This window comes from Melospiza melodia, chromosome 25 (assembly GCF_035770615.1).
Source record: "Melospiza melodia melodia isolate bMelMel2 chromosome 25, bMelMel2.pri, whole genome shotgun sequence".
NCBI lineage: Eukaryota > Metazoa > Chordata > Aves > Passeriformes > Passerellidae > Melospiza > Melospiza melodia.
The window spans coordinates 7,310,624-7,452,931 of record NC_086218.1 but is presented as its reverse complement, the minus strand read 5'-3'; the positions used below and the strand labels follow the sequence as shown (position 1 = coordinate 7,452,931).

Here is a 142,308-nt window from a genome sequence, read left to right as displayed (position 1 = left end):
AATGAAGGAATATCCAGGACAATCAGAAATGAGCTGCCTTGAGAAAGCAGTGAAGCAGGGAAGAATGGATGCGGACAGGGAAGAAGGAACCACCGGGAGGAAAAGGCGAGTGGGGGTAGTATCGGTGATATTTTCCCAACATCTGGGAGGAATGATGCATCTGACTGCATCTTATCAGAAGGCTAATTAAATACATTATTATACTGTATTATTCTATATTATATTACATTACATCTAAACTGAATCTGCCAAGCACTCAACTGCATCCACTGCGCACAGTCTCATGACTGTCAGCCCACAGTCCCCACACACACACACACCTGGATTCAATTGGTCAGTGAATCAAAACTGTCAAACCAGAATCCAATCACAAATTCCCTTCAGGTAAACAATCTTCCACAATGCATTCCACGTGTGAACAACACAGGAGCAGAAAATGAGATGAGAATTGTTTAGATCATTCTTTGCTTCTCTCACTGCTTCTCTCAGGTTCAGAGAATGTGAATCCCACAGGGGAGGAGGGCCAAACTGACCCTCTGTGCAAGCCCCTGATCCCTGCAAGAAACCCAAAGCAAAACACTCCTCTTGTGTCACAGTTACCTGCTTTTATTTGCAAAGGCTCCTCCCACAGCCTGATTTCCTGGGCATTTTTTCATAGATATTTTTCCTCGAGCATCTGTCCCACCAGCCAGTGGGGGTCACTCATAGCCTGATCACTGAAGCTTTCTCTCCCCTGATTCTCTGTTGTGTGAAGCCTTGCCAGGGACACGGTTCCCAGTACGTGTACAACCACAGAGTCATTTTTCACCTCATGTGTAGCATATGTTGAGACATAAATCAAAATCAGATTTGATCCTCTTAAACCCAGCGTGCTTAGTGGCTCTGCAGTCCCCATCCCAGTGCTCCCAATGAGGTGGCTTACTGGTGCCCATCCCAGTTCCAAGGGGGCACAGGACCTGGTTCCCTGCTCCTGGGACAAAAATGCAGCTCTTTGGTTAAACTGGCAGAATTGATGTTTCTTTGATCAGCTCTGACAAGGAAGCTGAACAAGGGGGGAACCTCTCTAGGAATGGAAAATACCACCCCCTTCTCTCTGAACTATTATAATTTTGAAATTACAGGGCTTTTAGTTAAAGATGTGGGAACAGGAATAACAGTTCTTTACTGGTATGTATTGTGAGAAACAAGTTAATGGAAGTTGACTTTTACTGGATATTATATGAATTGATATTACATTATTGATTATACTGTTGAATAAATATTGTGATGTTGTTCAGATAGTGAAAAGTATTGTGGAGTGGCTGATGTTGTTGTGGCCATCCAAGGGTGGGGCCCAGCCATGGCCCAGCCCCACTGCACAGGGATGGCCATTGCCCAGCCCTGCTCTGGCCAGGCCCAGGTGGCCAGCCAGGACCTGAGGGTCCCTCCTTGCCTTCTTGGCTTTGATTCTGGCAGCTTAATATCTGCTGCGAAGGTGAGGATACTGTGGGTGGAAAAAGGCCTGCCTGTGGTTTGCCCAGCCCTGCAAGAAGCACAAAACCCTAAGAGAGCCCAAGCCGTGGCTCTGTGAGGGCCTCAAATGGTTTTCAGAGCAGGGCTGGCTGGAAATCCTCCCCTGCAGGAGCAGCTGTGCAAGAAACCAGTCCACAAATGCAGCAATTGATCATTTTGTCCCTTGCAGCCAGTGTCTGAGATAGCCCCAAAAGTCTTGCATATCCCACAACAAACTGCTCAACAACCTGACCGGGTCCCTGCTCCTTCCTGTCTCAAACCTGCAGCCCTTTAGAATGGCCGGGGAAGAATGTTTGGATTCTGGGGGTGGCTGCCCGACAAGAGGTAAAAGTGTGGAAATATGTAGCTGTGGCTCTGGCTGCAGCTGTGGTGGGGCTGTGGGGAGGGATGCTGTGTGGATTCCAGGTTTCCCCAAAGCTGCTCCATCCCTGCTCTCCTCACCTGAGCGAGAGGCTGAGTGTGTTCAGGAATTGTGGTGTAAAGCCACCAGAGGTGCTGCTGTGGACCCAAGATGAGCCTGAGATCAGGCGCTGCCTTCCTTCCATTCAGGATCATGGAGAGCGGTCGCGGGTGTTGTGCAGGGCACGTGCCTGGCCCCGGGACACTGCTACGCTGCCAGTGGGTACTGGGATCCAACCTGCTGCCTTGGCGGCTTCTGCCCGCTGCCCGTGGTGGTGCCGGGAGCGATTGGTGCCCGTGAGTTTGCAAAAGGAGCGATTTCCCCTCCTGCCTCCCGTCCGAGGCTGCCATGGCCCCTGAGGGGATGGAGCTGGACCGGGGTGCCCCCTGCCGGCCGGGAGTGCTCCCTGCAGCGCCCCCTGCTGGCCGGGAGTGCTCCCTGCAGCGCCCCCTGCTGGCCGCGGTTATAACTGCCACAAAAACCAACAGCGCTGAGCGGGAGGGAAAGTTCTGGGTTTTTGTTGTTTGTTCTGTTCTGGTTTATCAATTTGCCAGGAAAGAGCTGGTATTCCTTTTCCTTCACTTTGGCCGGGAATCTAGAACATATTTGAAATAAAAAAAAGTTTCTGAGATGGGTTTCTTTCCATTCCAGGAATTTTTCCCAGTTTCCTTGGTCGATATTTCTCATTTAAATGAGTTGCCAACTACTGGGTTCCAGCGTGGAGGTGACAGTTACCCCATGAGCAGATAGGGTCAGGGACTTGGCTACCTCATGCTCTGCCTTTTAAGCCAGTTGTGTCACCAAGGGTCCTCTCCCCAGCTGGCACTTCTGGTCACCTGGTTACTCAGGAGCTTGCTTTTTCAAAGTGTCACACTTTCCCCAGTGTGCCATGGCTGACAGATGATGGACAGATGGGGCCCTGTCTCATCGAAAGCAAGGTCTGACCCACCCCTGCCACACACAGCTGTTCCAAAATGTCTCCAGACTTCAAATTTTTCCTGTCTTTGACACCTCACCCTGTGCCATGGCCTGATCCCAAATGCCCTGGGCAAATTGGAGGCTCAGGAACATCCTCAGGGCCTTTGTGAGATCCTGGTGTGGGGAACATGGCAGAGGAGGGGTTTGGGACAGGGGACAAGAGAATCCAGAGCCTCCTGAAGGCCACTTTGGCCATCAGAGCAAGGAAGGTCCAGGGCTCTGCCAGATTCCTCTGGTGGAGGAAACGTGATGCAGGGGAAGTGTTCGGGGTTTGTTCTTTGTTGGTGGCTTTCCCTGGAAATCGTTCCTTTTGTGACAATTTGGACTCTGAACCTTGTTGCTGTTGCTGTTGGTTTTGTTCTTTCCTTACTGATTCAGGAATTGTCAGACTTTAGGGATCTTTGTGCCTCCAGGGAGCGGTAGCGAAAGAGGCAGCAGCCCGTGGTTTTTAGTGGCAGCGCAGAACTGGAGAATCCCATTCCTAAAGCCCCACAAAGCTGAACAAACACCATCTCTGCCAGTTTAACCACACAGCTGCATTTCGGACTAAATAAGAAGGAAATGGATCCTGTGTCCCCTGGTACTGGGAGGAGCCTGGGGAGCCATGGGTGTACTGGGAGCACTGGGACGGGGAAAGGGGAGCACTGGTTGCCCTGTGCAGCCCCCCTGACTTGTGGTCATCACCCCAGGCAGGATGGGCCACCACGGGAGCCATGGGATGGGGACTCCCAGTGTCCCCCAGAGTCACAGCAGGTTCCCATGGATGTCAGTGGTGTCCTGCAGTCACCCATGTGGTCCTGGCAGCTCTGTGTGGGTCACCTGGGGGTCCTTGGGGGGGACAGTAAGAGACACCTGGCTTGGTGTGACAGCCATGGGTGACATGTTCGTGTCCCCACCCATCCCCCATACTCACCCCCTGCCCCCTCATGTCCAGCCCCTCTCCCACCTCCAGGGGATAAGGGGGTTCTATGGGGCCCTGTGGGGATAAGGGGGGGTCTGAGGGGTGTCTGGGCAGGAGGTCAGGCAGAGTCATGGCTGGAACTCCCCACTCACCTGTCCTGGGATTTCCTGAGAGCTGCAAGAAAAAGAGGATGGGGTGATCATGGGGTCCCCTGGGCCCCAACCCCACCTGGGACCTTTAAATGCCCACTGGATCCCTGAGCCCCCACCAGACACTGATTTCTACTGGACTCCCAGGCCCCTGCACCCCAAAGCACCCCTGAGGAGCCCCAGGACACCTGAGGCACCCAGGTACTCCAACCCCCTCCCCAGGAACCCTGAACCCCTGAGCACCCCTCAAGCCTCAAGGAACCCCAAGAATGGAATGCAGAGAAGCCTCCAAACTGCTTCAGAATCCCTGAGGAGCTCTTAACATCCCTGCACAACTCTGCAACACCTGCCTAAAAGCCCCCAGGAGATCCCAGTGTCACCCCAATATTCCTCAAGGCCCTTCCTGGGACAGCCCAGGACCCTCCAAAAGACCCCCAAGCAAAGGTCACTGGGGGCTCAGTTTCCTCCAGCTCAGGGGCTCTGGGTGATGCTCCAACTGCCGCCCCCAGTGTGTGGGGCTTCCCCCCAGTTCCTGTAGGACCTCGTCCCCCACCCATTGTCACTTACCCCGGTGGTGCCAGCAGTGACAGCCCCCGATGACAGCCAGGAGCAGGAGCAGGAACAGGAGGGTCCTGCCGACATTCACAGCCACTGCTGGGGACAGAGGGGACACATTGGGGTCACCCTGAACTGCAGGGGCCCTGAACATCCCAGCAAACCTGTGTGATCCCACCTGTGACCCAGGGTGAGCCAGGTGTCACCTCCAGGGCCAGCTCAGGGCTGAGTGCCCGGAACACGCGGTGCCCGTCCTATCCCAGCTGGTTGGTGGCCACGCACTGGTAGGTGCCCGAATGTCCCACATCGACGGCTCCAAGCTCCAGGAGGGGACCCCGGGCCACCTCCTGCCCGTTGTGCAGCCAGGTGAAGGTGACAGGGGCTGAGTCCACCTGCACTGAGCAGCACAGGGTCACGTTGTCACCTGCACGCACCTGGTGTGCCAGGGGACCGGGGGTGATGGTGGCATTGGCCACGGGCACTGTGGGGACACAGACAGGGCTGGCATCTCGCTAGGTGAGAAGGGGGTGCCGTGGGTGTGGTCACCCCCAACCCGAGGGTCCTGCTCACCCAGAACGGTGACATTCAGGGGGTCACTCTCGGCCACGCTGTCCCCGTCACTGACCCGGCACCGGTACTGGCCGCTGTCATTGTCCCCAACGTCGCACAGCTCCAGGTGGCGGCTGGTGCCCAGCAGTGCCCCCAAGCCCTCCCGGTACCAGGAGAAGTACAGGGGACCTGTCCTCACGGCCACCTCACAGCTCAGCACCAGGCTGTCCACGAGTGCCACCTGTCCCCCGGGTGGCTGCACTGACAGGGACACCCCCGAGAGTGGGACCCCTGTGGATGGACACAGAAGGGATTGGGGACTCAGGAAGGGTGGGAGACACAGGAGGGGAAAGAGGGGATTAGAAGGGCACAGAAAGGATCCCAGTGAGCAGAAGGGGACCCTGGGAGGCAGGTTGGGACCTAGGGACAATGGTGAGACCCCATGGAAAGGTGCAGAAACCCAGGCAGGGATGGGGAACCACAAGAGAGACTGAGGAGCCTCAGGGAATGATTTGGGGTTTATAGATAGGCCGGAGGACCCATGGAAGGAAGGGACAGCGACGGTGGAGCAGAGACCTTGGAAAGTGTGGGGAATCAAGGGAGGGATGGGAAGGACAAAGAGAGGGATGAGGGATCAGGAGGGGGAACCGGGCAGTCATGGGGGAAACCAAGAGGGACTTGGGAAATTTTGGGTGACTCAGGGAGGAGAAAAGGGAGGGATGAAGGATTCAGGCAGTGACAGGAAATCCTTGAAGGATGTCGGGCTTCCCTGTCCCCATCGTTGCACTCACTGTGTACTGTCACTGTAACCCTCTTTGACACACTCCACTTTGACACCCCTTTGCTCACCCGGCCCTCACAGTGGTAGTTGCTGCTGTGGTGCAGCTGCAGAGGGGACAGGGACAGCTCAGTGCCATCACGGAGCCCCTCCAGTTTCTTCCCCTCAGGGTAAAATGACACCGAGGTGACCGTGTTGTTCCGCCAGCCCTGTCAGCGCAGTGTCACCGTGTCCCCCTCCAGCAGTGTCCCTGCTGGCACCTGCAGCACCAGCCCGTCTAGGGGACAGCGGGGTCCTGTCATACCTGATGGCACTGGGTTGCCCCCATAGGGTGCACCAGGAGTCCCCAATTCCAACAAAGTGTTCCCCCACAGTGGGATGTTCTGGGATGTCCCCAGAGCAGAGGACAGGCTCTGGCCACACAGGAGGAGACCCATGAAGCGGAGACCACCCAGAGCCCTCGGGGTCCCTGCAGGTGCCAGCTAGGGACACCTGAAGCCCCCTCACCATCTAAGACTCTCAGAGCAGGGCTACGCCCGGTGCTGGGTCTGTCACAGGTGTAGGTGCCACTCTCGGTGACAGTGAGGCGGTCAGGTCCCTGCTGCCTCAGCGCCATCCATCCTTATACCAGGTGGTGGCACTGGCGGTCTCTGAGCCCTGGCAGGTCAGTGTCACCCGGTCCCACCACAGAGCCGGCCTCCAGGGGGACTCCACCAGGAGCTGGGTGGTCTGGGCACCTGCGCGTGACAAGGGACAACAGGATGCCAGGGCCAGTGTGGGGCTGGGGACAGCAGGGTGGGGCCATGGCATCCCCCGAGGACTCACCAGTGAAGTCGAGGGTCTGGGCTGGAAGAGAGAAGGGACAGGGCTCAGTGGGAGTGGAACTGCAGGGAAAAGAGCAGAGGGGCAAGGGGTGTGAGGGCTCTCCTCAAACTGTCCCTCTGGGGACAGCATTTCTAGTGGGAAACTGTGTCTGGGTGGTCCCCAAAAGATTTGGAGAGGCAGGGGGACATGTCTGTGTCGCAGCCACCCGTGCAACACATCCATGTGGCACAGATGCCTTGGGAACAGGGACACCAAGGCCACCCTGGGCTGAGGCAGAACATGGGGACACTATGGACACCCTGGGCATGAGGACACCATGGACACAGCCCATGCTGGCCCAGGTCACCCCCACCAGCTCATGATCCTATCCCGATGATCCCATTCCCATGGCCACATCCTCACTGTTCTTGTCCCCTTCTGTCCGTGAATCCCAGTTCCGTTGTCCCTATGCCCAGAGCTGCCTGAGCCCAAAGGTGCCAGTCCCTACATTCCTGTCCCCACATCCCCATCCCCAAATTCCTGCCCCCTCTTCCTGTCCCCAAAGCCACCCTACATACCCAGTCACACCAAGGTCCACTGTGGGTAACATGGACTGGCACTGCTGGCATTGGGGACCTCAGGGGACCCTACAGGCCCCCTGTGCCCCCTCCCCTCCCCATCCCTGGGGTGTCAGGCCCCTGCCTGGGGCACTCACCCCACAGGAGCAGCGCCACCTTCCCAGCCATCCCGGTGTCCCCAGCCATGTGCACTGGCTGTCGCTCGCTGCTGTGGCCACCGCTCCCCTGGCTGGCGGCTCTTTGGATGAAGGGGAAGGAAGCGAGGTCACGTCTGTCCCCATGCGTTGGTAGCCCTTGGTGGGAGCAGGGTGGCCACAATCTGGGGACAGGCTGGGGACAAGGCTGCATAATATGGGGACATGGTGGGGATGATGTTGCCAGGAGTAAGGGGCTCAGGGGATGTGGGGAACCAAGGATGGGTGTCCAGGAGAATGGGGGTCCAGAGGAATTGGGGTCTCCATGCCTGGGGGGATTCAGGGATGGGGGTGCTGTGGGAACATTGTCCCCCTGAGGGATTTGGGGTCATGGAATGTGGGTCCAGGGGTGGGGGGTGCAGGGGGAATAAAGGGGACCTTGGGAATAGGGGTTCTGGGGGAAGAAGCAGCCCATGGGATGGGATCAAGGCAATGGTGGTGCTGGGCAATGGCAGTCCTGGGATGGGGGTCCCCAAAGAGGGGAGACCAAGGCAGTGGGGGTCCCATGTTTGGGTTCCCATGGGAATGGGTGTGCCAGGGATGGGCAGTGGCTTCGTGGGCATGGGGGTCACAGCTCCTTCCCAGGGTGCCTCAGATTTTGGGGTGACTCAGAGCCCAGCAAAGCCCTATCCCTGAAGCACCCCAGGGCTGTCCTGGGAGTCTCTGTGTCCCTGCCACACACCCCTGGGTCAGGTCCCCCCATTTCCTGGCTCAGCAATCCCAGGCAATACTTGAAGACCAGTTGGTTCAGACCAAAGCCATAGAATAAAACCAAAAATCTTTCCCACACCATTATTTTCCCAATATGTAAAAACTCAGAGAAAATACAACTGGCAAGGTATAAATGCTCTGCTTTATAGAATCCATTGCTTTCCCAATAAGTCACTCACAAAAAAAACGCAAACAAATGATAATGACATGAGAGTTTTCAGTTCTCTTTAGGAGCCATTGGTACATACCACAGCAGCGTTTGCTTGTGGATAACACAGAGTGGGGAATCTCCCTGAGTGTCCAACAGCTCCATGGGATTGTTCCCTGCCTGCTGGGTAGCAACCCAGCCCTGAAGGAAGCCTTTTCTTGGGCCATCTTCAGGAACTCTCCCCATTTTGCTCATTCCCACCCTGAAACTTGATTGACTTTCCTTGTAGGAAGGGGGAAAGCTCTGTCCATCCCTGGGACAGTGCACAGGAATCTGTGGAAATGCCCCTGTGTGCCTCAGGGTCCAAATGATCAATTGCTGCATTTCTGGACTGGTTCCCTTGCAGGTGCCCCTGCAAGGGTTTTTCCAGCCAGCCCTGCTCTGAAAACCATCAAAGGCCCTCACAGAGCCACTGCTTAGGCACTCTTTGGGGTTTTGTGCTTCTTGCAGGGCTGAGCAAACCACAGCTCAGCTCATCCTGTGGGGGGGCCTTTTTCCACCCACAGAATTCTCACCTCTGCAGCAGCTCTAGAGCTGCCAGAATCAAAGCCAAGGGGGCAGGGGGGACCCGCAGGTTCTGGCTGCCACCTGGGCCTGGCCAGAGCAGGGCTGGGCAATGGCCATCCCTGTGCAGTGGGGCTGGGCCATGGCTGGGCCCCACCCTTGCATTGATAGGGGTCCCCAGGGTGTGCCACCCCTGGGACAGGCACATGGCCAGGAATGTGCAGGGGCATTCCTGAAACTGCCACCCCCCCGGAACAGGACCCCCCATGCTAGGATGTGTCACCCCTGGGATGGGATCCCCCAGCTGAACTCCAGAGGAGAGACCTTTGAGGACAGATGCCCCCTGTATGTGCCACCCTAGAAACAGAGAATGCCCCTTTTTCCCATCTGACTCTCAGCACAAACAGCCTCTTCCCTCTCCTCCAGGACAAAGAAAGTGAAAGTGTTGAGCATGCACAGCCCAGCAACTCCATCCCCCAAAGCCTCCTCACCCTTCCCTGCATCCCCTGCTCCCCATTTCCCCCCTCTCCTGGGTCCCCCAACCCATTCCCTGCTCAGGTGCACCCCAGGATTTCTGAGCCAGGAACCGGGCGTGAGGGGATATGGCAAAAAGAAAGAAACATAAGGAAGGAAGAGAAAGAGAGGAAAAGGTCAGGGGCAGGGGAGGACACAGAGGCCGAACTACCCAGGACCCCCATGCAATGCCTGGCCAGGAAACGAACACCCCAGGGGTGATTATGTGGGGCCTAGCCTCACCCCAAAATCTGAGGCACCCAGGGAAGGAGCTGTGACCCCCATGTTCCCCCCCACACTGCCCAACCCTGGCACACCCATTCCTCTGGCACCCCAACCTTGGAACCCAATTTCCTTCTGCCACCCCTTCCCAGAGATCCCCATTCATGGACTGCAATTCCCCAGGATCTCCAACCCCAAGAAACACCATCCCAGTAATTCCAGACCATGGGACACCACTGCCCTTGGGGACCTTGATTCTCCCAGGACCACCATTCTCACAGGGTCCCCCTTTTCCCTGGCACCCCCATTTCATGATCACAATTCCCAGGAGGCCACATTGTTCTGGGACCCTCATCCCCAAGTCTGAGTCTAGCCAAACCTTGGGACACCCATTTACCTGGGACCGCATCCCTGGGTACCCCATTCTACTAGAAACAGCCCAGGCTCCCTACACAGCCTTAGACTCCAAATTCTGACAATACAATGTTCCCACCATGTCCCACCATCCTCCACCATGTCCCCAGACTATGCAGCCTTGTCTCCAGCCTGTCCCCAGCTTGTAGCCACCCTGCCCCCACCAAGGGCCACCTACACGTGGGGACAGACGTGACCTCGCTTCCTTCCCCTTCATCCGAAGAGCCGCCAGCCAGGGGAGCGTTGGCCACAGCAGCGAGTGACAGCCAGTGCACATGGCTGGGGACACTGGGATGGCTGGGAAGGTGGCGCTGCTCCTGTGGGTTGAGTTCCCAGGGCACGGACCTGACACCCTGGGGATGGGCTGTGGTGAGGCAGAGAGCGGTGGGGAGGGGGCACAGGGGGGTTGTGCGGTCCCCTGAGGTCCCCAATGGCAGCAGAGGCAGAGCAGGGCATGGAGCTCAGTGTGAGCAGAGATTTAGGTTGGCTTTAGGGACAGAAATAGGGGAACTGGGATGTGGAGACAGGAAGAGGGGGATAGAGATGTGGGGACAAATATGTGGCAGAAGAAGCCTTGGGGCTTGGGGACTGTGGGGATAGGGACAGGGGAACAGGGATACTGGGACATGGAATGGGGCCATATAACAATGCAGATGTCACCTGGCCATGGGGAAAGGTGCCATTGGAATGGGATCATGGGCACAGGACCATAGGACTTGGCCGTGGGGACAGGTGCTGTAGGGCTGGTGGAGGTGGGCAGTGCAAACATAGGGTGTCCACAATGTCCCCATGACCCTCACCAGCCCTGTCCCTTCTCCCTTCCAGCCCAGATCCTCAGCCTCGCTGGTGAGTCCTCAGGGGATGCCAGGTCCCCACCCTGCTGTCCCGAACCCTGCAACAGCCCTGGCAGGCTGAGGTCCCCTGTCACTCACAGGTGCCCAGACCACCCAGCTGCTGGTGGATCCCCCCTGGAGGCCGGCGGTGCTGTGGGACCAGGTGACACTGACCTGCCAGGGCTCGGGGACAGCTGGTGACACCACCTGGTACAAGGATGGGTAGCGCTGGGGGCAGGAGGGAGGCAACAACTTCACTGTCACTGAGAATGGCACCTACACATGTGAGAGACCTGGAAGTGGGTGCAGCCCACCCGTGATTGTCTCAGACGGTGAGAGTTGTTTGTGTCCTCAGCTTGGCACCCACGGGAACCCCGGGGATGCTGGATGAGCTCTATTCCATGGGTCACCCTCGGGTGTGACCAGAGCCTGTCCCCTATACAGGGGGACATCCCAGAGCATCCCACTATGGGGGGACACTCGTGTTGAAATTGGGGATACCTGGTGTGCTGGCTTTGATCCAATATGGGGGTCCTGATGATATCAGGACCCTCTAGACCCCTGTGATGTGACGGCACCCTCTGCCACCCAGACCAGGTGGTGCTGCAGGTGCCAGCGCGGACACTGCTGGAGGGAGAAACGTTGACACTGCGCTGCCGGTACAGGCAGGAGAAGTCGGCCACTCCGGTGTTCTACCGCGAGGAGACGGAACTGAGATGGCTCCACAATGGGACCGAGCTGTCCCTGTCCCCTCTGCAGCGGAACCACAGTGGCCGCTACCACTGCAAGGCCTGAGTGAACAATGGGTTATCACAGGGATGGCAGGAGTCAGTGCCTGTGACAGTGACAGTGCATGGTGAGGACCTCACAGCCGCCACCCCGACAGCCCCATAGCGCCTCGCCAGGGACTCGGGGTCACCGTTCCCAAAGCCCCCCATTTCCTGCTCTGAGCTTGTCCGGGGACCAGTGCTGGAGGGTCCCCCCGAGCCCACCCAGGGGTCCCCCCTCACTCTCAACTGCCTCAGCACCCCCAGCCCCCTGCGGCCCCGAGCCCCCCTCCTGCACGTGTTCTACTGGGATGGGCAGGTCGTGGGGGGCCTGCAGGGGTCCCCGCAGCTGCTGGTGCCCGTTGTGGGGGTCTCCCTCTCAGGGAATTACAGCTGCCAGGTGCGCTCCCGGGGGGAACCGTGCGGAAAAGCCACACCCAGCTCCGCATCACGGTGTGCAGTGAGTGCGGGGATGGGCACGGGGAGCCCTCACAGTCTCCTCCAGTCTCCTTTCCTGGGCATCTCCATGTCCCTCAGACACCATGCTTGTGTCCTCCGCCTCTGCTCTGTGTCCCCTCACCCCTCTGTGGTGTGACCCCGTCCCCAACATCCCCCATCACACCCACCCCCCTTGTCCCTACCCACCCACATCAGCTGCCAGCCCCTCCCTGTGCTCTCAGCCCAGTCTCTGTCCCCACAGTGCCCGTGGCCAATGCCACCATCACCCTTGGCAGCCTATCACACCAGGTGTGTGCAGGTGACCCCGTGGCCCTGCGCTGCTTGGTGCAGGTGGGCTCAGCCCCTGTTGCCTTCACCTGGCTGCACAATGGGCAGCAGGTGGCCCGGGGTCCCCTCCTGGAGCTCAGGGCAGTCGATGTGGGACATTCGGGCACCTACCAGTGCATAGCCACCAACGAGCTGGGACAGGACGGACACCGTGTGTTCCGGCCACTCAGCCCAGAGTTGGCCCTGTTGGTGACACCGTGGGGACATAGGGACAAAGGTAAGGTCACACAGGGTCATTCGGGGTCGAAGGATCCTTGAGGTTCTGGGTGACCCTGATGTGTCCCCCTCTGTTTCTTGCAGTGGCCGCAGGGGTCAGTTGGGCCCTTTTCTTCCTGCTGCTGCTCGTGGGTGTCATTTTGGCCTGGCACCGGTGGCACCATGTGGGTGGGTGACAATGGGGGGACAGGGGGTGCTAGGGAGCTGTAGAGGGCACCAGAGTGTGGGCATGATAGGGCAGCACCCACAGCCCCAGAACTCACCTTGCCTGGGGGTCCTGTAGGGTTTGGGGAGGTGCTGGAGGGTCCTGCAAGGATGTTGGGGGTTCTTTCAGGGGCCCTGGCAGTGTTTGGAGCATGTCTGTCCCTGCTGGGCTTTGAATTCTTTAGGCTGAGTTGGCCCAGGGCACTGGGGAGGCTCATAAACTGGGGGGCTTTAGAAATGCTTGGGGGTCGTGAGAGGAATTGCGGGTCCTGTGGGGGTTCAGGAATCCTGAGAGGGGGCAGGGCCCTGGGACCCCACAGTCACCATTACCGTCTTTCCTTTGCAGCTGCCAGGAAGCAGCAGAAATGGTGAGTGGGGTCTTCAACCATGAGTCCCCTTTTTCCCACATGTCCCAAGTCTCCATCACCTCCCACACATTGTCTTTTTCCTCACAGCACCCCCCCTGATCCCCTGGCCCTCCCAGAGGAGGGAGAGGTTGTGTACACCCACGTTGTGAGCACCAAACATGTGCAGCGTGAGTACTGTGGACTGGGGGGACAGTGACAGTGGTGACACCCTTTCCCCTTTGGTCCCCCCAACCGTTCTGTCCTGCAGGGCCCTCAAGCATCACCGACCACCAGTAACACTGAGTGGCCTATGTGGAGCTGCGGGGATCACAAGGGCGACCAAGAAATCCCAGTGACATCATTGAGGTTGTGCTGTGACACTGGGGGCAACTGGGGGGCACTGGGTGTCCCCACCCATGGGCACCCACTCGTGTGTGTGCTGCCACTAAAAACTGCCCCTCCCTGTGGAGGCACAAAGATCCCAAAGGGCTGAGAGAAGAACAATTTCCTGAAACAGCAAAGAGAGAGAATAAAACCAAAAGCTACAGCACCAATGTTAAGATTCCAAATTTTCACAAAAAGATCAATTTCCTTGGGAAGTCCCCAAAAGGAACAAACTGTGAAAACTCTCCCCTTCACAATTCCTCCACCAGAGGGTCCTGCAACTTGCAACTTCCTTGCTCTGATGGCCAAAGTGGCCTTCAGGAGGCTCTGGATTCTCTTGTGCCCTGTCCCAAACTCCTCCTCTGCCTTGTTGCACCCACGAGGATGTCACAAAGCCCTGTGGGGGTTCCAGAGCCTCCCCCTTCTTCAGAGCAGGTCAGGATCCAGCCATGGCACAGGGTGGGATGTCAGAGACAAGAAAAGTTTGATGTCTGGAGACATTGTGGAACAGCTGTGTGTGGCAGGGATGGGTCAGACTTTGCTTTTAGTGAGATAGGGCCCCGTCTGTCCATCAGTCTGTCAGCCGTGGCACACTGGGGACAGTGTGAGGCTCTGCCAAAGCCAGCTCCTGAGTGGCTGGGTGACCAGAAGTGCCACCTGGAGAGAGGGCCCTTGGTAGCTAAACTGGCTTACAACGCAGAGCATGAGGTTGCCAAATCCCAGACCCTGTCTTTCTTGGAATGTCTGTCTCATCCCCGGAGTTGACAACTCATTTAAATGAGAAATGTCTGCCAAAGAAAGTGGGAACTGTCCTGGAATAAAAAGAAGACCCATGTTAAAACTTTTATTGATTACAAAAATGATTGGGCTTCCAGGCCAAATTGTAGAAAAAGGAATAGCAGCTCTTTACTGGGAAATTTATAAACCAGAACAGAACAAAAACCACAAACCCAGAAATTTCCCTCCCGCTCAGCGCTGTTGCATTTTGTGGCAGTTATAACCGCGGCCAGCAGGGGGCGCTGGAGGGAGCACTTCCGGCCAGCAGGGGGCGCTGCAGGGAGCACTTCCGGCCAGCAGGGGGCGCCCCGGTCCAGCTCCATCCCCTCAGGGGCCATGGTGGCCTCGGACGGGAGGGAGGAGGGGAAATCGCTCCTTTTGCAAACTCGCGGCCACCAATCGGTCCCGGCACCACCACCGGCAGCAGGCAGAAACCGCCAAGGCAACAGGTTGGATCCCAGTGCCCACGGGTAGTGTAACAGTGTCCTGGGGCAGGCACACACCCTGCACAACACCCACAACCACTCTCTATGATCCTGAATGGAAGGAAGGCAGCACCTGACCCCAGGCAGGTCTCAGGTCCACAGCAGAACCTCGGGTGGCTTTACACCACAATTCCTGCAAACCCTCAGCCTTTCACTCAGGTGAGGAGGGCATGGATGGGGCAGCTTTGGGACCACCTGGAATCCAGACAGGGTCACTCCCCACAGCCCCACCATTGCTGTGGGTGAGCCCCTGTTCGATATTTCCACACTGTTCCCTCATGTCTAGCAGCCATGGTCAGAACCCAAAAATTCTTCTCAGGCTGTTACAAAGGGCTGCAGGTTTGAGACAGGAAGGATAATAGACCTGATCAGGTTTTTGAACAGATTGTTGTTGCCTTTGAAGGGTATTTGGCGCTCTCTCAGAACCTTGGGCAAAGGGAGAAAATTATCAATTGCTGCATTTCTGGACTGGTTCTCCTGCAGGTGCCCCTGCAGGGGCGGTTTCCAGCCAGCCCTGCTCTGAAAACCATCAGAGGCCCTTGCAGAACTGCTGCTTGGGCTCCCTTTGGGTTTTGTGTTTCTTGCAGGGTTGAGCAAACCACAGACAGGCCTTTTTCCCCCACAGAATTCTCACCTCTGCAGCAGCTCCACAGATTCAGAGCCCCTTGGAATCTGTCTGTGGTGACGCCCTGACTGCCGGCACCTTGTGGAGGCTATGCTGGGCCACGAGTCTCCCAAAAATCTGAGGCACCCAGGGAAGGACCCTGAGACCCATGGGTCCACCCAGCCACTGCCCATTCCTGGGACTTCCATTCCCTTGGAAATCAAATCATGGGTGTCCCATTCCTATATGTTCTGCGTTGCATGGGACCTCTACCCCATTCCCCAGGATCTCTATGGCCCAGTATCCCATTCCAAAAGAACCCTCTCCTATTCATTTCATCCCCTGAAATCCTCCTTTCCCCAGGACCTTGATTCTCCAAGGACCCCAGTTCCTACGGGACCCCACATTCCCCCACCATCCCAATTGCATGAACCCCAAATCCCTGGAGCCCACATTGCCCTGGGACTCCCATCTCTGAGTCCTCCCAGCCCTGGGTATCCCCATTCCCATGGCACCCCCTGTCCCTGGTGATTCCCCCTCTTCAGGATCCCCATTCCCAGGGCCCCCATCCCTGGGACCCCCCATTCCCCTGGACACCCAGCCCTGGCTCCCAAAACTCTCTGAGCCCCCCACTCCTGAGAACCCCATGTCCCACTGTGTCACATCCAAACTTGTCTCCATCCTGTTCCCGCCCTGCCCACAGACTGTGCCCAGCTTGTGGCCACCCTGCCCCCAACACGGGCCACCTACACATGAGGATGAGACCTGACCTTGCTTCCTTCCCCTTTGGCCAAAGAGCCACCACCCAGGGGACAGCCAACCCCAACAGCAAGTCACAGCCAGTGCACATGGCTGGGGACACAGGGATGGCCGGGAAGGTGGCACTGCTCCTCTGGGGTGAGTGCCCCAGGGTCTGACAGCCCAAGGATGGGGAGGAGAGGGGGCACAGGGAGGCTGTGGGGTCCCCTGAGGTCCCCAATACCAGCAGAGCAAGTCCATGGTACCCACAGTGGACCTGGGTGGGGCTGGGGACATAGGGTGGCTTTGGGGACCGGAAGAAGGGGCAGGAATTTGGGGATGGGGATGTGGGGACAGGAATTTGGGGACTAGCACTTTTGGGCTTAGGGAGCTGTGGGCATAGGGACAAGGGAATTGGGATGCAGGGACAGAACAGGACAAGAACAGTGAAGATGTGGCCATAGAGATGGGATCATGAGCTGGTGGGGGTGACCTGGGTCAGCATGGGCTGTGTCCGTGGTGTCCTCGTGCCCGGGGTATCCACACACAGGGTTCCCAAGGTGTCTGTGGCACAGGGATGTGGTGCACGGGTGGCTGTGACACAAACATGTCCCCCTGCCTCTCAAAATGTTTTGGGGTCCACTCACACACATTTTCCCATAAGAACTGCTGTCCCCACGGGGACAGTTTGGGGACAGCCCCCACCCCCTGTGCCCCATGTGTCTCTATCCCCACGGAGGTACCCCCACTGATCACTGTCCCTTCTCCCTTCCAGCCTAGATCATCGGCCTCGCTGGTGAGTCCTCAGGGGATGCCATGTCCCCACCTCGCTGTCCCCAGCCCCACTCTGGTCCTGGTAGTCCCCAGGGTGGGGCTGGGGACAGCAAGGTGGGACATGGCAGTTTTCCTCTGTCACCAACAGGTTCCCAGATCACCCAGCTCCTGGTGGAGCCCCCCTGGAGGCCGGCGGTTCTGTGGGACCGGGTGACACTGACCTGCCAGTGCTCGGGGCCACCAGTGCCACCACCTGGTACAAGGACGGGCAGCACTGGGGGCAGGGACATGACAACGTCACTGTCACCGAGAGTGGCACGTACAAGTATGACAGACCTGGCACAGGGCACAGCTTCCCCGTGAGCATTTTATATGTTGAGAGGATGTTTGGGTGTCTCCAACCTGGAAACTGTGGGGACCCCGAGGGTTCTAGGTGGGCTCCTCTGCATGGGTCACCTCCTGTGTGACCAGAGCCCATCCACTGCTCTGGGGACAGCCCAGAGCATCCCAGTGGGGGGGGATCCCCTTGTTGGATTTGGGGATCCCTGGTGCTCTGGGTGTGACCCAATGGGGAGTCCTGGTGCCATCAGGTGTGTCATCCCTCTGTCCCCCAGACTCGCTGGTACTGCAGGTGCTGTTGGAGGCGCTGCTGGAGGGGGACATGGTGACACTGCACTGCCGGTGTTGGCAGAACTGCACGGTCAAATTGATGTCTTCTACCACGAGGGGAAGAAACTGGAAGGGGCTCAGCGATGGGACCAAGCTGTCTCTGTCACGTTTGCAGCTGAACCACAATGGCCACTATCGCTGCAGGGGCTGGGTGAGGTCCTGGTTCTGGGAGGTTCAGTGCCGGTGACAGTGACAATGCAGGGTGAGCATCCCAGAGCATCTCAGTGTGGAGGACTCGTGTTGGAATTGGGGATCTCTGGTGTGCTGCATGTGACCCAATGCGGGGATCCCCATGAAAATGGGATCCCCAGTGTGACAGGACACCCATGTCCCACAGTCTGGTTGGTGCTGCAGGTGTTGTCGTGGGAGCTGCTGGAGGGGGACACGGTGACACTGCGCTGCCAGCGCTGGCAGGATATGTTTGTCACTGGAATGCGATTCTACAGTGGGAACAAGGAGGTGGGGAGGTCCCTCAATGGGAATGAGCTGTCACTATCCCACCTGCAGCTGCACCACAGCGGTGCTACAGCTTCAGGGGGCTTGGTGGACTCTGAAATGTCACCATGGGCACAGTCGGCACCAGTGAAAGTGACAGTGCATGGTGAGCACCCCCACGGCTGGAACTCCAATCTCCTGACAACCCCAAAAGCCACTTCCCAGCAGATTCAAAGTCAGAGTCCTCACCTCCCCTCTCCTTCCCAGAGCTCTTCTCAGTGCCGGTGCTGGAGGGTCCCTCTGAGCCCACCAATGGGTCCCCCCTGACTCTCAGCTGCCTCAGCACCCCCAGCCAACTGTGGCCCCGAGCCCCCCTCCTGCACGTGTTCCACCAGGACGGGCAGGTGGTGGGGGTACCGCAGGGGTCCCCGCATCTGCTGGTGCCCGCCGTGGGGTCTCCCACTCAGGGAATTACAGCTGCCAGGTGTGCTCCGAGGGGGGGGCCACGTGGAAGAGCAGCGCCCGGCTCCGGGTCACGGTGTGCAGTGAGTGCAGGGATGGGCACGGGGAGCTCCGACAAGCACGCTGGATCCCCTGCTTGGGCACCTCCATGTCCCCCTGACACTTTTTGGGGTCCCTCCACCTCTGCCCTGTGTCCCCTCACCCCATCCCCAACATCCCCCATCACACCCATCCCCCCCACCCCTATCCCCCCACACCGGCTGCCAGCCCCTTCCTGTGACATCAGCCCTGTCTCTGTCCCCACAGTGCCCGTGGCCAATACCATCATCGCACCCATACCCCTGGCACACCAGGTGCATGCAGGTGACAACGTGACCCTGCACTGCTCAGTGCAGGTGGACTCAGCCCGTGTCACCTTCACCTGGCTGCACAACGGGCAGGAGGTGGCCCAGGGTCCCCTCCTGGAGCTCAGGGACATCAATGTGGGACATTTGGGCACTTACCAGTGCATGGCCACCAACCAGCTGGGACAGGATGGGCACCACGTGTTCCGGGCACTCAGCCCTGAGCTGGCCCTAGAGGTGACACGTGGGTCACCCTGGGTCACAGGTGGGGTCACACAAGGTTGCTAGGGTGTTCAGGGCCCCTGTAGTTCAGGGTGACCACAGTGTGTCCCCCTCTGTCCCCAGCAGTGGCTGTGAATGTCAGCAGGACCCTCCTGTTCCTGCTCCTGCTCCTGGCTGTCATCGGGGGCTGTCACTGGTGGCACGGCCGGGGTGGGTGATAATGGGGGTGATGGGAGCCCTGGAGTGATGGGGAGCTCCAAGAGTGGGGGCAGAAATCAGCAGCACCCAGAGCCCCTGAGCTGGGGGACACTGAGCCTGCAGTGACCTTGGCTGGGGGTCCTGGGGAATTTGGGGCATATTTGGAGAGTCTTGGTTGGGCTCCAGGGCCATCCCTGGCTGGGCTTTGAGGAAATTGTGGTGCACTGGGAGCTCCTGGAGGGTTTGAGAAGCTCCTGTAGGGCTGTGCAGGAAAGTTGGAGGATCTTTTGGGATCCTGGGGGAATTTGGGGATGCCCCTCCCTGCCAGGCTTGGGGTTCTGGGGACAAAGAGGGTTGGGTGCACCAGGGGGTTGGGGCCCTGCGGTGGTGCAGAAGTTCCGGGGGCTTCAGGACCGTGCTGTGACACTGGGGGCACTGGGGGGAACTGGAGGGTACTGGGGGTCATTGGGGGCATCGTTTCCCCTCAGGGGTCTCTTCTTCCTTTTCACTGCACCCCATGGAGCTCCTCATTCCCCCTCCCAGTTTTGAACGAGCACACAACATTTTTCCGTCTTATTGTACTCAAAAATTTTGGTCAAACTGTGTGAGAAACAAGGCTCACTCTGTAAATTTCTTAAATGTTTAATAAGGGATAAAAGGGTCAGTAAACAGCATGCTGGGTGCTTGGCAGCTGCCAGAGGCACAGGGATAACTACAGCAATTCTTCTTACATACCTTTTCATTGTATTGGTGAAATACATACTCAGGAGTGTTATACATATTCAAACATACTTTCCAGTTCACATGTTCTGGGAATTCTTATGCTTGGTTTGATCTTTGATTCATTTTCATGAAGTACATGCCTAAGTGCAGATTAAATTTATATATTTCATGTCCTCACAAGGCTCCCCTGTTCTGTGGTTTGACAGTTCTTGATAGCCCAAGAGTCAGTGGTAAGTTCCTCTTTGCATTCTCTTTTTGGATGTTTATTTATTTGCTACTTTTCAATGTGTTCTTCTCATACAGATGAGATACTCCACCAGTACCTTAAATGAACAATGTCTATTTCAAAAATTATCTGAGTTATTCTCACCGTTGTCACTTAGTTACACAAAAAAAGGCATTAAATACTTATGCAACAGTTAATGTTGCAATGCGCATTGTCTCTATCTTGATATTTTGGGAGAGCCTAAACTATAATGTATTTATCACACTAAAATATATGTTCTACACAGGGATTAGGGTAAACAGACTGACAAATTGTCAAATCAAAAGCAGTGAAAAACTGATTACAATCTGTATTATATCAAAATAATTTGGAAAAACCAATAGAATAGGGAAAGCCAATGACTACATTGTTATTCACAACAGGCAGAAGGTGTATTGAAGGGTTTATCTGACTTCTCCTTATCCTGCTCTGATTTTGTCAGCAATAAATTCAATTCATATCTCTAATTCCGCGCAGTTTTACCCGTGACAGGATTTGATGAGTGATCTCTCCTGGTCCTTGTGTCAACCCAGGACGCCTTTGCTCAATTTTCTCCCCCCATCCAGGTGTGGAGGGCAGTGAGAGAGCGGCTGTGGGGGGTGCAGGGCATGCGGCCACTGTCCATCGACAGCAAGGCAGGGAGGAGGAGGAGGGTCCAGGTCAGGATGTTGAGCAGATTGCTGTGGGATTTGCAGTTGTTTTGTGGTTCTCTTAGTCCCTTTTCAAGAGGAGCAAATGATCAATTGCTGCATTTCCAGACTGGTTCCCTCACAGCTGCACCTGCAGGGGGGCGTTTTCAGCCAGCCTTGCTCTGAAAACCATCAAAGGCCCTCACAGAGCCACTGCTTGGGCTCCCTTTGGGTTTTGTGCTTCTTGCAGGGCTGAGGAAACCAGAGCCAGGCCTTTTTGCCCCACAGAATTCTCACCTCTGCAGCAGCTCCACACACCCAGACCCCCTAGGTATCTGTCTGGGGTGACCCCCAGGCCACCAGCACCTTGTGTGGGCTGTGCTGGGCCCTGGGTCACCCCAAAATCTAAGGCAGTCTGGGATGAAGCTCGGACCTATGGGCCCATCCAACCACTGCTCATCCCTGGCACCACCATTCTCCTTGAAATCAAATCATGAGTACTCCATTTCTTATGTCCCCACCCTCTCTTAAACCCATATCCCAGTAAAGATATTCCCCAGGAACTCCATGGCCCAGGAGCCCTCATTCCCAAGGAACCCTCTCCTACTCATTCCATCCCCTGAAATCCTCCTTTCCCCAGGACCTTGATTCTCTCCGGAACCTCCCATTCCCACGGGAACTCCCATTCCCCCAGCATCCCCATCCCATGACCCCAAATCCCTGGAGCCCACGTTCCCCTGGGACTCCCATCCCTGAGTCCCCTAAGCCATGGCAACCCCATCCCCAGTGACTCCTCCTCCTCAGCTCCCCCATTTCCAAGGACCACAATTCCTTAGGGACCCTCCATTCCCCTGGACACCCATTTCTGGGACCCCTAACCCCCTGAGCCCCACTCTCCTGGGAGCCCCATGTCCCACTGTGTCACCTCCAGGTTTGTCCCCATCCTCTCGCCTCCCTGCCCACAGCCTGTTCCCAGCTTGTGGCCACCCTGCCCCCACCAAGGGCCACCTATGCATGATGTGACCTCGCTTCCTTCCCCTTTGGCCAAAGAGCCACCACCCAGGGGACAGCCACCCCCAGCAGTGTGTGACAGCCAGTCCACATGGCTGGGGACACCCCGATGGCTGGGAAGGTGGCACTACTCCTGTGAGGTGAGTGCCCCGGGCACAGACATGACACCCCAGGGATGGGGAGGAGAGGGGGCACAGCGTGGCTTAGCGGTCCCCTGAGGTCCCCAATGCCAGCAGTGCCAGTCCATGTTACCCACAGTGGACCTGAGTGGGAACAGGGATGGAGGGTGGCTTTGGAGACAGGAACAGGGAGGCAGGAATTTGGGGATGGGGATGTGGGGACAAGAATGTGGGGACTGGCACCTTTGGGCTCAGGTAGCTCGGCGGATAGGGAGAAGTGAATGGGAATGCAGGGACTTGAGGGGACAAAAACAGTGAGGATGTGGCCATGGGGATGGGATCATGGGGATGGGATCATGAGCTGGTGGGGGTGACCTGGGCCAGCATGGGCTGTGTCCGTGGTGTCCTCATGCCCAGGGTGTCCACAGTGTCCCCATGTTCTGCCTCAGCCCAGAGTGGCCTCAGTGTCCCTGCTCCCAAGGTGCCTGTGCCACATGGACATGCACGGGTGGCTGTGAAGCAGACATGTCCCCTTGCCTCACTAACTCTTTAGGAGAGCACCACCATGCACTTTCCAACAAGAACCTCTTTCTTCACGGGGACAGTTTGGGGACTGTCCTCACACCCTGTACCCCTGTGCTGCTGTCTCCCTGGTTCCACCCTCACCAGCCCTGTCCCTTCTCCCTTCAAGCCCAGACCCTCAGCCTCACTGGTGAGTTTTCGGGGAATGCCTGGCCCACCCCGCTGTCCCCAGCCCCACACTGGCCCTGGCAGACTGGTGTCCCCTGTAGCCCACAGGCACCCAGACCACCCAGCTCCTGGTGGAGCCCCCCTGGATGCCAGCAGTGCTGTGGGACTGGGTGACACTGACCTGCCAGGGCTTGGGGAGCGCCGGTGCCACCACCTGGTACAAGGTACAGGCAGCATTTATGGCAGGGACACAACACTGTCCGTGTCACCTAGAGTGTCAACTACAAGTTTGACAGACCCGGCAGTGGGCTCAGCCTCCCCGTGAGAGTCTCAAACAATGAGGGGATGTTTGGGTGTCCCCAGGCTGGCACACGCAAGGACCCCGAGGGCTCTGAGTGGGCTTCGCTCCATGGGTCACCTCATGCGTCACCAGATCCTGTCCCCTGGTCTGGGGACATCCCAGAGCATCCAAGTGTGGGTGGAACTCATTTTGGGATCGGGGAGCCTGGTTCACGGCGTGTGACCCAATGGGGGTGTTGTGGTGCTCTCCCCCAGACTGGCTGGTGCTGCAGGTGGCCAGCACAGGCACTACTGGAAGGGGACACGGTGACAGTGTGCTGCCGGGGCTGGTGGGACAGCACATTTTCCTCGACGTCCTTCCACCGAGAGGAGATGGAACTGGGGGGGTCCTCTGCGGTGGGACCAAGCTGTCCCTGTTCCCTTTGCAGCTGCACCACAGTGGCCACTAAAGGTGCAGGGGCTGAGTGGGATCCTGGGGGTGGCAGGAGTCAGCACCAGTGACAGTGACAGTGCACGGAGAGCACCCTACAGCCCCCAACCCAACACCCCCACAGCCCCTCCTCAGACACTCGGGTTCTCAAATTCCCCTCTCCTCTCCTTCCCAGAGCTCTTCTCGGTGCCGGTGCTGGAGGGTCTCCCTGATCCCACCGTCGGGTCCCCCCTGACTCTCAGCTGCCTCAGCACCCCTAGCCCCCTGCGGCCCCGAGCACCCCTCCTGCACGTGTTCTACTAGGACAGGCAGGTGGTGGGGGGCCATCAGGGTTCCCCGCAGCTGCTGGTGCCTGGTATGGGCGGCTTCTCCTCGAAGAATTCCATCTCCGAGGGCGGGGCCATGCGGAACAGCACCGCTCGGCTCTGCATTACGGGGCCCAGTGAGTGTGGGGATGGGCACGGGGAGCACCCAGAGACCCCCCATTTTCCCTGGTTGGGCACCTGCATGGCCTCCAGAAATATTTATTTTGTCTCCCCACATCTGCCCTGGGTGCCTTCACCCCTCTGTGGTGTAACCCCATCTACAACATCCACCACGACACCGATCCTCCCGTCCCTATCCCCTCACACTTGCTGCCCTCCCTGTGGCCTCAGCCCTGTCTCTGTCCCCGCAGTGCCCGTGAACAATGCCACCATCATCCCCAGTGTCCTGGGGGTGACACTGCCAGAGACAGGGACACACAGGGACACAGGTGGGGTCACTCAGGGTCACCAGGGAGTGCAGGACCCCTGGGGTGATGGGTGACCCTGATGTGTCCCCCTCTGTTTCTTGCAGTGGCCGCAGGGGTCGGTGGGACCCTTTTGTTCCTGCTCCTGCTCGTGGGTGTCATTGTGGCCTGGTACCAGTGGCACCATGTGGGTGGGTGACAATGGGGGGATGATGGTCGAGGAGAGAGGTGGGAAGGCCCTCAGAAAAGGGGGGCCAGAGGGCGGCACCCATGGACCCTGACTTGGGAGGAGCTGAGCCCCCAGTGACCATGGCTCAGAGCCCTGGGAGCTGTTGGAGGTTCCTGCAGGGGTGTTGGGGGTTCTGTCAGCGTCCCTCCATGATAGGGTCGGGGTTCTGGGGGCTCAGGGTGTTGGTGCAAGTGGGGTGGGTCAGGGATAGTGGGAGGGCATCAGGGATACTCGGGGGGCCTGGGGAGAATTGTGTGTCTGGTGGTGGTTCTGCATTCCCAAGGGTGGATGGGGGCCCCTGGGTCTCCAAAGTCACCCCTCCAGTTTTCCTTTGCAGATGCCAGGAAGCACCAGGAAAGGTGAGTGCAGCCTCCAGCCATGATACACCTTTTACCCAAACCCCCAGCACCTCCCATCCCCTTCCATGCACCCCCTTATTCCCACAGGGCCCACCCAGACCCCCTGGCACCCTCGGTGGAGGATCCTCAGGCGACGTACATGGAGCTGCAAAGGCAACCGTGGGAACCCAGTCACATCTATGACAATCTACACAAAATGTTGTGATGCTCTGGGAAATGGGAGGCACTGGGTGACACTGGGGGTGGTCCCTCCATGGCTCCTGTGGTTGCCCATCCTTCCAAGGGAGTTGGTCATGGCTCAGGGGGAGGCTACACAGGGCACCCTGTGCTCCCCATTTCCTCTCCCAGTACCACCAAGGGCTCCCGCATTCCTTTCCTTGTACCTGCAGGGGCTCCCCAGCCCCATCCAAGTGCCCAAGTACTCTCAGGGACTGCCCCATTCTCTCCCCACTACTGTGCTTGCAGTACATCCAGGGCTTCCTCATTCCCCCTCCTACTACCCCTGTCCCATCCCACTGTAAATGGGGGAGTCGGGGAGGATTCTGGCTGAAAGGTTTCTCGGGTGAAAATGAAGCACAAAAGTGGCAATATTATATCTGAGAACTGTTTATTGATAAAGGAGGGTAAGTGTTCATACCAAAGGGGGATAGAAGGGAGCAGAAAGGGATAAGGATAGAGACAGAAACAGAAGACAGGGACAGCATTACCACAAGGAGCCCAGGCGCTCTGTGGGCATCAGCTGGGCGGATGGAGTGTGTGTGCTGCAAGCCAGGGCGAGCCCACATGGCTTTTGTGAGTGGCTGGGCGTGATTTCCAAGGACGCACCTGCGTGTCTCTGGCATGGGCGAGCGATGGCTGCAGGCTGGCTGCTGTGGGCTGGCTGCGGGCAGGTGCTGCGGCACTGGTGGCTCTGGGCTGGCTGCCGCGGGCTGGGGCTGCGGTGGGCAGGTGCAGCAGGCTCGGTGCTGTGGGCAGCACGGGAAACACAGCAGAGGCGGTGGGTGGGTGCAGGCAGCATCTGCTCCATTGGAGAGCAATGAAGGAATGTCCAGGACAAGCAGGAATGAGCTGCCTCGGGGAAGCAGCACTACAGGAAAGAATGGATAGAGGCAGGGGAGAAGGACCACTGAAAGAAAAGGCAAGGGAGGGGATTGTCGATGGTATTTTTACCGGATGTCCAGGAGGAATGATGCATCCGACGCCATCTTATCAGAAGGCTTATTAAGTACTTTTTAATACTATATTATTCTATATTATATAACATTACATCTAAACTGAATCTGCCAAGCACTCAGCTGCACTCCACTGCACACAATCTCATGACTGTCAGCCCACAGTCCCAACACACACACACCTGGATTCAAATGGTCAGTGAATCAAAACTCTCACATCAGAATCCAATCACCGATTCCCTTCAGGTAAACAATCTTCCACAATGCATTCCGCATGTGATCAACACAGGAGCAGAAAATGAGATAAGAATTGTTTAGATCATTCTTTGCCTCTCCCACTGTTTCTCCCAGGTTCAGAGAATGTGAATCCCACAGTGGAGGAGGGCCAAACTGACCCTCTGAGTGAGCCCCTGATCCCTGCAAGAAACCTAAAGCAAAACACTCGTGTTTTGTCACAGTTATCTGCTTTTATTTGCAGAGTCTCCTCCCACAGCCCGATTTCCCGGGTGTTTTTTCACAGATATTTTTCCTAGGGCATCTGTCCCACCAGCCAGTGGGGGTCACTCACAGCCCGATCACTGAAGCTTTCTCTCCCCTGATTCTCTGTTGTGTGAAACCTCGCCAGGGACAGGGTTCCCAGCACATGTACAACCCACTCAGTAATTTTTCACCTCATGTGTAGCATATGTTGAGACATAAATCAAAATCAGATTTGATTCTCTTAACCCCAGTGTGCTTAGTGGCTCTGCAGTCCCCATCCCAGTGCTCCCACTAAGGTGGCTTACTGGTGACCATCCCAGTTCCAAGGGGACACAGGACCTGGTTCCCAGCTCCTGGGACAAAAATGCAGCTCTTTGGTTAAACTGGCAGAAATGGTGTTTCTTTGTTCATCTCTGTGAATGAAGCTGAACAAGGGGGGAACCTCCCTTGGAGTGGAATATACGACCCCCTTCTCTCTGAACTATTATAACTTTGAAATTACAGGGCTTTTAGGTGGGAATACGAGTAACAGTTCTTTACTGGTATATATTGACAGAAACAAGTTGATGGAAGTTGACTTTCACTGGATATTATATGAATTGATATTACATTATTGATTATACTGTTGATTAAATATTGCCATGTTGTTCAGATAGTGAAAAGTATTGTGGAGTGGCTGATGTTGTTATGGTGGCCGGGAGTGCTCCCTGCAGCGCCCCCTGCTGGCCACGGTTATAACTGCCACAAAAACCAACAGCGCTGAGCGGGAGGGAAAGTTCTGGGTTTGTGTTGTTTGTTCTGTTCTGGTTTATCATATTCCCAGCAAAGAGGTGTTATTCCTTTTCCTACACTTTAGCCTGGAAGCCAGATCATCTTTGAAATTAAAAAACTTTTCTGAGATGGTTTTCTTTCCATTCCAGGAATTTTCTCCAGTTTCCTTGGCTGATATTTCTCATTTATATGAGTTGCCGACTTCTGGGTTCCAGTGTGAAGGGGACAGACACCCCATGAGCGGATAGGGTCAGGGACTTGCCCACCTCATGCTCTGCCTTTAAGCCAGTTGTGTCACCAAGGGTCCTCTCCCCAGCTGGAACTTCTGGTCACCTGGTTACTCAGGACCTGACTTTGGCAAAGCGTCACACTGTCCCCAGTGTGCCATGGCTGACAGATGATGGACAGACGGGGCCCTGTCTCAGCAAAAGCCAGGTCTGGCCCACCCCTGCCACACACATCTGTTCCAAAATGTCTCCAGGCTTCAAATTTTTCCTGTCTTTGACACCCCACCCTGTGCCATGGCCTGATTCTGACTGCCCGGGAAAGGGGGAGGCTCAGGAACCTCCTCAGTGCCTTTGTGACATCCTGGTGTGAGGAACATGGCAGAGGAGGGGTTTGGGACAGGGGACAAGAGAATCCAGAGCCTCCTGAAGGCCACTTTGGCCATCAGAGCAAGGAAGGTCCAGGACCCTGCCAGATTCCTCTGATGGAGGAAACGTGATGGGGGAGGAAATGTTCGGGGATTGTTCTTTGTTGGTGGCTTCCCCTGGGAACCGTTTCTTGTGTGACAATTTGGACTCTGAACCCTGTTGCTGTTTCTGTTGGTTTTGTTCTTTCATTGCTGATTCAGGAAATTTTTCTTCTCTCAGACTTTTGGGATCTTTGTGCCTCCATGGGGAGCGGAAGGGAAAGGGGCAGCAGCCCTTGGTTTTAGTGGCAACACAGAACTGGAGAAACCCATTCCTAAAGCCCCACAAAGCTGAACAAACACCATCTCTGCCAATTTAACCAAAAAGCTGCATTTTGGACAAAATAAGAAGGAAATGGGTCCAGTGTCCCCTGGCACTGGGAGGAGCCTGGGGAGCCATGGGTGTACTGCGAGCACTGGGACGGGGAAAGGGGAGCACTGCGGGCCCTGTGCAGCCCCCCCCAACTCGTGGCCATCACCCCAGGCAGGATGGGCCAGCATGGGAGCCATGGGACGGGGACTCCCAGTGTCCCATGTTGTCACAGCATGTTCCATGGATGTCACTGGTGTCCGGCAGTCACCAATGTGGTCCTGGCAGCTCTGCGTGGGTCACCTGGGGGTCCTTGGCGGGGACAGTAAGAGACACCTGGCTTGGGGTGACACCCATAGGTGACATGTCCATGTCCCCACCCATCCCCCATACTCACCCCCTGCCCCCTCATGTCCAGCCCCTCCCCCACCTCCAGGGGATAAGGGTGTTCTAGGGGCTCCTGTGGGGATAGGGGGGTCTGAGGGGTGTCTGGGGAGGAAGTCAGGGAGAGTCATGGCTGGAACTCCCCACTCTCCTGTCCTGGGATTTCCTGAGAGATGCAAGAAAAAGAAGATTGGGTGATCGTGGTGTCCCCTGGGCCCCAACCCCACCTGGGACCTTTAAATGCCCACTGGAGCCCTGAGCCCCCACCAGACACTTGATTTCTATTGGACTCCCAGGCCCCTGCACCCCAAAGCACCCCTGTGGAGCCCCAGAACACCTGAGGCACCCAGGTTACTCAAACCCCCTCCCAGGAACCCTGAACCCCTGAGCACCCCTCAAGCCTCCAGGAACCCCAAGAATGGAATGCAGGGAAGCCTCCAAACTGCTTCAGAATCCCTGAGGAGCTCTTAACATCCCTGCACAACTCTGCAATACCTGCCTAAAAGCCCCCAGGAGATCCCAGTGTCACCCCAATATTCCTCAAGGCCCTTCCTGGGACAGCCCAGGACCCTCCAAAAGACCCCCAAGCAAAGGTCACTGGGGGCTCAGCTTCCTCCAGCTCAGGGGCTTTGGGTGATGCCCCAATGGACCCCCAGTGTGTGGGGCTTCCCCCCAGTTCCTGTAGGACCTTGTCCCCCCCCATTGTCACCCACCCCGGCGGTGCCACCAGTGACAGCCCCCGATGACAGCCAGGAGCAGGAGCAGGAACAGGAGGGTCCTGCCGACATTCACAGCCACTGCTGGGGACAGAGGGGACACATTGGGGTCACCCTGAACTGCAGGAGTCCTGAACACCCTGCTGACCCCTGTGATCCCACCTGTGACCCAGAGTGAGCCAGGTGTCACCTCCAGGGCCAGCTCAGGGCTGAGTGCCCGGAACACGCGGTGCCCGTCCTGTCCCAGCTGGTTGGTGGCCACGCACTGGTAAGTGCCCGAATGTCCCACATCGATGTCCCTGAGCTCCAGGAGGGGACCCTGTGCCACCTCCTGCCCATTGTGCAGCCAGGTGAAGGTGACAGGGGCTGAGCCCACCTGCACTGAGCAGCGCAGGGTCACGTTGTCACCTGCATGCACCTGGTGTGCCAGGGGGTCGGGGGTGATGGTGGCATTGGCCACGGGCACTGTGGGGACAGAGACGGCGCTGGCACCGGGCCAGGTGGGATGGGGGTGCTGTGAGTGGGGTCACCCCCAGCCTGAGGGTCCCACTTTCCCAGGATGGTGACATTCAGGGGGTCACTCTCGGCCCCTGTTACTGTTTACTGACTGTTAACACTGTCCCCATTACTGATCCGGCACCGGTACTGGCCGCTGTCATTGTCCCCAATGTGGCGCACCTCCAGGTGGGGGCCCGTTCCTGGCAGTGCCCCTGAGCCCTCCCGGTGCCAGGAGAAGGACAGAGGACCTGTTCTCGTGGCCACCGTGCAGCTCACCACCAGGCCGTCCCCGAGTGCCACCTGTCCTCCGGGGGGCTGCACTGACAGGGATACCCCCGAGGGCGGGACACCTGCAGGAGCGGGGGGACAGCTGTGGACAGTGAGGGACCTGGGTGGTCAGGGAGGGGCAGGAGGATACCAGTTAGGGAGAGGGGGGACAGAGATGGGGGGAGATTTGAAAAAGGGGGATGGGGGGTTCTGGGAAGGGAATCCTGAAGAGCGATGGGGGTGACACCAGGGAGGGTTTGGGGACACGGGGAGACCATGGTCGGACCTGGGGAATGTGTGGGGACCTCAGAGGGGGGTGGAGGGATGCAGGGAGGGGTCAGGGGATCCAGTGAGGGATGAGAGGACACAAGCCAAGAATGGAGGGACCTGAGGAGGGACCCAGGTCAGCAATGGCAGGACATGGAAAAGGTGCCAGGAAAGGATGGGGGTACCCATGTGGGGTCCGGGGAGGGACCAGAGAAAGGAACAGGGAAGCCAGGGAGGGATACGGGAAACTTAGGTGCCACAGGTCATGTGTCAGGAAGGACTGGGAGTCCCCAGGCAGGGTTGGGGGAGCCGTGGAGGCTGTGGGGGGCCCCCGTGCCCATCCCCGCACTCACTGCGCACGGTGATATAGAGCCGGGCGCTGCTCCTCCGCACGGCCCCACCATTGGAGCGCACCTCACAGCTGTAATTGCCCGAGTGGGAGACCCCCACGGCGGGCACCAGCAGCTGCGGGGACCCCTGTGGGTCCCCACCACCTGCTCATTCTGGTAGAGCACATGCAGGAGGGGGGCTCGGGGCCGCAGGGGGCTGGGGGTGCTGAGGCAGCTGAGGGTCAGGGGGGACCCCTCGGTGAGCTTGGGGGGACCCTCCAGCACTGGGACCGAGAAGAGCTCTGGGAAGGAGAGGGGAGGGGGATTTGTGAGCCTGAATCCCTGGGGAGGGGCTGTGGGGGTGTCAGGGTGGGGGCTGTGGAGTGCTCACCATGCACTGTCACTGTCACCGGCACTGACTGCCATGACTTCTCTGATGTCCCGAATTTCACCCGGCCCTTGCAGCTGTTGCTGCCACTGTGGTTCAGGTGCAGAGGGGGCAGGGACAGCTTGGTGCCATCAAGGAGCCTCCCCAGTTCCTTTCCCTCTTGGTAGAAGGACGCTGTGGTGACCGTTCTGTTCCACGAGATCCGGCAGCGCAGTGTCACCGTGTCCCCCTCCAGCAGCGCCTGCCCCGCACCTGCAGCACCAGCCAGGCTGGGGGACAGAGGGGACCTGTCACACCTGATGGCACCAGGACCCCCGCATTGTGTCACACTCACCAGGGGTCTGCAGTTACCACACGGTTTCCCCCACTCTGGGATTCTCTGGGATGTCCCCAGAGCAGGGACAGGCTCTGGTCACACAGGAGGTGCTCCATGGAGCGGAGCCCACCCAGAGCCATTGGAGTCCCCGTGGGTGCCAGGCTGGGGACACCCAAACCCCCTTACGTTGTAAGACTATCACGAGGGGGCTGTGCCTGGTGCCGGGTCTGTCACACCAGTAGGTGCCACTCTCGGTGACAGTGAAGCGTTCCTGTCTCTCCTGCCACAAGCTCTGCCTGTCCTTATACCTGGCGGCAGCACTGGCGGTCCCCGTGCCCTGGCAGGTCAGTGTCACCCGGTCCCACAGCACCGGTGGTATCCAGGGGGGCTCCACCAGGATCTGGGTGGTCTGGGCACCTGTGGGTGACAGGGGACACCAGCCTGCCTGGGCCACCAGGTAGCTGGGGACAGAGGGGTGGGGCCATGGCATCCCCTGAGGACTCACCAGCGAGGCCGAGGGTGTGGGCTGGAAGGGAGAAGGGACAGAGCTGGGTGAGGGTGACACTCCAGGGACAGCAGCACGGGGGCATGGAGTGTGGGGCTGTTCCCAAAAGGTCTCACTGGGGGCAATGGTGTGGCACAGATGTCTTGAAGACAGGGACACAGCAGCCAACCCTTGCTCAGGCATGGAGACCTGTGCTGGGACAGGTCACCCCTGCCAGCCCCACAGCCACATCCCCATGGCCCTGTGCCCATGGTCCATTTCTGAGGGCACCTGTCCCCATGGCCCATCAACATGGTGTTTGTCCCCTTGTCCCTGTCCCTGCATTCCTGTGTTCCTGTCCTGGTCCCCACAGCTGCCCCAGCCCCAAGGTTCCTTCTGCCACATCCTTGTCCCCACATCTTCATCTCCCTGTCCCCACATTCCTGTCTCCTGTTTCTGTCCCCAAAGCTACCCCACAACTCTGGTCACACTGGGCTCCATGCCCGGCCGGCATTGGGGACTTCAGGGGACCCCACAGCCCCCTCTGCCCCCTCCCCTCCCCATCCCCGGGGTGTCAGGCCCTTGCCCGGGGCACTCACCCCACAGGAGTAGCACCACATTTCCGGCCATCCCGGTGTCCCCAGCCATGTGCACTGGCTGTCACTCACTGCCGGGGTGGCTGTCCCCTGGGTGGTGGCTCTATGGCCAAAGGGGAAGGAAGCGAGGTCAGGTCTCACCCTCATGCGTAGGTGGCACCTGGTGGGATTAGGGTTGCCACAAGCTGGGCACAGGCTGTGGGCAGGGTGGGGACAGGATGGGGACAAGGCTGGGTGGGACACAGTGGGACATGGGGTCTCCAGGAGTGGGGTCTCAGGGGGTTTGTGGATGTGGGGATGGGTGTCCAGGGGAATGGGGGGTCCCTGGGAATGGGGGTGCTGAGGAGGTGGAGTCACTGGGAATGGGGGTCCCCACACCTGAGGGGTCACAGGGATGGGAGTGCCAGAGGAACATGAGTTCCGGGGATTTGGGGTGATGGGATGGGGATGCTGGGGGAATGGGGGATGCTGTGGGAATGGGGGTCCTGTGAAAATCAAGGTCCTGTGGGAAGGGAATTTTAGGGATGGGATGAACAGCAGAGGGTTTCTTGGGAATGAGGTGTCCTGGGCCATGAAGATCCTGGGGAATGTGAGTACTGGGATATGGGTTCCAGAGAGGGGGAGACATAAGAAATGGGGTACTCATGATTTGATTTTCAGGGGAATGGAGGTGCCAGGGACGGGCAGTGGCTGGGTGGGCCTATGGGTCTCAGCTCTTTCCCTGGGAGCCTCAGATTTTGGGTGATTCAGAGCCCAGCACAGCCCCCACAAGGCGTCGGCAGCCTGCGGGTCACCCAAAACAGATTCTGAGGGGTTCTGGGTCTGTGAAGCTCCTGGAGCAGAGGTGAGAATTGTGTGTGGGGACAAAGGCCTGCCAGTGGTTTGCCCAGCCCTGCAAGAAGCACAAACTCCAAAGGCAGCCCAAGCAGCGGCTCTGGGAGGGCCTTTGATGATTTTTAGAGCAGGGCTGGCTGGAAACCACCCCCTGGGAGGGGCAGCTGTGAGGGAACCAGCCTGGAAATGTGGCAATTGATAATTTGTTCCTCTTTGTAAGGGACAGAGAGAACCACAAAACTACTGCACAATCCACAACGTTCTGCTCATCATCCTGACCTGGACCCTCCTTCTTGAACAAAACCTGCAGCCTTCTGGAACCTCATGGAAAGAATGTTTGGGTTTGGGATGTGTCTGCCAGATAAGAGGATGAAGTGTGGAAACACCAAGCAGGGGCCATGCCAACAGCTGTATTGGACCTCTGTGGAGTGACCCTGTGTGGATTCAAGGTTTCCCCAAAGCTGCTCCATCCCTGGCCTCCTCACCTGAGTGAAAGGCTGAGGGTTGGCAGGAATTGTGGTGTCAAGCCACCAGAGGTGCTGCTGTGGACCTGAGACCTGCCTGGGGTCAGGTGCTGCCTTCCTTCCATTCGGGATCATGGAGAGCGGTCGCTGGTGTTGCACAGGGCGTGTGCCTGACCCTGGGACACTGCTACGCTGCCCGTGGGCACTGGGATCCAACCTGCTGCCTTGGCGGCTTCTGCCCGCTGCCGGTGGTGGTGCCGGGACCAATTGGTGGCCATGAGTTTGCAAAAGGAGCGATTTCCCCTCCTCCCTCCCGTCCAAGGCCGCCATGGCCCCTGAGGGGATTGAGCTGGACTGGGGCGCCCCCTGCTGGGCGGGAGTGCTCCCTGCAGCGCCCCCTGCTGGCCGCGGTTATAACTGCCACAGAAACCAACAGCGCTGAGCGGGAGGGAAAGTTCTGGGTTTGTGTTGTTTGTTCTGTTGTGGTTTATCAATTTCCCAGTAAAGAGCTGTTATTCATTCTCCAACACTTTGGTATCCCCATAATCTTGGAAATTAAAAGAAATTTAGATATGGGTCTTCTTTCCATTCCAGGTACATTCTCACTTTCCTTGGCAGATATTTCTCATTTAAATGAGTTGCCAACTCCTGGGTTCCAGCTTGGATGTGACAGACACCCCAAGAAGGGACAGGATCAGGGACTTGGCTACCTCACGCTCTGCCTTTTAAGCCAGTTGGGCCACCAAGGGCCCTCTCCTCAGATGGCACTTTTGGTCACCTGGTCACTCCGGAGCTGGCTTTTGTAGAGCATCACACTGTCCCCAGAGTGCCACAGCTGAGACTGTTGGAAAGATGTAGCCCTGTCTCACCAAATGCAAGGCCTGACCCACCCCTGCAACACATAGGTGTTCGAAAATGTCTTCAGACATGAAACTTTTCCTGTCTCTGACCCCCCACCATGTACCATGGCCTGAACCCGACTGCCCTGGCAAAAGGGGAGGCTCCAGAACCCCCACAGGGCCTTTGTGACATCCTCGTGTGGGGAACATGGCAGAGGAGGGGTTTGGGACAAGGGAAAAGAGAATCCAGAGCCTCCTGAAGGCTGCTGTGGCCATCAGAGCAAGGAAGGTCCAGAGCCCTGCCAGGTTCCTCTGGTGGAGGAAACGTGCTTGGGGGAGTGTTTGGGGCTTGTCCCTTTTTGGGTGCTTTCCCTGGAAATCTTTCCTTGTGTGACCATTTGGAGTCTGAATCTTGTTGCTGTTGCTGTTGGTTTTATTCTCTATCGTTGCTATTTCAGGAAATTAATCTTTCAGCCCTTTGGGATCCTTGTGCCCCCACAGGGAGGCAGAGGGGCAGTTTTTAGTGGCAGCACACACACGAGTGGGTGCCCATGGATGGGGATCCCCAGTGTCCCCCAGTTCCCCCCAGTGTCACAGCACATTCCCGTAGATGTCACCGGGTTCCCGCGGTCGCCCCTGGTGTCCCCGCAGCTCTGCGTAGGTCACCTGGGGATCCTGGAGGGTGGTGGCATGGGGGGACACTGCGAGAGACACGGGCTGTGGGATCTGGGTGGGGTGACACTCGTGGGTGACGTGTCCCTCTGCGTGTGTCCCCCCTGTACTCACCCCCTGCCCTCTTGGTGACCACGACGTGGGTGTAGAGCACCTCCCCCTCCTCTGGGGGGGTCAGGGGATCCGGAGTGGCCCTGAAGGAATAAAGGGGATATGGGGGAGGGGATGGGAGGTCTTGGGGGTTGGGGTAAAAGGGGAGAGTGTGGTTTGAGCCCCCCACTCACCTTTCCTGGTTCTTCCTGGTGGCTGCAATGGAAGCAGGGGAGGAGTGACTATGGGGTCCCAGGACCCTGACCCCTCTCAGGATTCCTAGACCCTTTCAAGACCTCCCAGTATCCCTGAAGCCCCCCAGAATCCATGAGCCTCCCCAGTGTCCCCAAACAACTCACACTCAAGAACCCAAATCCCAGGAGGGACAGAGACTTCCCCAAAAACTCCCAGGGCCTTAGAAAGAATCCCCAACATCCCTGCAGGACCATTCAGCATCTCCCCAAACCCTGCAAGACCTCTAGCCAAAGTCACAATTGTGGTGCTGTGGGTATTTCCCTATGGTTTCTCCAATTCTGTGGGCCTCTACAGCTCCCTGGAACCCCCATGCCCCCATTGTCACCCACCCACACAGTGCCACCGGTGCCAGGTCACAATGACACCCACGAGCAGGAGCAGGAAGAAAAGGGCCCCACCGACCCCTGTGGCCACTGCAAGAAACAGAGGGGGACACATCAGGGTCAGCCATCACCCCATTGGTCCTGCACTACCTGGTGACCTCACTTGTGTCACCCCACCTGTGACCCAGGATGAGCCAGGTGTCACCTCCAGGGCCAGCTCTGGGCTGTGTGCCCGGAACACGCGGTGCCCGTCCTGTCCCATCTGGTTGGTGGCCACGCACTGGTAGGTGCCCGAATGTCCCACATTGATGTCCCTGAGCTCCAGGAGGGGACCCTGGGCCACCTCCTGCCCGTTGTGCAGATAGGTGAAGGTGACAGGGGCTGAGCCCACCTGCACTGAGCAGCGCAGGGTCACGTTGTCACCTGAACACACCTGGTGTGCCAGGGGACCGGGGGTGATGGTGGCATTGGCCACGGGCACTGCGGGGATAGAGACAGGGCTGGCACCTGGCGAGGTGGGATGGGGGTGCTGTGGGTGGGGTCATCCCCAGCCCGAGGGTCCCGCTCACCCAGGATGGTGACATTCAGGGGGTCACTCTCAGCCACGCTGTTCCCGTCACTGAACCGGCACCGGTACTGGCCGCTGTCATTGTCCCCAACGTGGCGCAGCTCCAGGCGGGGGCCGGTGCCCACCAGTGTTCCCGAGCCCTCCCGGTGCCAGTAGAAGGACAGGGGACCTGTCCCTATGGCCACCTCACAGCTCAGCACCAGGCTGTCCCCGAGTGCCACCTGTCCCCCAGGGGGCTGCGCTGACAGGGACACCCCCGAGGGCGGGACCCCTGCTGGAGAGTGGGACACCAGGGGACAGTGAGGGACCCGGGGGGGTGTCAAGGAGGGGCAGGGGAATTCCAGTGAGGGAGAGGGGGTGCAGAGATTGGGGGAGGGGGACCTAGAAATGAACCCCGAGGGATGATAAGGGGGTCAGGGATGGAACACCTGGAGAAGGAGGTGGGCAACACCAGGAATGGTACGGGGACCATGGGAGGGCATGGTGAGACTTGAGCAATGTGCAGAGACCTCAGAGAGGGGTGGAGGGACCCAGGGATGGGGGAGGGGACTCAACGAAGGATGGAGGGAAACACAAGCCAGGAATGGGGGGAGCTTAGGAGAGGCCCGGGGCAGCGATGGCAGGACACAGAAAATGCACCAGGGAAGGATGGGGGTACCCGTGTACGGACTGGGGGTCCCGAGGAGAGACCCGAGAAAGGACGGGGGGGGGCAGGGAGGGATCTGGAAAAGGTTGGGTGCCCCAGAGCAGGCGTGAGGGAGGGCTGGGAGATGCCAGGCAGTGTGGGGGACCCGAGGCATCTGTGGGGGCTCCCCGTGCCCATCCCTGCACTCACTGCACACCGTGACAAGGAGCCGGTTGCTGCTCTTCTGCACTGACCCCTCCTGGGAGTGCACCTCACAGCCATAATTCCCCGAGTGGGAGACCCTCACAGCGGGCAGCAGCAGCTGCGGGGACTCCTGTGGGCCCCCCACCACCTGCCCATCCCGGTAGAACACGTGCAGGAGGGGGGCTCGGGGCCGCAGGGGGCTGGGGGTGCTGAGGCAGCTGAGATTCAGGGGGGACCACTCAGTGAGCTCGCGGGGACCCTTCAGCACTGGGACCGAGAAGAGCTCTGGGAAGGAGAGGAGAGGTGAGGACTGTGAGTCTGAGTGCACTGGGAAGTGGCTTTGGGGGTGTCAAGATATTGGAGTTCCCGCCGTGTGGGTGCTCACCTTGCACTCTCACTGTCACTGCTGCTGACCATGACTGCCAGAACCCCACCACGCTCTCACATCTGTAGCGGCCGCTGTGGTGCAGCTGCAGAGGTGAAAGGGACAGCTTGGTCCCCTTGAGGGACCCCCTGATTTCCTTCTCCTCCCGGTAAAATCGCACCCTGGAGAGATGGTTGTCCTGCCGGCACCGGCAGCGCAGTGTCAAGGTGTCCCCCTCCAGCAGTGCCTGCGCTGGCACCTGCAGCACCAGCGGGTCTGTGGGACAGGGAGGTCACATCTCACTATGAGACAGTTCTGAGGTGGGTGCCCATAGCACTGGGGACATGTGGGTGCCCTGGGGTGCTCGGGGATGCACTAGGATGTCCCTGTGTGCAGGGGACTGGCTCTTGTCACACGAGGGGTGTGAGGCCACCTAGGGAAGGGAGCCCACCCTTAACGCTCTGAGGCCCCCATGATCATTCAAGGTCTCCCCTCACCATCTAAGACTGTCAAGGGGGGGCTGCGCCCAGTGCCGGGTCTGTCACATGTGTAGGTGCCACTTTCGGTGACACTGAGGCGGTCCTGTCCCTCCTGCCACCAACGCTGACTGTCCTTGTACCAGGTGGTGGCACCGGCAGTCCCCAAGCCCTGGCAGGTCAGTGTCACCCGGTTCCACAGCACTGCTGGCCTCCAGGGAGGCTCCACCAGGATCTGGGTGGTCTGGGCACCTGTGGGTGACAGGGGACACCAGCCTGCCAGGGCCAGTGTGGGCTGGGGACAGCGAGGTGGGGACATGGCATCCCCTGAGGACTCACCAGCAAGGCCGAGGGTCTGGGCTGGAAGGGAGAAGGGACAGGGCTCAGTGGGGGTGTCACCATGGGGACAGAGGCACATGGGGTACAGGGTGTGGTGGCTGTCCCCAAAGTGTCCCCGTGGGGACAGATGCTCTTGTGGGAAAATGTGTGGGTGGTCCCCAAAAGTCTGGACAGGCAGGGGGACACGTCTGTGTCACAGCCACCCGTGCACCACATCCATGTGGCACAGACACTTTGGGAACAGGGACGCCGAGGCCACCCAGGGCTGAGGCAGAACATGGGGACACTGAGAACACCCCGGGCACGAGGACACCATGGACACAGCCCATGCTGGCCCAGGTCACCCCCACCCTGCTCATGATCCCATCCCAGTGATCCCATCCCCATGGCCACATCCTCACCGTTCTTGTCCCGGCATCCCAGTTCCCTTCCGTCCCTATCCCCGGAGCTGCCTGAGCCCAAAGGTGCCAGTCCCCACATTCCTGTCCCCACATCCCCATCCCCAAATTCCTGCCCTGTCTTCCTGTCCCCAAAGCCACCCTACATCCCCAGTCACACCCAGGTCCACTGTGGGTAAAATGGACTGGCTCTTCTGGCATTGGGGACCTCAGGGGACCCCACAGCCCCCCTGTGCCCCCTCCCCTCCCCATCCCCAGGGTGTCAGGCCTGTGCCCGGGGCACTCACCCCAAAGGAGCAGCGCCACCTTCTCCGGCCATCCCGGTGTCCCCAGCCATGTGCACTGGCTGTCACTCGCTGCTGTGGCCCCCGCTCCCCTGGGTGGCGGCTCTTCGGATGAAGGGGAAGGAAGCGAGGTCAGGTCTCGACCTCGTGCGTAGGTGGCCCTTGGTGGGGGCAGGGTGGGGACAGGCTGGGGACAGGCGGGGGACACGGGTGGGTGGGACAAAATGGGTCATGGGGTTCCCAGGAGTTGGGAATTTGGTGGTTTTGGGGAGGCAGGAATGGGGTCACTGGTAAATGGGGTCCTGAGGAGGGGGGATATCCAGCAATGGGGGTGCCATTGGAATGAGCGTCTCCGTACCTGGGGGGACTCAGGGATGGGAGTCCCGGGGGAATTTGGGCTTCAAGGATTTGAGTTCATGGGATGGGAGAATGGTGGGTCCTAGGAAGATTTCAGGGGATGGAATGAACGGGAAGGGGTTCCTTGGGAATGTGGTGCTGGGCCATGGCGATCCCAGGGAATGTCAGTGTTGGGATGGGGGCTGCAAAGAGAGTGGGACATAAGGAATGGAGGTCCCATGTTTCCATTCCCGGGGGAATGGGGGTGCCAGGGATGGGCAGTGGCTGGGTGAGCCCATGGGTTGCAGCTCCTTCCCTGGGTGCTTCATATTTTGGGGTGACCCAGAGCCAGCACCACCCCCACATGGTGCCGGTGTCCAGGGTGTCACCCCAGACAGATTCTGAGCTGCTCTGGGCCTGTGTCCCCCATCCTCCAGTGATTTTTCCCTCTCTTTATTCCATTTCCACCATTTTGCCCCTCAATTTCACAACCCCCCAGTTTGTGCCTTGATGGTCCTTGGGGGCACCTGGAGCAGGGAACAGGCTGGGGGAAGCCCAGGGTTGGGGAAGCCCAGGGTGGGGGAAGCAGGGGTGAGGGGTCTTCAGGGAGGGCTGGGGAGGCTGTGGGGGATGGGGGAGTGCAGCTTTTACCCCCCAACACTTTCACTTTCTGTCTCCTGCAGAAGAAGGAAAAGGCCACTTGGCACCTTTCTCACATGGTGGGGAGGGTTCTGTCCTTAGGGGGCACATCCAGGGGGCTCCTGTCTCGGGGGGATCCTGTCCCAGGGGGGACACATGCTGGGGAAGAGGGTCCTGTCCTGGAGCTTGGCAGCTTCAGAGGGGTCCAGACTTCTCCATTCTTGCTTATCCCCTGCTGGATCTGAGCCAGCAAGAGCAGCTGGGGAATGGAACCCTGAGACGGAAGGAGGTCCCAAACTCCTGCTCCTTGAAGCCAGTGGCCATCCAAGGGTGGGGCCCAGCCATGGCCCAGCCCCACTGCACAGGGATGGCCATTGCCCAGCCCTGCTCTGGCCAGCCCCAGGTGGCAGCCAGCACCTGAGGGTCCCCATTGTCCCTTTTGTTTTGATTCTGGCAGCTTTAGAGCTGCTGCAGAGGTGAGAATTCTGTGGGGGGAAAGGCCTGTCTGTGGTTTGCTCAACCCTGCAAGAAGCACAAACCCCAAAGGGAGCTCAAGCAGTGTCTCTGTGAGGGCCTTTGATGGTTTTCAGAGCAGGGCTGGCTGGAAACTGCCCCTGCAGGGGCAGCTGTGGGGGAACCAGTCTTGAAATGCAGCAATTGATCATTTTGTGCCTTTGCCCAAGGGACTGAGAGAGTCCCATAACTACTGCAAAGGCAACAACAATTGGGCTCCTTTTGTGTTATTCTGCTGCTTTAAGGGGTGAGGAAACCACAGGCAGGGCCTTTTCCACCCACAGAATTCTCACCTCTGCAGCAGCTCTAAAGCTGCCAGAATCAAAGCCAAGGGGGCAATGGGGACCCTCAGGTGCTGGCTGCCACCTGGGTCTGGCCAGAGCAGGGCTGGGCAATGGCCATCCCTGTGCAGTGGGGCTGGGCCATGGCTGGGCCCGACCCTTGCATTGACCGGGGTCCCCAGGATGTGCCACCCCTGGGACAGGCACTCGGCCAGGAATGTGCAGGGACATTTTTGGAACAGCCACCCCTTGGGACACGACCCTCCCATGCCAGGATGTGTCACACCCTGGGACAGGATCCCCTCAGGACAGGACACTCCTGGATGTGCCCCCCAGGACAGAAACTCCCCCTTTTCCCATCTGACTTTTCGCAAAAATGGCCTCTTCCTTCTTGTCCAGGAAAAAGAAAGTGTTGAGAGGGCACAGCCCAATGCCTCCATCCCCAAAATCTCCCCCTCCCTCCCTGAAGCCACTGCTCCGCATTTTCCCTCTCCCCTGGGTGCCCCCAACCCCTTCGTTACTCAGGTGCTCCCCTGGATTGATGAGCCAGGAACCAGGGGTGAGGGGACATGGCACAAACGTGAAGAAAAAAAGGAAAAAAGAGAAATAAAGAGAGGAAAATTCAAAGGCAGGGGAGGGCGCAGAAGCAGAGGTACCCAAGACCCCCATGTGATGCCTGCTCACAAAAGGAGTACCCCAGGAGGGGCAGTGCTGGGCCCTCGGTCACCCCAAAATCTGAGGGATTCAGGGAAGGAGCTGAGACCCCTGTGCCCATCCAGAAACTGCTCATCCCTGGCAGCCCCCATTGCCCTGGATACCAACCATGGGCGCCCCATTCCTTAAGTCCCACCGTGCCGGGGACCCCCATCCCAGTACTGACATTCACCAGGATCTCCATAGCCCAGCACCCCATTTCCAAGGAACCATCTCCACTTCTTTCCATTCCCCGAAATCCTCTTTCCTCCAGGACCTTGATTCTCCCAGGATCCCCATTCCCACGGGACTCCCATTCCCCCAGCGTCCCCGTCCCATGGCCCCAAACCCCTGGAGCCCCCGTTCCCCCGGGACTCCCATCCCTGAGTCCCCCCAGCCCTGGGCACCCCCATTCCATTGGCCCCCCCATCCCCAGTAATTCCCCCTCCTCAGGACCTCCATTTCCCAGGACACCCATCCCCACGTCCTCAAACCCACCAAGCCCCCCACTCCTGGGAACCCATATCGCACCTTGCCCCACCCAGCCTTGTCCCCATCCTGTCCCCAGCTTGTGGCCACCCTGCCCCCACCAAGGGCCACCTACACGTGGGGACAGACGTGACCTCGCTTCCTTCCCCTTCATCCGAAGAGCCGCCAGCCAGGGGAGCGGTGGCCACAGCAGCGAGTGACAGCCAGTGCACATGGCTGGGGACACCGGGATGGCCGGGAAGGTGGCGCTGCTCCTGTGGGGTGAGTGCCCCGGGGCACGGGCCTGACACCCCTGGGATGGGGAGGGGAGGGGGCACAGGGGAGCTGTGGGGTCCCCTGAGGTCCCCAATGCCAGCAGAGCACAGAGCCCAGTGTGACCAGAGTTGTGGGTTGGCTTTGGGGACAGGAACACAGAACAGGAACAAAGAACTCAGATGTGGGAACAGTGGGATGGAATGTGGGGACGAGGATGTGGCAGAAGGAACCTTGGGGCTTGAGCAGCTGTGGGGACAGGGACACAAAGATGTAGGGACAGGGACAACAGGACCAGTACCATGTGCTTGGGCCATGAGTCCAGGTGCCATTGGAACGCAACGATGGGCACAGGGCCATGGGGATGTGGGGATGGGGCTGGCAGGGGTAACCTGTGCCAGCGTGGGGCCCCATGCATGAGCATGGCTTGACTGCTGTGTCCCTGTCCTTGAGATATCTGTGCCACACCAGTGCCCCCACAGAGACTGTTTGGAAACAGCCCCTAAACCCCAGGCTCCTGTGCCTCTGTCCCTGCAGTGCCACCCCCACCCAGCCCTGTCCCTTCTCCCTTCCAGCCCAGACCCTCGGCGTCACTGGTGAGTCCTCGGGGGATGCCATGTCCCCACCCCGCTGTCCCCAGCCCTGCAACGGCCCTGGCAGGCTGGTGTCCCCTGTCACCCACAGGTGCCCAGACCACCCAGCTTGTCGTCGAGCCCCCCTGGAGGCCGGCGGTGCTGTGGGACCAGGTGACACTGACCTGCCAGGGCTCGGGAACTGCCGGTGCCACCATCTCGTACAAGGATGGGCAGCGGTGGGGGCAGGAAAGGCGCGATCACTTCACTGTCACTGAGATTGGCACCTACGCGTGTGACAGACCTGGCACCGGGCTCAGTTCTCCCGTGAGAGTCTCAGACGGTGAGAGGGATTTGGGTGTCCCAAGCCTGGCTCCCACGGGGTGTCTGAGGGCTCTGGGTGGTCTCTGCTCCATGGGTCACCTGCTGTGTGACCAGAGCCCATCCCCTGCTCTTGGGAAATCCCAGAGCATCCCAGATTAGAGGGACCCCCATGTTGGAACTGGGCATGCCTGGTGCTCTGGGTGTGACATAATGGGGGGGGTCCTGGTGCCATTGGGTGTGACAGGACCCCTCTGTCCTCCAGACCTGCTGGTGCTGCAGGTGCCGGCGTGGGTGCTGCTGGAGGGGGACACACTGGCACTGCACTGCCGTGGCTGGTGGAACAACATGGTCACCTTGGTGTCCTTCTACCACGAAGGGAAGAAACTGAGGGGACTCCGTGATAGTATAAAGCTGTCCCTGTCCCCCCTGCAGCTGAGCCAAAGCGGCAAGTACAGCTGCAGGGCCTGGGTGGGATTCTGGGGGCAGCAGGATTCACCGCAGGTGACAGTGACAGTGCAAGGTGAGCATCCCAGAGCATCCCAGTGTGGGGGAACCCGTGTTGGAATTGGGGACCCCTTGTACACTGGGTGTGACCCAATGGGGGGATCCCCATGCAAACGGGACCCTGTTGTGACAGGACCCCCCTGTCCCGCAGCCCGGTTAGAGTTGCAGGTGTCAGCACGGGAGCTGCTGGAGGGGGACACGGTGACACTGCGCTGCCAGCGCTGGCGGGACTATCCTGTCACCAAGGTGCGATTCTTCCATGGAGACAAGGAGGTGGAGGGGTCCCGTAGTGGGTCCGAGCTGTTGTTGTCCCTTCTGCAGCTGCACCACAGTGGAAACTACAGCTGCAGGGGTTTGGTGGATTCCGAAATGTCATCGTGGGCACAGTCGGCACCAGTGACAGTGACAGTGCATGGTGAGAACCCCCATGGCTGGAACTCCAATATCCTGACACCCAAAAAGCCGCTTCCCAGCACACTCAGAGTCACAGTCCTCGCCTTCCCTCTCCTTCCCAGAGCTCTTCTCAGTGCCTGTGCTGGAGGGTCCCCTCGAGCCCATCGCGGGGTCCCCCCTGACTCTCAGCTGCCTCAGCACCCCCAGCCCCCTGCGGCCCCAAGCCCCCCTCCTGCACGTGTTCTACCAAGATGGGCAGGTGGTGGGGGGCCCTCAGGGGTCCCCGCAGCTGCTGGTGCCCACCGTGGGGGTCTCCAACTCGGGGAATTACAGCTGCCATGTGCACTCTGAGGGGGGGTCCGTGCGAAAGAGCAGCACCTGGATCCACATCACGGTGCGCAGTGAGTGTTGGGATGGGCACAGGAAGCCCACAGAGACGCCTCGAGTGCCCTGGCTGGGGACCTACAGGTCTCCCTGACACCTTTCTTGGGTCCCCCCACCTCTCTCCTGTGTCCTTCACCCCTCCTTGATGTGACCTCATCCCCAACATCCCCCATAGCCTTGTCCCTATTCCCCCATACCAGGTGCCAGCCCCTCCCTGTGGCCTCAGCCCTGTCTTTGTCCCTGCAGTGCCTGTGGCCAATGCCACCATCACTCCCGGTCACCTGTCACACCAGGTGCATGCCGGTGACAATGTGACCCTGCGCTGCTCAGTGCAGGTGGGCTCAGCCCCTGTCACCTTCACCTGGCTGCACAACGGGCAGGATGTGGCCTGGGGTCCCCTCCTGGAGCTCAGGGACATCGATGTGGGACATTCAGGCACCTACCAGTGTGTGGCCACCAACCAGCTGGGACAGGACGGGCACCGCGTGTTCCAGGCCTTTAGCCCTGAGCTTGCCCTGGAGGTGACACCTGGCTCACCCTGGGTCACAGGTGGGGTCACATGGGATCACCAGGGAGTGCAGGACCCCTGGGGTGATGGGTGATCCTGATGTGTCCCCCTCTGTTTCTTGCAGTGGCCGCAGGGGTCGGTGGGGCGCTTTTGTTCCTGCTCCTGTTTGTGGCTGTCATTGTGGCCTGGCACTGGAGGCACCGTGTGGGTGGGTCACAATGGGGGCACAGGGCAGCACACACAGCCCTTGACTTGGGAGGGGCTGAGTCCTCAGTGACCATGGCTCAGAGCTGTTGGAGGGTCCTGCAGGCATGTTGGGGGTTCTGTCAGGGGTCCCCCTCCCTGCGAGGCTCAGGGATCTGGGGGCTCAGGGTGTTGGTGCAAGTGGGGTGGGTCAGGGATATTGGGGAGGCATCAGGGATACCTGGGTGCCTGGGGAGAATTGTGTGTCTGGTGGTGGTTCTGCATTCCCCAGGGTGGATGGGGGCCCCTGGGTCTCCAAAGTCACCCCTCCAGTTTTCCTCTGCAGATGCCAGGAAGCACCAGGAAAGGTGAGTGCAGCCTCCAGCCATGATACACCTTTTACCCAAACACCCAGCACCTCCCATCCCCTTCCACACACCCCCTTATTCCCACAGGGCACCCCCAGTCCCCCTGGCACCCCCAGTGGAGGATCCTCAGGCGTTGTACGTGGAGCTGCAAAGGCAACCGTGGGAACCCAGTGACATCTATGACAATCTACACCAAATGCTGTGATGCTCTGGGAAGCTGGAGGCACTGGGTGATGACACTGGGGGTGCTCCCTCCATGGCTCCTGTGGTTGCCCATCCTTCCAAGGGAGGTGGTCATGGCTCAGGGGGAGGCTACACAGGGCACCCTGTGCTCCCCATTTCCTCTCCCAGTACCCCCAAGGGCTCCCCCATCCCTTTGCTCGTACCTGCAGGGGCTCCCCAGCCCCATGCAAGTGCCCAAGTTCCCTCAGGGACTGCCCCATTCTCTCCCCACAGTGCTTGCATTACACACAGGGCTTCCCCATTCCCCCTCCCACTACCCCTGTCCCATCCCTCTGTAAATGGGGGAGTCGGGGAGGATTCTTGCTGAAAGGTTTCTCGGGTGAAAATGAAGCACAAACGTGGCAACATTATATCTGAGAACTGTTTATTGATAAAGGAGGGTAAGGGGTATTATCGAAGGGGGAGAGAAGAGAGTAGAAAGGGAAAAGGATAGAGAGAGAAATAGAAGACAGGGACAGCGTTACCACAAGGAGCCCGGGCGCTCTGTGGGCATCAGCTGGGCGGATGGAGTGTGTGTGCTGCAAGCCAGGGCGAGCCCACATGGCTTTTGTGAGTGGCTGGGCATGATTTCCAAGGACGGCACCTGCGTGTCTCTGGCATGGGCGAGCGATGGCTGCAGGCTGGCTGCTGCGGGCTGGCTGCGGGCTGGTGCTGCGGCACTGGTGGCTCTGGGCTGGCTGCCGTGGGCTGGGGCTGCGGTGGGCAGGTGCAGCAGGCTCGGTGCTGTGGGCAGCATGGGAAACGCGGCAGAATCGTTGGGTGGGTGCAGGCAGCATCTGCTCCATCGGGCAGCAATGAAGGAACATCCAGGAGGAGCAGGAATAAGCTGCCTCAGTGAAGCAGTGAAGCAGGGACGAATGAGTGCGGACAGGGAAGAAGGAGCACCTGGAGGAAAGGGCAAGGGAGGGTAGTATCAGTGGTAATTTTGCCCAACATCTGGGAGGAATGATGCATCTGACTTCATCTGATCAGAAGGCTAATTAAGTACTTTATGATACGGCATTATTCTATATTATATTACATTACATCTAAACTGAATCTGCCAAGCACTCAACTGCATCCACTGCACACAATCTCATGACTGTCACGCAACAGTCCCCACACACACACACCTGGATTCAATTGGTCAGTGAATCAAAACACTTACACCAGAATCCAATCACAAATTTCCTTCAGGTAAACAATCTTCCACAATGCATTCCACTTGTCAACAACACAGGGGCAGTAAATGAAATAAGAATTGTTTGGATCATTCTTTGCCTCTCCCAGTGCTTCTCCCCGGTTCAGAGAAGGTCAGTCCCACAGGGGAGAAGGGCGAAACTGGCCCTCTGAGCAAGCCCCTGATCCCTCCAAGAAACCCAAAGCAAAATGCTCCTGTTGTGTCACAGTCTGCTGCTTTTATTTGCAAAGGCTCCTCTCACAGCCTGATTTCCCTGGCACTTTTCCCCAGACATTTTTCCCAGGCATTTGTCCCACCAGCCAGTGGGGGTCACTCACATCCCGATCACTGATGCTTTCTCTCCCCTGATTCTCTGTTGTGTGAAGCCTCACCTAGGACATGGTTCCCAGCACATGGACAACCCACAGAGTCATTTTTCACCTCATGTGTAACATATGTTGAGACATAAATCAAAATCAGATTTGGTCCTCTTTACCCCGATGTGCTTAGTAGCTCTGCAATCCCCCTTCCAGTGCTCCCAATGAGGTGGCTTACTGGTGCCCATACCAGTTCCAAGGGGGCACAGGACCTGGTTCCCTACTCCTGGGACAAAAATGCAGATCTTTGGTTAAACTGGCAGAAATGGTATTTCTTTGTTCAGCTGTGTCAAGGAAGATGAACAAGGTGGGAACCTCGCTTGGAAAGGAAAACACGACCCCCTTCTCTCTGAACTATTATAACTTTGGAAATTACAAGGCTTTTAGGTAAATATGTGGGAACAGGAATAACAGTTCTTTACTGGTAGATATTGACAGAAACAAGTTAATGGAAGCTGACTTTTACTGGATATTATAAGAATTGATATTATATTATTGATTATACTGTTGAATAAATATTGTGATGTTGCTCAGATAGTGAAAAGTATTGTGGAATGGCTGATGTTGTTGTGTTGGCCGGGAGTGCTCCCTTCAGCGCCATCCGCTGGCCGCGGTTATAACTGCCACAAAAACCAACAGCGCTGAGCGGGAGGGAAAGTTCTGGATTTGTGTTGTTGGTTCTGTTCTGGTGTATCAATTTCCCAGGAAAGAGCTGTTATTCCTTTTCCTACACTTTGGCCTGGAAGCCAGATCATCATTGAAATTAAAAAAAAATTCTGAGATGGGTTTTCCATTCCAGGAATTTCCCCCAGTTTCCTTGGCAGATATTTCTCATTTAAATGAGTTGCCAACTTCTGGGTTCCAGTGTGAAGGGGACAGACACCCCAAGAGCAGATAGGGTCAGGGACTTGGCTACCTCATGCTCTTCCTTTTAAGCCAGTTGGGTCACCAAGGGCCTTCTCCCCAGCTGGCACTTCTGGTCATCCAGCCACTCAGGAGTTGGCTTTGTCAAAGCGTCACACTTTCCCCAGTGTGCCATGGCTGACAGATGATGGACAGACTGTTGTGGTGTGCTGTAATGTCCCATTTTAGACTTCCAGATAACTTCCCCAGGTGTGCCTGTACCTCTCTCCCTTCCCCCTAGCCCCCATGCTGAGTAAGTTCTGTCAATCAGGCTCAACATTCCAGCAAGGCGTTGTGTGATTGGTCAAGTTCAAAGGATGCCCCTCAGGCCCAGGGGTCATTGGCCTGACTGGGTGTCATCTTCCCCTGAGACCCTGCCCCTCTCACCTGGTTGGTGGCTCACCTGTACCTCCCCTCCCCCTGTCCCTGAGCTTAAAAGGTGAATCAGATCATGCGGCAAAGATTTCTGTTGGAGCAGTTGCTCACGTTCAGACCTCTGTAACCATGGAATAAACCTCTGGACATTAAACCCTCCAGCAGAATCCTCTCCCTTTTCTCGTCACCATCACCTGAAGCCATTTCTCCTGAGGTAAACGGGGTTCCTAACAAGCCTGGACTTGTTCAGTGCCCAGCTGCAATCTCCAGGAAGCCAAGGTATCTCTGGGGTGATACACCGCAGTTGCTGCCTTTGGCCCAGCAGCAAGGGTCAGACTGGCCCAGGCACAATCTAACTGGTAATATTGGGAGCCATATTCCAATATTTGGCGTCCCTGAGGCGGGCTAAGTGACTCTGCAGCCCGAGACAGACTCGCAGCTCCTCAGAGAAGTTTCTGGCAGCCGAGCTGAAAAGGGCTTTGGTTGCATCGCCCTCAGCTAGAGACTTTGGGAATATTCCCAGAAGATGTTTCGTGGACTGTTCGGCGCCTCTGGAAAGCCCAGCTCCTTTCTGGTGAGCAGATTTTCCAGAGGGAGGACAGGGTAGCCTCTCTTGCCCATAGAGAGGTCCTATTCTGGTGAGGAGACCTGCCTTAGACCCCAGCCAGCTACAGCTTCCATTTCGAGTGAGTATCTCTGCTCTCGGTAGAGCAGAAGCTCAAAAACAGACTCTGCCGTGAGTTCTGTTCCTTTTTTTTGCCTTTGCATTTTTGGCTGCACAGCCCCACAGACGGGAATTCATTGCGTTCTAGCTTTTAGCTTTCTGCTGCGTGTGTTACTCTCGTTTGGAATTCGCGCTGGAGTGGGAGTGCTCTCTGCCCTTCCCCCCGGCTCTGCAGCGCAGCGTGCTCGGCTCTCTCCACGTGGTCGGGGGATCCCTCTCTCTCTCTCTCTCTCTCTCTCTCTCTCTCTCTCTGTGTTTTGGGGAGGGGAGGGCTCTCAGCTCTCTTGCCGCAGGGGACTCTCTCTCTCTCTCTGTGCGGGGAAGGGGGGGTTCTCTGCACACGCGGCGCGGGGGGCCCCGGTTTCGGCTTGCCACATGGCGTGGCTGCTCTCTCTGCTCCACGGGGGGGGCTGCATTCCACGGCAGGGGAGGCTTTGTTTCCACCTCAGCTGGGCAGGGCGTGCCCTGCTGCTGTTGCCCGGGAATTTTAAAAGCAGTATATACAGCTGCATTGTGAAGCTTTTGTCTGTTCGTTATCGCTTTCCTATCTGTGTTTTTTTTTTTTTTAGAAATCGGTAGCTGATTTTAGCTTTGTTTTTGGTCAGGCGGGATTTAGTACTTTGCTTTTTTACATCTAACATGGGTTCGAAACTCAGCATTGTACAAAAACGGATGTATTATAATGTTGTTAGCATTTTAGACAGTGGTAATGTTAAATTCTCAAAGGGAAAATTGAAACAATTTATAAGATGGCTTTTCCTCCACTTCCCACAAATCTCCACTGAAGAAATCCACAATATTCAATTCTGGGATAAAGTTGGGAATGAATTGATAACCTTAGGACAATCTGGCAATGCACCCTCAGCTAAATTTGTGTTTTGGAGTTTACAAATTCGAACAGCATTGCTCAAACAAAAGGAAATGGAGAAAAAGCCAAATGTAAAGCCATGTACCTCTGCTCTCACTGTTTCTCCCTCTCCTAGCTCTAAAACCCCTAAACCTCTTTCCCCAAAACTTGGTATTTTAAAGAGAGCACACTCATTGGGAAGTCGACTCCCAGAGTCTGTTGAAATGCCTGAGTTGCCCTGTCCACAAGGCCCTGGCCAGGCCGCGTGGAACCTTCCCCAATCCCTATGTCCCCTCCTCTGAAACTCACTGCACGTGTCAGCTTTCCAGAGAGCAGTGATGCCCAAAATGGCCCTTAGTCCCTAGGGGGTCCACAAGATGGTGGATGCCACGTGGCATCTTCCCAAACCTGGTCTTCTTCTTCCCAAAATCCTCTTAAGCATCTGGAAACTCCAGCCCCATCTCCCTCTCCTCCTGTTCCTCGTGATACCTTTCCCCCTCCCCCTCCCTTTCCTGCAATACCCTCAGCTCCACCCCTCTACTCCTCCCAAGGGGGCATCTGCTGACATGATGTCACCAGATGTCCTCGCCCCCTTCCTGCCCCTTGACCCCGCCCCTTGTTCCCACGGTGTCCTCTCCCCCTGCTTTCCCCCTGACCCCGCCCCCTGTTCCCACGGTTTCCCCGCCCCTTGCCGGCCCCCTGTCCCCGCCCCCTCCCTGGGTTCCCACGGTGGGGACACCCACTGCCATTCCCCAAACCTGTAGCTGTGATCCCAATGCTTCCAATTCAAGGGATACAGAGCAGGGAACGGCAGACCTAATGCATAGTCCCATGTTGTCACTGGCTCCTGTTACCTTTCAGCCTGCAGCTCAGGGGGGAGCAGCTCCAACTGCTAATTGGAATTCTTTTGGACGACAATTGATTAAAGAGATCTGTAAGTCTCATAAAGAATATGGTCCACACAGTCCATATTTCCGTGGCCTTTTAAATTCTGAACTGAGTAGGACTGCAGTGATACCACATGATTTAAAACAGCTTTTTTCCTGTCTCATGACCTCCACGGAATTGAAATTATGGGAAATAGCATGGAAACAAATGCTGAATGATGCTCTCCCAGGCTTGCATGCTGATCCAAACACAGCCAAAGACAACAGTGGTAACCCTATCACCATTGAGCACCTCTGTGGTGAGGGCCAATGGTCTTCTCCCTCGATCCAAGCTACTGCAATTCCTGCAGAAACACTCGAGAAAGTAAAAGAAGCAGCTGAAAAAGCATTCTTTTCCCTACAACCTGAGGGGCCTTTTGAACCCTATAGTAAAATTAAACAGCTATCATCAGAGCATTTTTTGAAATTTGTAGAAAGGTTAACTAGAGCTATTGAAATACAAGTTAAAAAAGAGAATGCTAGGGAAGCAATTTTAGAGGAAATGGCATTTACAAATGCAAATGAACAGTGTCAAGCGGCAATCCTGAGCCTTCCTATAGAATCTCACCCCACACTAAAAGATATGCTTCTAGTCTGTAACAGGAAAGAGCCTCTGATGAGTGTGGCTGAAGACACCAGACCAAGGCTGCTGCCAAGACCACCTCAGCGCGTCGCCGTTGCCAGCCCTGCGCCTTTTCCCTCAGCACAGCAGTACCCTGGGCAGCAGCGGAGACCAGCAATGGCTGAGCCCGCAAAACCATGCCTGCTTTGTAACAACCTAGGGCACTGGAGTAACTGGTGCCCCCTGAAAAGGGAATTTGATGAATTTAGAAATGGCAGGGGAGGAGAAGTACAAGCCCTCCCTGGGGGTCAACAAAAACAAAAAAAATGAAAGGGGAGCGCCGGCCTGCCAGGCGCGCAGACACAAAAAGAGCAGGCCAAGGGAATAAGGGTAGCAAAATAAATCAAGCGCGCGATAATATTAATGTTTGTGTAAGTGAAGCAGAGACTTCAAAGACTGTGTATGATTTAGATGATCCTGTGTTAACCACGTCTTCTGTCAATGAGCCTTACAGGTTGCAGCTGACAGAGTCACTCCACCTGGAGGACACTGACTGGCATTTTGTCTCTGTAAATCCTGAACAGAAAGGTACTTGGAACCGAATTCGTTGTAAGTACATCGTCATTGGGGACACCAAACACACACCACAAGAGATCAGAATTGCTCCGGGAATGACAACATCAGATCCTGAGCAATTCGTTCTCGGCCTGCATTGTTTCCACCCACCCCTGTTTCTTCCCAAGGGACAAATTGTTGCACAAGCTATCCCTGTGCCATCTTTACCTGAAAATATCGAAAAACAAGGGCCCACAGTCGCCCAGGTCCCACTTATTGGGAAAAACAAACCCAAATTATGGTGTAATGTCACTGGAGGTGGGGAGTCTAAACGCATTGAGATGCTTGTAGACACAGGTGCAGACTGCACAGTGATGCCAGTACAAGACTGGCCAGCACATTGGCCTTTGCAAAATGTTGCAGGTCATCTTCGAGGTGTAGGAGGTCTGCAATTGGCAAGACAATCCAAAAGCATTATTCAATTTGAGGGACCAAACGGACAATTGGCAAATATCCGTCCATTTGTGTTAGATTTTTCGGAACCTTTGTTAGGGAGAGATTTAATGGCTCAGTGGGGTGTCACAATTGATATTCCAGACTCTCCACAGAATATTTGTACAGCAGTCATTGAACAACAGCGCCCCACCCAAAAACTGAAGTGGAAAACAGACAAACCAGTTGATGTAAAACAGTGGCTTCTCAGTAAACAAAAAATAAAGGTGCTTGAAGAACTAGTGGAAGAGCAACTAAAAAAGGGCCACATTGTGGAGACCATGTCCCCATGGAACTCTCCAGTGTTTGTCATCCAAAAAGCTGACAAAAAGAGATGGCGACTCCTCTGCGACCTCCGACAAATTAATAATGTAATTAAAGATATGGGTTCTCCCCAACCTGGTATGCCATCCCCAACAATGCTTCCCCAAGATTGGAAACTGGCTGTTATTGATATTAAAGATTGTTTTTTCCAAATCCCCTTGCACCCTGACGATGCACCGCGTTTTGCATTCTCCGTCCCTTCCATTAATATGGAATCACCTATGAAAAGGTACCATTGGACCGTTCTTCCTCAGGGATTAAAGGTGTCTCCAGCTATCTGCCAGTGGTATGTCTCTTCCCTGCTTTCCCCAGTACGTGCAGCTGCAGAGAAGGCCATCATCTATCATTATATGGATGATATCCTTGTGTGTGCCCCCAATGATGATTTACTCACACATGTGCTTGACCTAACGATCGATGCATTGATTGTTGCAGGGTTCGAGCTCCAGGAAAAGAAAATTCAACAGATGCCACCTTGGGAGTATTTGGGCTTAGAAATTGGAAATAGGACCATTGTTCCTCAAAAACTAGAAATCAATCCAAGGATCAAGACCCTTGCGGATGTCCACAAATTGTGTGGGTCTTTGAATTGGGTAAGACCATGGCTTGGTCTGACTAACGAAGACCTTGCCCCTCTTTTCAATTTATTGAAAGGGGGAGAGGACCCAGGTGCTCCTAGGTCTGTTACCCCAGAGGCACGGAAAGCTGTAGAAAAGGTTCAGATTGCAATGTCCACAAGACAGGCCAACTGATGCCGGCCTGACCTGCCATTCAAATTTATCATCCTAGGTTAGTTGCCACACCTCCATGGAATTATTTTCCAGTGGGAGGAAAAACAAACACCTAAGGCAAAGGACACACCAAAAAAGGACCGGGACCAGAGGGACCCTCTCTTGATCATAGAATGGGTTTTCCTCAGTCACAAAAGGTCCAAGAGACTGACAAAGCCTCAGGAGCTGGTAACAGAACTGATCCGGAAAGCAAGGACCCGGATCAGGGACTTAGCAGGATGTGATTTTAAGTGCATTCACATTCAAGTTCAGTTAAAATCAGGTCAAAATACTATGAAAATACTGGAACAATTGTTTCAAGAAAATGAAGTGTTGCAGTTTGCTCTGGATTCCTACTCAGGACAAATTTCAGTAGCGCGGCCTGCTCACAAATTGTTCGAACAAGATGTTCAATTTACCTTAAAATTGAGAAGTGCTCTAAGTAGGAGACCTTTAAAAAAGGCTCTAACTGTCTTCACAGATGCATCCGGGAGGTCCCACAAGTCTGTTAGGACTTGGAAGGATCCTCAAACCCAGCAGTGGGAGACAGACATTGCTGAGGTGGAAGGTTCACCTCAGGTTGCTGAATTGGCTGCGGTTGTTAGGGCCTTTGAAAGGTTCTCAGAACCATTTAATCTGATTACAGACTCTGCATATGTGGCAGGAGTAGTATCCAGGGCAGATCAAGCAATACTGCAAGATGTGTCTAACATCGCACTTTTCGAATTGCTCTCAAAACTGGTAAAGTTAGTCACTCACCGAGAGCAACCCTTTTATGTGATGCATGTCAGGTCACACACTGACTCGCCAGGGTTTATCGCTGAAGGCAACAGAAGGGCAGATGCTCTTGCTGCACCTGCAGTGATGGCCACTCTCCCAAATGTTTTTGAACAGGAAAAAATCAGCCACCAGCTTTTCCACCAAAATGCACCTGGCCTGGTTTGTCAGTTTAACATCACTCGAGAACAGGCCAAAGCGATTGTGGCCACATGCCCAAATTGCCAGCAACATGCACTCCCTACAGTGAGTACGGGAGCAAACCCAAGGGGACTGAACAGTTGTGAACTGTGGCAAACAGACGTAACACACATACAGTCTTTTGGACAGCAGAAATATGTTCATGTTAGTGTAGATACCTTTTCTGGAGCGGTCTATGCTTCTGCCCACACAGGAGAATCATCTATCGATGCTATTAAGCACCTTTTACAGGCTTTTTCTTTCATGGGCATCCCCAAGGAGCTGAAAACTGATAATGGGCCTGCTTACAAATCCAAGGAATTTGGGAGCTTCCTGCAGCAATGGGGAGTAGAGCACAAAACTGGCATCCCCTACTCCCCTACAGGTCAAGCCATTGTAGAAAGAACTCACTGTGATATTAAAAGGGTCCTGGACCAGCAACAACAGGTTCTGAAGGTGGAACCTCCCCACATCCGGTTATCCAGGGTGCTATTCACAATCCATTTCCTGAATTGTTCTTTTGACAGCCTGAACCCACCCATCCTACGCCACTTTGGGGGGAGCAATCATAGGTTAATGAAAGAAAAACCTCCAGTTTTAGTAAAGGACCCTGAGACTTGGAAAATGGTGGGACCTTACAAATTGGTTACTTGGGGACGTGGATACGCCTGTGTGTCCACCCCCTCTGGTTTAAGGTGGGTTCCTTCCAAATGGGTAAAGCCCTATGTTCCCAAGGTCTCAGAGAAATCCACAGAAGCACCCCAGGTTGCTCACGCTGCCTGAAGAAGAAAACGCCGCACGCGTTCTCTGGAGGAAATTCCATTTAAGCCTCCTATCTGGAATAGTTTGTAATATATGTTTGTTTCAAGTTTTTGTGCCAGTTTAGATCCCACTGTTTGTGTGTAGCCTCGAGACGCCGTGAGACCGAGCCTGCTTCTCGTCCTACTCGTGATCATCCCACCTGTGACCTCCTGCATAGTTCCTCAGCCCAAACCACATATGGACTACCTTGGCAAAAGCTCTCGGACATCAACAGAGAAACTGACAACGGGCTGAATGGACTGTTCAAAGGCTGGGGACTCTCGGGCTGGTTGGGATCTATTCTGAAAACTGTGTTTTTAGTGCTGTTTATTTTAGTTATTGTAGTTGTTAGCATTGTTTTTGGACTAATCAAACGCATGGTCCTCAAGTTAATTTCAAGCTCATCTCCCCCTCCTGAGGTCTACCATTTGGAAGCCCTCAGTGCTCCAATAGATGACCTGGAAGCTTCAGTGGAAAGCACTCACCCTCCTGTAGAGGAAGAACTGGTTTGCCAACCATGGTTTGGCAATCATTCTGCACCACAAACACAGTCCTCTTCTTTTTAAACATAACTAGGGGGAGATGTTGTGGTGTGCTGTAATGTCCCATTTTAGACTTCCAGGTCACTTTCCCAGGTGTGCCTGTACCTCTCTCCCTTCCCCCTTGCCCCCATGCTGAGTGAGTCCTGTCAATCAGGCTTAGCATTCCAGCAAGGCGTCGTGTGATTGGTCAAGTTCAAAGGATGCCCCTATGCCCAGAGGTCATTGGCCTTTCTGGGTGTCATCTTCCCCTGAGACCCTGCCCCTCTCACCTGGTTGGTGGCTCACCTGTACCTCCCCTCCCCCTGTCCCTGAGCTTAAAAGGTGAATCAGACCATGCGGTGAAGATTCTGTTGGAGGAGTTGCTCGCGTTCAGACCTCTGTAACCATGGAATAAACCTCTGGACATTAAACCCTCCAGCAGAATCCTCTCCTTTTTCTCTTCACCATTGCCTGAATCCATTTCTCCTGAGGTAAACGGGGTTCCTAACAAGCCTGGACTCGTTCAGTGCCCAGCTGCAACCACCAGCAAGCCAAGGTATCTCTGGGGTGATACACCGCAGTTGCTGCCTTTGGCCCAGCAGCGAGGGTCAGACTGGCCCAGGCACAATCTAACTGGTAATATTGGGATTTATATTCCAATAACAGACGGCGCCCTGTCTCACCAAAAGCAAGGCCTGACCCACCCTGCCACACACAGCTGTTCCAAAATGTCTCCAACTTCAAATTTTTCCTGTCTCTGATACCCTGCCCTGTGCCGTGGCCTGATTTTGACTGCCCTGGGAAAGGGGGAGGCTCAGGAACCTCCTCAGTGCCTTTTTGAGGTCCTCGTGTGGGGAACATGGCAGAGGAGGGGTTTGGGACAGGGGACAAGAGAATCCAGAGCCTCCTGAAGGCCACTTTGGCCATCAGAGCAAGGAAGGTCCAGGGCTCTGCCAGATTCCTCTGGTGGAGGAAATGTGATGGGGGGGAAGTGTTCGGGGATTGTTCTTTGTTGGTGGTTTTGCCTAGAAATCGTTCCCTGTGTGACAATTTGGGCTCTGAACCTTGTTGCTGTTGCTGTTGGTTTTGTTCTTTCATTGCTGATTCAGGAAATTTTTCTTCTCTCAGACTTTTGGAATCTTTGTGCCTCCATGGGGAGCGGAAGGGAAAGGAGCAGCAGCCCCTGGGTTTTAGTGGCAACACAGAACTGGAGAATCCCATTCCTAAAGCCCCACAAAGCTGAACAAACACCATCTCTGCCAGTTTAACCAAAAAGCTGCATTTTGGACAAAATAAGAAGGAAATGGGTCCAGTGTCCCCTAGCACTAGGACAAGGCTGGCAAGCCATGGGTGTACTGGGAGCACTGGGAGGGGGAAAGGGGAGCACTGGGTGCCCTGTGCAGCCCCCCTGACTTGTGGCCATAACCCCAGGCAGGATGGGCCACTTAGGGAGCCATGGGATGGGGACTCCCAGTGTCCCCCATTGTCACAGCACGTTCCTATGCATGTCACCAGTGTCCTGCAGTCACCCATGTGGTCCTGGCAGCTCTGCGTGGGTCACCTGGAGATCCTTGGGGGGGACAGTAAGAGACACCTGGCTTGGGGTGACATGCCCATGTCCCCACCCATCCCCCATACTCACCCCCTGCCCCCTCATGTCCAGCCCCTCCCCCACCTCCAGGGGATAAGGGGGTTCTAGGGGTTCCTGTGGGGATAAGGGGGGTCTGAGGGGTGTCTGGGCAGGGGGTCAGGCAGAGTCATGGCTGGAACTCCCCACTCTCCTGTCCTGGGATTTCCTGAGAGCTGCAAGACAAAGAGGATGGGGTGATCATGGGGTCCCCTGGGCCCCAACTCCACCTGGGACCTTTAAATGCCCACTGGACCCCTGAGTCCCCACCAGACACTGATTTCTACTGGACTGCCAGGCCCCTGCCCCCCAAAGCACCCCTGTGGAGCCCCAGAACACCTGAGGCACCCATGTACTCCAGCCCCCTTCCCAGGAACCCTGAAGCCCTGAGCACCCCTCAAGCCTCCAGGAACCCCAAGAATGGAATGCAGAGAAGCCTCCAAACTGCTCCAGGATCCCTGAGGATCTCTTAACATCCCTGCACAACTCTGCAACACCTCCCTAAAAGCCCCCAAGAGATCCCAGTGTCACCCCAATATTCCTCAAGGCCCTTCCTGGGACAGCCCAGGACCCTCCAAAAGACCCCCAAGCAAAGGTCACTGGGGGCTCAGCTTCCTCCAGCTCAGGGGCTTTGGGTGATGCCCCAACAGACCCCCAGTGTGTGGGGCTTCCCCTCAGTCTCTGTAGGACCTTGTACCTCCCGCATTGTCACCCACCCCGGTGGTGCCACCAGTGACAGCCCCCGCTGACAGCCAGGAGCAGGAGCAGGAACAGGAGGGTCCTGCCGACATTCACAGCCAGTGCTGGGGACAGAGGGGACACATTGGGGTCACTCTGAACTGCAGGAGTCCTGAACACCCTGGTGACCCCCTGAGACCCCACCTGTGACCCAGGGTGAGCCAGGTGCCACCTCCAGGGCCAGTTCAATGCTGAGTGCCCGGAACACGCGGTGCCCGTCCTGTCCCAGCTGGTTGGTGGCCACGCACTGGTAGGTGCCTGAATGTCCCACATCGATGTCCCTGAGCTCCAGAAGGGGACCCCGGGCCACCTCCTGCCCGTTGTGCAGCCAGGTGAAGGTGACAGGGGCTGAGCCCACCTGCACTGAGCAGTGCAGGGTCACGTTGTCACCTGCACTCACCTGGTGTGAGAGGGGACTGAGGGTGATGGTGGCATTGGCCACGGGCACTGCGGGGACAGAGGCGGTGCTTGTACCTGGTGAGTTGAAATGGGGTGCGATGGGTGGGGTCATCCCCAGCCCGAGGGTCCTGCTCACCCAGGATGGTGACATTCAGGGGGTCACTCTCAGCCACGCTGTTCCCGTCACTGACCCGGCACCAGTACTGGCCGCTGTCATTGTCCCCAATGTGGCGCAGCTCCAGGCGGGGGCTGGTGCCCAGCAGTGCCCCCGAGCCCTCCCGGTGCCAGGAGAAGGACAGGGGACCTGTCCCTATGGCCACCTCACAGCTCAGCACCAGGCTGTCCCCGAGTGCCACCTGTCCCCCAGGGGGCTGTGCTGACAGGGACACCCCCGAGGGTGGGACCCCTGCGGGAGAGTGGGACACCAGGGGACAGTGAGGGACCCGGGGGGGTGTCAGGGAGGGGCAGGGGAATTCCAGTGAGGGAAAGGGGTGCAGAGATTGGGGGAGGGGGGCTTAGAAAGGAACCCCGAGGGATGATAAGGGGGTCAGGGAGGGAACACCTGGAGAGGGAGGTGGGCAACTCCAGGACGGGTACGGGGACCATGGCAGGGGATGGTGAGACTTGGGCAATGTGCAGAGACCTGAGAGAGGGGTGGAGGGGCCCAGGGATGGGGGAGGGGACCCAACGAAGGATGGAGGGAAACACAAGCCAGGAATGGGGGGAGCTTAGGAGCAACCCGGGGCAGCGATGGCAGGACACAGAAAATGCACCAGGGAAGGATGAGGGTACCCATGTACAGGCTAGGGGTCCCGAGGAGAGACCCGAGAAAGGACGGGGGGGACAGGGAGGGATCTGGAAAAGGTTGGGTGCCCCAGAACAGGCGTCAGGGAGGGCTGGGAGATGCCAGGAAGTGTGGGGGACCCGAGGCATCTGTGGGGGCTCCCCGTGCCCATCCCCGCACTCACTGCACACCGTGACAAGGAGCCGGTTGCTGCTCTTCTGCACTGACCCCTCCTGGGAGTGCACCTCACAGCCATAATGCCCTGAGTGGGAGACCCTCACAGCGGGCACCAGCAGCTGCGGGGACCCCTGTGGGCCCCCCACCACCTGCCCATCCTGATAGAACACGTGCAGGAAGGGGGCTCGGGGCCGCAGGGGGCTGGGGGTGCTGAGGCAGCTGAGATTCAGGGGGGACCACTCAGTGAGCTCACGGGGACCCTCCAGCACTGGAACCGAGAAGAGCTCTGGGAAGGAGAGGAGAGGTGAGGACTGTGAGTCTGAGTGCACTGGGAAGTGGCTTTGGGGTTCTCAAGATATTGGAGTTCCAGCCGTGTGGGTGCTCACCTTGCACTGTCACTGTCACTGCTGCTGACCGTGACTGCCAGGACCCCACCAAGCCCTCACATCTGTAGCGGCCGCTGTGGTGCAGCTGCAGAGGTGAAAGGGATAGCTTGGTCCTCCTGAGGGACCTGCTGAGATCCTTCTCCTCCCGGTAAAATTGCACCCTGGTGAGATGGTTGTCCTGCCAGCACCGGCAGCGCAGTGTCAAGGTGTCCCCCTCCAGCAGTACCCGCGCTGGCACCTGCAGCACCAGCGGGTCTGTGGGACAGGAAGGTCACATCTCACTATGAGACTGGTCTGAGGTGGGTGCCCATAGCACTGGGGACATGTGGGTGCTCTGGGGTGCTCTGGGGTGCACTGGGATGTCCCTGTGTGCAGGGGACTGGCTCTTGTCACACGACGGGTGTGACGCCACCTAGGGAATGGAGCCCACCCTTACCGCTCTGGGGCCCCCATGATCATTAAAGCTCTCCCCTCACCATCTAAGACTGTCACGGGGGGGCTGCGCCCGGTGCCGGGTCTGTCACATGTGTAGGTGCCACTCTCGGTGACACTGAGGCGGTCGTGTCCCTCCTGCCACCGACGCTGCCGGTCCTTGTACCAGGTGGTGGCACCGGCAGTCCCCAAGCCCTGGCAGGTCAATGTCACCCGGTCCCACAGCACTGCTGGCCTCCAGGGGGGCTCCACCAAGAGCTTGGTGGTCTGAGCACCTGTGTGTGACAGGGGACACCAGCCTGCCAGGGCCAGTGTGGGGCTGTGGACAGCAGGGTGGGGACATGGCATCCCTCGAGGACTCACCAGCAAGGCCAAGGGTCTGGGCTGGAAGGGAGAAGGGACAGGGCTCAGTGCGGGTGTCACCATGGGGACAGATGCACATGGGGTACAGGGTGTTGTGGCTGTCCCCAAAGTGTCCCCGTGGGGACAGTTGCTCTTGTGGGAAAGTGTGTCTGGGTGGTCCCCAAAAGTCTGGACAGGCAGGGGGACATGTCTGTGTCACAGCCACCAGTGCACCACATCCCTGTGGCACAGACACCTTGGGAACAGGGACGCCGAGGCCATCCAGGGCTGAGGCAGAACATGGGGACACTGTGGACACCCCGGGCATGAGGACACCACGGACACAGCCCATGGTGGCCAAGGTCAGCCCCACCAGCTCATGATCCCATCCCCATGATCCCATTCCCATGGCCACATCCTCACTGTTCTTGTCGCCTTCTGTCCCTGCATTCCACTTCCCTTGTCCCTATCCCCGGAGCTGCCTGAGCCCAAAGTTGCCACTCCCCACATTCCTATCCCCACATCCCCATCCCCAAATACCTGCCCCCTTCTTCCTGTCCCCAAAGCCACCCTACAACCCCAGTCCCACCAAGGTCCATGTGAGTACCATGAACTGGCTCCCATGACATTGGGGGCCTCAGGGAACCCCGCAGCCCCCCTGTGCTCCCTCCCCTCCCCATCCCTGGGGTGTCAGGCCCCTGCCTGGGGCACTCACCCCACAGGAGCAGCACCACCTTCCCGGCCATCCCGGTGTCCCCAGCCATGTGCACTGGCTGTCACTCGCTGTTGTGGCCACTGCTCCTCTGGCTGGCAGCTCTTCGGATGAAGGGGAAGGAAGCGAGGTCACATATTGTCCCTACATGGGGATGGCCCTTGGTGGGGGCAGGGTGGCCACAAGCTGGGCACAGGCTGGGGACAAGGCTGCATAGTCTGGGGACATGGTGGGGGATGGTGTGTCCAGGAGTGGGGGGTTCAGGGGATGTGGGGAACCAAGGATGGGGCTCCAGGAGAATGAGGGTCCAGGGGAGTTGGGGTCTCCATGCCTGGGGATATTCAGGGGTGGGGGTGCTGTGGGAACACGGTCCCCAGGGATTTGGGGTCATAGCATGTGTGTGTCAGGGTTGGGGGTGCAGGGGGAAAAAGGGGACCCTCGGGAATAGGGGATCTGCAAGAAGAAGCAGCCCATGGGATGGGATCAAGGCCATGGTGGTGCTGGGCAATGGCAGTTATGGGATGGGGGTCCCCAGGGAGGAGAGAAACCAGGGTAATGGGGTCCCATGGTTGAGTTCCCAGGGGAATGGGGGTTTCAGGCATGGGCAGTGGCTGGGTGGGCACAGGGGTCACAGCTCCTTCCCTGGGTGCCTCTGATTTTGGGGTGACCCACAGCCTAGCAAAGCCAACCTGGGGTGCTCCTTTCCTGTGCAGGCATCACATGGGGGGTCCTAGATAGCTCTGCCTCTGTGCCCTCCCCCGCCCTTGAATTTTTCCTCTCCTTATTTCTCTTATTTCCTTATTTTCCTCACTTTTGTGGCAGGGGCCCTCACCCCCAGTTCCTGGCTCAGCAATCCCGGGGAGCACCTGAGCAGGGAGTGGGTTGGGGGGAGATAGGGGATGGGAAAAATTGGGTTTAGGGCATGCCGGGAAGGGTGGGGTGGCTGTGGGTGGTGGAGGTGTTGGGCTGTGCCCTCTCAACAGTTTCACTTTCTTCTCCTTGGAAAAGAGGGAAGCGGCCGTTTGTGCTGAGAGTCAGATGGGAAAGGGAGGGGGTTCTGTCCTGGTGGGGCACATCCAGGAGGGTCTTGTCCTAGAAGGATCCTGTCCCAGGGGGTGACACATCCTGGCATGGGAGTCCTGTCCCAGGTGGTCGCAGTCCCAGAAATGTTCCTGCACATTCCTGGCTGGGTGCCTGTCCCAGGGGTGGCACATCCTGGGTACCCCTGTCAATGCAAGGTTGGGGCCCCGCCATGGCCCAGCCCCACTGCACAGGGATGGCCATTGCCCAGCCCTGCTCTGCCCAGCCCCAGGTGGCAGCCAGGACCTGAGAATCCTTCCAGCCCCCTTGGCTTTGATTCTGGCAGCCTTAGAGCTGCTGCAGAGGTGAGAATTCTGTGGGTAGAAACAGGCCTGCCTGTGGTTTGCTTAGCTCTGCAAGAAGCACAAACCACAAAGGGAGCTCAAGCAGTGGCTCTGCGAGGCCCTTTGATGGTTTTCAGAGCAGGGCTGGCCGGAACCCACCCCTGAAACTATGAGGGAACCAGTCTGGAAATGCAGCTATTGATCATTTTGTCCCTGTCCCGAAGGGACTGTGAGAGCCCCAGAACTACTGCAAATCCCACAACAATCTGCTCAGCCACCTGACCTGGACCCTCCTCCTCCTCCCTGCCTTGCCGTGCATGGACCGTGGCCGCATGACCCGCACCCACCACAGCCGCTCTCTCACTGCCCTCCACACCTGGATGGGGGGAGAAAATTGAGCAAAGGGTTCACGACCAGGAGAGATCACTCATCAAATCCTGTCACAGGTAAAACTGCCTATGATTTAGAGATATGAATTGAATTTATTGCTGACAAAATCAGAGCAGGAGAAGGATAAGTCAAATAAACCCTTCAATACTCCTTCCTCCTGTTAAGAATAACTATGTAGTCATTGGCTTTCTCTATTTTATTGTTTTTTTGTCAAAATATTTTGATACAATACAGTTTGTAATCACTTTTTAACTACTTTTGATACACCACAATTTGTCAGCCCTTTTACCCTAATCCCTATGTAGAACATGTATTTTAGTGTGATAAATAATATAGTTTAGGCTCTCACAAAAGATCAAGATCGAGACAATGTGCTGTGTATTACAACATTAACTGTTGCAGAAGTAGCTAATGCCTTTATTTGTGTGACTAAGTGACAATGATAAGAATAAATCAGATAATTTTGTGAAATAGCTAATGTTGATTTAATGTACTGGTGAGGTATCTCATCTATGTGAGAAGAACACATTGAAAAGTAGCAGGTAAATAAACATCAAAAGAAAGAATGCAAAGAGGAATTTACCACTGACCGTTCAGTTATCAAGAACTGTCAAACCACAGAACAGGGGGACCTTGTGAGGACATAAAATATGTAAATTTAATCTGCACCATGGCATGTACTTTATGAAAATGAATCAAGGGTCAAACCAAGCAAAAGGATACCTGGAACATGTGAACTGGAAGGAATGTTTGAATATGTACAACCCTCCTGAGTATGTATTTCACCAATACAATGAAAAGGTATGTAAGGAGAATTGTTGTAGTTAACAGTGTGCCTCTGACAGTTGCCAAGCACCCAGCAGGTTGTTTACTGTCCATTTTATCCCTTATTAAACATTTACAAATTTGAAAGAGTGAGCCTTGTTTCTCACACAGTTTGACCAAAAAATTGAATTTGTGTACAATAACGTTGTCTGCTCCCTCAGCACTGGAAGGGTAAATGAGGAGCCCTGTGGGGTGCTGTGAAGAGGAAGAAGAGACCCCTGAGGGGAATCGATGCCCCCATTTCCCCCCATATCACAGCACGTCATCGTAGTCACGGGGGTCCTGTTGTGCCTCGTGGGGACCCGACAGCTCCACGTTGGTCACTTGTGGATCCCGAGGTGGGGCAGGGCTGGGGCATACCTGTGGGGGCCCTGAGAGTGACACCGGTGCAGACCTGGGTGGGGGTGACAGCTGTAGGTGACATGTCCCTGTCCCCCCCTGTACTCACCTTCTCTCACTCGGTTCACAGCCCCCTCCCCCGGGGGGGTGCTCTAAGGGGGATGGGGAGGGGGAAAGGGGTAGTCCCAGCCCGAGCCCCCCACTCACCTGTCCTGGAGCTTCCTGGTGGCTGCAAGGGAAAGGGGAGGAGGTGACCAGGGGGAGCCCAGGATCCCTGAATCTTCCTGGGACCTCAGCAGCTCCATCCACCCACGGGACCCCCAAATCCCCACCGCAGCCCCAATTCCCAATGGACCCCTGATTCCCCCTGAACACTCTGATCACCTCTGAATCTCCCAGAACTTCTGCATCACTGCAGTTCCCCCAGTCCCCCTGTTGCCCACAACTGTCTGTGTCCCAAGAACCCCAAGCCTGGCAGGAAGGGGGACCCCCAAAACACCACCAGGACCCAAAAAGATCCTCCAGCATCCCTGCACAGCCCTCCAGGACCTCCCCAAACACTCCAGGAGCTCCCAATGCACCACAATGGTTCTCAAAGTCGATCTGGGGATGGCCCTGGAGCCCAACAAAGACCCTCCAAATTCCCCCCAAATCTCCCTAGACCCCCATCCAAGGTCACTGCAGACTCAGTGTCCCCCAGCTCAGGGGCACTGGGTGCTGCTGATCTCTGTCCCCACTCTGGGGGCTTCTCCTCACTCCAGGACCCCCGTCCGCCATTGTCACCCACTTCGGTGGTGCCACCAGTGACAGCCCCCGATGACAGCCAGGAGCAGGAGCAGGAACAGGAGGGTCCCGCCGACATTCACAGCCACTGCTGGGGACAGAGGGGTCACACTGAAGTGACCCTGAACCATGGGGGTCCTGAACACCCCGGTGATCCTGTGTGACCCCACCTGTGACCCAGGGTGAGCCAGGTGTCACCTCCAGGGCCAGCTCAGGGCTGAGTGCCTGGAACACGCGGTGCCCGTCCTGTCCCAGGTGGTTGGTGGCCATGCACTGGTAGGTGCCCGAATGTCCCACATCGATGTGCCTGAGCTCCAGGAGGGGACCCTGGGCCACCTCCTGCCCATTGTGCAGCCAGGTGAAGGTGACAGGGGCTGAGCCCACCTGCTCTGAGCTGCACAGAGTCACTTTGTCACCTGCATGCACCTGGTTTGCCAGGCGACCGGTGGTGATGGTGACATTGACCACGGGCACTGTGGGGACACAGACAGGGCTGGCACTGGGCAAGGTAGGATGGAGATGGGGGTACTGTGGGAGCAGTCATCCTCAGCCCAAGGGTCCTGGTCTCCCAGGACGGTGACATTCAGGCAGTAACTCTCAGCCATGCTGTCCCCATCACTGTACCCACACTGGTACTGGCCGCTGTCACTGTCCCCAGCTTGGCACTGCTCCAGTTGGGGGGTGGTGCCCAGTGGTGCTCTCGAGCCCTCCCAGTGCCAGGAGAAGGACAGGGGACCTCTCCCCGTGGCCACTGTGCAGCTCAGCACGAGGTGGTGCCCCAGTGCCACATGTCCCCTGGGGGGCTGCACCCACAGTGAGAGCGGGACCCCTGCGGGAGGGGGTGACTGCAGGGGACAATGGGGGCCTGTGGGGGGCAGGTGGGACAGGGGAAGGGGGACCCCACTGAGGGAGAGGCGGCGCAGAGATGGAAAGGGGCTTGGAAATGCACCCCAAGGAAGGATGGAGGGTTCAGGGATCTGTCATCTGGAGAGGAAGATGGGGAGACCCCAGGAAGGGTATGTAAACCCAGGGAGGGAATGGTGAGACCTGAGGACCATGGGGGGAGAACAGAGAGGGCTGTGGTTGAACCAGGGAGAGATGAAGGGATCCCAGTGAGGAATGGGGGGACACAGAGGGTGATCCCAGCAGGAATGAGAGGATGTGGAAAAAGATTGCAAGGGAATTGGGGATACCCACATAGAGGTTAGGGGATCCGGAGAGATAACCAGGAAAGGATGGGGGACCCTGGCATTTATGGGGGAACACAGGCAGTGTGGGGGACCCAGGGAGGCTGTGGGGGATCCCCGTGCCCATCCCCATACTCACTGCACACCGTGATGCAGAGCAGGGCGCTGCTTTTTCGCACGGCCCCGCCCTCAGAGCGCACTTGGCAGCTGTAATTCCCTGAGTGGGAGACCCCCACAGTGGGGACCAGCAGCTGCGGGGACCCCTGTGGGCCCCCCACCACCTGCCCGTCCTGGTAGAACACGTGCAGGAGGGGGGCTCGGGGCCGCAGGGGGCTGGGGGTGCTGAGGCAGCTGAGAGTGAGGGGGGATCCCACGGTGAGATAAGGGGGACCCTCCAGCACCGGCACCAAGAAGAGCTCTGGGAAGGAGAGGGGAGGGAGATTTGTGAGCCCGAGTCCCTGGGGATAGCCTGTGGGGATGTCAAGGTGGCAGCTGTGGGGTGCTCAGCGTGCCCTGTCACTGTCACTGGATCCAAGAGTGCCCATGGTGCCACCTCAGAGTCCACCCAGCCCCTGCAACTGTAGCGGCCATCGTGGTTCAGCTGCAGAGGGGACAGGGACAGATCGGTCCCACTGAGGGACCTCTCGACCTCCTTGTCTCCATGGTAGAATTGCACCCCAGTGACCGACATGTTCTCCCAGCGCCGGCAGCGCAGTGTCACCGTGTCCCCCTCCAGCAGCTCCTGTGCCAGCACCTGCAGCACCAACCGAGCTGCAAGACACGGGAGTCTTAGGATACCTTGGGCATTCCATTTTCTCAAAGAACCCACAAACTGGAACATATCCATTGCACCAGGGGTCCCTGAATCCAGAACTTGGGTCCCTCTACTCTGAGATGCTCTGGGATCTCCCCGTGTACAGGGCATGGGCTCTGGTCACACCAGGAGGTGACCCATGGCGCAGAGCCCACCCAGAGCCCTCGGGGTCCCCGCAGGTGCCAGGCTGGAGACACCCAAATCTCCCTCACCATCTGAGACTGTCACAGGGGGCTGAGCCCGGTGCCAGGTCTGTCACGTGTGTAGGTGCCACTCTCAGTGACAGTGAACTGATCACGTCTCTCCTGCCTCCAGCGTCGCCCGTCCTTGTACCAGATGGTGGCTGTCCCAACGCCCTGGCAGGTCAGTGTCACCCGGTCCCACAGCACTCCCGGCCTCCAGGGGGGCTCCAACAGGAGCTGGGTGGTCTGGGCACCTGTGGGTGACAGGGGACACCAGCCTGCCAGGGCCAGTGTGGGGCTGAGAACGGCAGGAAGGGCCATGGTATCCCCCGAGGACTCACCAGCAAGGCCAAGGGTCTGGGCTGGAAGGCAGAAGGGACAGGGCTGGGTGAGGGTGGCATCACAGGCACATTGGCAGGGAGGGACTGGGTGTGGGAGCTGTCCATAAACTGTCATAGTGTGGCAAGGACCCCTTGGGGACAGACACACACCGGCTAGCCCTTGCTCAGTTAGGACATTGGACACCCGGAAATGGAAACTCAGTAGTGGTTGCAGTGGTCACCCCCACCAGCCCCATGATAGTTCCCCAAATCCCTGTCCCCCCACTATTGTCCCCCCTCTCCTGTCCCCACAGCCCTGGTCACCTCATGCTCTGCCTCTGCAGCCTTTCAGGACCTCAGGGGACCCTGCAGCCCCCCTGTGCCCCGTCCCCACCAGTCTCTGCCTCACCAGGGCCCATCCCCAGGGTGTCAGGCCCGTGCCCGGGGCACTCACCCCACAGGAGCAGCGCCACCTTCCCGGCCATCCCGGTGTCCCCAGCCATGTGCACTGGCTGTCACTCGCTGCTGTGGCCACCGCTCCCCTGGCTGGCGGCTCTTCGGATGAAGGGGAAGGAAGCGAGGTCACATCTCATCCCCATATGTAGGTGGCCCTTGCAGTGGGCAGGGTGAGGAGAGGATGGGGCAGGGTGGGGACCTTGTGGGACATGGAGGGGCCAGAATTTGGAATCTGAGGTGGTGTAGGGTGCCAGGGATGGGTGTCGAGAGCAATGAGGTGTCCCGGGATGGGGTCCCATGGGAATGGGGGTCCCATTGGATGGATGGACTCAGACTTGGGGATGAAGGTGCCAGAACAATGTGGCCTCCTGGGATTTGTGATCATGGGATGGGGGCCAAGGGATGGGGGTGGCAGGGGAAAGGGGAACCCTGTGGAATGGGGGGTCCTGGGGGAATCAATATCCCCAAGGGAATGAGGCTCCCAGGGACTGGAATTACCAGGATGGGGTTCTTCGGGGTCAGAGATTGTGAGGAACTGCAGTCCAGGGAAGGGGTCTTAGAGAAGGAGGGACAAAAGGAAATGGGATTCCCATGGTTGGGGTCCCAGAGGAATGGGGGTGTCAGGGATGGGCAGTGGCTGGGGGGCATGGGGGTCACAGCTCCTTCTCTGGGTGTCACAGATTTTGGGGTGACCCATGGCCTGGTGCTGCCCCCTTGGCATGCTCATTCCTTGTGCAGGTATCACATGGGGGTCCTGGGTAGCTCTGCTTCTGTGCCCTCCCCTGCCCTTGATTTTTTCTTTCTTTATTTCTATTTTTTTCCTTATTTTCCTCACTTTTATGCCATGTCTCCTCAACCCCAGTTCCTGGCTCAGCAATCCCAGAAATCACCTGAGCAGGGAACGCATTGGAGGGAGCCAGGGGAGGGGGATAATGGGGAGCAAGGAGTGCAGTGAGGGATGGGGAGGCTGTGGGGGATGGAGGTGTTGGGCTGCGCCCCCACAACACTTTCACTTTCTTTTTCCTGGACAAAAAGGAAGAGGCCGTTTGTGCTGAGAGTCAGAGGACAAAGGGAGGCAGTGTCTGTCCTGGGAGGGCACATCTGGGAGGGTCCTGCCCTGTGAGGTCCCTGTTGTGGGGTTGATCTGGGGGGATCCAGTCCAGGGGGTGACACATCCTGGCATGGGGGTTCCTGTCCCAGGGGTGGCAGTTCCAGAAATGTCCCTGCACATTCCTGGCCGGGTGCCTGTGCCAGGGGTGGCACATCCTGGGGACCTTTGTCAATGCAAGGGTGGGGCCCAGCCATGGCCCAGCCCCACTGCACAGGGATGGCCATTGCCCAGCCCTGCTCTGGCCAGCCCCAGGGGGCAGCCAGCACCTGAGGGTCCCCCCTGCCCCCTTGGCTTTGATTCTGGCAGCTTTAGAGCTGCTGCAGAGGTGAGAATTCTGTGGGGGAAAAGGCCTGCCTGTGGTTTTCTCAGCCCTGCAAGAAGCACAAAGCCCAAAGGGAGCCCAAGCAGTGGCTCTGTGAGGGTCTTTGATGGTTTTCAGAGCAGGGCTGTCTGGAAACTCCCCATGCAAGGGCAGCTGTGGAGGAACCAGTTCGAAAATGTGACCATTGGTCATTTTGTCCCTCTCAGCAAGGGACTGTGAGAGCCCCAGCACTACTGCAAATTCCACAACAATCTGCTCAACAACCTGACCTGGACCCTCCCTCTTGAACAAAACCTGCAGCCCTTTGGGACCTCCAAGAAAGAATGTTTTTGATCTGGATGTGCACAGCAGAAGAGAGGGGAAAGTGTGGCAATATTGAGCAGGGGCTGCACACGAGTGGCTGGGGAGCAGGGATGTCACAGCAGGAGCAGGGAGTTCCCAAGCAGGGGAATTCAGGGCCGGCTTGAGTGGATTTACCGGGGAATCAGACCCTGAGGCACACCCTGGGTCACCCCGAGCCCGATGGTCCCGCTCATCCAGGACGTTGACATTCAGGGGTTCACTCTCGGCCACACTGTCCCCGTCGCTGACTCGGCACCGGTACTGGCCGCTGTCATTGTCCCCAACGTGGAGCAGCTCCAGGCAGGGGCTGGTGCCCAGTGGTTGCCCCAAGCCCTCCCGGTGCCAGGAGAAGAACAGGGGATCTGTCCCAGCAGCCACCTTACAGCTCAGCACTTGGTGGTGCCCGAGTGTCACCTGTCCCCGGGGGGCTGCGTCCAAAGTGACACCCCCGAGAGATGAACCCCTGCAGGAGGGGGGGGGACAGGAGGGGACAATGAGGGACCTGGGGGGGTCGAGGAGGGGCAGGAGGATCACAGTGAGGGAGAGGAGGCGAAGAGTTGGGGGGGGGCTTGGAAACAGGGAGATAGAGGGTTCTGGGAGGGGACACCTGGAGAGGGAGCGGGGCAACACCAGGAATGGTATGGGGACCCAGGGAGAGGATGGTGTGACCTGAGGAATGTGTGGGGACCTCAGAGTGGGGTGGGGGGATGCAAGGAGGAGTGAAGGTACCCGGTGAGGGATGGGGAGACACGGGCCAGGAATGGAAGACCTGGGGAGGGACCCGGGGCAGGAACGGCAGGACAGAGAAGAGGTGTTAGGGAGGATGGGGGTACACATGTAAGGCTGGGGGACCCGGGGAAAGACCTGAGAAAGAATGGGAGAGGCAGAGATGGATCCAGGAAAGGTTGGGAGCCACAGGGCAGGTGTCAAGGAGGGCTGGGAGATCCCTAGATAGTGCTGGGGTGGCCAAGGAGGCTGTGGGGGCTCCCCATGCCCACCCCACACTCAGCAGTGCGCACCATGATACAGAGCCGCCCCCTCAGAGCGCACCTGGCAGCTGGAATTCCCCAAGTGTGAGACGCCCACGTTGGGCACCAGCAGCTGCAGGGACCCCTGTGGGCCCCCCACCACCTGCCCATCCCGGTAGAACACGTGCAGGAGGGGGGCTTGGGGCCGCAGGGGGCTGGGGGTGCTGAGGCAGCTGAGAGTCAGGGGGGACCCCTCAGTGGGGCCAGGGGGACCCTCCAGCACCAGCACCGAGAAGAGCTCTGGGAAGGAGAGGGGAGGTGAGGATTCTGACTTTGAGTCTCCTGGGAAGTGGCTTTTGGGTTGTCAGGAGACTGGAGTTCCAGCCATGGGGGTGCTGACTATAAACTGTCACTGTCACTGGCTCCAACTGTGCCCACATTGACATTTCAGCATCCAGCCAGCCCCTGCAGCTGTAGTGGCCACTGTGGTTCAGCTGCAGAGGGGACAGGGACAGCTTGGCCTCATAGTGGGCCCTTCCCACCTCCTTGTCCTCATGGTAGAATCGCACTCCAGTCCCACCAGCACCAGCAGCGCAGTGTCACCGTGTCCCCCTCCAGCAGCTCCCGTGCCAGTACCTGCAGCACCAGCCAGTCGGGGTGACATGGGTGTCCTGTAACACTGGGGGTCCCATTTTCATGGGGATACTCCACTGGATCACACCCAGCGCACCAGGAGTCCCCAACTCCAACACTGGGATTCCCCCACTCTGGGATGTCCCTAGAGCAGTGGACAGGCTCTGATCACACAGGAGGTGACCCATGGAGCAGAGCTCACCCAGAGCCCTTGGGGTTCCCATGAGTGCAAGCCTGGGGAGACCCAAAGTCCCCTCACCATCTGGGACTGTCAATGGTGGGCTGTACCTGGTGCTGGGTCTGTCACACACGTAGGTGCTTTTCACGTGGGCAGTGAAGTGGTCACGCACCTCCTGCCCCGAGCGCTGCCCATCCTTGTACCAGGTGGTGTCATCGATGGTCCCCGAGGCCTGGCAGGTCAGTGTCACCCGGTCCCACGGCACCGCCGGCCTCCAGGGGGGCTCCACGAGGAGCTGGGTGGTCTGGGCACCTGCGGGTGACAGGGGACACCAGCCTGTCAGGGTCAGTGTGGGGCTGGGGAAAGCAGATCCTGTGGGAAAGTGTGTCTGGGTGGTCCCCAAAATATATTTGGCAAAGCAGGGGGACATGTCTGTGTCACAGCCACCCGTGCACTGCATCTGTGTGGCACAGACACCTTGGCACCATGGACACTGAGGCCACCCTGGGCTGAGGCATATCTCACCTCATGAGGCATACTCACCCCATGATGCATATCATGGGGACATGGGTAGACATCCTGGGCATGAGGACACCACAAACACTGCTCATGCTGGCCCAGGTCACCCCCACCAGCTCATGATCCCATCCCCACGATCCCATCCCCATGGCTGCATCCTCATGGTTCTTGTCCCCTTCTGTCCCTGAATCCCAGTTCCCTTGTCCCTATGCCCAGAGCTCCCTGAGCCTAAAGGTGCCAGTCCCCACATTCCTGTCCCCACATCGCCATCCCCAAAGCCCCTGTTCCTGTCCCCAAAGCCACCCTACGTCCCCAGCCCTACCCAGGTCCACTGTGGGTAACATGGACTGGCTCTGCTGGCAGTGGGGACCTCAGGGGACCCCACAGACCCCCTGTGCCCCTCCCCTCTCCATCCACAGGGTGTCAGGCCCGTGCCAAGGGCACTCACCCCACAGGAGGAGCGCCACCTTCCCGGCCATCCTGGTGTCCCCAGTCATGTGCACTGGCTGTCACTCACTGCCATGGGTGGCTGTCCCCTGTCTGGCAGCTCTTCGGATGAAGGGGAAGGAAGCAAGGTCAGGTCTCATCCCCGTGTGTAGGTGGCACCTGGTGGGGGCAGGGTGGCCACAAGCTGGGCACAGGCTGTGGGCAGGGTGGGGACAGGATGGGGACAAGCCTGGGTGTGACACAGTGGGATGTGGGGTCTCCCGGAGTGGGGGGCTCAGGGGGTTTGGGGATGTGGGTATGGGTGTCCAGGGGTATTGGCGGTCCCAGGGATGGGGTCCCTGGGAATGGGGGTGCTGAGGAGGGGGAGACACTGGGAATGGGGGTCCCCAAAACTGAGGGGTCTTGGATGGGACTGCCAGAGCAATGTGAGTTCCAGGGATTTGGGGTCATGGGGTGGGGATGCTGGAGGAATGGGGGATCCTGTGGGAATGGGGGTCCTGTGAAAATCAAGGTCCTGTGGGAAAGGAATTTTAGGGATGGAATAAAGAGCAGAGGGTTCCTTGAGTATGAGGGCTCCTGGGCCATGGAGATCCTGGGGAATGTGAGTACTGGGATATGGGTTCCACAGAGGGAGGGGACATAAGATATGTGGGTACCCTTGATTTGATTTCCAGGGGAATGGATGAGCCAGGGACGGGCAGTGGGTGGGTGGGCACACAGGTCCCAGCTCCTTCCCTGAGTGTGTCAGATTTTTCGGCGACCCAGAGCCCAGCACAGCCCCCACAAGGTGCCTGCAGCCTGGGCATCATCCTAGACAGATTCTGAGGGGCTCTGGGTGTGTGGAGCTGTCGCCGACCGACACAAAAGAACACACACACCACCGCTTCCAGGTGAAGGGAAAAAAGGGAAAGTTTTATTCTCTGACGCCACTATTTATAGTTTTACAAGAGTGACAGTGGATTGGAAGGTGACAGTGACACCTCTGCAATGCCACAGGTCAAACCAACCGTCCATCAACTCTCTCCTCCTCCATAAAGGAATGAAAAAACAATGAGTTGTTTACAGAAAGTGTGTGGGAAAGTTCACTACAAGAATGTCAACATCAGAAGGCTTAGAAAATCCTAGAAAACCAGGGCGACATCTCACCCTTTTCTGTTTAAAAAGAAAAAAGGAAAAAATGTGAAAAGGAAAAATATGAACAACGTTCAGTGTCCACTTGCAGAGGAATCATCAGAGTGATCACTTTCAGCGTCTATATCCGAATCATCACTCAATGATTCCCCCGCTTGATGCCTTTCAGATTGGTCACGGTTTCCATCTTGCTCATCAGCTGGATTCTGTCTCTGCGGTCGCAGATCAGGGCGAACACATTTGGAAGGTACCCAGTGTACCCCAGTATCTGTGGACATGCAAGCATACCCGCGCGCCGAAGTGATAAGGTCATAGGGGCCTTCCCACTGTTTGGTGACTAAATTCCGCACCCGAACCTTCGCTCGAGGCTGATGTGCCTCGTCTGCCGCCTGCAATGAGAGATGGTGATTCAAAATGATAGGGTTATTTGAGTTATGTGGCACAGTGGGATGATTGATTGTACACAAAGCTTTTGCCAACCGACTGTGCGGGGTTTCACCCTGCATTCCCCATTTTTGTTTTTGAAGAACCTGCTTCAGAGTACCATGAGCGCGTTCTACAATAGCTTAACCAGTCGGAGAATGAGGGATACCAAACTTGTGCGAGACACCCCACAACTGGGGAACTGCCGCACCTTTTGCGATGCGTAAGCAGGACCATTGTCGGTTTTCACAGCAGAAGGTATGCCCAGAACGGCAAAGGCCTGCCTCCAGTGGGCAAGGACATCACGGGCCTTCTCCCCAGTGTGAGCAGTAGCCCACATTGCAGAGGAGAACGTGTCCACAGTGACATGCACATACTTGAGCCGGCCAAACTCGGAAACCTGGGTGACATCGGTCTGCCAAAGCTCCAAGGCCTTAAGGCCTCTGGGATTTACCCCTGTCGGCAAAGGCGGAGCAAGTGCATGGCAGTCATCACATGACTCGACAATGTCACGAGCCTCAGTTGGCGTCAGCTGAAACTGCTTCTGCAGGGTATGTGCGTTCTGGTGGAAAAACCCATGTGATGCCTTGGCCTGTGCGAGTGTATCAGGCTGAGGCGCTACCCACACTGGGTTAGCCAACTTGTCAGCCCTCGCGTTACCTTCTACTATTAAACCTGGCAAATTGGTGTGACTCCTCACATGCAGAACATAGAATGGATGAACTCGGGCCTGAATGGCACACCACAAGGTCTTCAGTAGATGAAACAAGGCAGGATTACTGATCTCCTTCAAAACCGAATGACCCAACCGCTGTGCGATATCAGCCAAATAGGCGGAATCCGTGACCAAGTTGAAAGGTTCCTGGGAAAATTTTTCAAATGCCATGACAGCAGCCCGCAGTTCAACCAATTGGGCTGACCCATTCTCATGGCCTTCCAGAACCTGCCACTCAGATCCATCCCTCCAGTTAACAATGGCCTTTCCTGTTCTCCCTGAACCGTCAGTGAAGACGGTGGGTCCTTGCACGGGTTCCCGACTATCCTTGGGCCACAAAGAAATTTGTGTGGATTTCACCATATGCAACAGCCTATGGCTGGGCAGATGATAAGTGATCTACCCTGAAAAATTTTCCAGAACACTCTGCAGGGACACACTGTTTGCAAAGCTCCAGTCAAAATCCTCCCGTTGCACCGGGAGTATGATCTTTGCAGGATCCGCACCCATCAACTCCAAACACCGTTGTCGGCATTTGATTATCAAGCAAGCAATCAGCTCAAACAATGCAGTTGCCGTCTTCTGCGGCTGATGGGGCAGGAAAACCTATTCCAGAACGTGCAAGGAATCAGACCATTTGTCACTCCATTGACCAATGATACCTGTGGGATGCAAGTCTGGAGTGGTGATGAACACAGTGACATCAACGGAGGGATCAATGCGATAAACCTGACAAGCCGAAACAGCTTGCTGAACCACCTCCAACGCCTTACGCGCCTCAGGGGTCAGTGTGCAAGGCGACTTTAGATCAGAGTCTCCTTTCAACAAATCATACAGAGGAGACAGCTGTGCATTGGTTAATCCCAAATACGGACGTAACCAAGTGATGACACCTATCAATTTCTGAGCATCATTCAGTGTCTTCACAGAATGCACAAATTGCACCTCCTGGTGACAGATTGTCCGTTCCAGAATTTTGACCCCCAAGTACTTCCAAGGTGGTTTTTGTTGAACCTTTTCTGGAGCCACCTGCAGTCCATGAGCATGCAAAGCATCGAGCAACCGAGGCTGAATCCTCAGCAGCTCATCCTGGGTGGACGTGGCCACCAAAATGTCGTCCATATAATGATACAGACGCGCATCAGGAAACTGCTTGCGAACTCCAGACAAGGCACGGGCTACATACCACTGGCATATGGCAGGAGAATTACGCATCCCTGAGGCAATGTCCTCCATTGATATCTCTGTGTGGGCTCAGCCTCGTTAATCGCTGGCACCGAGAAGGCAAATTTCGGTCTGTCATCAGGATGCAAAGGAATCGAAAATAAACAATCCTTCAGATCCACAATGAGGACCGGCCAGCCTGCAGGAAGCATGGTAGGTGATGGCATGCCCGCCTGCAATGGTCCCATGCTTTCCATCACGGCATTGACCTTTCGAAGGTCTTGCAACAACCTCCATTTCCCAGATTTCTTTTTTATACAGAAGACAGGAGTGTTCCAAGGACTGTTAGAAGGCTCCAGATGACCCTGGTCCAACTGCTCCTGCACCAAATTCCGAAGGACGACTAATTTATCATCAGGGAGGGGCCACTGCTTCTCCCAAATGGGTTTGTCCACCAGCCACCGTATAGGAGGCGTAGGACACTCTGCGCCCTTCACTGCAGTGGCCCCTATCAAAAATCCGTCCCAATACGCACCCCCCAGGCAGACAGAACATCCCTCCCCCAGAGGTTGGCAGGAGTAGAAGTAACATGAGGCCTAACCCAGGCTATCTGTCCCTCTGTGTTCGTGACCAGCACAGGCTGCTGGGCCACGTAACATTGCGCCGTCCCTCCCAGGCCCGCGACAGACGTCCCCACTGGATCCAGGGGCCACTCCGAGGGCCAGGCGGCAAGAGAGAGAACAGTGATGTCAGCACCACTGTTGAGAAGCCCACGGAGGTGGATTTCTGACGGTGTTGCACCAGGAACGGACAGGGTACACAGCATCTCGGGACGGTCCTTGGTCAGGACAGCAGTCCAGTGAACCTGAGGCGGCCCAGTGGATCCAAAACCACCAGCTCCATGTGACCGGTCAGCTGTCCTGTAAACAGAAGACTTAAAAGGCACAAGTTGAGCAAGCCGTGTCCCTTTTGGAATTGTGACAGGGGGAGTAGGTGTGGAAACCATGGCACAAATCTGCCCTGTAAAATCTGCTTCAATGAGCCCCAGGTGCACAATGATGCCCTGAAGGGTGGCACTGGACCTCCCCATAAGGAGAGCACTCATGCCCCCACCCGAGGGACCAAAGGCATCCAGGGGAACCTTGCGTATCTCAGACGAGTCTAAGATAACTGTTGCTGCGGTGCAGACATCCACGCCTGCTGATTGGCGGGTGCTGGCTGCAAGCCGGCAAAGGAGACCTCCATCGGCACCTGGGTCTGGAGAGAAGCTTGTGTCTGACCGCACCCCTCCTGTGCGCTCCGCCTCACGTTTCCCGAACCCGGTAATGCCTGGCCATTAGCATGAACAGTCACCTTACAAACGTTAGACATGTGATTCAGCCTACCACACTGACCACACAAGAACATGGGGAATTTAACCTTCTGCACCTTCTTCCCCCGCTTCCTGCTAGTCTGTGCATTCCCCTGCTGCAGCCGCCCGCTCTGCAGTGCTGCCCAGACCGGCTGTACAGCGGCGGCCACAGCGGCCAACTTCTGACGTGAGGGGATGATGTTCGCACAGGCTTCTGCCATCTCCCAGATACTAGGATCACCAGCCATAGCCGCTATAACCTTATTACAAGCTTCATTACAATTGCACTTGACAAGGTTTGCAATTGTGATGTCCCTCGCCACAGGATCAGGCACCTGCCTCTCCACGGACGCAATCAACATCGCTGCAAATACCATAAAAGGCTCATCATCCCCCTGGACAACGGTTGAAAACGGCTGCTTCAGAGCGGCCATTTCTAGGGTCTGCACAATCGCTCCCATGCCCAGTGTTTTGCATTGCTGAAGCACAAGGGGATTGTATCCAACCTGCCCCTGAACACTCTCATAACGCTCTGTCCCCATTAGCATGTCAGCAACCACTCCATGCCTGGGGTCCTCCGGCGCCAGTGCAGCATTCCGCCTCACCGCTTGGGCCGCCAGACGAGCCCACTTGGTCTCAAAAACACCAAATTGCACAGGGTGAAAAAGAGAATGTGCCCCACAACAGACATCGTGAGGTGTCAGTGTGTCCTTAGCAAGTCTCCGAAGAATGTGCATAACCTCAGCAGACCCCAAACCATGCTGAGCAACCGCTTCACGGAATTCCTTCTCCAGCTTATATGCAAGGGATTCATAAGTGTTATGAGTGACGCCCCTGAGCACAGGGAAAGCCTGAGGAACCCCTGTATATGCAAGGGATTCATAAGTGTTATGAGTGACGCCCCTGAGCACAGGGAAAGCCTGAGGAACCCCTGGCAAAGCCACCGCACCTGCTGTGTCCCAATCCTTGGGCCCCCCAGAGACAAGAGGGAGTGGTTGACTGGGAACCGGGGCAACACCACTCGTCCCTGAGCCCTCTGCAGCACCGGCAGAGCCAAAGAAATCCGCCCGCCGACCCTGCAGATGCCGGGAGGAGATAAGTTCATTCATCTCGTCAGTCTTGGTTTTTGCCTCTGGCCAGAAACGTTCAGGGTACCTCGGACGCAAGGTCACCTGGCACGCAGGAAGCCTAAGACCTGACGAGAGAGCGCCATGGCCCCGGGCACCCACCGGCCGTGTTCGCAGCTGCACTAAAGGTAAACACCCCAGTCCTCTGCTGCGCACCAGCTCTGGCAGAGGCCGCCTCGGCGTCCGCAGCTGCCGGCACGGCCCGCAAATCAGGCCTGGCGCCGGACGAGACCGACGCGGCCACGGATGAGACCGGCGCGGGGCCCCCATCCCCCGATATGGGGGCTGGGTGGAATGCCGAGGGAGGCGCGGCCCGCGGAGCCGCGTCACTTTGGGGCGGCAAAAGGGAGCCGGGCAGGCCCCCTATGAGAGCCCGCCCCAAGCCGCAAGGTCCAGCAGCGGGCACCGCCCCCACCGAGCGGAGAGGGACAGGCTGCCCGCCCACCGGAGTGGGGCCGGGCAGAGCACCGACCGACACCCCTCCTCTGGCTGCCTTCACCGGCTGGGCTTGCCCAGCAGGCTGCGCAGACCCAGAGGCGGGCAACGTCCCGCCCCCGACTGTCTCCACCGACAGCGCATGCCCAGCAGGCTGCTCAGACCCGGAGGAAGGCGAAATCACTTCCCCCACTGAGGAACCCGACTCGGGGGCGGGGGAACCCACCCCCACCTCGCTCAGGGGGAATCTGGTGGACACACCGCAGTTCGGACAACAGGTAGTCAACGCAGCAGCCTCAAGTCAGGGCGGAGGCTGACCCTTAAAGGCCAGGAAGGCACACAGAGAGGGCAACCCGTCCCCCGCCCCGCCACCCGCACAGGGTGAGGCGGGGCGAGGACCGCCTGCCGAATCCAGAGAGCACCCCGGACCCGGGACCAGCTGGCTGTGAGCCCAATCCACCCCAGGAGGATAATGGCCACTCGCCAGCACATCGTTGTGGGGCGGGGAAGGGAACTCCATATCACCCAGGAGCTCAATCTCCTCCTCATCCACATCTGAGGTAGAAGGGCTTCCTGGTAACTCCGAGGGGTACAAGAACCAGACCCCCGCCAAAGCTCCTCACATTTCTCCCACTGCACCAGCAGCAGTCCCACATCTACCGTGCAATCGTCAAAGAGGGTCTCCATGAGATGGATCTCCAGGAGAGACCACTCCTGCTTATTAAACGCCTTCACAGGATCCGAAAAAAACCCTCGCTGTCGGGCCCACAGAATCAATCTCTCAAAACCATCCCAGGAAACAGACACCTGTTTCAACTGCAGGACCTCCCTCCAGAGATCCAAAATGAGGGAATCATCCTGGAAAACCACAGAGGTTTCCATTGCCCCAAGAACAACAGGCAAAGCACCAAAAGGAGGGGGGGGGGAATTTCTCACCGCAACGCGCTGTTTGTATATCAGCCTAGGCTGCAATACACTTCGGCGGTCACCAGATGTCGCCGACCGACACGAAAGAACACACACACCACCACTTTCAGGTGAAGGGAAAAAAGGGAAAGTTTTATTCTCTGACTCCACTATTTATAGTTTTACAAGAGTGACAGTGGATTGGAAGGTGACAGTGACACCTCTGCAATGCCACAGGTCAAACCAACCGTTCATCAACTCTCTCCTCCTCCATAAAGGAATGAAAAAACAATGAGTTGTTTACAGAAAGTGTGTGGGAAAGTTCACTACAAGAATGTCAACATCAGAAGGCTTAGAAAATCCTAGAAAACCAGGGCGACATGGAGCTGCTGCAGAGGTGAGAATTCTGTGGAGGAAAAAGGCCTGCCTGTGGTTGGCCCAGCCCTGCAATAAGCACAAAACTACAAAGGCAGTCCAAGCAGTGGGCTCTGCTATGGGAGGGCCTTTGATGGTTTTCAGAGCAGGCCTGGCTCGAAACCCCCCCGGGAGGGGCAGCTGTGAGGGAACCAGCCCGGAAATGTAGCAATTGATCATTTGCTCCTCTTTGTAAGGGACAGAGAGAACCACAAAACTACTGCACAATCCACAACGTTCTGCTCAACATCCTGACCTGGACCCTCCTTCTTGAACAAAACCTGCAGCCTTCTGGAACCTCATGGAAAGAATGTTTGGGTTCAGGATGTGTCTGCCAGATATGAGGGAAAAGTGTGGAAATACCAAGCAGGGGCTCTGCCCACAGCTGTGCTTGGGTGGTGAGTGACCCTGTCTGGATTCCCAGTGTCCCCAAAGCTGCTCAATCCCTGTCTTCCTCACCTGAGTGAAAGGCTGAGGCTTTGCAGGAATTGTGGTGTAAATCCAGCAGAGGTGCTGCTGTGGACCCAAGACCTGCCTGGGGTCAGGTGCTGCCTTCCTTCCATTCGGGATCATGGAGAGCAGTCGCGGGTGTTGTGCAGGGCGTGTGCCTGGCCCCGGGACACTGCTACGCTGCCAATGGGCACTGGGATCCAACCTGCTGCCTTGGCGGCTTCTGCCCGCTGCCGGTGGCGGTGCCAGGAGCGATTGGTGCCTGTTTATTTGCAAAAGGAGCGATTTCCCCTCCTGCCATGGCCCCTGAGGGGATGGAGCTGGGCCAGGGCGCCCCCTGCTGGCCGGGAGTGCTGCCTTCAGCGCCCCCTGCTGGCCGCAGATATAACTGCCACAAAAACCCAACAGCGCTGACCGGGAGGGAAAGTTCTGGGTTTGTGTTGTTTGTTCTGTTGTGGTTTATAAATTTCCCAGTAAAAAGCTGTTATTCATTCTCCAACACTTTGGTATCCCCATAAACTTGGAAATTAAAAGAAGTTTAGAGATGGGTCGTCTTTCCATTCCAGGAACATTCTCACTTTCCTTGGTAGATATTTCTCATGTGAATGAGTTGCCAACTCCTGGGTTCCAGCGTGGATGCGACAGACACCCCAAGAAGGGACAGGATCAGGGACTTGGGCACCTCATGCTCTGCCTTTTAAGCCAGTTGGGGCACCAAGGGCCCTCTCCTCAGATGGCACTTCTGGTCATCCGACCACTCTGGAGCTGGCTTTGGCAGAGCATCACACTGTCCCCAGTGTGCCACAGCTGACAGACTGATGGAAAGATGGAGCCCTGTCTCACCAAAAGCAAGGCCTGACCCATCCTTGCCACACACAGGTGTTCCAAAATGTCTTCAGACATGAAACTTTTCCTGTCTCTGACACCCCACCATGTACCATGGCCTTAACCCAACTGCCCTGGCAAAAGGGGAGGCTCTGGAACCTTCACCGGGCCTTTGTGACATCCTCGTGTGGGGAACACGGCAGAGGAGGGATTTGGGACAGGGGACAAGAGAATGCAGAGCCTCCTGAAGGCTACTGTGGCCATCAGAGCAAGGAAGGTCCAGAGCCCTGCAATGTTCTTCTGGTGGAGGAAACGTCCCTGGGGGAGTGTTTGCGGTTTGTTCCTTTTAGTGTTCTTTCTCTGGAAATCGTTCCTTTTGTGACAATTTGGACTCTGAACCTTGTTTCTGTTGCTGTTGGTTTTATTATCTCTCGTTGCTGTTTCAGGAAATTGGTCTCTCAGCCCTTTGGGATCCTTGTGCCCCCACAGGGAGGCAGAGGGACAGTTTTATTTGCAGCACACACACGAGTGGGTGCCCATGGATGGGGACCCCCAGTGTCCTCCCAGTGTGACAGCACATTCCCGTAGATGTCACCGGGTTCCCGTGGTTGCCCCTGGGTTCCCCTCAGCTCCGTGTAGGTCACCTGGGGATCCTGGAGGGTGGTGGCACAGAGGGACACTGCGAGAGACACGGGCTGTGGGATCTGGGAGGGGTGACACTCATGGGTGATGTGTTCCCTGGCGTGTGTATCCCCTGTACTCACCCCCTGCCCACTTGGTGATCATGACGTGGGTGTACAGCACCTCCCCCTCCTCTGGGGGGGCCGGGAGATCCGGGAGGGCCCTGAGGGAATAAAGGGGATGTGGGGGGGGGATGGGAGGTCTTGGGGGTTGGGGTAAAACAGGAGAGTGTGGTTTGAGCCCCCCACTCACCTTTCCTGGTTCTTCCTGGTGGCTGCAATAGAAGCAGGGGAGGAGTGACTATGGGGTCCCAGGGCCCTGAACCCTCTCAGGATTCCTGGACCCCTTCAAGACCTCCAAGTATTCCTGAAGCCCCCCAGAATCCATGAGCCTCCCCAGTGTCCCCAGACAACTCACACTCAAGAACCCAAATCCCAGGAGGGACAGAGACTTCCCCAAAAACACCCAGGGCCTTACAAAGAATCCCCAACATCCCTGCAGGACCATTCAGCACCTCCTAAAACCCTACAAGATCTCTAGCCAAAGTCACAATTGTGGTGCTGTGGGTATTTCCCTGTGGTTTCTCCAATTCTGTGGGCCTCTACAGCTCCCTGGAACCCCCATGCCCCCATTGTCACCCACCCACACTGTGCCACCGGTGCCAGGTCACAATGACACCCACGAGCAGGAGCAGGAAGAAAAGGGCCCCACCGACCCCTGCAGCCACTGCAAGAAACAGAGGGGGACACATCAGGGTCACTCATCACCCCATGGGTCCTGCACTGCCTGGTGGCCTCACCTGTGTCACCCCACCTGTGACCCAGGGTGAGCCAGGTGTCACCTCCAGGGCCAGCTCTGGACTGAGTGCCCGTAACACGCGGTGCCCGTCCTGTCCCAGCTGGTTGGTGGCCATGCACTGGTAGGTGCCCGAATGTCCAACATCGATGTCCCTGAGATCCAGGAGGGCACCCTGGGCCACATGCTGCCCATTGTGCAGCCAGGTGAAGGTGACAGGGGCTGAGCCCACCTGCACTGAGCAGCGCAGGGTCATGTTGTCACCTGCACGCACCTGGTGTGTCAGGGGACGATGGCTGATTGTGGCATTGTCCACGGGCACTGTGGGGACAGAGACAGGGCTGGCACCTGGCAAGGTGGGATGGGGTTGCTGTGGGTGGGGTCATCCCCAGCCCGAGGGTCTTGCTCACCCAGGACGGTGACATTCAGGGGGTCACTTTCGGCCACGCTGTTCCCGTCACTGACCCGGCACCAGTACTGGCCGCTGTCATTGTCCCCAATGTGGCGCAGCTCCAGGCGGGGGCCAGTGCCCAGCAGTGCCCCTGAGCCCTCCCGGTGCCAGGAGAAGGACAGGGGACCTGTCCCTATGGCCACCTCACAGCTCAGCACCAGGCTGTCCCCGAGTGCCACCTGTCCCCCGGGGGGCTGCAGTGACAGGGACACCCCCGAGGGCGGGACCCCTGCAGGAGAGTGGGACACTAGGGGACAGTGAGGGACCCGGGGGGTGTCAAGGAGGGGCAGTGGAATTCCAGTGAGGGAGAGGGGGTGCAGAGATTGGGGGAGGGGGGCTTAGAAATGAACCCCAAGAGATGATAAGGGGGTCAGGGAGGGAACACCTGGAGAGGGAGGTGGGCAACAACAGGAAGGGTATGGGGACCATGGGAGGGGATGGTGAGACTTGGGCAATGTGCAGAGACCTCAGAGAGGGGTGGAGGGACCCAGGGATGGGAGAGGGAACCCAACAAAGGATGGCAGGAAACACAAGCCAGGAATGGGGGGAGCTTATCAGCGACCCGGGGCAGCGATGGCAGGACACAGAAAATGCACCAGGGAAGGATGAGGGTACCCATGTACGGGCTGGGGGTCCCGGGGAGAGACCCGAGAAAGGATGAGGGGGGGGCCAGGGAGGGATCTGGAAAAGGTTGGGTGCCCCAGAGCAGGCGTCAGGGAGGGCTGGAGGGTGCCAGGCAGTATAAGGGACCCGAGGCATCTGTGGGGGCTCCCCATGCCCATCCCCACACTCACTGCACACCGTGATGCGGAGCCGGTTGCTGCTCTTCCGCACGGACCCCCCCTGGGAGTGCACCTCACAGCCATATTTCCCCGAGTGGGAGACCCTCACAGCGGGCTCCAGCAGCTGCGGGGACTCCTGTGGGCCCCCCACCACCTGCCCATCCTGGTCGAACACGTACAGGAGGGGGGCTCGGGGCCGCAGGGGGCTTGGGGTGCTGAGGCAGCTGAGATTCAGGGGGGACCCCTCAGTGAGCTCGCGGGGACCCACCAGCACTGGCACTGAGAAGAGCTCTGGGAAGCAGAGGAGAGGTGAGGTGTGTGAGTCTGAGTGCACTGGAAGTGGCTTTGGGGGTGTCAAGATATTGGAGTTCCAGCCATGTGGGTGCTCACCATGCACTGTCACTGTCACTGCTGCTGACTGTGACTGCCAAGACCCCACCAAGCCCTCACATCTGTAGCGGCTGCTGTGGTGCAGCTGCAGAGGTGAAAGATACAGCACAGTATCCTTGAGGGACATCCCGAGATCCTTCTCCTCCCGGTAAAATCGCACCCTGCTGAGATGGTTGTCCTGCCGGCACCGGCAGCGCAGTGTCAAGGTGTCCCCCTCCAGCAGTGCCCGCGCTGGCACCTGCAGCACCAGCGGGTCTGTGGGACAGGAAGGTCACATCTCACTGATGAGATCGGGCTGAGGTAGGTGCCCATAGCACTGGGGACATCTGGGTGCCCTGGGGTGCTCTGGAGTGCACTGGGATGTCCCTGTGTGCAGGGCACTGGCTCTTGTCACACGAGGGGTGTGAGGCCATCCACGGAATGGAGCCCACCCTTACCGTTCTGGGGCCCCCATGATCATTAAAAGTCTACCCTCACCATCTAAGACTGTCAAGGGGGAACTGCGCCCAGTGCCTGGTCTGTCACATGTGTAGGTGCCACTCTCGGTGACACTGAGGTGGTCCTGTCCCTTCTGCCACCAACGCTGACTGTCCTTGTACCAGGTGGTGGCACCGGCAGTCCCCGAGCCCTGGCAGGTCAGTGTCACCCGGTCCCACACCACTGCTGGCCTCCAGGGGGGTTCCACCAGGAGCTGGGTGGTCTGGGCACCTGTGGGTGACAAGGGACACCAGCCTGCCAGGGCCAGTGTGGGGCTGGGGACAGCAGGGTGGGGCCATGGCATCCCCCGAGGACTCACCAGCAAGTCCGAGGGTCTGGGCTGGAAGGGAGAAGGGACAGGGCTCAGTGGGGGTGGCACCATGGGGACAGAGGCACATGGGGTATGGGGTGTGGTGGCTGTCCCCAAAGTGTCCCAGTGGGGACAGATGCTCTTGTGGGAAAGTGTGTATTGGTCCCCAAAAGTCTGGACAGGCAGGGGGACATGTCTGTGTCACAGCCACCCGTGCACCACATCCATGTGGCACAGACCCTTTGGGAACAGGGACGCCGAGGCCACCCCAGGTTGAGGCAGAACATGGGGACACTGAGAACACCCCGGGCAAAAGGACACCACGGACACAGCCCATGCTGGCCCAGGTCACCCCCACCTGCTCATGATCCCATCCCCGTGATCCCATCCCCATGTCCACATCCTCACCGTTCTTGTCCCTGCATCCCAGTTCCCTCGTCCCTATCCCCGGAGCTGCCTGAGTCCAACGGTGCCAGTCCCCACATTCCTGTCTCCACATCCCCATCCCCAAATTCCTGCCCCCTCTTCCTGTCCCCAAAGCCACCCTACATCCCCAGTCACACCCAATTCCACTGTGGGTAACATGGACTGGCTCTGCTGGCATTGGGGACCTCAGGGGACCCCACAGCCCCCCTGTGCCCCCTTCCTTCCCGATCCCGAGGGTGTCAGGCCCGTGCCCAGGGCACTCACCCCACAGGAGCAGTACCACCTTCCCGGCCATCCCGGTGTCCCCAGCCATGTGCACTGGCTGTCACTCGCTGCTGTGGCCACCGCTCCCCTGGCTGGCGGCTCTTCGGATGAAGGGGAAGGAAGCGAGGTCAGGTCTTGACCTCATGCGTAGGTGGCCCTTCGTGGGGGCAGGGTGGGGACAGTCTGGGGACAGGCTGGGGACACGGGTGGGTGGGACAAAATGGGTCATGGGGTTCCCAGGAGTTGGGAATTTGGTGGTTTTGGGGAGGCAGGAATGGGGTCACTGGTAAATGGGGTCCTGAGGAGGGGGGATATCCAGCAATGGGGGTGCCATTGGAATGAGCGTCTCCATACCTGGGGGGACTCAGGGATGGGAGTCCCAGGGGAATGTGGGCTCCAAGGATTTGAGTTCATGGGATGGGAGATTCGTGGGTCCTAGGAAGATTTCAGGGGATGGAATGAACGGGAAGGGGTTCTTTGGGAATGGGGTGCTAGGCCATGGAGATCCGAGGGAATGTCAGTGTTGGGATGGGGGCTGCAGAGACAGTGGGACATAAGGAATGGAGGTCCCATGTTTCCGTTCCCGGGGGAATGGGGGTGCCAGGGATGGGCAGTGGCTGGGTGAGCCCATGGGTTGCAGCTCCTTCCCTGGGTGCTTCAGATTTTGGGGTGACCCAGAGCCAGCACCAGCCCCACATGGTGCTGGTGTCCAGGGTGTCACCTCAGACAGATTCTGAGCTTCTCTGGGTCTGTGTCCCCCAGCCTCCAGTGATTTTTCCCTCTCTTTATTCCATTTCCATCATTTTGCCCCTCAATTTCACAAGCCCCCAGTTCGTGCCTTGATGGTCCTTGGGGGCACCTGGAGCAGGGAACAGGCTGGGGGAAGCCCAGGGTGGGGGAAGCTCAGGGGTGAGGGGTCTGCAGGGAGGGCTGGGGAGGGTGTGGGGGATGGGGGAGTGCAGCTTTTACCCCCCAACACTTTCACTTTCTGTCTCCCACAGAAGAAGGAAAAGGCCATTTGACACCTTTCTCACATGGGGGGGAATGGTTCTGTCCTTAGGGGGCACATCCAGGGGGCTCCTGTCTTGGGGGGATCCTTTCCCAGGGGGGACACATGCTGGGTAAGAGGGTCCTGTCCTGGAGCTTGGCAGCTTCAGAGGGGTCCAGACTTCTCCATTCTTGCTTATCCCCTGCAGGATCTGAGCCAGCAAGAGCAGCTGGGGAATGGAGCCCTGAGCAGGAAGGAGGCCCCAAACTCCCGCTCCTTGAAGCCAGTGGCCATCCAAGGGTGGGGCCCAGCCATGGCCCAGCCCCACTGCACAGAGATGGCCATTGCCCAGCCCTGCTTTGCCCAGTCCCAGGTTGCAGCCAGCACCTGAGGGTCCCCATTGCCCCCTTGGCTTTGATTCTGGCAGCTTCAGAGCTGCTGCAGAGGTGAGAATTCTGTGTGGGCGGAAAGGGCCTTCCTGTGGTTTGCTCAGCTCTGCAAGAAGCACACAACCCAAAGGGAGCTCAAGCAGTGTCTCTGTGAGGGCCTTTGATGGTTTTCAGAGCAGGGCTTGTTGGAAACCCTCCCGGCAGGGGCAGCTGTGGGAGAACCAGCCTGGAAATGCAGCAATTGATCCTTTGTTCCTCTTTGTAAGGGACAGAGCGAACCACAAAACTACTGCAAATCACACAGCAATATGCAAACAACCTTCCTGGGAACCTCTTTCTTGAACAAAATCTTCAGCCTTGAGGAACCTCATGGAAAGAATGCTTGGATTCCGACTTTGTCCACAAAATTAGAAAAGTGTTGAAGGATTGGTCAGCGCCTCTACCGGTGGCCGTGGTGGGGCTGTGGGGAGTGACCCTGTGTGGATTCCAGGTGTCCCCAAAGCTGCTCAATCCCTGCCCTCCTCACCTGACTGAAAGCCTGAGGGCTTGCAGGAATTGTGGTGTAAAGCCATCACAGGTGCTGCAGTGCACTCAAAACCTGCCTGGGGTCAGGCGCTGCCTTCCTTCCATTGGGGATCATGGAGAGCAGTCGCGGGTGTTGTGCAGGGCGTGTGCCTGGCCCCAGGACACTGCTACGCTGCCAGTGGGCACTGGGATCCAACCTGCTGCCTTGGCGGCTTCTGCCCGCTGCCCGTGGTGGTGCCGGGAGTGATTGGTGGCCGTGAGTTTGCAAAAGGAGCGATTTCCCCTCCTGCCTCCCGTCCGAGGCCGCCACGGCCCCTGACAAGATGGAGCTGGACCGGGGCACCCCCTGCTGGGCGGGAGTGCTCCCTGCAGCGCCCCCTGCTGGCTGCGGTTATAACTGCCAGAAAAATGAACAGCGCTGAGCAGGAGGGAAAGTTCTGGGTTTGTGTTGTTTGTTCTGATCTGCTTTGTAAATTTCCCACTACAGAGCTGGTATTCCTTTTCCTACACTTTGGCCTGATATCCCCAAAATCTTGGAAATTAAAAAGGAGGTTTAGAGATGGGTCTTCTTATTCCAGGAAGGTTCCTACTTTCCTTCACAGATATTTCTCATTTAAATGAGGTGCCAACTCCTGGGTTCCAGCGTGGATGGGACAGACACCCGAAGAGGAGACACGGTCAGGCACTTGCCCACCTCATGCTCTGCCTTTTAAGCCAGTTGGGACACCAAGGGCCCTATTCTCAGGCGGCACGTCTGGTCACTCGGCCACTCAGGAGCTGGCTTTGGCAAAGCGTCACACTGTCCCCAGTGTGCCACGGCTGACAGACTGATGGACAGATGGAACCCTGTCTCACCAAAAGCAAGGCCTGACCCATCCCTGCCACACACAGGTGTTCCAAAATGTCTTCAGACATGAAACTTTTCCTGTCTGTGACACCCCACGCTGTGCCCTGCCCTGATCCTGCCTGTCCTGGAAAAGGGGGAGGCTTTGGAACCCCCTCAGGGCCTTTGTGTCATCCTGATGTGGGGAACACGGCAGAGGAGGGGTTTGGGACAGGGGAGAAGAAAATCTAGAGCCTCCTGAAGGCTGATTTGGCCATCAGAGCAATGCAGGTCCAGGACAATGCTGGGTTCCTCTGGTGGAGGAAACGTGGTGGGGGAAATTTCTGGGAAATCCCAGTTCCTTATTGGTGGCTTTCCCTGGAAATCGTTCTTTGCATGACCATTTGGAGTCTGAACCTTGTTGTCTGTTTCAGTTGGTTTTATTCGCTCTCATTGCTGTTTCAGGAAATTGTTCTTCTCTCCGCCCTTTGGGATCCTTGTGCCCCCACAGAGAGGGAGAGAGGCAGTTTTGGTGACAGCACAGACACGAGTGGGTGCCCATGGGTGGGGACACCCAGTGCCCCCCAGTTCCCCCCAGTGTCACAGCACATTCCCGTAGATGTCACCGGGTTCCCAGTGGTCACCATGTCTCCCATGGTCTCCGTAGCCCCACATAGGTCACCTGGGGATCCTGGAGGGTGGTGGCACGGGGGGCACTGCGAAAGACACGTGCTGTGGGATCTGGGTGGGGTGACACTGGTGGGTGACGTGTCCCTCTGTGTGTGTTCCCCCCGTACTCACCCCCTGCCCTCTTGGTGACCACGACGTAGGTGTACAGCACCTCCCACTCCTCTGGGGGAGCCGGGTGATCCGGGGGGTGCTGAGGGAATAAAGGGGATGTGGGGGAGGGAATGGGAGATCTTGGGGGTTGGGGTAAAAGGGGAGAGTGTGGTTTGAGTCCCCCACTCACCTTTCCTGGTTCTTCCTGGCAGCTGCAGAGGAAAGAGAAAGGGGTGACTTTGGGGTCCCATGGCCCTGACCCCTCTCAGGATTCCTGAACCCCCACTGAACCCTCGATTCCCCTCAGGACCCCCAAGCATCCCTGAACCCCCCAGAATTAATGAACATCCCCAGTAGCCTCGACCAACTCAGTCTCAAGAACGCAAAGCCCAGCAGGGGCAGAGACCCCCAGATACCCCCAGGGCTCCTGAAAGAACCCTCAACATTCCTGCAGGACCCTCCAGTGTCTCCCCAAATGCTTCTGGACCCTAAAACAGGCTCACAATTCTGGGGCTGTGCGTGCTGCCCTATCGTTCCCCAACTCTGGGGGCCTCTACAGCACACTGGGACCCCTGTCCCCACATTGCCACCCACCCACACGGTGCCACCGGTGCCAGGCCACAATGACACCCACAAGGAGGAGCAGGAACAAAAGGGCCCTGCCAACCCCTGTGGCCACTGCAAGAAACAGAGGGGGACACATCAGGATCACCCATTAGCCCAGGAGACCGGCACTCCCTGGTGACCCCATGTGACCCCAGCTGTGACCCAGGGTGAGCCAGGTGTCACCTCCAGGGCCAGCTCAGGGCTGAGTGCCTGGAACATGCAGTGCCCATCCGGTCCTAACTGGTTGGTGGCCACGCACTGGTAGGTGCCTGAATGTCTCACATCGATGTCCCTGAACTCCAGGAGGGGACCCTGGACCACCTGCTGCCCGTGGTGCAGCCAGGTGAAGGTGACAGGGGCTGAGCCCACCTGCAGTGAGCAGCGCAGGGTCACATTGTCACCTGCACGCACCTGGTGTGACAGCAGACCATGGGTGATGGTGGCATTGGCCACGGGCACTGTGGGGACACAGACAGCATTGGCACCTGGCGAGGTGAGAAGGGGGTGCCGTGGGTGGGGTCACCCCCAGCCCGATGGTCCCGCTCACCCAGGACGGTGACATTCAGGGGGTCACTCTCGGCCACCGTGTTCCCTTCACTGACTCGGCACCAGTACTGGCCGCTGTCATTGTCCCCAACATGTCCCAGCTCCAGGTGGGGGCTGGTGCCCAGCAGTGACCCCGAGCTCTTCCGGTGCCAGGAGAAGGACACAGGACCTGTCCTCATGGCCACCTCACAGCTCAGCACCAGGCTGTCCACGAGTGACACCTGTCCCCCAGGGGGCTGCGCTGACAGGGACACCCCCGAGGGTGGGACCCTGTGGATGGACCCAGAAGGGATTGGTGACCCAGGAAGGATGGGAGACACGGGAAGGAAAGAGGGGATTGGAAGGGCACAGACAGGATCCCAGTTAGCAGAAGGGAACCCTGGGAGGCAGGTGTGGACCTAAGGACATTGGTGAGACCCCCTGGAAATGTGCAGAGACCCAGGCAGTGATGGGGAACCACAAGAGAGACTGAGGAGTCTCAGGGAATGATTTGGGGTTTATAGATAGGCCAGAGGACCCATGGAAGGAAGGGAGACCAGAGGGTGGAGCAGAGACCTTGGAAAGGGTGGGGAATCCAGGGAGGAATGGGAAGGACAAAGAGAGGGATGAGGGATCAGGAGGGGGAACTGGGCAGTCATGGGGGAAACAAAGAGGGACGTGGGAAATTTTGTATGACCCAGGGAGGAGTAAAGGGAGGGATAAAGGATTCAGGCAGTGACAGGAAATCCTTGGAGGATGTCGGGCATCCCTGTCCCCATCGTTGCACTCACTGTGTACTGTCACTGTCATCATCTTCGACACGCTCCACTTTGACACCCCTTAGCTCACCCAGCCCTCACAGTGGTAGTTGCCGCTGTGGTGCTGCTGCAGAGGGGACAGGGACAGATCGGTGCCATCACGGAGTCCCTGCAGTTTCTTCCCCTTGTGGTAAAATGACACTGTGGTGATCGTGTTGTTCTGCCAGCTCCGGCAGTGCAGTGTCACCGTGTCCCCCTCCAGCAGCATCTGTGCTGGCACCTGGAACACCAGCCCTTCTAGGGGGCAGAGGGGTCCTGTCCTACCTGATGGCACCAGGATCCCCCCATTGGGTGCACCAGGGGTCCCCAGTTCCAACAAATGGTTTCCCCACACTGGGATGCTCTGGGATGTCCCCAGAGCAGAAGACAGGATCTGGTCACCCAGGAGGTGACCCATGGAGGGGAACCCACCCAGAGCCCTTGGGGTCCCTGCAGGTGCCAGCCTGGGGACACCTGAAGCCCCCTCACCATCTAAGACTCTCACAGCAGGCCTACGCCCGGTGCCGGGTCTGTCACAGGTGTAAGTGCCACTCTTTGTAACAGTGAGGCGGTCAGGTCCCTGCTGCCTCAGCGCCATCCATCCTTATACCAGGTGGTGGCACTGGCGGTCTGTGAGCCCTGGCAGGTCAGTGTCACCTCGTCCCACCACACTGCCGGCCTCCACCAGGAGCTGGGTGGTCTGAGCACCTGCGGGTGACAGGGGACACCAGCCTGCCAGGGCCAGCGTGGGGCTGGGGACAGCAGGGTGGGGCCATGGCATCCCCCGAGGACTCACCAGCAAAGACCAGGGTCTGGGCTGGAAGGGAGAAGGGACAGAGCTGGGTGGGGGTTGCACTGCAGGGAAAACAGCACAGGGGCACAGGGGGTGGTGGCTGTCCCCAAACTGTCCCTCTGGGGACAGCAGTTCTTGTAGGAAAGTGTGTCAGAGTGGCCCCCAAAAGATTTGGAGAGGCAGGGGAACATGTCTGTGTCACAGCCACCCATGCACCACATCCCTGTGCCACAGACACCTTGGGACCATGGACACTGAGGCCACCGTGGACTGAGGCAGAACATGGGGACACTGTGGACACCCTGGGCATGAGGACACCACAGACACAGCCCATGCTGGCCCAGGGGCCCCCCACCTGCTCATGATCCCATCCCCGTGATCCCATCCCCATGGCCACATCCTCACTGTTCTTGTCCTCTTCTGTCCCTGCATCCCAGTTCCCTTGTCCCTATTCCCAAAGCTGCCTGAGCCCAAAGGTACCAGTCCCCACATTCCTGGCAACACATCCCCATCCCCAAATTCCTGACCCCTATTCCTTTCCCCAAAGCCACCTCAACATCCCTTTTCCCACCCAGGTCCCATGTGGGTAACAAGGACTGGTGCTGCTGGCATTGGGGACCTCAAGGTACCCAACAGGCCCCCTGTGCCCCTCCCCTCCCCATCCCTGGGGTGTCAGGCCTGTGCCTGGGGCACTCACCCCACAAGAGCAGCGCCACCTTCCCGGCCATCCCGGTGTCCCCAGCCATGTGCACTGGCTGTCACTCACTGCTGTGGCCACCGCTCCCCTGGCTGGCGGCTCTTTGGATGAAGGGGAAGGAAGCGAGGTGACGTCTGTCCCCATGCGTTGGTAGCCCTTGGTGGGAGCAGGGTGGCCACAAGCTGGGGACAGGCTGGGGACAAGGCTGCATAATATGGGAACATGGCTGGGATGATGTTGCCAGGAGTAAGGGGCTCAGGGGATGTGGGGAACCAAGGATGGGTGTCCAGGAGAATGGGGGTCCAGAGGAATTGGGGTCTCCATAGCTGGGGACATTCAGGGATGGGGGTGCTGTGGGAACATTGTCCCCCTGAGGGATTTGGGGTCATGGAATGTGGGTCCAGGGGTGGGGGGTGCAGGGGGAAAAAGGGGACCTTGGGAATAGGGGTTCTGGGGGAAGAAGCAGCCCGTGGGATGGGATCAAGGCAATGGTGGTGGCGGGCAATGGCAGTCCTGGGATGGGGGTCCCCAAAGAAGGGAGACCAAGGCAATGGGGGTCCCATGGTTGGGTTCCCATGGGAATGGGGGTCCCATGGTTGGGTTCCCACGGGAATGGGGGTCCCATGGTTGGGTTCCCATGGGAATGGGGGTGCCAGGGATGGGCAGTGGCTTGGTGGGCATGGGGGTCACAGCTCCTTTCCAGGGTGCCTCAGATTTTGGGGTGACTCAGAGCCCAGCAAAGCCCTATCCCTGAAGCACCCCAGGGCTGTCCTGGGAGTCTCTGTGTCCCTGCCCCACACACCCCTGGGTCAGGTCCCCCCATTTCCTGGCTCAGCAATCCCAGGCAACACTTGAAGACCAGTTGGTTCAGACCAAAGCCATAGAATAAAACCAAAAATCTTTCCCACACCATTATTTTCCCAATATGTAAAAACTCAGTCAAAATACAACTGGCAAGGTATAAATGCTCTGCTTTATAGAATCCATTGCTTTCCCAATAAGTCACTCACAAAAAAAGCGCAAACAAATCACAATGAAATGAGAGTTTTCAGTTCCCTTTAGGAGCCCATTTGTACATAACACAGCAGCGTTTGCTTGTGGATAACACAGAGTGGGCAATCTCCCTGAGTGGCCAACAGCTCCATGGGATTGTTCCCTGCCTTCTTGGTAGCAACTCAGCCCTGAAGGAAGCCTTTTCTTGGGCCATCTTTAGGAACTCTCCCCATTTTGCTCATTCCCACCCTGAAACTTGATTGACTTCCCTTGTAGGAAGGGGAAAAGCTCTGTCCATCCCTGGGACAGTGCACAGGAATCTGTGGAAATGCCTGTGTGTGCCTCAGGGTCCAAATGATCAATTGATGCATTTCTGGACTGGTTCCCTCACAGGTGCCCCTGCAAGGGTTTTTCCAGCCAGCCCTGCTCTGAAAACTATCAAAGGCCCTCACAGAGCCACTGCTTGGGCTCTCTTTGGGGTTTTGTGCTTCTTGCAGGGCTGAGCAAACCACAGCTCAGCTCATCCTGTGGGGGGGCCTTTTTACACCCACAGATTTCTCACCTCTGCAGCAGCTCTAAAGCTGCCAGAATCAAAGCCAAGGGGGCAGGGGGACCCTCAGGTGCTGGCTGTCCCCTGGGGCTGGGCAGAGCAGGGCTGGGCAACGGCCATCCCTGTGCAGTGGGGCTGGGCCATGGCTGGGCCCCACCCTTGCATTGACAGCGGTCCCCAGGATGTGCCACCCCTGGGACAGGCACCCGGCCAGGAATGTGCAGGGACATTTCTGGGACTGCCACCCCCCGGGACAGGACCCCCCATGCCAGGATGTGTAACCCCCTAGGACAGGATCCTCCAACTGAACTCCAGAGGAGAGACCTTAGAGGACAGAAGCCCCCTGTATGTGCCCCCCCAGAAACAGAGAATGCCCCCTTTTCCCTTCTGACTCTCAGCACAAACAGCCTCTTCCCTCTCCTCCAGGACAAAGAAAGTGAAAGTGTTGGGCATGCACAGCCCAGCAGCTCCATCCCTCAAAGCCTCCTCACTCTTCCCTGCACCCCCTGCTCCCCATTTCCCCCTTCTCCTGGGTCCCCCAACCCGTTCCCTGCTCAGGTGCACCCCAGGATTGCTGAGCCAGGAACCGAGGGTGAGGGGATATGGCAAAAAGTAAGAAGAATAAGGAAAAAAGAGATATAAAGAGAGGAAAAAGTCAGGGGCAGGTGAGGACACAGAGGCTGAACTACACAGGACCCCCATGCAATGCCAAGCCAGGAAACGAACACCCCAGGGGTGATTATGCGGGGCCTAGCCTCACCCCAAAATCTGAGGAACCCAGGGAAGGAGCTGTGACCCCCATGTTCCACCCCACACTGCCCAACCCTGGCACACCCATTCCTCTGGGACCCCAACCTTGGAACCCAATTTCCTTCTGCCACCCCTTCCCAGAGACCCCCATCCCTGGACTGCAATTCCCTAGGATCTCCAACCCCAAGGAACACCATCCCAGTAATTCCAGACCGTGGGACACCACTGCCCTTGGGGACCTTGATTCCCCCAGGACCACCATTCTCACAAGGTCCCCCTTTCCCCTGGCACCCCCATTTCATGATGACAAATCCCAGGAGGCCACGTTGTTCTGGGACCCTCATCCCCAAGTCTGAGTCTACCCAACCCTTGGGACACCCATTTACCTGGGACCCCATCCCTGGGTACCCCATTCTACTGGAAACAGCCCAGGCTCCCTACACAGCCTTAGACTCCAAATTCTGACAATACAATGTTCCCACCATGTCCCACCATCCTCCACCATGTCCCCAGACTATGCAGCCTTGTCTCCAGCCTGTCCCCAGCTTGTAGCCACCCTGCCCCCACCAAGGGCCACCTACACGTGGGGACAGACGTGACCTCGCTTCCTTCCCCTTCATCCGAAGAGCCGCCAGCCAGGGGAGCATTGGCCACAGCAGCGAGTGACAGCCAGTGCACATGGCTGGGGACACTGGGATGGCCGGGAAGGTGGCGCTGCTCCTGTGGGGTGAGTGCCCCAGGCAGGGGCCTGACACCCGTGGGATGGGCTGTGGTGAGGCAGAGAGCGGTGGGGAGGGGGCACAGGGGGGCTGTGCGGTCCCCTGAGGTCCCCAATGGCAGCAGAGGCAGAGCAGGGCATGGAGCTCAGTGTGAGCAGAGATTTAGGTTGGCTTTAGGGACAGAAATAGGGGAACTGGGATGTGGAGACAGGAAGAGGGGGATAGAGATGTGGGGACAAATATGTGGCAGAAGAAGCCTTGGGGCTTGGGGACTGTGGGGATAGGGACAGGGGAACAGGGATACTGGGACATGGAATGGGGCCATATAACAATGCAGATGTCACCTGGCCATGGGGAAAGGTGCCATTGGAATGGGATCATGGGCACAGGACCATAGGACTTGGCTGTGGGGACAGGTGCTGTAGGGCTGGTGGAGGTGGGCAGTGCAAACATAGGGTGTCCACAATGTCCCCATGACCCTCACCAGCCCTGTCCCTTCTCCCTTCCAGCCCAGATCCTCAGCCTCGCTGGTGAGTCCTCAGGGGATGCCAGGTCCCCACCCTGCTGTCCCGAACCCTGCAACAGCCCTGGCAGGCTGGTGTCCCCTGTCACTCACAGGTGCCCAGACCACCCAGCTGCTGGTGGATCCCCCCTGGAGGCCGGCGGTGCTGTGGGACCAGGTGACACTGACCTGCCAGGGCTTGGGGACTGCTGGTGACACCACCTGGTACAAGGATGGGCAGCGCTGGGGGCAGGAGGGAGGCAACAACTTCACTGTCACTGAGAATGGCACCTACACATGTGAGAGACCTGGAAGTGGGTGCAGCCCACCCGTGATTGTCTCAGATGGTGAGGGTTGTTTGTGTCCTCAGCTTGGCACCCACGGGAACCCCGGGGATGCTGGATGAGCTCTATTCCATGGGTCACCCTCTGGTGTGACCAGAGCCTGTCCCCTATAGAGGGGGACATCCCAGAGCATCCCACTATGGGGGGACACTCGTGTTGAAATTGGGGAAACCTGGTGTGCTGGCTTTGATCCAATATGGGGGTCCTGATGATATCAGGACCCTCTAGACCCCTGTGATGTGATGGCACCCCTCTGCCCCACAGACCAGGTGGTGCTGCAGGTGCCAGCGCGGACACTGCTGGAGGGAGAAACGTTGACACTGCGCTGCCGGTACAGGCAGGAGAAGTCGGCCACTCCGGTGTTCTACCGCGAGGAGACGGAACTGAGAGTGCTCCACAATGGGACCGAGCTGTCCCTGTCCCCTCTGCAGCGGAACCACAGTGGCCGCTACCACTGCAAGGCCTGGGTGAACAATGGGATATCACAGGGATGGCAGGAGTCAGTGCCTGTGACAGTGACAGTGCATGGTGAGGACCTCACAGCCGCCACCCCGACAGCCCCATAGTGCCTCGCCAGGGACTCGGGGTCACCGTTCCCAAAGCCCCCATTTCCTGCTCTGAGCTTGTCCGGGGACCAGTGCTGGAGGGTCCCCCCGAGCCCACCCAGGGGTCCCCCCTCACTCTCAACTGCCTCAGCACCCCCAGCCCCCTGCGGCCCCGAGCCCCCCTCCTGCACGTGTTCTACTGGGATGGGCAGGTCGTGGGGGGCCTGCAGGGGTCCCCGCAGCTGCTGGTGCCCGTTGTGGGTGTCTCCCTCTCAGGGAATTACAGCTGCCAGGTGCGCTCCCGGGGGGAACCGTGCGGAAAAGCCACACCCAGCTCCGCATCACGGTGTGCAGTGAGTGCGGGGATGGGCACGGGGAGCCCTCACAGTCTCCTCCAGTCTCCTTTCCTGGGCATCTCCATGTCCCTCAGACACCATGCTTGTGTCCTCCGCCTCTGCTCTGTGTCCCCTCACCCCTCTGTGGTGTGACCCCGTCCCCAACATCCCCCATCACACCCACCCCCCTTGTCCCTACCCACCCACATCAGCTGCCAGCCCCTCCCTGTGCTCTCAGCCCAGTCTCTGTCCCCACAGTGCCCGTGGCCAATGCCACCATCACCCTTGGCAGCCTATCACACCAGGTGTGTGCAGGTGACCCCGTGACCCTGCGCTTCTTGGTGCAGGTGGGCTCAGCCCCTGTTGCCTTCACCTGGCTGCACAATGGGCAGCAGGTGGCCCGGGGTCCCCTCCTGGAGCTCAGGGCAGTCGATGTGGGACATTCGGGCACCTACCAGTGCATAGCCACCAACGAGCTGGGACAGGACGGACACCGTGTGTTCCGGGCACTCAGCCCAGAGTTGGCCCTGTTGGTGACACCGTGGGGACATAGGGACAAAGGTAAGGTCACACAGGGTCATTCGGGGTCGAAGGACCCTTGAGGTTCTGGGTGACCCTGATGTGTCCCCCTCTGTTTCTTGCAGTGGCCGCAGGGGTCGGTTGGGCCCTTTTCTTCCTGCTGCTGCTCGTGGGTGTCATTTTGGCCTGGCACCGGTGGCACCATGTGGGTGGGTTACAATAGGGGGACAGGGGGTGCTAGGGAGCTGTAGAGGGCACCAGAGTGTGGGCATGATAGGGCAGCACCCACAGCCCCAGAACTCACCTTGCCTGGGGGTCCTGTAGGGTTTGGGGAGGTGCTGGAGGGTCCTGCAAGGATGTTGGGGGTTCTTTCAGGGGCCCTGGCAGTATTTGGAGCATGTCTGTCCCTGCTGGGCTTTGAATTCTTTAGGCTGAGTTGGCCCAGGGCACTGGGGAGGCTCATAAACTGGGGGGCTTTAGAAATGCTTGGGGGTCGTGAGAGGAATTGCGGGTCCTGTGGGGGTTCAGGAATCCTGAGAGGGGGCAGGGCCCTGGGACCCCACAGTCACCATTACCCTCTTTCCTTTGCAGCTGCCAGGAAGCAGCAGAAATGGTGAGTGGGGTCTTCAACCATGAGTCCCCTTTTTCCCGCATGTCCCAAGTCTCCATCACCTCCCACACATTGTCTTTTTCCTCACAGCACCCCCCCTGATCCCCTGGCCCTCCCAGAGGAGGGAGAGGTTGTGTACACCCACGTTGTGAGCACCAAACATGTGCAGTGTGAGTACTGTGGATTGGGGGGACAGTGACAGTGGTGACACCCTTTCCCCTTTGGTCCCCCCAACCGTTCTGTCCTGCAGGGCCCTCAAGCATCACCGACCACCAGTAACACTGAGTGGCCTACGTGGAGCTGCGGGGATCACAAGGGCGACCAAGAAATCCCAGTGACATCATTGAGGTTGTGCTGTGACACTGGGGGCAACTGGGGGGCACTGGGTGTCCCCACCCATGGGCACCCACTCGTGTGTGTGCTGCCACTAAAAACTGCCCCTCCCTGTGGAGGCACAAAGATCCCAAAGGGCTGAGAGAAGAACAATTTCCTGAAACAGCAAAGAGAGAGAATAAAACCAAAAGCTACAGCACCAATGTTAAGATTCCAAATTTTCACAAAAAGATCAATTTCCTTGGGAAGTCCCCAAAAGGAACAAACTGTGAAAACTCTCCCCTTCACAATTCCTCCACCAGAGGGTCCTGCAACTTCCTTGCTCTGATGGCCAAAGTGGCCTTCAGGAGGCTCTGGATTCTCTTGTGCCCTGTCCCAAACTCCTCCTCTGCCTTGTTGCACCCACGAGGATGTCACAAAGCCCTGTGGGGGTTCCAGAGCCTCCCCCTTCTTCAGAGCAGGTCAGGATCCAGCCATGGCACAGGGTGGGATGTCAGAGACAAGAAAAGTTTGATGTCTGGAGACATTGTGGAACAGCTGTGTGTGGCAGGGATGGGTCAGACTTTGCTTTTAGTGAGATAGGGCCCCGTCTGTCCATCAGTCTGTCAGCCGTGGCACACTGGGGACAGTGTGAGGCTCTGCCAAAGCCAGCTCCTGAGTGGCTGGGTGACCAGAAGTGCCACCTGGAGAGAGGGCCCTTGGTAGCTAAACTGGCTTACAACGCAGAGCATGAGGTTGCCAAATCCCAGACCCTGTCTTTCTTGGAATGTCTGTCTCATCCCCGGAGTTGACAACTCATTTAAATGAGAAATGTCTGCCAAAGAAAGTGGGAACTGTCCTGGAATAAAAAGAAGACCCATGTTAAAACTTTTATTGATTACAAAAATGATTGGGCTTCCAGGCCAAATTGTAGAAAAAGGAATAACAGCTCTTTACTGGGAAATTTATAAACCAGAACAGAACAAAAACCACAAACCCAGAAATTTCCCTCCCGCTCAGCGCTGTTGCATTTTGTGGCAGTTATAACCGCGGCCAGCAGGGGGCGCTGGAGGGAGCTCTTCCGGCCAGCAGGGGGCGCTGCAGGGAGCACTTCCGGCCAGCAGGGGGCGCCCCGGTCCAGCTCCATCCCCTCAGGGGCCATGGTGGCCTCGGACGGGAGGCAGGAGGGGAAATCGCTCCTTTTGCAAACTCGCGGCCACCAATCGGTCCCGGCACCACCACCGGCAGCGGGCAGAAACCGCCAAGGCAACAGGTTGGATCCCAGTGCCCACGGGTAGTGTAACAGTGTCCTGGGGCAGGCACACACCCTGCACAACACCCACAACCACTCTCTATGATCCTGAATGGAAGGAAGGCAGCACCTGACCCCAGGCAGGTCTCAGGTCCACAGCAGCACCTCGGGTGGCTTTACACCACAATTCCTGCAAACCCTCAGCCTTTCACTCAGGTGAGGAGGGCATGGATGGAGCAGCTTTGGGACCACCTGGAATCCAGACAGGGTCACTCCCCACAGCCCCACCATTGCTGTGGGTGAGCCCCTGTTCGATATTTCCACACTGTTCCCTCATGTCTAGCAGCCATGGTCAGAACCCAAAAATTCTTCTCAGGCTGTTACAAAGGGCTGCAGGTTTGAGACAGGAAGGATAATAGACCTGATCAGGTTTTTGAACAGATTGTTGTTGCCTTTGAAGGGTATTTGGGGCTCTCTCAGAACCTTGGGCAAAGGGAGAAAATTATCAATTGCTGCATTTCTGGACTGGTTCTCCTGCAGGTGCCCCTGCAGGGGCGGTTTCCAGCCAGGCCTGCTCTGAAAACCATCAGAGGCCCTCGCAGAACTGCTGCTTGGGCTCCCTCTGGGTTTTGTGTTTCTTGCAGGGTTGAGCAAACCACAGACAGGCCTTTTTCCCCCACAGAATTCTCACCTCTGCAGCAGCTCCACAGATTCAGAGCCCCTTGGAATCTGTCTGTGGTGACGCCCTGACTGCCGGCACCTTGTGGAGGCTGTGCTGGGCCACGAGTCTCCCAAAAATCTGAGGCACCCAGGGAAGGACCCTGAGACCCATGGGTCCACCCAGCCACTGCCCATTCCTGGGACTTCCATTCCCTTGGAAATCAAATCATGGGTGTCCCATTCCTATATGTTCTGCGTTGCATGGGACCTCTACCCCATTCCCCAGGATCTCTATGGCCCAGTATCCCATTCCAAAAGAACCCTCTCCTATTCATTTCATCCCCTGAAATCCTCCTTTCCCCAGGACCTTGATTCTCCAAGGACCCCAGTTCCTACGGGACCCCACATTCCCCCACCATCCCAATTGCATGAACCCCAAATCCCTGGAGCCCACATTCCCCTGGGACTCCCATCTCTGAGTCCTCCCAGCCCTGGGTATCCCCATTCCCATGGCACCCCCTGTCCCTGGTGATTCCCCCTCTTCAGGATCCCCATTCCCAGGGCCCCCATCCCTGGGACCCCCCATTCCCCTGGACACCCAGCCCTGGCTCCCAAAACTCTCTGAGCCCCCCACTCCTGAGAACCCCATGTCCCACTGTGTCACATCCAAACTTGTCCCCATCCTGTTCCCGCCCTGCCCACAGACTGTGCCCAGCTTGTGGCCACCCTGCCCCCAACACGGGCCACCTACACATGAGGATGAGACCTGACCTTGCTTCCTTCCCCTTTGGTCAAAGAGCCACCACCCAGGGGACAGCCACCCCCAGCAGCAAGTCACAGCCAGTGCACATGGCTGGGGACACAGGGATGGCCGGGAAGGTGGCACTGCTCCTCTGGGGTGAGTGCCCCAGGGTCTGACAGCCCAAGGATGGGGAGGAGAGGGGGCACAGGGAGGCTGTGGGGTCCCCTGAGGTCCCCAATACCAGCAGAGCAAGTCCATGGTACCCACAGTGGACCTTGGTGGGGTTGGGGACATAGGGTGGCTTTGGGGACCGGAAGAAGGGGCAGGAATTTGGGGATGAGGATGTGGGGACAGGAATTTGGGGACTAGCACTTTTGGGCTTAGGGAGCTGTGGGCATAGGGACAAGGGAATTGGGATGCAGGGACAGAACGGGACAAGAACAGTGAAGATGTGGCCATAGAGATGGGATCATGAGCTGGTGGGGGTGACCTGGGCCAGCATGGGCTGTGTCCGTGGTGTCCTCGTGCCCGGGGTATCCACACACAGGGTTCCCAAGGTGTCTGTGGCACAGGGATGTGGTGCACGGGTGGCTGTGACACAAACATGTCCCCCTGCCTCTCAAAATGTTTTGGGGTCCACTCACACACATTTTCCCATAAGAACTGGTGTCCCCACGGGGACAGTTTGGGGACAGCCCCCACCCCCTGTGCCCCATGTGTCTCTATCCCCACGGAGGTACCCCCACTGATCACTGTCCCTTCTCCCTTCCAGCCCAGATCATCGGCCTCGCTGGTGAGTCCTCAGGGGATGCCATGTCCCCACCTCGCTGTCCCCAGCCCCACTCTGGTCCTGGTAGTCCCCAGCATGGGGCTGGGGACAGCAAGGTGGGACATGGCAGTTTTCCTCTGTCACCAACAGGTTCCCAGATCACCCAGCTCCTGGTGGAGCCCCCCTGGAGGCCGGCGGTTCTGTGGGACCGGGTGACACTGACCTGCCAGTGCTCGGGGCCACCAGTGCCACCACCTGGTACAAGGACGGGCAGCACTGGGGGCAGGGACATGACAACGTCACTGTCACCGAGAGTGGCACGTACAAGTGTGACAGACCTGGCACAGGGCACAGCTTCCCCGTGAGCATTTTATATGTTGAGAGGATGTTTGGGTGTCTCCAACCTGGAAACTGTGGGGACCCCGAGGGTTCTAGGTGGGCTCCTCTGCATGGGTCACCTCCTGCGTGACCAGAGCCCATCCACTGCTCTGTGAACAGCCCAGAGCATCCCAGTGGGGGGGGATCCCCTTGTTGGATTTGGGGATCCCTGGTGCTCTGGGTGTGACCCAATGGGGAGTCCTGGTGTCATCAGGTGTGTCATCCCTCTGTCCCCCAGACTCGCTGGTACTGCAGGTGCTGTTGGAGGTGCTGCTGGAGGGGGACATGGTGACACTGCACTGCCGGTGTTGGCAGAACTGCACGGTCAAATTGATGTCTTCTACCACGAGGGGAAGAAACTGGAAGGGGCTCAGCGATGGGACCAAGCTGTCTCTGTCACGTTTGCAGCTGAACCACAATGGCCACTATCGCTGCAGGGGCTGGGTGAGGTCCTGGTTCTGGGAGGTTCAGTGCCGGTGACAGTGACAATGCAGGGTGAGCATCCCAGAGCATCTCAGTGTGGAGGACTCGTGTTGGAATTGGGGATCTCTGGTGTGCTGCATGTGACCCAATGCGGGGATCTCCATGAAAATGGGATCCCCAGTGTGACAGGACACCCATGTCCCACAGTCTGGTTGGTGCTGCAGGTGTTGTCGTGGGAGCTGCTGGAGGGGGACACGGTGACACTGCGCTGCCAGCGCTGGCAGGACATGTTGGTCACTGGAATGCGATTCTACAGTGGGAACAAGGAGGTGGGGAGGTCCCTCAATGGGAATGAGCTGTCACTATCCCACCTGCAGCTGCACCACAGCGGTGCTACAGCTTCAGGGGGCTTGGTGGACTCTGAAATGTCACCATGAGCACAGTCGGCACCAGTGAAAGTGACAGTGCATGGTGAGCACCCCCACGGCTGGAACTCCAATCTCCTGACAACCCCAAAAGCCACTTCCCAGCAGATTCAAAGTCAGAGTCCTCACCTCCCCTCTCCTTCCCAGAGCTCTTCTCAGTGCCGGTGCTGGAGGGTCCCTCTGAGCCCACCAATGGGTCCCCCCTGACTCTCAGCTGCCTCAGCAGCCCCAGCCAACTGTGGCCCCGAGCCCCCCTCCTGCACGTGTTCCACCAGGACGGGCAGGTGGTGGGGGTACCGCAGGGGTCCCCGCATCTGCTGGTGCCCGCCGTGGGGGTCTCCCATTCAGGGAATTACAGCTGCCAGGTGCCCTCTGAGGGAGGGGCCACGTGGAAGAGCAGCGCCCGGCTCCGGGTCACGGTGCGCAGTGAGTGCAGGGATGGGCACGGGGAGCTCCGACAAGCACGCTGGATCCCCTGCTTGGGCACCTCCATGTCCCCCTGACACTTTTTGGGGTCCCTCCACGTCTACCCTGTGTCCCCTCACCCCATCCCCAACATCCCCCATCACACCCATCCCCCCCACCCCTATCCCCCCCCACCGGCTGCCAGCCCCTTCCTCTGGCATCAGCCCTGTCTCTGTCCCCACAGTGCCCGTGGCCAATACCATCATCGCACCCATACCCCTGGCACACCAGGTGCATGCAGGTGACAACGTGACCCTGCACTGCTCAGTGCAGGTGGGCTCAGCCCGTGTCACCTTCACCTGGCTGCACAACGGGCAGGAGGTGGCCCAGGGTCCCCTCCTGGAGCTCAGGGACATCAATGTGGGACATTTGGGCACTTACCAGTGCATGGCCACCAACCAGCTGGGACAGGATGGGCACCGCGTGTTCCGGGCACTCAGCCCTGAGCTGGCCCTAGAGGTGACACGTGGGTCACCCTGGGTCACAGGTGGGGTCACACAAGGTTGCTAGGGTGTTCAGGGCCCCTGTAGTTCAGGGTGACCACAGTGTGTCCCCCTCTGTCCCCAGCAGTGGCTGTGAATGTCAGCAGGACCCTCCTGTTCCTGCTCCTGCTCCTGGCTGTCATCGGGGGCTGTCACTGGTGGCACGGCCGGGGTGGGTGATAATGGGGGTGATGGGAGCCCTGGAGTGATGGGGAGCTCCAAGAGTGGGGGCAGAAATCAGCAGCACCTAGAGCCCCTGAGCTGGGGGACACTGAGCCTGCAGTGACCTTGGCTGGGGGTCCTGGGGAATGTGGGGCATATTTGGAGAGTCTTGGTTGGGCTCCAGGGCCATCCCTGGCTGGGCTTTGAGGAAATTGTGGTGCACTGGGAGCTCCTGGAGGGTTTGAGAAGCTCCTGTAGGGCTGTGCAGGAAAGTTGGAGGATCTTTTGGGATCCTGGGGGAGTTTGGGGATGCCCCTCCCTGCCAGGCTTGGGGTTCTGGGGACAAAGAGGGTTGGGTGCACCAGGGAGTTGGGGCCCTGCGGTGGTGCAGAAGTTCCGGGGGCTTCAGGACCGTGCTGTGACACTGGGGGCACTGGGGGGAACTGGAGGGTACTGGGGGTCATTGGGGGCATCGTTTCCCCTCAGGGGTCTCTTCTTCCTTTTCACTGCACCCCATGGAGTTCCTCATTCCCCCTACCAGTTTTGAACGAGCACACAACATTTTTCCGTCTTATTGTACTCAAAAATTTTGGTCAAACTGTGTGAGAAACAAGGCTCACTCTGTAAATTTCTTAAATGTTTAATAAGGGATAAAAGGGTCAGTAAACAGCATGCTGGGTGCTTGGCAGCTGCCAGAGGCACAGGGATAACTACAGCAATTCTTCTTACATACCTTTTCATTGTATTGGTGAAATACATACTCAGGAGTGTTATACATATTCAAACATACTTTCCAGTTCACATGTTCTGGGAATTCTTATGCTTGGTTTGATCTTTGATTCATTTTCATGAAGTACATGCCTAAGTGCAGATTAAATTTATATATTTCATGTCCTCACAAGGCTCCCCTGTTCTGTGGTTTGACAGTTCTTGATAGCCCAAGAGTCAGTGGTAAGTTCCTCTTTGCATTCTCTTTTTGGATGTTTATTTATTTGCTACTTTTCAATGTGTTCTTCTCATACAGATGAGATACTCCACCAGTACCTTAAATGAACAATATCTATTTCAAAAATTATCTGAGTTATTCTCACCGTTGTCACTTAGTTACACAAAAAAAGGCATTAGCTACTTATGCAACAGTTAATGTTGCAATGCGCATTGTCTCTGTCTTGATATTCTGGGAGAGCCTAAACTATAATGTATTTATCACACTAAAATATATGTTCTACACAGGGATTAGGGTAAACAGGCTGACAAATTGTCAAATCAAAAGCAGTGAAAAACTGATTACAATCTGTATTATATCAAAATAATTTGGAAAAACCAATAGAATCGGGAAAGCCAATGACTACATTGTTATTCACAACAGGCAGAAGGTGTATTGAAGGGTTTATCTGACTTCTCCTTATCCTGCTCTGATTTTGTCAGCAATAAATTCAATTCATATCTCTAATTCCGCGCAGTTTTACCCGTGACAGGATTTGATGAGTGATCTCTCCTGGTCCTTGTCTCAACCCAGGAATCCTTTGCTCAATTTTCTCCCCCCATCCAGGTGTGGAGAGCAGTGAGAGAGCGGCTGTGGTGGGTGCAGGGCATGCGGCCACTGTCCATCCACGGCAAGGCAGGGAGGAGGAGGAGGGTCCAGGTCAGGATGTTGAGCAGATTGCTGTGGGATTTGCAGTAGTTTTGTGGTTCTCTTAGTCCCTCTTCAAGAGGAGCAAATGATCAATTGCTGCATTTCCAGACTGGTTCCCTCACAGCTGCACCTGCAGGGGGGCGTTTTCAGCCAGCCTTGCTCTGAAAACCATCAAAGGCCCTCACAGAGCCACTGCTTGGGCTCCCTTTGTGTTTTGTGCTTCTTGCAGGGCTGAGGAAACCAGAGCCAGGCCTTTTTGCCCCACAGAATTCTCACCTCTGCAGCAGCTCCACACACCCAGACCCCCTAGGTATCTGTCTGGGGTGACCCCCAGGCAACGAGCACCTTGTGTGGGCTGTGCTGGGCCCTGGGTCACCCCAAAATCTAAGGCAGTCTGGGATGAAGCTCGGACCTATGGGCCCATCCAACCACTGCTCATCCCTGGCACCACCATTCTCCTTGAAATCAAATCATGAGTACTCCATTTCTTATGTCCCCACGCTCTCTTAAACCCATATCCCAGTAGAGATATTCCCCAGGAACTCCATGGCCCAGGAGCCCTCATTCCCAAGGAACCCTCTCCTACTCATTCCATCCCCTGAAATCCTCCTTTCCCCAGGACCTTGATTCTCTCCGGAACCTCCCATTCCCACGGGAACTCCCATTTCCCCAGCATCCCCATCCCATGACCCCAAATCCCTGGAGCCCACGTCTCCCTGGGACTCCCATCCCTGAGTCCCCTCAGCCATGGCAACCCCATCCCCAGTGACTCCTCCTCCTCAGCTCCCCCATTTCCAAGGACCACAATTCCTTAGGGACCCCCCATTCCCCTGGACACCCATTTCTGGGACCCCAAACCCCCTGAGCCCCACCCTCCTGGGAACCCCATGTCCCACTGTGTCACCTCCAGGTTTGTCCCCTTCCTCTCCCCTCCCTGCCCACAGCCTGTGCTCAGCTTGTGGCCACCCTGCCCCACCAAGGGCCACCTACGCATGACATGAACCTCGCTTTCTTCCCCTTTGGCCAAAGAGCCACCACCCAGGGGACAGCCACTCCCGGCAGTGTGTGACAGCCAGTCCACATGGCTGGGGACACCCGGATGGCTGGGAAGGTGGCACTACTCCTGTGAGGTGAGTGCCCCGGGCACAGACATGACATCCCAGGGATGGGGAGGAGAGGGTGCATAGAGTGTCTTAGCGGTCCCCTGAGGTCCCCAATGCCAGCAGTGCCAGTCCATGTTACCCGCAGTGGACCTGAGTGGGAACAGGGATGGAGGGTGCCTTTGGAGACAGGAACAGGGAGGCAGGAATTTGGGGATGGGGATGTGGGGCCAGGAATGTGGGGACTGGCACCTTTGGGCTCAGGTAGCTCGGCGGATAGGGAGAAGTGAATGGGAATGCAGGGACTTGAGGGGACAAAAACAGTGAGGATGTGGCCATGGGGATGGGATCATGGGGATGGGATCATGAGCTGGTGGGGGTGACCTGGGCCCAGCATGGGCTGTGTCCATGGTGTCCTCATGCCCAGGGTGTCCACAGTGTCCCCATGTTCTGCCTCAGCCCAGAGTGGCCTCAGTGTCCCTGCTCCCAAGGTGCCTGTGCCAAAAGGACATGCACGGGTGGCTGTGAAGCAGACATGTCCCCTTGCCTCACTAACTCTTTAGGAGAGCACCACCATGCACTTTCCAACAAGAACCTCTTTCTTCACGGGGACAGTTTGGGGACTGTCCTCACACCCTGTACCCCTGTGCTGCTGTCTCCCTGGTTCCACCCTCACCCAGCCCTGTCCCTTCTCCCTTCCAGCCCAGACCCTCAGCCTCACTGGTGAGTTTTCGGGGAATGCCTGGCCCACCCCGCTGTCCCCAGCCCCACACTGGCCCTGGCAGACTGGTGTCCCCTGTCACCCACAGGCACCCAGACCACCCAGCTCCTGGTGGAGCCCCCCTGGATGCCAGCAGTGCTGTGGGACTGGGTGACACTGACCTGCCAGGGCTTGGGGAGCGCCGGTGCCACCACCTGGTACAAGGTACAGGCAGCATTTATGGCAGGGACACAACACTGTCCGTGTCACCTAGAGTGTCAACTACAAGTTTGACAGACCCGGCAGTGGGCTCAGCCTCCCCGTGAGAGTCTCAAACAATGAGGGGATGTTTGGGTGTCCCCAGGCTGGCACACGCAAGGACCCCGAGGGCTCTGAGTGGGCTTCGCTCCATGGGTCACCTCATGCGTCACCAGATCCTGTCCCCTGGTCTGGGGACATCCCAGAGCATCCAAGTGTGGGTGGAACTCATTTTGGAATCGGGGAGCCTGGTTCACGGCGTGTGACCCAATGGGGGTGTTGTGGTGCTCTCCCCCAGACTGGCTGGTGCTGCAGGTGGCCAGCACAGGCACTACTGGAGGGGGACACGGTGACAGTGTGCTGCCGGGGCTGGTGGGACAGCACGTTTTCCTCGACGTCCTTCCACCGAGAGGAGATGGAACTGGGGGGGTCCTCTGCGGTGGGACCAAGCTGTCCCTGTTCCCTTTGCAGCTGCACCACAGTGGCCACTAAAGGTGCAGGGGCTGGGTGGGATCCTGGGGGTCAGCACCAGTGACAGTGACAGTGCACGGAGAGCACCCTACAGCCCCCAACCCAACACCCCCACAGCCCCTCCTCAGACACTCGGGTTCTCAAATTCCCCTCTCCTCTCCTTCCCAGAGCTCTTCTCGGTGCCGGTGCTGGAGGGTCTCCCTGATCCCACCGTCGGGTCCCCCCTGACTCTCAGCTGCCTCAGCACCCCTAGCCCCCTGCGGCCCCGAGCACCCCTCCTGCACGTGTTCTACTAGGACAGGCAGGTGGTGGGGGGCCATCAGGGTTCCCCGCAGCTGCTGGTGCCTGGTATGGGCGGCTTCTCCTCGAAGAATTCCATCTCCGAGGGCGGGGCCATGCGGAACAGCACCGCTCGGCTCTGCATTACGGGGCCCAGTGAGTGTGGGGATGGGCACGGGGAGCACCCAGAGACCCCCCATTTTCCCTGGTTGGGCACCTGCATGGCCTCCAGAAATATTTATTTTGTCTCCCCACATCTGCCCTGGGTGCCTTCACCCCTCTGTGGTGTAACCCCATCTACAACATCCACCACGACACCGATCCTCCCGTCCCTATCCCCTCACACTTGCTGCCCTCCCTGTGGCCTCAGCCCTGTCTCTGTCCCCGCAGTGCCCGTGAACAATGCCACCATCATCCCCAGTGTCCTGGGGGTGACACTGCCAGAGACAGGGACACACAGGGACACAGGTGGGGTCACTCAGGGTCACCAGGGAGTGCAGGACCCCTGGGGTGATGGGTGACCCTGATGTGTCCCCCTCTGTTTCTTGCAGTGGCCGCAGGGGTCAGTGGGGCCCTTTTGTTCCTGCTCCTGCTCGTGGGTGTCATAGTGGCCTGGTACCAGTGGCACCATGTGGGTGGGTGACAATGGGGGGATGATGGTCGAGGAGAGAGGTGGGAAGGCCCTCAGAAAAGGGGGGCCATAGGGCGGCACCCACGGACCCTGACTTAGGAGGGGCTGAGCCGCCAGTGACCATGGCTCAGAGATATTGGAGGCTCCTGCAGGGGTGTTGGGGGTTCTGTCAGCGTCCCTCCATGCCAGGGTCGGGGTTCTGGGGGCTCCGGGTGTTGGTGCAAGTGGGGTGGGTCAGGGATAGTGGGGGGGCATCAGGGATACTGGGGTGCCTGGGGAGAATTGTGTGTCTGGTAGTGGTTCAGCATTCCCAAGGGTGGATGGGGGCCCCTGGGTCTCCAAAGTCACCCCTCCAGTTTTCCTTTGCAGATGCCAGGAAGCACCAGGAAAGGTGAGTGCAGCCTCCAGCCATGATACACCCAAACCCCCAGCACCTCCCATCCCCTTCCATGCACCCCCTTATTCCCACAGGGCCCACCCAGACCCCCTGGCACCCCCAGTGGAGGATCCTCAGGCGATGTACATGGAGCTGCAAAGGCAACCGTGGGAACCCAGTGACATCTATGACAATCTACACAAAATGTTGTGATGCTCTGGGAAATGGGAGGCACTGGGTGACACTGGGGGTGCTCCCTCCATGGCTCCTGTGGTTGCCCATCCTTCCAAGGGAGGTGGTCATGGCTCAGGGGGAGGCTACACAGGGCACCCTGTGCTCCCCATTTCCTCTCCCAGTACCCCCAAGGGCTCCCCCATTCCTTTCCTTGTACCTGCAGGGGCTCCCCAGCCCCATGCAAGTGCCCAAGTACCCTCAGGGACTGCCCCATTCTCTCCCCACAGTGCTTGCAGTACACCCAGGGCTTCCTCATTCCTCCTCCTACTACCCCTGTCCCATCCCACTGTAAATGGGGGAGTCGGGGAGGATTCTTGCTGAAAGGTTTCTCGGGTGAAAATGAAGCACAAAAGTGGCAATATTATATCTGAGAACTGTTTATTGATAAAGGAGGGTAAGCGTTCATACCAAAGGGGGATAGAAGGGAGCATAAAGGGACAAGGATAGAGAGAGAAACAGAAGACAGGGACAGCGTTATTGCCAGGAGCCCGGGCGCTCTGTGGGCATCAGCTGGGCAGATGGAGTGTGTATGCTGCAAGCCAGGGCGAGCCCACATGGCTTTTGTGAGTGGCTGGGCGTGATTTCCAGGGACGGCACCTGCGTGTCTCTGGCATGGGCGAGCGATGGCTGCAGGCTGGCTGCTGCGGGCTGGCTGCGGGCTGGTGCTGCGGCGCTGGTGGCTCTGGGCTGGCTGCCGCGGGCTGGGGCTGCGGTGGGCAGGTGCAGCAGGCTCAGTGCTGTGGGCAGCATGGGAAATGCGGCAGAGGCAGCGGGTGGGTGCAGGCAGCATCCACTCCATTTGGGAGCAATGAAGGAATGTCCAGGACGAGCAGGAATGAGCTGCCTCAGGGAAGCAGCACTACAGGAAAGAATGGATAGAGGCAGGGGAGAAGGACCACTGAAAGAAAAGGCAAGGGAGGGGATTGTCGATGGTATTTTTACTGGATGTCCAGGAGGAATGATGCATCCGACCCCATCTTATCAGAAGGCTTATTAAGTACTTTTTAATACTATATTATTCTATATTATATAACATTACATCTAAACTGAATCTGCCAAGCACTCAGCTGCACTCCACTGAACACAATCTCATGACTGTCAGCCGACAGTCCCAACACACACACACCTGGATTCAAATGGTCAGTGAATCAAAACTCTCACATCAGAATCCAATCACCGATTCCCTTCAGGTAAACAATCTTCCACAATGCATTCCGCATGTGATCAACACAGGAGCAGAAAATGAGATAAGAATTGTTTGGATCATTCTTTGCCTCTCCCACTACTTCTCTCAGGTTCAGAGAATGTAAATCCCACAGTGGAGGAGGGCCAAACTGACCCTCTGTGCGAGCCCCTGATCCCTGCAAGAAACCTAAAGCAAAACACTCGTGTTTTGTCACAGTTATCTGCTTTTATTTGCAAAGTCTCCTCCCACAGCCTGATTTCCCGGGTGTTTTTTCACAGATATTTTTCCTCAGGCATCTGTCCCACCAGCCACTGGGGGTCATTCACAGCCCGATCACTGAAGCTTTCTCTCCCCTGATTCTCTGTTGTGTGAAGCCTCGCCAGGGACAGGGTTCCCAGCACATGTACAACCCACAGAGTCATTTTTCACCTCATGTGTAGCATATGTTGAGACATAACTCAAAATCAGATTTGATTCTCTTAAGCCCAGTGTGCTTAGTGTCTCTGCAGTCCCCATCCCAGTGCTCCCAATGAGGTGGCTTACTGGTGACCATCCCAGTTCCAAGGGGACACAGGACCTGGTTCCCTGCTCCTGGGACAAAAATGCAGCTCTTTGATTAAACTGGCAGAAATGGTGTTTCTTTGTTCATCTCTTTCAAACAAGCTGAACAAGGTGGGAACCTCCCTTGGAGTGGAATATACGATCCCCTTCTCTCTGAACTATTATAACTTTGAAATTACAGGGCTTTTAGGTGGGAATACGAGTAACAGTTCTTTACTGGTATATATTGACAGAAACAAGTTGATGGAAGTTGACTTTCACTGGATATTATATGAATTGATATTACATTATTGATTATACTGTTGATTAAATATTGCCATGTTGTTCAGATAGTGAAAAGTATTGTGGAGTGGCGGATGTGGTTGTGGCGGCCGGGAGTGCTCCCTGCAGCGCCCCCTGCTGGCCGCGGTTATAACTGCCACAAAAACCAACAGCGCTGAGCAGGAGGGAAAGTTCTGGGTTTGTGTTGTTTGTTCTGTTCTGGTTTATCATATTCCCAGCAAAGAGGTGTTATTCCTTTTCCTACACTTTAGCCTGGAAGCCAGATCATCTTTGAAATTAAAAAAATTTTCTGAGATGGGTTTCTTTCCATTCCAGGAATTTCCCCCAGTTTCCTTGGCAGATATTTCTCATTTAAATGAGTTACCAACTTCTGGGTTCCAGCGTGGAACAGACACCCCATGAGCAGATAGGGCCAGGGACTTGGCTACCTCATGCTCTGCCTTTTAAGCCAGTTGGGCCACCAAGGGCCCTCTCCCCAGCTGGCTCTTCTGGTCACCTGGCTACTCAGGAGCTGGCTTTGTCAAAGCGTCACACTTTCCCCAGTGTGCCATGGCTGACAGATGATGGAAAGATGGGGCCCTGTCTCACCAAAAGCAAGGTCTGTCCCACCCCTGCCACACATAGCTGTTCCAAAATGTCTCCAGACTTCACATTTTTCCTGTTTCTGACACCCTGCCCTGTGCCATGGCCTGAACCCAACTGCCCGGGAAAGGGGGAGGCTCAGGAACCTCCTCAGTGCCTTTGTGAGATCCTCGTGTGGGGAACATGGCAGAGGAGGGGTTTGGGACAGGGGACAAGAGAATCCAGAGCCTCCTGAAGGCCACTTTGGCCATCAGAGCAAGGAAGGTCCAGGGCTCTGCCAGATTCCTCTGGTGGAGGAAACGTGATGGGGGGGGGAAGTGTTTGGGGATTGTTCTTTTTTGGTGGCTTCCCCTGGGAATCGTTCCTTGTGTGACAATTTGGGCTCTGAACCTTGTTGCTGTTGGTTTTGTTCTTTCATTGCTCATTCAGGAAATTTTTCTTGTCTCAGACTTTAGGGATCTTTGTGCCTCCATGGGGAGCGGTAGGGAAAGGGGCAGCAGCCCCTGGTTTTAGTGGCAACACAGAACTGGAGAATCCCATTCCTAAAGCTCAACAAAGCTGAACAAACACCATCTCTACCAATTTAACCAAAAAGCTGCATTTTGGACTAAATAAAAAGGAAATGGGTCCAGTGTCCCCTAGCACTAGGACGAGGCTGGCAAGCCATGGGTGTACTGGGAGCACTGGGATGGGGAAAGGGGAGCACTGGGTGCCCTGTGCAGCCCCCCTGACTTGTGGCCATCACCCCAGGCAGGATGGGCCACCACGGGAGCCATGGGACGGGGACTCCCAGTGTCCCATTTTGTCACAGCACGTTCCCATGGATGTCACTGGTGTCCTGCAGTCGCCCATGTGGTCCTGGCAGATCTGCGTGGGTCACCTGGGGGTCCTTGGGGGGGACAGGAAGAGACACCTGGCTTGGAGTGACATCCATGGGTGACATGTCCATGTCCCCACCCATCCCCCATACTCACCCCCTGCCCCCTCATGTCCAGCCCCTCCCCCACCTCCAGGGGATAAGGGGGTTCTGGGGGGCCCTGTGGGGATAAGGGGGGTCTGAGGGGTGTCTGGGCAGGGGGTCAGGCAGAGTCATGGCTGGAACTCCCCACTCACCTGTCCTGGGATTTCCTGAGAGCTGCAAGAAAAAGAGGATGGGGTGATCATGTAGTCCCCTGGGCCCCTACCCTACCTGGGACCTTTAAATGCCCACTGGAGCCCTGCGCCCCCACCAGACACTGATTTCTACTAGACTCCCAGGCCCCTGTACCCCAAAGCACCCGTGAGGAGCCCCAGAACACCTGAGGCACCCAGGTACTCCAGCCCCCTCCCCAGGAACCCTGAACATCTGAGCACCCCTCAAGCCTCCAGGAACCCCAAGAATGGAATGCAGAGAAGCCTCCAAACTGCTTCAGAATCCCTGAGGAGCTCTTAACATCCCTGCACAACTCTCCAACACCTCCCTAGAAGCCCCCAGGAGATCCCAGTGTCACCCCAATATTCCTCAAGGCCCTTCCTGGGACAGCCCAGGAGCCTCCAAAAGACCCCCAAGCAAAGGTCACTGGGGGCTCAGTTTCCTCCAGCCCAGGGGCTTTGGGTGATGCCCCAACAGACCCCCAGTGTGTGGAGCTTCCCCCCAGTTCCTGTAGGACCTTGTCCCCCCGCCATTGTCACCCACCCTGGCGGTGCCACCAGTGACAGCCCCCGATGACAGCCAGGAGCAGGAGCAGGAACAGGAGGGTCCTGCTGACATTCACAGCCACTGCTGGGGACAGAGGGGACACATTGGGGTCACTCTGAACTGCAGGAGTCCTGAACACCCTGGTGACCCTATGTGACCCCACCTGTGACCCAGGGTGAGCCAGGTGTCACCTCCAGGGCCAACTCAGTGCTGAGAGCCCGGAACACGCGGTGCCCGTCCTGTCCCAGCTGGTTGGTGGCCACGCACTGGTAGGTGCCCGAATGTCCCACATCGATGTCCCCGAGATCCAAGAGGGGACCCCGGGCCACCTCCTGCCCATTGTGCAGCCAGGTGAAGGTGACAGGGGCTGAGCCCACCTGCACTGAGCAGCGCAGGGTCACAGCATCACCTGCATGCACCTGGTGTGCTAGGGGGCTGGGAGTGATGGTGGCAATGGCCACGGGCACTGCGGGGACAGAGACGGTGCTTGTACCTGGTGAGGTGGAATGGGGTTGCTGTGGGTGGGGTCACCCCCAGCCCGATGGTCCCGCTCACCCAGGACGGTGACATTCAGGGGGTCACTCTCGGCCACGCTGTTCCCGTCACTGACCCGGCACCGGTACTGGCCGCTGTCATTGTCCCCAACGTGGCACAGCTCCTGGTGGGGGCCGGTGCCCAGCAGTGCCCCTGAGCCTTCCCGGTGCCAGTAGAAGGACAGGGGACCTGTCCCCGCGGCCACCGCACAGCTCAGCACCAGGCTGTCCCTGAGTGTCACCTGCCCCCCAGGGGGCTGCACTGACAGGGACACCCCCGAGGGCGGGACCCCTGCGGGAGAGTGGGACACCAGGGGACAGTGAGGGACCCGGGGGAGGTGTCAAGGAGGGGCAGTGGAATTCCAGTGAGGGAGAGGGGTGCAGAGATTGGGGGAGGGGGGCTTAGAAAGGAACCCCGAGGGATGATAAGGGGGTCAGGGAGGGAACACCTGGAGAGGGAGGTGGGCAACACCAGGAAGGGTACGGGGACCATGGGAGGGGATGGTGAGACTTGGGCAATGTGCAGAGACCTCAGAGAGGGGTGGAGGGACCCAGGGATGAGGGAGGGGACCCAACGAAGGATGGAGGGAAACACAAGCCAGGAATGGGGGGAGCTCAGGAGAGGCCCGGGGCAGGGATGGCAGGACACAGAAAATGCACCAGGGAAGGATGAGGGTACCCACGTATGGACTGGGGGTCCCGAGGAGAGACCCGAGAAAGGATGGGGGGGGCAGGGAGGGATCTGGAAAAGGTTGGGTGCCCCAGAGCAGGCGTCAGGGAGGGCTGGGAGATGCCAGGCAGTATAAGGGACCCGAGGCATCTGTGGGGGCTCCCCGTGCCCATTCCTGCACTCACTGCACACCGTGACGCGGAGCCGGTTGCTGCTCTTCTGCACGGACCCCCCCTGGGAGCGCACCTCACAGCCATATTTCCCCGAGTGGGAGACCCTCACAGTGGGCACCAGCAGCTGCGGGGACTCCTGTGGGCCCCCCACCACCTGCCCATCCCGGTAGAACACGTGCAGGAGAGGGGCTCTGGGCCGCAGGGGGCTGGGGGAGCTGAGGCAGCTGAGAGTCAGGGAGGACCCCTCAGTGAGCTCGCGGGGACCCTCCAGCACTGGGACTGAGAAGAGCTCAGGGAAGGAGAGGAGAGGTGAGGACTGTGACTCTGAGTGCACTGGGAAGTGGCTTTGGGAGTGTCAAAATATTAAAGTTCCAGCCATGGGCGTGCTCACCATGCACTGTCACTGTCACTGGTGCTGACCGTGACTGCCAGGACCCCACCACGCCCTCACATTGGTAGCGGCCGCTGTGGTGCAGCTGCAGAGGTGAAAGGGACAGCTTGTTTCCCTTGAGGGACCTGCTGAGATCATTCTCCTCCCGGTAAAATCGCACCCTGGTGAGATGGTTGTCCTGCCGGCACCGGCAGCGCAGTGTCAAGGTGTCCCCCTTCAGCAGTGACCGCGCTGGCACCTGCAGCACCAGCTGGTCTGTGGGACAGGAAGGTCACATCTCACTGATGAGACTGTTCTGATGTGGGTGCCCATAGCACCGGCGACATGTGGGTGCTCTGGGGTGCTCATGGGTGCACTGGGATGTCCCTGTGTGCAGGGCACTGGTTCTTGTCACACGAGGGGTGTGAGGCCATCCACGGAATGGAGCCCACCCTTAACGCTCTGGGGCCCCCATGATCATTAAAAGTCTCCCCTCACCATCTACGTCTGTCAAGGGGGGGCTGCGCCCAGTGCCTGGTCTGTCACATGTGTAGGTGCCACTCTTGGTGACAGTGAGGCGGTCCTGTCCCTCCTGCCACCAACACTGCCCGTCCTTGTACCAGGTGGTGGCACCAGCAGTCCCCGAGCCCTGGCAGGTCAGTGTCACCTGGTCCCACAGCACTGCTGGCCTCCAGGGGGGCTCCACCAGGAGTTGGGTGGTCTGGGCACCTGCGGGTGACAGGGGACACCAGCCTCCCAAGGCCAGTGTGGGGCTGGGGACAGCAGGGTGGGGCCATGGCATCCCCTGAGGACTCACCAGCGAGGCTGAGGGTCTGGGCTGGAAGGGAGAAAGTACAGGGCTCAGTGGGGGTGGCACCATGGGGACAGAAGCACACGGGGTACAGGGTGTGGTGGCTGTCCCCAAACTGTCCCCGTGGGGACAGATGCTCTTGTGGGAAAGTGTGTGGGTGGTCCCCAAAAGTCTGGACAGGCAGGGGGACATGTCTGTGTCACAGCCACCCGTGTACCACATCCCTGTGGCACAGACACTTTGGGAACAGGGACGCCGAGGCCACCCCGGGTTGAGGCAGAACATGGGGACACTGAGAACACCCCGGGCACAAGGACACCACGGACACAGCCCATGCTGGCCCAGGTCACCCCCACCAGCTCATGATCCCATCCCAGTGACCCCATCCCCATGGCCACATCCTCACCGTTCTTGTCCCTGCATCCCTTTTCCCTTGTCCTTATCCCCGGAGCTGCCTGAGCCCAAAGGTGCCAGTCCCCACATTCCTGTCCCCACATCCCCACCCCCAAATTCCTGCCCCCTCTTCCTGTCCCCAGAGCCACCCTACATCCCCAGTCACACCCAGGTCCACTGTGGGTAACATGGACTGGCTCTACTGGCAATGGGGACCTCAGGGGACCCCACAGCCTCCCTGTGCCCCCTTCCCTCCCCAACCCAGGGGTGTCAGGCCCGTGCCCATGGCACTCACCCCACAGGAGCAGCGCCACCTTCCCGGCCATCCCGGTGTCCCCAGCCATGTGCACTGGCTGTCACTCGCTGCTGTAGCCACCGCTCCCCTGTCTGGCAGCTCTTTGGATGAAGGGGAAGGAAGCGAGGTCAGGTCTTGACCTCATGTGTAGGTGGCCCTTGGTGGGGGCAGGGTGGGGACAGTCTGGGGACAGGCTGGGGCACGGTTGGGTGGGACTAAATGGGTCATGGGGTTCCCAGGAGTGGGGAACTCGGTGGTTTTGGGGAGGCAGGAATGGGGTCACTGGTAAATGGGGTCCTGAGGAGGGGGGATATCCGGCAATGGGGGTGCCATTGGAATGAGCGTCTCCATACCTGGGGGGACTCAGGGATGGGAGTCCCAGGGGAATGTGGGCTCCAAGGATTTGAGTTCATGGGATGGGGGAATGGTGGGTCCTAGGAAGATTTCAGGGGATGGAATGAACGGGAAGGGGTTCCTTGGGAATGGGGTGCTGGGCCATGGAGATCCTAGGGAATGTCAGTGTTGGGATGGGGGCTGCAGAGAGAGTGGGACATAAGGAATGGAGGTCCCATGTTTCTGTTCCCGGGGTAGTGGGGGTGCCAGGGATGGGCAGTGGCTGGGTGAGCCCATGGGTTGCAGCTCCTTCCCTGGGTGCTTCAGATTTTGGGGTGACCCAGAGCCAGCACCACCCCCACATGGTGCCGGTGTCCAGGGTGTCACCCCAGAGAGATTCTGAGCTGCTCTGGGTTTGTGCCCTCCCGCCTCCAGTGATTTTTCCCTCTCTTTATTCCATTTCCATCATTTTGCCCCTCAATTTCACAACCCCCCAGTTTGTGCCTTGATGGTCCTTGGGGGCATCTGGAGCAGGCTGGGGGAAGCCCAGGGTGGGGAAAGCCCAGGGTGGGGGAAGCAGGGGTGAGGGGTCTGCTGGGAGGGCTGGGGAGGCTGTGGGGGATGGGAGAGTTCAGCTTTTACCCCCCAACACTTTCAGTTTCTGTCTCCTGCAGAAGAAGGAAAAGGCCGTTTGACACCTTTCGCACATGGGGGGGAAGGGTTCTGTCCTTAGGGGGCACATCCAGGGGGCTCCTGTCTTGGGGGAATCCTGTCCCAGGGAGGACACATGCTGGGGAAGAGGGTCCTGTCATGGAGCTTGGCAGCTTTGGGGGGGTCCAGACTTCTCCATTCTTGCTCATCCCCTGCTGGATCTGAGCCAGCAAGAGCAGCTGGGTAATGGAACCCTGAGCAGGAAGGAGGCCCCAAACTCCTGCTCCTTGAAGCCAGTGGCCATCCAAGGGTGGGGCCAAGCCATGGCCCAGCCCCCCAGCACAAGGATGGCTATTGCCCAGCCTTGCTCTGGCCAGCTGCAGGTGGCAACCAGAACCTGAGGGTCCCCATTGGCCCCTTGGCTTTGATTCTGGCAGCTTTAGAGCTGCTGCAGAGGTGAGAATTCTGTGGGGTCGGAGAAGGCCTGCCTGTGGTTTGGTCAGCTCTGCAAGAAGCACACAACCCAAAGGGAGCTGAAGCAGTGTCTCTGTGAGGGCCTTTGATGGTTTTCAGAGCAGGGCTGGCTGGAAACCCCCATGGCAGGGGCAGCTGTGGGAGAACCAGCCTGGAAATGCAGCAATTGATCCTTTGTTCCTCTTTGTAAGGGACAGAGAGAACCACAAAACTACTGCAAATGGCACAACAATATGCCAGCAACCTTCCTGGGATCCTCCTTCTTGAACAAAATCTTCAGCCTTTAGGAACCTCATGGAAAGAATGCTTGGATTCTGACTTTGTCCACAAAAATAGAGAGAAAAGTGTGGAAGTATTGGTCAGTGGCTCTACCCCTGGGCAGTTGTTAGGGGCAGCTCACACAAGAGTGAGTGCCCATGGGTGGGGACCCTCAGTGTCCCCCAGTTCCCCCCAGTGTCACAGCACATTCCCCTAGATGTCACCGGGTTCCTGTGGTCGCCCCTGGGGTCTCCGCAGCTCTGCATAGGTCACCTGGGGATCCTGGAGGGTGGTGGCTTGGGGGGACGCTGTGAGAGACACGGGCTGTGGGATCTGGGTGGGGTGACACTCGTGGGTGACGTGTCCCTCTGTGTGTGTCCCCCCCGTACCCACCCCCTGCTCTCTTGGGGACCACGACGTGGGTGTACAGCACCTCCCCCTCCTCTGGGGGGGCCGGGGGATCCAGGGAAGTCCTGAGGGAATAAAGGGGATGTGGGAAAGGGAATGGGAGGTCATGGGGGTTTGGGTAAAAGGGGAGAGTGTGGTTTGAGCCCCCACTAACCTTTCCTGGTTCTTCCTGGTGGCTGCAGAGGAAAGAGGAGAGGGGTGACTGTGGGATCTCAGGGTCCTGAGCTCCCTCAGGATTCCTGAGCCTCCACTGGGCCCTTAATTTCCCACAGGACCCCCAAGCATCTTGGAAGGCCTCCAGAATTCATGAACATCCCCAGTGCCCCTGACCAACTCAGCCTCAAGCCAAGCAGGGACAGAGATCCCCCAAACGCTCCTGGGGCCCCTGAAAGAACCTCCAAATCCCTGTAGGGCCCTCCAGCACCTTCCCAAACACTATAGGTACCCCAGCCAAAGTTACAATTCCAGGGCTGTCGGTGTTTATCTATCGCTCCCCAATTCTGAGGGCCTCTAAATTTCCCTGGGACCCTCTTCCCCTCATTTTCACCCACCCACACGGTGCCACCGGTGCCAGGCCACAATGACAGCTACGAGCAGGAGCAGGAAAAAAAGGGCTCCGCCAACCCCTGTGGCCACTGCAAGAAACAGAGGGGAAACATCAGGATCATCCACACACAGGCGGTCTGGCACTCCCTGGTGACTGTGTGGGACCCCACCTGTGACCCAGGGTGAGCCAGGTGTCACCTCCAGGACCAGCTCTGGACTGAGTGCCTGGAACACACGGTGCCCATCCTATCCCAGCTGGTTGGTGGCCACGCACTGGTAGGTGCCTGAATGTCCCACATCGATGTCCCTGAGCTCCAGGAGGGGACCCTGGACCACGTCCTGCCCATTGTGCAGCCAGGTGAAGGTGACAGGGGTTGAGCCCACCTGCACTGAGCAGTGCAGGGTCATGTTGTCACCTGCACACACCTGCTGTGCCCGGGGACCAGGGGAGATGGTGGCATTTTCCACAGGCACTGCAGGGACACAGACAGGGCTGAGGCCACAGGGAGGGGCTGGCAGCAAGTGTGGAGGGATATGGACTGGGGAATGGGTGTGAATCAGAACGTTGGGGATAGGGTTACACTATGGAAATATGAGGGGTCACAGGGGAGAAGTGAGGGGACACAAGGAAGGTGTCTGGGGGACATGGAGGTAACCAACCAAAGGACCTGGGGGGGGTTTGGGCACTCCTCGAGCCCATCCCCACACTTACTTTGCACTGTGATGTGGAGCCGGGTCCTGCTCTTCCTCTCAGAGTGTACCTGGCAGCTGTAATTCCACGAGTGGGAGACCCCCACAGCAGGCAGCAGCAGCTATGGGGAGCCCTGCGGGCCCCCCACCACCTGCCTGTCCCGGTAGAACATGTGCAGGATGGGGGCTGGGGGCTGCAGGGGGCTGGGGGTGCTGAGGCAGCTGAGAGTCAGGGCGGACTGCTGAGGAGGCCTGGGGGGACCCTCCAGCTCCGGCACCGGGAAGAGCTCTGGGCAGGAGAGGGGAGGGGGATTTGTGGGCCTGAATCTCTGGGGAGGGGCTGTGGGGATGTCAGGGTGGGGGCTGTGGGGTGCTCACTGTGCACTGTCACTGTCACTGGCGCTGACTCGTTCCACCCCCAGGATCCCACCTGGCCACGGCAGCTGTAGCTGCTGCTGTCGTTCAGCTGCAGAGGAGACAGGGACAGCTCTGTCCCATTGCAGATCCCCTGCAGTTCCTTCCCCTTGTGGTAGAAGGACACCAAGGTGACCGTGTGGTTCCGCCTGCCCCGGCAGTGCAGTGTCACCGTGTCCCCTTTCAGCAGCGACTGCGCTGGCACCTGCAGCACCAGATAGTTTAGGGGACAGAGGGGTCCTGTCACACCTGATTGCACTGGGACTGCCCCATTGAGTCACACACAGCACACCAGGAGTCCCCAGTTCCAACACTGGCGTCTCCCACTCTTGTGACCCATGCACCGTAACACACCCAGAGCCCTTGGGGTCCCACGGGTGCCAGCATGGGGACACCCAAACCCCCCTCACCATTTAAGACCCTCACAGCAGAGCTGCACCCAGTGCCAGGTCTGTCACACATATAGGTGCCAATTGCAGTGACAATGATGTTGCTGCGTCCTTCCTGCCACCAGCGCTGCCTGTCCTTGTGCCAAGTGGTGGCAACGGTGGACCCCGAGCCCTGGCAGGTCAGTGTCACCAGGTCCCACAGCACTGCTGGCCTCCAGGGGGACTTCACCAGGAGCTGGGTGGTCTGGGCACCTGTGGGTGACAGGGGACACCAGCCTGCCAGGGCCAGTGTGGGGCTGGGGACAGCCGGGTGGGGTCATGGCATCCCCCGAGGACTCACCAGTGAAGTCGAGGGTCTGGGCTGGGTGGGGCTGGCCCTGGAGGGACAGCAGCACCTGGAGTACAGGGTGTGGGGGCTGTCCCCAAACTGTCCCCGTGGCGACAGCAGTTCTTGTGGGAAAGTGTGTCTGCCCTCAAAAGATTTGGAGAGGCACGAGGACATGTCTGTGTCACAGTCACCCGTGCACCACATCCATGTGGCACAGGCACCTTGGGAACAGTTACACCGAGGTCACCCTGGGCTGAGGCAGAACATGGGGACACTGTGGGCACCCCGGGCACAAGGACACCATGGACACAGCCCATACTGTCCCGGGTCACCCCCACCAGCTCACGATCCCATCCCCATGGCCACATCCTCACTGTTCTTGTCCCCTTCTGTCCCTGCATCCCAGTTTCCTTGTCCTTATGCTCAGAGCTACCTGAGCCCAAAGGTGCCAGTCCCCACATTCCTGGCCCCACATCCCCATCCCCAAATTCCTGCCCCCTCTTCCTGTCCCCAAAGCCACCCTACATCCCCAGTCCCACCAAGGTCCATGTGAGTACCATGGACTGGCTCTGCTGGCCTTGGGGACCTCAGGGGACCCCACAGCCTCCCTGTGCCCCCTCCCCATCCCAGGGGTGTCAGGCCCATGCCCGGGGCACTCACCCCACAGGAGCAGCGCCACCTTCCCGGCCATCCCGGTGTCCCCAGCCATGTGCACTGGCTGTCACTCGCTGCTGTGGCCACCGCTCCCCTGGCTGGCGGCTCTTCGGATGAAGGGGAAGGAAGCGAGGTCACGTCTGTCCCCACGTGTAGGTGGCCCTTGGTGGGGGCAGGGTGGCCACAAGCTGGGCACAGGCTGGGGACAAGGCTGCATAGTCTGGGGACATGGTGCGGGATGGTGTTGCCAGGAGTGGGGGGCTCAGGGGATGTGGAGAACCAAGATCAGTGTCCAGGAGAATGGTGGTCCAGGGGAATTGGGGTCTCCATGCCTGGGGCGATTCAGGGATCCCCTGAACCTGGTCCCCAAGGATTTGGGGTCATGGCATGTGGGTGCCAGGGTTGGGGGTCCTGGGGGAAAAAGGGGACCCTTGGGCATAGGGGTTGTGGGGGAAGAAGCAGCCCATGGGATGGGATCAAGTCAATGGTGGTGCTGGGCAATGGCAGTTATGGGATGGGGGTACCCAGGGAGGAGAGAAACCAGGATAATGGGGTCGCATGGTTGAGTTCCCAGGGGAATGGGGGTTTCAGGGCTGGGAAGTGGCTGGGTGGACACAGGGGTCACAGCTCCTGCCCTGGGTGCCTCAGATTTTGGGGTGACCCACAGCCTAGCAAAGCCAACCTGGGGTGCTCCTTTCCTGTGCAGCCATCACATGGGGAGTCCTGGATAGCTCTGCCTCTGTGCCCTCCCCCGCCCTTGAATTTTTCCTCTCTTTATTTCTCTTATTTCCTTATTTTCCTCACTTTTGTGGCAGGGGCCCTCATACCCAGTTCCTGGCTCAGCAATCCCAGGGAGCACCTGAGCAGGGAGTGGGTTGGGGGGAGATAGGGGAGGGGAAAAATTGGGTTTAGGGCGTGCCAGGAAGGGTGCGGAGGCTGTGAGTGATGGAGGTGTTGGGCTGTGCCCTCTCAACAGTTTCACTTTCTTTTCCTTGGAAAGGAGGGCAGCAGCCGTTTGTGTTGAGAGTCAGATGGGAAAGGGAGGGGGTTCTGTTCCGGAGGGGCACATGCAGGAGGGTCTTGTCCTAGGAGGATCCTGTCTTAGGGACTAACACATCCTGGCATTTGGGGGGTCCTGCCCCAGGGGTGTCAGTTCCAGAAATGTCCCTGCACGTTCCTGGCCGGATGCCTGTCCCAGGGGTGGCACATCCTGGGGACCCCTGTCAATGCAAGGCTGGGGCCCAGCCATGGCCCAGCCCCACTGCACAGGGATGGCCATTGCCCAGCCCTGCTCTGCCCAGCCCCAGGTGGCAGCCAGCACCTGAGGGTCCCCCCGGCCCCCTTGGCTTTGATTCTGGCAACTTTAGAGCTGCTGCAGAGGTGAGAATTCTGTGGGGGGAAAAAGGCCTGCCTGTGGTTTGCTCAGCCCTGCAAGAAGTACAAAACCCAAAGGGAGCCCAAGCAGTGTCTCTGTGAGGGCCTTTGATGGTTTTCATAGCAGGGCTGGCTGGAAACCCCCTCTGCAGGGGCAGCTGTGGGGGAACCAGTCTGGAAATGCAGCAATTGATCATTTTGTGCCTTTGCCAAAGGGACTGAGAGAGCCCCAGAGCTACTGCAAATCCCACAACAATCTGCTCAACAACCTGACCTGGACTCTCTTTCTTGAACAAAACCTGCAGCCCGTTGGAAACTCATGGAAAGAATGTTTGGGTTCAGGATGTGCACACCAGAAGAGAGGGAAAATGTGGAAATATTGAGCAGGGGCTGCACACGAAGGGCTGGGGAACAGGGGTGTCACAGCAGGAGCAGGGAATGCCCAGGCAGGGGAATTCAGGGCAGGCTGGAGTGGATTTACCAGGGAATCAGACCCTGAAGCACACACGGGCATTTCCACAGATTCCTGTGCACTGTCCCAAGGATGGACAGAGCTTCCTCCCTTCCTCCAAGGGAAGTCAATCCACTTTCAGAGTGGGAATGAGCAAAATGTGGAGAGTTACTAAATATGACTGAACAAAGGCTTCCTTCAGGGCTGGGTTGCTGCCCAGCAGGCAGGGAACAATCCCATGGAGCTGTTGGACACTCAGGGAGATTCTACACTCTCTGTAATCCACAAGCAAATGCTGTTGGGGAATGCAGCAAGGGGCTGCTAAAGGGAATGAAAAAGTCTCATTTCATTGGGATTTGTTTGTGTTTTTATTGTGAGGGACTTTTTGGGAAAGGAATGGATTCTACAAACCAGAATATTTTATACCTTTTCAGTTTGATTTTCACTGAGTTTTTTCTTTATTGGGAAAATAATGGTGTGGGAAAGATTTTTTGCTTTTGTTCTATGGATGTATAATTTTGTCTGAACCAACTGGGCATCCAGTGTTTCCTGGGATGGCCAAGCCAGGAAAGGGGGGATCAGATGCAGGGGTGTGTGGGGCAGGGACACAGAAACTCCCAGAACAATCCTGGGGTGCTGCAGGTTGGGGGCTGTGCTGGGCTCTGAGTCACCCCAAAATATGAGGAATGACCTGAGATCCCCCTGGGCCCACCCAGGCACTGCCTGTCCCTGGCACCCCCATTCCCCTGGGAACCCAACCATGGGACACCCACTGCCTTGGTGACTCCTCCCTGGGCACCTCCATCCAGGACTTCCATTGGCCAGCACCACCATGGCCTTGATCCCATCCCATGGGCAGATTTTTTTCCCCAGAACCCCTGTTCTCGAGGGTGCCCTTTTTCCCCTGCATCCCCAACCCTGACACCCACATGCCATGATCCCAAATCCCTGGGGACACTGTTCCCACAGCACCCCCATCCCTGAATCCCCCCAGGCATGGAGACTCCAATTCCCCTGGACCCCCATTCTGCTGGACACCCATCCTTGGTTCCCACATCCCCTGAGCCCCCCACTCCTGGCAACACCATCCCCACCATGTCCCCAGATTATTCCACCATGTCCCCAGACTATCCCAGAATGTCCCCAGACTATGCAGCCTTGTCCTCAGCCTGTCCCCAGCTTGTGGCCACCCTGCCCCCACCAAGGGCCACCTACCCATGGGGACGGATGTGACCTCGCTTCCTTCCCCTTCATCCAAAGAGGCGCCAGCCAGGGGAGCGGTGGCCACAGCAGCGAGTGACAGCCAGTGCACATGGCTGGGGACACCGGGATGGCCGGGAAGGTGGCGCTGCTCCTGTGGGGTGAGTGCCCCGGGCACGGGCCTGACACCCCTGGGATGGGGAGGGGAGGAGGCACAGAGGGGCTGTGGGGTCCCCTGAGTCCTCAAAGGCAGTAGTGCCAGTCCATGTTACCCACAGTGAACCTTGGTGGGACTCTGACTGATGTAGGGTGACTTTGGGGACTGGAACAGGGGCAGGAATTTGGGGATGGGGATGTGGGGACAGGAATGTGGGGACTGGCACCTTTGGGCTCAGGCAGCTCTGGGGATAGGGACAAGGGAACTGGGATGCAGGGACAGAAGGGGATAAGAATGGTGAGGATGTGGCCATGGGGATGGGATCATGAGCTGGTGGGGGTGACCTGGGCCAGCATGGGCTGTGTCCTTGGTGTCCTTGTGCCCGGGGTGTCCACAGTGTCCCCATGTTCTGCCTCAGCCCAGAGTGGCCTCAGTATCCCTGCTCCCAAGGTGTCTGTGCCACAGGGATGTGGTGCACGGGTGACTGTGACACAGACATGTCGCCCTGCCTCTCCAAATCTTTTGGGGACACACCAGACACAATTTCCCACAAGAACTGCTATTCTCACAGGGATGGTTTGGGGATAGCCCAACTGCCCATTCCCCTGTCACTTCAGCATCACCCCCACTGAGCCCTGTCCCTTCTCTCTTCCAGCCCAGACCCTCGGCCTCACTGGTGAGTCCTTGGGGGATGCCATGGCCCCACCCTGCTGTCCCCAGCCCCACACTGGCCCTGGCAGGCTGGTGTCCCCTGTCACCCACAGGTGCCCAGACCACCCAGCTCCTGGTGGAGCCCCCCTGGAGGCCGGCGGTGCTGTGGGACCAGGTGACACTGACCTGCCAGGGCGCGGGGACTGCCCGTGCCACCACCTGGTACAGGAATAGGAAACGCTGGGGGCAGAAGGGACGCGACCATGTCACTGTCACCGAGAGTGGCAACTACACATGTGAACAACCCAGCACTGGGCGCAGCCTCCCTGTGACAGTCTCAAATGGTGAGGGGGTTTTGAGTGTCCTCAGCCTGGCCCCCGCAGGGACCCTAAGGGCTCTGGGTGGCCTCTGCTCCATGGGTCACCTCCTGGTGTTGCCAGAGCCTGTCTCCTACTCTGGGGACATCACAGAGCATCCCTGTGCAGGGAGATTTCTCCCTCACGATGGGTGGCCCCTGGTGCCTCCTGGTGCCATCATGACCCTCCTGATGACCCTGGTGTGACAGGACTCCTCTTTCCCTCAGACTGGCTGGTGCTGCAGGCGCCAGCACAGGTGCTGCTGGAGGGGGACATGATGACACTGCGCTGCCGAAGCAGGCAGAACAAGCAGCTCACAAATGTGTACTTCTACCATGGAGAGAAGCATCTGAAGGGGCATCAGAATGTGACCGAGCTGTCCCTGTCCCGCCTGCAGCTGAACCACAGTGGCCGCTACTGCTGCAGGGGCTGGGTGGTGTCACAGTGGAGAGTGTCAGAGTGGGTGACAGTGACAGTGCACAGTGAGTGCAGAGATGGGGACAGGGAAGCCCGACATTCTCTGAGGGTTTCCCCAGCACTGCCTGATTCCTTCATCCCTCCCTTTACTCCTCCCTGGGTCACCCCAAATTTACCTCCCTGGGTAACCACCAAGTCCCTCTTGGTTACCCCCATGACTGCCCAGTTCCCCTGCAGATCCCTCATCCCTCTCTTTGTCCTTGTCATCCCTCCCTGGATTCCCCATCCCTTCCAAGGTCCCTGCTCCACCCTCTGCTCTCCCTTCCTTCCCTGGGTTCTCCTGCCCATCTCTGAACCTCAAATCATTCCCTGAGTCTCTGAGGTCTCTCATGTGGTTCCCCAACCCTGCCTGGGTCTCTTCCCTTTCCACGGGGTCTCACCATTGTCCCCAGGTCCCAACATGCCTCCCCAGGTCCCCTTCTCCTCACTGGGATCCTCTCTGATCTTCTCCAATCCCCCTCTTTCCCCTCCCGTATTCCACCCCCCTACTGGGTTCCCAATCACATATTTGTCCCCCCCTCCTGTAGGGGTCCCACTCTCGGGGGTGTCCCTGTCAGTGCAGCCCCCTGGGGGACAGGTGGCACTCGGGGATCGCCTGGTGCTGAGATGCACAGTGGCCGTGGGGACAGGTCCCCTGTCCTTCTCCTGGTACCGGGAGGGCTCGGGGGCACTGCTGGGCACCGGCCCCCATCTGGAGCTGCGCCACGTTGCGGACAATGACAGCGGCCAGTACCGGTGCCGGGTCAGTGACGGGAACAGCATGGTCGACAGTGACCCCCTGAATGTCACCGTCCTGGGTGAGCGGGACCCTCGGGCTGGGGGTGATCCCACGCACAGCAACCCCATTCCACCTCGCCAGGTGCCAATGCTGTCTGTGTCCCTGCAGTGCCTGTGGCCAATGCCACCATCAACCCTGGTCCCCTGGCACAACAGGTGCGTGCAGGTGACAATGTGACCCTGCGCTGCTCGGTGCAGGTGGGCTCAGCCCCTGTCACATTCACCTGGCTGCACAATGGGCAGGAGGTGGCCCGGGGTCCCCTCCTGGAGCTTGGGGACATCAATGTAGGACATTCAGGCACCTACCAGTGCGTGGTCACCAACCAGCTGGGACAGGACGGGCACCGCGTGTTCCGGGCATTCAGCCCAGAGCTGCCACTGATGGTGACACCATGGGGACACAGGGACACAGGTGGGTTCCCACAGGGGGTCACCAGGGACTGCAGGGCCCCTGGGGTGATGGCTCACCCTGATGTGTCCCCCTCTGTTTCTTGCAGTGGCCGCAGGGGTCAGGTGGGCCCTTTTGTTCCTGCTGCTGCTCGTGGGTGTCATTGTGACCTGGCACCGGTGTCACCATGTGGGTGGGTGACAATGGGGGAACAGGGGTCCCAGGGAGCTCTAGAAGCCCCAGAGTTGAGGAGCGATAGGACAGCACCCACATACCCAGAATTGTGACCTTGGCCTGGAGTCCTGTAGGGTTTTGGTTTCCTGCAGCGATGTTGGGGGTTCTTTCAGGGGCCCTGGGGGTGTTTGGGGGGGTCTCTGTCCTGTCTGGGCTTTGGGTTCTTGAGGATGAGTTGGTCAGGGACACTAGGGATGTTCATGAATTCTGGGGGGCTCCAGAGATGCTTGGGGGTCCTGAGGGGAATTGAGGATCCCCCTCCTGAGAGGAGTCAGGGGCCCTGGTGACCCCACTGACACCACTCCCCTCTTTCCTTTGCAGCTGGCAGGAAGCAGAAAAAAAGGTGAGTGAGGGGCTCAAACCACACTGTCCCCTTTCACCCCAACCCCCAAGACCTCCCATCCCCTCCCCCACATCCCCTTTGTTCCCTCAGGGCCCCCCCGGATCCCCTGGCCCCTCCAGAGGAAGGGGAGGTGCTGTACACCCACGTCGTGGTCACCAAGAGGGCAGGAGGTGAGTACAGGGGGGGACACACACAGAGGGACACATCACCCACGAGTGTCACCCCACCCGGATCCCACAGCCTGTGTCTCTCGCAGCGTCCCCCCGTGCCACCACCCTCCAGGATCCCCAGGTTATCTACGCGGAGCTGCGGGGACCCCAGGGACGACCGCGGGAACCCGGTGACATCTAAGGGAATGTGCTGTGACACCGGGGGGAACTGGGGGGCACTGGGGGTCCCCACCCATGGTCACCCACTCGTGTGTGTGCTGCTGCTAAAACCTGCCCCTCGCCCTCCCTGTGGAGGCGAAAAGATCCCAAAGGGCTGAGAGAAGAACAATTTCTTGAAACAGCAATGAGAGAGAATAAAATCAACAATAACAGCAACAAGATTCAGAGTCCAAATTGTCAGACAAGGAATGATTTCCAGGGAAAGATCCCAGAAAGTTACAAAGCCTAGATATTTCTCCCCATAATGTTTCCTCCAGGAGAGGAAGGTGGCAAGGCCCTAGATTGTCCTTGTTCTGATGGATAAAGCGCCTTTCAGAAGGCTTCTGTATTCTCTTGTCCCCTGGTGGGTGGGTCAGGCCTTACTTTTGCTGAGACAAGGCCCTGTCTGTCCATCAGTCTGTCAGCCATAGCACAGTGGGGACAGTTTGATGCTCTGCAAAGCCAGCTCCTGCGTGGCCGTGTGACCAGAAATGTCACCTGGAGGGAGGAACCTTGGTGCCCCAACCGTCTTAAAAGGCAGAGCATGAGGCAGGCCAAGTCCCAGTCGCTGTCTTTCCTTGGGGTGTCTTTCCCATCCACACTGCAACTCAGGAGCTGGCATCTCGTTTGTGAGAAATATCTGCCAAGGAAAGTGGGAACACTCCTGGAATGGAAAGAAGAGCCATCTCTAATTTTTTTTTTTTAATATCAAAGATTATGGGGCTTCCAGGCAAATTTGTAGGAAAAGGAATAACAGCTCTTTACGAGGAAATTCATAAACAAGAACAGAATTAACAACACAAACCCAGAACTTTCCCTCCTGCTCAGCGCTGTTGGTTTTTGTGGCAGTTATAACCGCGGCCAGCAGGGGGCGCTGCAGGGAGCACTCCCGGCCAGCAGGGGGCGCCCCGGTCCGGCTCCATCCCCTCAGGGGCCATGGCGGCCTCGGACGGGAGGCAGGAGGGGAAATCGCTCCTTTTGCAAACTCACGGCCACCAATCGGTCCCGGCACCACCACCGGCAGTGGGCAGAAGCCGTCAAGGCAGCAGGCTGGATCCCAGTGCCCACTGGCAGCGCAGCAGTGTCCCAGGGCCAGGCACACGCCCTGCACAACACCCAGGACCACTCTCCATGATCCTGAATGGAAGGAAGGCAGCACCTGACCCCAGGCAGGTCTCAGGTCCACAGCAGCACCTCTGGTGGCTTTGTGCCACAATTCCTGCAAACCCTCAGCCTTTCACTCCCTTTTCCTCCATCAGCCTGGCATAGCAGCTCTGGGAATGTTGAAATACCCTGGGATGTTGAGAAAGGTGGTGCTCGGTGATGACTCCCCTTGGGCTCCTCAGGGGACTCCAGAGCAGTTTTGGAGTTCCTGCTCTTCCTCTGACACCGTAGCCCCAGGTGGAGGAGGAAGAAGAGAGCAGAGCCATAGCCAAGAGGCTCTGCAGCTGCAGATGGGGCACAGGGACAGCCCAGGCTGGGAGCAGTTCCTTGGGAGGGCAAAACTGGAGCTGATTGGGCTAATGCCCTTGTTCTGCTCAGGGTGCTGCAGACCCTTAAGGAGTTGTTGTAATTAGGGCCAGGATTCTTAAAGTTCAGCGGTGCTCCTAAAGCATCCCTGTGCAAAACCACAGGGCTCCTCTGTCTCTTCCGGGGGTTTTGGGCTACGCAAGGCAGTATCTGAAACCATTCGGGGGTCAGATGCCCCCACGTCTGCCCACAAAGAGCTTTCTTTACTGCCAGGAAGGTTTTTGCTGGTGCTGGGAATGATTCAGTGCCTGTGCCATGTGGCTGCTGCTTCCTGCTGGCCAGCCAGGAAGGCCTAATTGGAACAGCGGCTGAGGCGGGAGCAGGTGTGTCGTAGGAAGGAGACCAGGACACCAGATGGTTCATCACAGGTCCAGTTTATTAAAGAAAGCATCAAACACTTATACAGAAAAATAATAAGCTCATGAATATTCTGTAAGCCAAGCAATCTATTGGTTAAACTATACCATTAACTCATCCACATTCCTTTGGGCCTACATTCTCTACTTCTCACACCTCGCTGTCCATTTCTTTATCATCCTCCACTAGGCCCAAGGACACGTTATCTTTGCAGGTGCAAGATTTGGAATTAACCACTGTCTTGTACTTTTCCATTCTTTAGCCTGCTACTTTCTCAAGACACCCTGCCTGCAAAAAGGCCTCTGCCCTAGTTAGGACATCTCTACCAAATCAATTCGGCTGTGTCCTCTCTCCTCAAGCCACCCTTTGACAAAACTCTCCACACAGGTGGAGCAGGGCACCCATGGGAACAGCATCTGGCCTTGCAGCTGTAGCAGGAGTGCCAGGAATTCCGCAGGGTGCCCAGGTGAGGCCCACGGGGCCAGGCCATGACCGGGCACCGCTTGTCATTTCTGCTCCCCCCAGATTTTGGGACACAGCAGTGACACCCATCAGGCTCCCAAACACCTAAACCCCTCAGGGCTCGGGCACAGCCTCACAGGAGGTCCTGGGATGATTCGGGTGCTCCTGGGCTTGTTCCTGACAAAGGGCAGCGCTCCAGGAGCGATCGGCACATTCCGAAGGAGCAGCCCAGGGCTGCTGGAGCCCGAGTGCTACAGGCAAGGACGGCCTGAGGGAGCCGGGCTCCACTCAGCCGGCGCTGCCCCAGGAACGTCTCATCCTGCAGGGGCTCGGCAGCCTCTGCTGGTGCCGGCCCCGGGGCTGTCGGGGAGTGCGGCCGGAGGGGCCGGGGGCCAGAGAGTGGGAGGGGCTGGGATGGAGGGACTGGGACACCCCTGGGGAGCCCCGAGCATGGAGGGAGCGAAACGGTGGAGGGGAGACCCCGGGACAGGGGGGAACAGTGACCCTGCAGTGGGTCTGCGGAAAGGAGGGACTGCAATGGTGGTCCCGGAGCACTGGGAAGGGACCCAGCTGCCATCACGCTGTGAGTGCCAGGACGGTCACGGGGTGTTTGAACCGACTGTGGCAGCATGTTGGGATGTGTTGGGACCGAGCGTTGCCAGGGTAAGGACCCCACAGCTCTGGGAAGTGGAGGGGTACCCTGGAAGGTGTGCAGCAGGTGTGGGGCAGAGCCCTGTCTATTCCCCTTGCCCTGTGCAAGTGAGGAGGGCAGGGATGGAGCAGCTTAGGGGCCACCTGAGATCCTGACAGGATCACTCCCCACAGCCCCAACAAGGCAGCAGGGCACAGCTACTGCTTGATATTTCCACGCTTTTGCCTCTTGTCTGGCAGCTGAGCCAGAACCCTGTGGCAGCCACTCTCTGATCTCAGAGAGCAGCAAGCACAACTTTCCCTGGCCTTGTCCTGGCGAAGGCTTTGAGAAGATGTGAGAGTCTGTCAGAATTTTCCCTCATCTGCCTCACGATCATCCTTGGGAGACCACTGAAGAGAAGACCCCCCCTGTCTAGAATCTGGCTCTGAAGGAGAAAAGTCACACGCCATGGGCCCTGAGACCTGAAAGCTCAGTGTTAAGCTATTGTTTTCACAGGTGTGTTTGCTGTATGCTCAGAAGGGGGCACTGTGCCCCGTTTGCAACAATAGCAGCTCTGGAAGCTGTCCCACCTCTCGGCCTGACTGGACTTCTCCTGAGTTTCAGGTGGTCTCCCACAGAAGATCCTTACCTGTTTTACAACCACCATGACAGACAGACGGAGATGTAAGAAGCTTCTCCACCAAGGACTGAGACATGAAACTCCTAAAAGGCCCCTCTGCTCCTTCCAAGGACTGGGACTGAAACCCCCAGCCTGGGGGAGGTGTGTGGGGGAGTCAAGCTGACTGAAGCGAGATGTTTGCCTGCAGGTTGTGACCACTGGAGCAAGAAAACAATGGCTCCTGCTTACTGCTGAGAAAATAGACTACCTGCTACGTCTGTTCCCTATTGTATCTGTTTCCCCCCCCTCACAATTTTCAGTAATAAAAACCTCTGAGTTAGCTAGGGCCTTTGAGATCTCCCCAGGGTAGCAGGCAGACGCTCGGCTGGACTGGACCAAAGGACTTCATCTCTGTGTTGGTAGCTATATCCCCTCTCCTTCCCTCTCTCCTCTTTCTTTCTCTATCTTTTTCTCTCCCTTAATCTGTCTATCGCATTTTTGCTGTGGTTATTTCAATAAAACTGCATTTGATTTGATCATCACTGCAAACCCCCTTGTACCATGTTGGTTTTTGCACTCTGAGATCATTCCTACGAACCATCAGGTCATCTGTCCACTAGGACGAACCCTGAAACCATCCCCGCACCCACTATGCTCCGTGAGGCAGAGCTGGGCACTGCTTTTCTGCACTGACCCCTCCTCGGAGTGCACCTGGCAGCTGTAATTCCCCGAGTGCGAGGCCCTCACTGCGGGCACCAGCAGGTGCAGGGACCCCTATGGGCCCCCCACCACCTGCCCATCCTGGTAGAACACGTGCAGGAGGGGGGCTCGGGGTGGCAGGGGGCTGGGGGAGCTGCAGCAGCTGAGAGTCAGGGGGGACCCCACGGTGGGCTCGAGGGGACCCTTCAGCACTGGCACCGAGAAGAGCTCTGGAAAGGAGAGAGCAGGTGAGGACTGTGACTCTGAGTGCACTGGGAAGTGTCTTTGGGGTGTCAGGAGATTGGAGTTCCAGTTTTGAGGGTGCTCACCGTGCACTGTCACTGTCACTGGTGCTGACCGTGACTGCCAGGACCCCACCAAGCCCTCACATCTGTAGCAGCCACTGTGGGGCAGCTGCAGAGGTGAAAGGGACAGCTTGGTCCCCGTGAGGGACCCCCTGAGATCCTTCTCCTCCTGGTAAAATCGCACCCTGGTGAGATGGATGTCCTGCCGGCGCCGGCAGCGCAGTGTCAAGGTATCCCCCTTCAGCAGTGCCTGTGCTGGCTCCTGCAGCACCAGTGGGTCTGTGGGACAGGAAGGTCACATCTCACTGATGAGACTGGTCTGGGGTGGGTGCCCATAGCACAGGGGATGTGTGGGTGCCCTGGGGTGCTCGGGGATGCACTGGGATGTCCCTGTGTGCAGGGCACAGGCTCTTGCCACACAAGGGGTGTGAGGCCATCTATGGAGTGGATCCCACCCTGACCTCTCAGCGGCCACCCTCATCATTTAAGATCCCCCCTCACCATCCATGAATGACACTGGGGGGGCTGTGCCTGGTTCCGTGTCGGTCACACGTGTAGGTGTCACTCTCAGTGACAGTGAAGTGGTCAGGTCCCTCCTGCCACCAGTGCTGCCCATCTTTGTACCAGGTGGTGGCACCGGTGGCCCCCGAGTCCTGGCAGGTCAGTGTCACGCGATCCCACAGCACTGCCAGGAGCTGGGTGGTCTGGGCACCTGTGAACGACAGGAGACACAAGCCTGCCAGGGCCAGTGTGGGGCTGGGGACAGTGGGGGAGGGCCAGGGCATCCCCTGAGGACTCACCAGCGAGACCAAGGGTCTGGGTTGGAAGAGGTAAGGGCCAGGGCTCCGTGGGGGTGTAGCACTGCAGGGATGGCGGCACCAGGGTAAACGGGGTGTGATGGCTGTCCCGAAACTGTGGGGACAGCAGTTCTTGTGGGAAAGTGAGTGTGGATGGTCCCCAAAAGATTTGGAGAGGCAGGGGGACATGTCTGTGTCACAGTCACCCGTGCACCACATCCCTGTGGCACAGACACCTTGGGAACAGGGACACTGAGGCCCCCCTGGGCTGAGGAAGAACATGGGGACACTGTGACACCCCGGGCATGAGGACACCAAGAACAGAGCCCATGCTGGCCCAGGTCACCCCCACCAGCTCATGATCCTCTCTCAATGATCCCATCCCTATGGCCACATCCTCACCATTCTTGTCCCATTCTGTCCCTGCATCCCAGTTCCCTTGTCCCTATGCTCAGAGCTCCCTGAGCCCAAAGGTGCCACTCCCCACATTCCTGTCCCCACATTCCCATCCCCAAATTCCTACCCCTGCTCCTGTACCCAAAGCCACCCTACATCCCCAGTCACACCCAGTTCCACTTTGGGTAACATGGAGTGGCACTGCTGACATTGGGGACCTCAGGGGACCCTGCAGCCCCCCTGTGCCCTCTCCCCTCCCCATCCCCAGGGGTGTCAGGCCTGTGCCCAGGGCACTCTCCCCACAGGAGCAGCGCCACCTTCCCGGCCATCCCGGTGTCCCCAGCCATGTGCACTGGCTGTCACTCGCTGCTGTGGCCACCGCTCCCCTGGCTGGCGCCTCTTTGGATGAAGGGGAAGGAAGTGAGGTCACTTCTGTCCCCACTTGTAGGTGGCCCTTGAAGGGGGCATGGTGGTGACATAGGTGCATGGGACAGAGTGGAACCTGAGGTTCCCTGGAGTGGGTGGCTTGGTGGTTTTGGGGAGGCAGGAAGGGGGACACTGGGGAATGGGGATGGTGAGTAGGGGAAATGTCTGGCGATGGGGATGCCATGGGAATGGTCATCCCCATACCTGGGAGGACTGAGGGATTTGAGTACATGGGATGGGGGAATGGTGGGTCCTAGGAGGATTTCAGGGGATGGAATGAACGGGAGGGGGTTCCTTGGCAATGGGGTCCTGAGCCATGGAGATCCTGGGGAATGTCAGTACCGGGATGGGGGTTGCAGAGAGGGTGGGACATAAGGAATGGAGGTCCCATGGTTGGGTTCCAAGGGGAATGGGTTTCCAGGGATGGGCAGTGGCTGGGTGAGCCCATGGGTTGCAGCTCCTTCCCTGGGTGCCTCATATTTTGGGGTGAACCAGAGCCAGCACAGCCCCCACGAGTTGCTGGGAGCCTGGGGGTCACCCCAGACAGAATCTGAGTGGCTCTGGGTCTGTGCCCCCCAGACTCCAATGACTTTTCCCTCTCTTTATTCTATTTCCATCATTTTACCCCTCAATATCACAAGCCCCCAGTTCGTGCCTTGATGATCCTGGGGGGCACCTGAGCAGGGAATAGCTTGGGGGAACCTCAGAGCGGGGGAAGGAGGGGTGTGGGGTCTGCAGGGAGGGCTGAGGACGCTGTGGGGATGTGGATGTCCAGCTTTTACCTCCCAACACTTTCACTTTCTCTCTCTTGCAGAAGATGGAAGAGACCGTTGGACACATTTCTCACATGGAGGGTGTGTTCTCTCCTGGTGGGGCAGATCCAGGGGGCTCCTGTCCTGGGGCGATCCTGTCCCAGAGGGGAGACACATGCTGGACAAGGGGCCACTCTCCTGGTGCATGGCAACTCTGGGGGGCTCCAGAATTCTCCATTCTTGCTCATCCCCTGAAGGATCTGAGCCAGCAAGAGCTGCTGGGGAATGGAGCCCCAGGCAGGAAGGAGCTCCCAAACTCCTGCTCCTTGAAGCCAGTGGTCATCCAAGGATGGAGCCCAGCCATGGCCCAGCCCCACTGCACAGGGATGGCCATTGCCCAGCCCTGCTCTGGCCAGCCCCAGGGGGCAGCCAGCACCTGAGGGTCCCCCCTGCCCCCTTGGTTTCATTCTGGCAGCTTTAGAGCTGCTGCAGAGGTGAGAATTGTGTGGGGGAAAAAGGCCTGCCTGTGGTTTGCTCAGCTATGCAGGAAGTACAAACCACAAAGGGAGCCCAAGCAGTGTCTCTGTGAGGGCCTTTGTTGGTTTTCAGAGCAGGGCTGGCTGGAAATATCCTGTAGGGGCAGCTGTGAGAGACCAGTGCGGAAATGCAGCAATTGATAATTTTGTCCCTCTCCCCAAAGGACTGAGTGAGCCCCAGCACTACTGCAAATCCCACAGCAATCTGCTCAACAACCTGACCTGGACCCTCCTCCTCCTCCCTGCCTTGCCGTGCATGGACAGTGGCCGCATGACCCGCACCCCCCACAGCCGCTCTCTCACTGCCCTCCACACCTGGATGGGGAGAGAAAATTGAGCAAAGGGTTCCTGGGCTGAGACAAGGAACAGGAGAGATCACTCATCAAATCCTGTCATGGGTAAAAGTTCTTCAGAATTAGAGATATGAATTGTATTTATTGCTGAGAAAATCAGAGCAGGATAATTCAAACAAACCCTTCAGTACACCTTCCCCCTGTTATGAATAACTTTGTAGTCATTGGATTTCTCTATTATATTGATTTTCCAAATTACTTTGATATATTACTTTTTTAAATCAGTTTTTAACTGCTTTTGGTACACTACAAATTGTCAGCCTTTTTACCCTCAAAATGACTAAGTGACAATGGTGAGAATAACTCAGATAATTTTGTGAACTAGCTAATGTTGATGTAACGTACTGGTGGGCTATCTCATCTGTATGAGAAGGACACATTGAAAAGTAGCAAGTGAAAAAACATCGAAAGAAAGAATGCAAAGAGGAATTTTCCACTGATGCTTTGGACTGTCAAACCACAGAACAGGGGGGCCTTTTGAGGACATAAAATATATAAATTTAATCTGCAGTGTGGTGGTTATTTTATGAAAATGAATGAAGAGTCAAACCAAGCGAAAGAATTCCCAGACCACGTGAACTGGAAAGAATGTTTGAATAAGTTATACGTACCCTCCTGAGTATTTATTTCACCAATACAATGAAAACGTAAGTATGAAGAATTGTTCTAATTATTCGTGTGCCTCTGGCAGTTGCCAAGCACCCAGCAGGCTGTTTACTCTCTCTTTTATCCCTTATTAGACATTCACAAATTTGAAAGAGTGAGCCTTTTTCTCACACAGTTTGACCAAAAAACTGCATTTTGGGTACAATAAGAGGGAAAAATGTTGTGTGCTCCCCCAGCACTGGGAGGGGGAAGGAGGAGCCCCATGGGGTGCTGTGAAGAAGAAGAAGAGACCCCTGAGGGGAATCGATGCCGCTCAGTGCCCCCAGTGTCACAGCACAATATCATAGTCACAGGGATCCCACTGTCCCTCGTGGGGTCCCGACAGCTCCTTGTTGGTCACTTGTGGATCCTGAGGTGTGGCAGGGCTGGGGGACACCTGTGGGGGCCCTGACAGAGACACCAGTTCTGGGGACCTGGGTAAGGGGGTGACACTCGTGGGTGACGCGTCCCGGTCTCCCCCTGTACTCCTCCCTCTGCCCACTCAGTGCCCATGATGTGGGTGTTGAGCACAGCCCCCTCCTGCGGGGAGGTCTGGGGGGGGGGCGGTGGAGGGGGGCGTCTGGGTGGTGTTTGGGGAGGGGGAAAGGGGAGTCCCAGCCCGTGCCCCCCACTCACCTGTCCTGGAAATTCCTGGTGGCTGCAAGGGAAAGGAGAGGAGGTGACCGAGGAGACCCCAGGACCCCTGAACCTTCCTGTGACCTCAGCAGTTCCAACCACCCATGAGAACCCAAACCCCAACTGGACCCCAATTCCCACTTGATCCCTGATCTCTGCCCCCACTGTGGAGGATTCCCCTCACTCCAGGACTCCCTATCCCCCTCAGTCGTCACCCACCCCAGCGGTGCCACCAGTGACAGCCCCTGATGACAGCCAGGAGCAGGAGCAGGAACAGGAGGGTCCTCCTGAAATTCACAGCCACTGCTGGGGACAGAGGGGGACACACTGGGGTCACCCTGAACCCCAAGAGTCCGGAACACCCTGGTGACCCCCTGTGACCCCATCTGTGATCCAGGGTGAGCCAGGTGTCACCTCCAGGGCCAGCTCAGGGCTGAGTGCCTGGGAAACGCGGTGCCCATCCTGTCCCAGCTGGTTGGTGGCCACGCACTGGTAGGTGTCTGAATGTTGCTCATTGATGTCCCCAAAGTCCAGGAGGGGACCCCGGGCCACCTCCTACCTGCTGTACAGCCAGGTGAAGGTGACAGTGGCTGAGCCCACCTGCTCCAAGCAGCGCAGAGTAACGTTGTCACATGCTTGCACCCGGTGTGACAGGGGACCGGCTGTGATGGTGGCATTGGCCACGGGCACTGTGGGGACAGAGATAGGGCTGAGAGCACAGAGAGGGGCTGGCAGCTGGCAGTGTGGGGGGATAGGGATGGGAGGGGATGGGTGTGATGGGTGATGTCAGGGATGGCTTCACACCACAGAGGGGTGAGGGTACCCAGGGCAGAGGTGTGGGGAGCCAGGGCAGGTGTCTGGAGGACATGGAGGTCCCCAGGGAGGGCACCCGAGGAGGCTCTGGGGCCTCCCCGTGCCCATCCCCACACTCACTGCGCATCGTGAAGTGGAGCTGGGCGCTGCTCTTCCGCATGGTCCCCCCGCTTGGCGCTCACCTGGCAGCTGTAATTCCCCGAGTGGGAGACCCCCACGGCAGGTACCAGAAGCTGTGGGAATCTCTGTGTGCCCCCCATCACCTGCCCATCCCAGTAGAACATGTGCAGGAGGGGGGCTCGGGGCCGCAGGGCGCTGGGGGTTCTGAGGCAGCTGAGAGTCAGGGGGGACCCCAGGGTGGGCTTGGGGGGACCCTCCAGCACCAGCACCGAGAAGAGCTGAGGGAAGGAGAGGGCAGGTGAGGACTGTGACTCTGAGTCTGCTGGGAAGTGTCTTTGGGGCTGTCCGGAGATTGGAATTCCAGCCATGGGGGTGCTCACTGTGCACTGTCACTGCTGTGTACAATGAAAGAATGGACCTCCCCAAGCCCTTGCTGCTGTAGCTGCCGCTGTGGAACAGCTGCAGAGGGGACAGGGACAGCTCAGTCCCATTTATGGGCCCCCCCCAGATCCTTCTCATCCTGGTAAAATCGCACTCTGGTGACTGTGTTTTTCAACCAGCCCCAGCAGTGCAGCGTCACCATGTCTCCCACCAGCAACACCTGTGCTGGCACCTGCAGCACCAGATCATCTGTGGGGCAGGAGGGTCCCATCTCTCTGAGGGGTCGAGACAGGTCCAAGGTGGGTGCCCACAGCACCAGGGATATTTGGGTGCACTGGGGTGGACTGGGATGTCCCTGTGTGCAGGGCACAGGCTCTCACCACACAGGGGGTGTGAGGCCACCTACAGAGTGGAGCCCATCCACACCTGTCAGGGGCAACCCTGACCTGTTGAGATTTATGACCCTCAACAGATCCCCTCTCACCATTTGAGAATGTCACGGGGGGGCTGAGCCCAGTGCCAGGTCTGTCACATATGTAGGTGCCTCTTTCAGTGACAGCGAGGCGGTTCTGTCCCTCCTGCCACCAGCGCTGCGTGACCTTGTACCAGGTAGTGGAACCAGCAGTCCTCAAGCCCTGGCAGATCAGTGTCACCCAGTCCCACAGCACCGGTGGTGTCCAGGAGGGTTCCCCCAGGATCTGGGTGGTCTGGGCACCGGTGGATGACAGGGGACACCAGCCTGCCAGGGTCAGCGTGGGGCTGGGGACAGCAGGGTGGGGCCATGGCATCCCCTGAGGACTCCCCAGCGAGGCTGATGATCTGGGTTGGAAGGGAGAAGGGACAGGGCTGGGTGGGGCTGGCCCTGGAGGGACAGCAGCACCTGGAATACAGGGTGTGGTGGCCGTCCCCAAACTGTCCCTGTGGGGAAAGCACTTCTTGTGGAAAGTGTGGCTGTCCTCAAAAGATTTGGAGAGGCAGGGGAACATGTCTGTGTCACAGCCACCCGTGCACCACATCCATGGTGCACAGACACCTTGGGAAGAGGCACACTGAGGCCACCCTGGGCTGAGGCAGAACATGGGGACACTGTGGACACTCTGGGCATGAGGACACCACGGACACGGCCCATGCTGGCCCAGGTCACCCCCACCAGCTCATGATCCCATCCCCATGATCCCATCCCCATGGCCACATCCTCACTGTTCTTTTCCCCTTCTGTCTCTTTATCCCAGTACCCTTCCCCAATCCCCAGAGCTCCCTGAGCCCAAAGATGCCAGTCCCCACATTCCCGTCCGCACATTCCCATCCCCAAACTCCTACCCCTGTTCCAGTGTCCAAAGTCACTCTACATCCACTGTCCCACTCAAGTCCACTGTGGGTATCATGGACTGGCACTGCTGGCATTGGGGACCTCAGGGGACCTCACAGCCCCCCTGTGCCCCTCCCCTCTCCATCCCCAGGATGTCAGGCCCGTGCC

At 57.8% G+C, this 142,308-nt stretch overlaps 1 protein-coding gene across 1 annotated transcript; it reads right to left on the bottom strand.

The window, feature by feature from the left end:
- Positions 1–57,774: 57,774 nt before the first annotated feature.
- Positions 57,775–118,483, bottom strand: LOC134429069 (low affinity immunoglobulin gamma Fc region receptor II-like). The gene is given in 11 exon segments (XM_063176159.1): positions 57,775–57,784; positions 64,394–64,527; positions 64,530–64,626; positions 114,643–114,664; positions 115,205–115,291; positions 115,371–115,673; positions 115,763–116,032; positions 116,975–117,229; positions 117,452–117,682; positions 117,771–117,791; positions 118,453–118,483. Coding segments are annotated over 11 exon segments (1,461 nt in total).
- Between the last annotated feature and the right edge of the window lie 23,825 nt (positions 118,484–142,308).